Source organism: Dasypus novemcinctus, chromosome 8 (genome assembly GCF_030445035.2).
Source record: "Dasypus novemcinctus isolate mDasNov1 chromosome 8, mDasNov1.1.hap2, whole genome shotgun sequence".
NCBI classification, from domain to species: domain Eukaryota; kingdom Metazoa; phylum Chordata; class Mammalia; order Cingulata; family Dasypodidae; genus Dasypus; species Dasypus novemcinctus.
In genome coordinates, this window is record NC_080680.1 from 81,105,401 (window position 1) to 81,224,702 (window position 119,302).

General features: G+C 39.8%; 2 protein-coding genes, 1 long non-coding RNA gene and 1 pseudogene across 12 annotated transcripts; 2 read left to right on the plus strand and 2 right to left on the minus strand.

Annotated features, from left to right (window-relative positions):
* Window positions 1-4,006: 4,006 nt before the first annotated feature.
* LOC131279474 (uncharacterized) lies at window positions 4,007-8,760 on the minus strand. The gene is made up of 3 exons (XR_009186847.1): window positions 8,325-8,760; window positions 7,558-7,719; window positions 4,007-6,733 (listed from the first exon to the last, which is right to left on the minus strand). It is a non-coding gene; the product is annotated as an uncharacterized lncRNA (long non-coding RNA).
* Window positions 8,761-8,893: 133 nt separating this feature from the next.
* Window positions 8,894-34,030, plus strand: CLTA (clathrin light chain A). Of its 4 annotated transcripts, XM_004457285.4 has the most exons (7): window positions 8,894-9,255; window positions 15,653-15,690; window positions 18,320-18,437; window positions 27,136-27,247; window positions 31,342-31,395; window positions 32,640-32,675; window positions 33,609-34,030. In XM_004457285.4, the coding sequence occupies exons 1-7, from the start codon at window positions 9,039-9,041 to the stop codon at window positions 33,778-33,780; spliced, it is 747 nt and encodes a 248-aa protein (XP_004457342.1). In that variant the 5' UTR covers window positions 8,894-9,038; the 3' UTR covers window positions 33,781-34,030. The 4 variants fall into 4 exon arrangements, with proteins under 4 accessions (XP_004457342.1, XP_058158061.1, XP_004457344.1 ...); XM_058302078.2 differs by lacking the exon at window positions 32,640-32,675; XM_004457287.4 differs by lacking the exon at window positions 31,342-31,395.
* Window positions 34,031-37,165: 3,135 nt separating this feature from the next.
* On the minus strand, window positions 37,166-114,373 carry GNE (glucosamine (UDP-N-acetyl)-2-epimerase/N-acetylmannosamine kinase). Of its 7 annotated transcripts, none has more exons than XM_071216860.1 (13): window positions 114,206-114,290; window positions 95,053-95,258; window positions 86,611-86,678; window positions 85,957-86,408; window positions 82,235-82,387; window positions 79,890-80,102; window positions 73,809-73,896; window positions 64,205-64,415; window positions 61,912-62,041; window positions 61,334-61,555; window positions 41,811-41,993; window positions 40,157-40,273; window positions 37,166-39,350 (listed from the first exon to the last, which is right to left on the minus strand). In XM_071216860.1, exons 4-13 carry the CDS (start codon window positions 86,393-86,395, stop codon window positions 39,115-39,117), a joined length of 1,992 nt encoding a protein of 663 aa, XP_071072961.1. In that variant the 5' UTR covers window positions 86,396-86,408; window positions 86,611-86,678; window positions 95,053-95,258; window positions 114,206-114,290; the 3' UTR covers window positions 37,166-39,114. The 7 variants fall into 7 exon arrangements, with proteins under 7 accessions (XP_071072961.1, XP_071072960.1, XP_071072959.1 ...); XM_071216859.1 differs by lacking the exon at window positions 114,206-114,290 and adding an exon at window positions 108,393-108,527; XM_071216858.1 differs by lacking the exon at window positions 114,206-114,290 and adding an exon at window positions 108,177-108,408.
* On the plus strand, window positions 67,645-71,354 carry LOC131279475 (V-type proton ATPase subunit G 1 pseudogene; annotated as a pseudogene).
* Window positions 114,374-119,302: the final 4,929 nt, after the last annotated feature.

Here is a 119,302-nt window from a genome sequence, read left to right on the forward strand (position 1 = left end):
CATCAGAAGGCACGGACTGTCCCATTATTAATGATGCTACGTGTGATCACTTGGTTAAGAAGGTGACTGCTAGTTCTCTCCATTCTCATGGTTCAGTCTTCCTTTTGTAGTAAGTGAAATGTAGGCTAGCATGGCACCATACAAATTTCCTGTTACCCGACAACCTTTCTTCTAATGGTTTTAGCATCTATTGATGATTCTTGCCTGAGTCAATTATTGCACTGGGATTTCAAAAATGGTTATTTTCTAATTATAACATCCCTTCAACATTTATTAGCTGACTTTTGTCTATAAAGAAAAGCTTTCCTTCTCCATGCAACTCCTCTTTTAAAAATATCACTGTAGACTCATACTTTTAAAAATTTAGCACATAATAATTTAAAACCATTCTTTCTGATGACAAATTTAATCCCAAATTCATCACTGAGAGCCCCTTCAAGTTGACTCATCTCCGTTTGATAAAATTCCATTAGTCTCTGAGCTCTTCCTCTCTGGCACCACAAGATTCCCAGACTCCCTTTTCAGACTCAGATCAGATTCTAAAAACCTCTGGTTCCTTTCGGTGGGGAATGGAATTTGCAAACCAAGATCTGGGGTCACTTCTCCAATGGACAGAAGTTGAGAATATATATTTTTTTATATCCTAAATTCATGATAACATTTCTAATTCAAAAAAACATTACTTTTTTTTCTTAATTTCTAACTATCATTTTTACTCTTGAAGTTTTGGTTGTTAGTAACATCATTTTACTTAGTTGCATATTATCATTCAATATGAATGAAACAGTTTCAAAATTATAGTATCAATATTAAGACTAATCACAGACCTACTAAGGTATAAGATTCCTTTGTAGTTATTTTTCATTTTAAAATGTATCTCATGAAGGATACCCAGTTAGAATTCTATGCTTAAAATATTGTTTCTTCTGATTCTCATTTTATTTTATAGCCAGAGGTGCCTGATTGTTTTAAGTTGGACATTTTATTTGAAAAGTTATAACTTTTTTATTATATTAATTGAGGCCTAGGAGAATGTTAGGAAAATGTTATCTTTCTACTCAGAGGCTTTTCCCCCCTGCTTCTGTTAGGCTTTTGGGAATGCTAACCTTTGGGACAACCTTAATCCATGCTCAAGTCTTGGGAATTTTTTCTGAGCAAACCAGAAGCTAGGCTGCTAATCCATGTCAGAGCTGGTTTGCTTCCAGTTCATCTTATTTTTGAGATGCAGCCCTTCAGCATTCCAGTCCAAAGTGGGGGGGGGCGGGTAGGGTTTAGTTGACCAAGGTCTTCCCCTCTGGCAGGTCCTTGACTAAAATTCTTGTCCCTCTAGCCTGTGTAGCTGACAAAATCTCCACATAGCCCCTCAACAGCTTATTCCAGACTGACAAATGACAGTCTTGGCTCTCCTCTGTAGGTTCCTTTCTTCTCCAAGTCTTGACTCAGTAATTCCTCACTATTTTATTGGCCCTTTAATATTTTTAAGAAAATGTTAAAAAATCATTCATTTGGTTTTTTTAATTGTCCTCAGCAGGAGGACTACTCTGAGTTATTCATTCTGAAATAATCAGAAGCCACTCCTCAAGAAACACTGCTGTTTAACTTTTGAAAAAGATTATTTGGTACTATAAATCCATATTTGTTTTCACTTGGGGGCAAGACTTGCTAACTTCGTCTGCTTACTCTTCATTCCTTAAGTGATAGATATTAGATTTTAGTTTAACTTAAGACTATGTTGTAGGGAAGTGGTGTGGCTCAACTGATAGAGTGTCCGCCTACCATATGGAAGGTCCAGGGTTCAACACCTAGGGCCTCCTGACACATGTGGTGAGCTGCCTCATGTGCAGTGCTGTGGCATGCAAGGAGAGCTGTGCCACGCAGGGGTGCCCCCGCGTAGGGGTGCCCCACCTGCAAGGAGTGCACCCCGCAAGGAGAGCTGCCCCACATGAGAAAAGCGCAGCCTGCCAGGAGTGGTGCCGCACATGTGGATAGCTGACGCAGCAAGATGATGCAACAAAAAAAGTGATAGTTTCCCAGTGCCGCATAACGAGAATGCAAGAGGACACAAAAGAACACACAGCAAATGGACACAAAGCAGACAACAGAGGGGAAGGGGAGAGAAATGAATAAAATAAATCTTTAAAAAAAAAAGACTATGTTGTAGATTCTTTCATAGAAAATGAATATAATAATCACTAACACAATTTTGTAAGCCTTGTACTTGCTAGTGGCCCAATACCCTTTCTCTTCCTCCTCTAGCTGTTAATTTCCACAAATAGATTAAGGTGCCTTATTACACAGCAATAGATAACAAACACAATCCTATCTATCTAGAGGGGAATTTCTAACAAAATATCATTATTTACACTTAATAATTATTTATGAAAATTTCTGGTATATTTTTTGTTTTGATTAAATGTATGCTACTAATATCTTTAATGATAAATCATTTCAAAAAAAATGTTAACATTCAGAACATAGTGGTCATGGGTTATCGTTTAAAAGAGTACAGGGAGGGAAGCAGATGTGGCTCAAGCAGCTGGTGTCTGCCTACCACATGGGAGGTCCTGGGTTTGGTTCCCAGTTCCTCCTAGAGAAGACGAGCAAGACAGTGAACTGACCCGATGAGCTGGCATGACAGGCTAGCACAGCAAACTGATGCAACAAGATGATGCAACAAGGAGACACAAAGAGGAAACACAATGAGAGACACAACAAAGCAGGGAGCAGAGGCAGCTCAAGCAATTGAGCACCTCTCTCCCACATGGGAGGTCCCAGGTAAGTTCTCGGTACCTCCTAAAAAAGGATGAGCAGACACAGAGAGCACACAACAACGCAGAGAGCAGACAGTGAAAACAATGAGGGTGGGGGAGGAAAAAAATAAATCTTAAAAAAAACCCAAAAGAATACAGGGAGTAGATGTGGCTCAAGTGGGTGAGCGCCTGCTTCCTACATGGGAGGCCCTGGGTTTGGTTCCCGATGCCGCCTAAAAACAAACAAGCAAAAAACAACTCAGGGGAGCTGATGTGGTTCAGTGGTTTAGCGCTGGCTTCCCACATACGAGGTCCTGGGTTCAATCCCCAGCCCTGGTACCTAAAAAAAACAAGAGCACATTTTTTTTTTTACAGAGAAGTATGACAAGTTTGATCAATAAAAGCCTTTGAAACATAAAAAATTCCAGTAGGATAAAATTCTTTGAGGAAAGTGGAATTTCAGTCAGTGTTCATGGAGCTAAAGGAACAATCTAAACTTTCTTAATGTTAATGAAAAGCTTTTTCATGTATTTTTAAAATGGATGATAGTAGGTGGCACATCTCTGTACTTGGATTCTATTGGATACATTTAAAAGAGCAATCAACATTTTATTTTAAATATTGTAAATAAATTAAATACAGGATGCTACAAATTATATCCCTTGCAACTAATTAAGTTATTTTTATTTATTTCTCCCCGCCCCCCCCCCCCCAACTCACCCTGTTGTCTGCTCTCTGTGTCCACTTGCTGTGTGTTCTTGTATTCTCATTAGGTAGCTCTGGAAACCAATCCTAGGACCTTCCGGAGTGGGAGAGAGGCGATTACTCTGTTGCGCCACCTCAGCTCCCCTGTTCTGCTATGTCTTCTTATTTTCTTTCCTCTGTCTCATTGCATCATCTTGCTGTGCCAGCTCTCTGCATTGGCCAGCACTCCTGCACAGGGGAGTTTTTCCCGGGCAAGGCGGTATTCCCACACAGGGCAGTTCTCCTGCACAGGGCCGCCTTCCTGCATGAGCTGGCACTCTGTGTGGGCCAGCTCACTGCATAGGCCAGCTTGCCCTCACCAGGAGGCCCTGGGTATCAAACCCTGAACCTCCTATATGGTAGACAGGAGCCCAATCAGTTGAGTGACATCCATTTCCCAACTAATTAAGTTATTTAAAAAATCAGATGTCAACTTAAAAATGCGTAAGGAGCATGTAGATTCTACAAATTGTTTTAGGGAGGGTATGAAAGCAAAACAGTATGAAGAAGGCTGATTTACAAGAGCCTTTAAAAGAAAGTATCTTTTCAAATCCCAAAAACATTTTCTGAGTATCAAAAGTAAAGTCCTGAAAGAATCAAGACATAAAGTTCATGGCTAATACAACAGAGTGGCAGGAATCTAGATAAATTCTCTCCTCCTCCATGGAAGGGCCACCCCAGACTGCAAAAGGAGGGGAACTGAAGAAGAAAGCTAGAGAGAGTTAGGGTCTGCTGAAGGTCTTTACACCTTGCCCCTGTTCCCAAGCTGGGGCAATGGGCCAACCCCCAGGAGAGTTCTGGCAATCCACAACAGTGGAAGTTTGTGCCAGTTTCCCATCTGGAACCCTGGAAAACAGGCACTTAGAAGAAATGGAAGATATGATGGCTGCTCAGAGGCGCTGAGAGCGGAGGAGCCCTGATTAGCATCTCTCCAGCTACCATGGTCTTGGAATTGCGCTGAAGAGCATGTAAATTTTTATGTGCCCCCAAGGAGGGACCCAGAAATTAGCTGAGGGAATGCATGAGAACCCAGAGTGGGACACTGGATGAGGAGATTCCAGTGGCTACCAGCATGGAAGGGTGATCTTGGCCAAAGATCCAATGAACTGAGTTACATCTTCATGGATGCCATGGAGGCTTGTTAAGGATCACAGGCCAAAAGTACCTCTCCTCCTAGCTTTCAATTCCACGATGTCACGTAAGTTTCTGGATCATAGATGCCATCTTGGAAGAAGGGCAGGAAAAGATAAAATCCTGAATTGATCCAGGTTTATTTAATCTGAAAATACTACATGTTTGAGTTGACCTATAGTTGACCTAGATTTAATTTTCTGCTATCATAGGGATGGAGGCTCAAGCTAGAAATTGTTTGGCTATATAAAATAATAGATGAATTTTCTCTGCACACTCAAGTTTATGAATTGAAAATCTGTACCTGCTACATTAGGCCAGCTCCCACACCAAAACTGACAGCATTAGAATCTATGGAAGTGGAGCCCAGATATTTTACACAAATTACCCAGATGACTGATAGAATCTTCCCCTTTGACTTCTTTTGACATCATTCTTTCCTAGTTTACTATATTCCTGCTAGCCATTTTTTGCCTCCTCCATGGGTTCCTCTTAGCCTAATCTATCTGCTCTCCTGATTTTTACATCATTTAGGCAAGTCACTTCTCCAAGCATAGCACCATCCTCTGCCTAGAGAATTTTCTCTTTCCCTCCATCCCATCTGTTTAACAGTCCTCCTCCCCTGAGACTGTCTCAAATGTTAATTCCATCAACAAATGTGTTATTGAGCACCTGCTAATGTGCCTGATCTAGTGCTAGGTCCTGAGAATACAAAGGTGATCCTGCCCTCACCTAAAGGTCTAGTGAGAGACATAGACTCTGAGCAAGTAATTATCTCTCTATGAAGCTTTTTCAGGACCTCCCTAACAAATATGATCTAGCCTCCCTATGTCTTTTCAGTTTTTTGCTTGTCAATGCCAGCATAATCTTTACCTGACCCCGTCCCAGTTTCACCATCACAAATCACAGTCATTTGTACCTGTTTCTCACTGCCCTTATCCTGGATAAGATCCTTTCTTGGCTCTCATGGGCAGGCACGGTGTCTTGACTTCTCATTCAGGACCCTTCAGAAACAACTGGCTCTGGGAGAGTTCTGAGGAGGGAGGAGCCTGCAGAAGCCTGATCTTTGCCTCCTTTAGAGTCCAGGGCTCTTCCCTAATTGACCACCCAATACTTCCCACTCCTCGTCCCTCCCATCCCATCCAGGCCAGGAACTCCCCTCACCACTATTCTCTTTCTCTCTCAAGGTTTCTCTTGCCCCAGAGGCCCTGGCTAGGCTCCTTTCCAATTCCAATTCCAGACCTTCACTCTCTGTACTTTTTCTGCTCTCAGAGTCTCAGGACTGTTAGCCGGGCTCACTGTGCACCCAGAAGGTCTAAAGTGGAACGGTCCTCTTATATCTTTCTTGGTCATTACCTACTAGGCTTCCCCTTGGCAGTTCTACATCTCTTCCCTCTCTTCTGATTCTCATTTTGAGCAACTGAGTCCCTTGGTAGAGTATGACCTAACCCTTGTCTCTGCTTTTAAAATCCTCCTTCCTCAGCCCATCCTTGCTAACACCTCTTTCTTCTTCTATAACTTCAAGGTCCCCCCTCTCCTCTGTCTACAAAACTATGGAAGTTTCTCCTATCTTAATATACCCACAATGTTACAGTCTTCTCTAACTACAGCTCTCTCATCTTTCCTCACTGCCAACTTTTCTAAGTCTTCCATACTCACATTTGCCCTCACATCTCAAGCTATATCAGGCAAATTTCTTTCAGCTGCAAGTGACAGAAACACAACACGAAAGTGTCTGAAGGAAAAGAAATTGGTTCACAGAACTGAAAAGTACAGAAGTAGATCTCTCACTTCAAGCATAGCTGGATCCAGGTACTCAGTGATGCCAGCAGCAAGCTGTCTCTCTTGCCCTCTACTTTCCTCTGTGTTGGCTTCATTCTCAGCCGGTTTCTCTCTTGATGGTGAGATGGCCACAGACGTTGCAAGTATATATCTTGCCAACTTGTCATCCCCGGTTAAAGAGTGATTCTTTCCCAAATATTCTAGCAAAAGTCCTAAAACTGACTCACTTGTCCATTCCTGAGCCAATCATTTACCCAGGGGATGGAATGTTCTAATTGGTCAGGCCTGAGTCACGTGGGGTGGTCAGCTCCATCCAAAACATACAACTGAAAAAGAAGGAAAAAATCGAAGTGCTGATAGATGAATTGGATAGTAGGCAGGAAAATTCAAGCCATGCCCACTACAGTTTCACTCCTCAACCCAGTGCAATCTGATTTCCACTCCAGCACTCACTCATGCCTCCCTCACCAAGGTCACCAGTGATCTTGATGGCCAACAGCATCTGCTCAAGACTCCCACACTCTTGACCTTTCTGCCAGTCACTCCCTTTCTGAAAATCCTCTTTCTCCTTGATTCCCACGGCCCAGCTCTATACAGACCTCCTTCCATCTGACTCACCCCTCTGTCTCCTTCACACCCAGCCATCCGCAGTTCTCCCCTCTCCAGTCTTTATCTGCAGTCCCACTGTTCTCCTGAGCACACCTCTAGCTACTTTCTGGTCCAGGCAATTTCACAGACTCATGACCTCAGTATCTTTTCCCCCTGCCTCTCTCCTAGCCCCTACCTCCAGTCAGTCACCATGCCAGTTGGGTACCACTGGAGGGTGGTGGGACCCACTCCGGGATCAATGCTCCTATTCAGCTCTACATCATCGTCCTGCCCAGACCTTCATCATGTCACTCCTGGACTTATTTATCCACAGCCTTTGAACCCACCCATCCTGCCCACAGGGACCAGATTAACCTCCTAAGCAGCAGAAGACTGGGTCAGTTGCAGGCCCTAACATTTTAAGTTTCTTAAATTTTTTTTCAAAACTCTCTACATTCTATACTTAAAATGATTTAAAAAGCAAATACCTATTTTAAGTAAAATAAATATTCTTTTTAAAAAAATCATCAAAGATGCATGTATTTAAAAACAAAACATTTACCTGTCCTTTGTTGACTATCTCTGGAAGTACCTTTGACCTCCGGCTGTTTATGTTTTTAATTTTCAGGGTGGCGGTGGTGGAAGAGAATGCCACTGCTGGCCACTGCATAAGCATCGCTCCTCAACATGAGCATGAGTAACTGGAATCACCCTATCATCATTTCTATAGTGTAGAAATTAACGAGCCATGTTATTAACATGCTCCTGATTTAAAAGAAGTACTGAAGGAAATTTTTTTTTTTAAAAAGCAAGTTTCTGCTGCCCTTAGCTAGGGAATGTTTGTACATAAACAAGGTCGTAGCAAGTACCATTATGGAGGTGCTGTGATGCCCAGGAGACCTGGGTCTCTTCTTGCTCAGAGACTCCCTAAATGACTGACTCGCTCACACACTAAGGTCTTAATTTCCCCATGACAGGTGATCCCTGACAATGTTAAACTTTTACTAAGCCCTGCGATTCTAGAAAACAGAGGTTAATAAATACCCTCAACCTTTGTAGTCTGGGAAACAGCATACTGCAAAGAACCACCCTTCCCCATGTAATTAGCTTAAGACTCAGGGATCAGAGTCTTCTCCCTAGTGCAATAGTTCCTTCCTTGCCTCGCAATAATTTTTTCGAAAACAGTCCCTCTTTACAGGATTTGTTTTTCGACAACCCGAAGAATTTTCCAGTCCCGGAAACGTCTATCTAGCGCCGAAAAATCATACTGTCTTATATAAAAGCGCTTAGTAAAATGGGATACATTCACCTTTGTATAAAAATACTTACTGGGAGGAAAATCAGCGGATTTGAATCAATTGCATTTTGTTAGTCTGCTCTAAGGGGAAAAAGCTCCAGGCTGGGTGAATGGGTTAACTAATTTTTTGTTTTGTTTTGTTTTTTTGTAAGCCAGACCATATCCGCTAACGGATTTAGCTTTCCCAATAATCCTGTGAGGAAGGTAGTGCAGGAATTCTTGTTCCCATTTTACCAAATAGGAAACTTGACTTTCAAAAAGCGAGCGCGATTTGCCTCTTCTGTAATCGGCCAATCACCGCCGCCCTAACTTCACCTCACCTCCTGGTACAGAATTAAAATCGCAGGCAGCTGATGGCCCTTTGAGTCAGACCGGTTCTTGAGGGCGGGGCGGATAAAGCTGCTTTAAGTCAAGCGCCATTTCCGCCTCCCTCGAGACCCCAGGACTCACCTCCCTCATCTCCAGCGCGACCGGAGTCACGAGATTTCTCTAGGCGCCCTCCTCCTCCTGCTGATTGGGTAGCTCTTGAACGAAGAGTGGGCTCTGATTGGTTGTTCCCTCTCCTGTTCTTCATAACTGTCTAGACCAACCGGATATAGGGGCAGGATTTCCGCTTCCGCCTTCTCCCTCCTCCTGCTTGTCTTCCTATCGCAGCTGCTACTACAGCGGCCGCTGCTGGGCGCGGTGTCGGTGGGTCGGTTGGTTAGTCTTTCAGCGTCAGTGTCGGTGCCGTTAAATTACCTACCATGGCAGAGGTAGATCCGTTCGGCTCCCCCGCAGGCGCCCTAGGCGGTCCTGCGCTGGGGAACGGAGTGGCCGGCGCGGGTGAAGAAGATCCGGCTGCGGCCTTCTTGGCACAGCAGGAGAGCGAGATTGCGGGCATCGAGAATGATGAGGCCTTCGCCATCCTGGACGGCGGCGCCCCTGGGCCCCAGCCACACGGCGAGCCGCCGGGGGTTCCGGGTGAGAGTGCAGGCGCGGTTGGGGCAAGAGGACTTGTCTGAGAATTCGGGCCAAAGTGGGTCCGAGAGCTTTTTTGTAATACTCCTAATCTTTGTTGAACTGGGAGGGAAGGGCAGAGTGGAAAGAGGAAACGAGACTCTGTTCAGTCATGCAGAAATGTGGAGTAGAGAAGCCTACTCCGTTCTGTGAGTGTGTTCTTGGCCCGCGAAGCTGAGAAGGCAAAGAAAATAAAGGTGGCACTCGGGCCGAGGAAGCCGGTTCTATTCAGCAAGTTTTCATTAAGCACTTGCTGTGCTTTGAGCCTAATCTCTGAATCAGCGCAGTGTGGCCACACTTACAAGCAAGCGTGAGGCCAGCACAGAAAAGGTTACGAAGAAAGGGGGGCAGAAATAGAGTAGCAGTGTAGTTTTTGAGACATTTAAGAAACAAAAAAAATGACAGTGCTCTTCAGCATTTAAACACATAAGGTGTGCAGAATGTTGGGTTAAGGGAGGGGGCGAAGAGTGAAGAAGGAACTCAAGAAAGATGTTCCAGCTCTAGAGAAAGAAACTCGAGCTCAAGAGGGATAGGAGTTTAGCATTTGTTGAATGGTGTTCGAGTTACTACTTCTTTGTACTTCTGGAGTGTGCTCTCCTGGGAACAGCAGGTTGTGTTGCCTAAGTGGAACCTAAGACTAGCTTGGACCAATCAGGGAGGGAAGAGGAGGTGAATAGAAAATACGGTGTGACTTTTGTCGAATTCAAGAAAAAAAAAAAAAGGGTAGGGGCTGATGGGATGCTAGTTTGACCTTTGAATATCATACCTGTGTTTGACACTTCGTTGTGGCAGTGGGAGAAAATCTCCCATTAAGAACTTAAATATGAACTGAAAATGGTACCATGGAGAATAGGGATCAGGAGTATATTCTCAGAAGCGAGCTTTTAATATTCTCTAGAATTGCCTGGATCATAAATGTGCAGTTTATAGCAAGCAGGTTAGACTGAACTGGGCTGTGGCTGGGAGATTAAGTTGACTTTTAAGTGGTTAGGTGGTATTTTCATTGGGTGATCTTTAGCATTTGCCTGAGAATCATAAAATTTGCTTTTTAGATCCTTATTTTACCTCTCTCATTTAATAGAAGAGAAAACGGAGTCCTAGAAGTGGTTTGCTTAAAAAAAAAATGGCAGGTTGGTAGCTGAGTCCTAAGTCTCCCCACCCTTAGACTGTATCATGTTCTTTTGCAGTTACTTTAGCAGGGGTGTGGTGGGGTAAGAGATAGTTATTTTTGAAAGGCAATTGTGGCTACTCTGGGTAGGACAGAGTTGGGAAAAGCAGACTCCTGGCCTGACTCAAGGACAGCATTATTCCTGCTCACAGTTTTATCCCCAATGCCTAGTAGGGTGTCTGGCTCATAGTAGGTACCTACATGTTTGCCAAAAGAATGGGCAAAAAGAGTCATGTTCATGGATCCTGTATAGAACTGGCAGATCTAGGTAATGGGCAGTTTGGGGAGGTAAAGGATGAGAATGGAGTTGCACACTAAGGTCTCTTGTGCATCCAGCTTTCAGCAAAAGGAAGGAAGGGATGATTGCTGACTAAGTTCCTAGGAAGAACTCTGTTAGTGTACTAAGCATTTAGTTACTTTAAGCCAGAATCCCTCACAGTGGTTGAGGTTTCTAATAGCGTACTGGTCAGCACTTCCTCTGGGGATTAGAGAACTGGTTGGATTCTCTCTCCCCCTTCCTCTCCCTCCCTGCCTGTCCCCTCCCTTCCTCCCCCCCTCCTTTTAGGGTGTACTGAGGAAATTTGAGGGAGCTCTGTTTCTGACGGAGGATGGAGACAGATAAAAACCGGGGTGGGGTGTGAGGGGGTTGGCTTTGGAGACCCATGGAGGAGAAATAAGTTATTAGGCAGGAAACCAGGTGGGTGATGTGGTTTGATGGGTTAGTGAAGAAAAACAAATGGTCAAGAAGGAGGCAGCACAAGCCTAGAGCTGTTAAAAGGCCCTCAGTCGTGAGGCCTGAGGAAGAATAGGAGAGACAAGGGTCTATCGTGAGTACAGCAGTGAGACTGTATTTACTATGTTTCTGACAGATCCTTTCTTGAAGGAGAGAAAAAAGTGGGGTAGTTGAATTAAAGGAAAGCTTTCTGGAGGGGGAGAGTAATTTTATTGGTAGCAATGGTGGAGAGAGAAGTTCAGAGAAATCTTGTGCATGATCAGAGAACTGATGCTCATGGAGATTAAGCAGTGTTCCTAAGGTAGCAAGGTAATAAATGACTCTGCTGGAATAATTCATACTCAGGTCTGCCTGACTTAAAATGGTTAGGGACAAAGAGTCTTTCACCTTTGGAAACTGACTCTGGCCCTTGTTTTTGTCTGGAGTTCCTGAAGTGTCCTAGAAAGTTTCCTTCTGGGGCATCGGGTTTCTTAGCTTAGATATCCTAGTAAGTTGAGGCCCCAGTTGCCTTTTCTGCATGTATCTGTAGTGACAGAGTATTCTTTCTCTTGGGCCAGGAGTTGGTTCATATAAGAGTGTCAGTCCAGTAACAAATAGCTTAAAGCATGTGCCCCAGTGTCTTCAGACCTAGAGCACAGGTGACAGGTGGTTTAGAAAGAGGTATTAGATAAGGATTGCCTCTAATTTTGTGTATGGAGAAGTAATCAAAGTCTCTGCCCTATTGGAAAAGGCCCTGGGTTGGAATCTATTAACTGAATTGTTGGTATGTAAGCTGTAATATATTAATTGGAATGTAGGCCTAGCCAGACTAGCCATTGTAGGCTCTAGGCTTTAAAGTTCTCTCACTTGGGAGCGGATATGGCTCAAGTGGTTGATTGCCTGCTTCCACCTACAAGGTCCCAGGTTCGCTCCCCGGTACCTCCTAAAAACAAAAACAAAACAAGCAAAACAAATGAAAAAAAAACAACAATTCAGGATAGCTGGTATAGCTCAGTGGATGAGCACCGGCTTCCTGCACACAAGGTCTGGAGTTCCATCCCTGATCCTGGTACCTCAAAAAATACATAAATAAATAATACAACTGTCTCACTCTTTCCCACCTTACACAAAAATAAATTCCAGGTGGACTAAAGAGACATTTTTTGAAGTACAGAGAAACTACTAGAGTAATATCGTAAGCATAAAAGCAAATGCAGAAACCGTAAATGAAAAACTGATAAGCAGTTGTAGGTGATAGAAATCCAAATCAAAAGCTAAAATGAAAGGATATCTAATACAGAAAGAACACTTAGAGATAAAAAGATAAGTGATTTAAGAAGTGGGCAAAACTCAGACCATTCAGTAAAGAAGAAAATCAGATGTCAGATACGTGATTATCTCACAGGAAATAAGAGTTGCACATCAAAGCTACCATCAAGTTTTTTGCCTGCCAAATTAGGAAAAACTAAACATGATAGAACAGTTTCCAGCATCAATGAATGGTGGTGAGAAGTGGGGCACTTGTGCTGCTGATAGTAATATAAATTGGCGGACTATTAGGAAGCAAGTAGTCAGTGTTTTAGAAGTTATGGAAATAATATATCCTGTGACTTGGTAGTTCTACATCAAGGAATTTATTACAGAGGAGCAAATGCATATGCTCCCAAAATATTTATTTTGGTAAACTTTGTATCCTCAAAATTTGACAGAATGGTTAAAAAATTATATGGGTAGTTAGCATACAAAATAACTTAAAGTAATAAAATAGTAGTGACAAAATAGGAACTCTAAGAAAGTATTCCTTTTTTTTTTTTTTAATGGTACTGAGGTTGGGGAATGAGCCTGGGACCTTATATGTGGGAAGCCGGGCTCAACCACTGAACCACATTGGCTCCCCTGAATTGCCTTTTTTTTTGTTTAATTGTTGTTTATCTTTAGGAAGCACTGGGGATGGAACCCCCAGACCTCCCATGTGGGAAGCAGGCACTCAACCTTTTGAGCCACATCCTGTCCCTGAGTCATTTTTGTGCTGTTATAAAATGAAGTATATGAATAGAACAATTAGAGAAATTAAGAAAAGTATCAGAATTATATTGGAATAAAATATGTTTTGTTTAACATACTCACTAACCACCAGTGTTTAGTGTTCCTCATACTAAAAGAAAGTTGAGAATTTAATGATATGGATAAATAGATTGCTAAAAAGCATATGGTGGCAGCGGACTTGGCCCAGTGGTTAGGGCGTCCGTCTACCACATGGGAGGTCCGCGGTTCAAACCCCGGGCCTCCTTGACCTGTGTGCAGCTTGCCCATGTGCAGTGCTGATGTGCGCAAGGAGTGCCCTGCCACGCAGGGGTGTCCCCCGTGTAGGGGAGCCCCACGTGCAAGGAGTGAGCCCCATAAAGAGAGCCGCCCAGCACGAAAGAAAGTGCAGCCTGCCCAGGAATGGTGCCGCACACACAGAGAGCTGACACAAGATGACGCAATGAAAAGAAACACAGATTCCTGTGCCGCTGACGACAACAGAAGCGGACAAAGACGATGCAGCAAATAGACACAGAGAACAGACAACCGGGGTTGGGGGGGGGAGGGGAGAGAAACAAATAAATCTTTAAAAAAAAAAAAAAAGCATATGGTGTAGGAGGCCACTTTTGCTGAAGGAAATTTCGTGTATCTATATTAGACAAACTGAAAAGATAGAAACAAGTGCTTTGGTTGTATAATGGAATTACATGATATTTGCCATTTTCCTTTAAAAAAAAAAACAAAACAGTGGCTATTTTGTTATCAGGAAGAGCATGGTGGGGAAATGATCTATAAAAGTTTTTAAATTCTCCCATAGCCAATGGAAGGGGAATTGGGAGAAATAAGACCAAAAGAAAGGATTAAATATTAGGGTTGGTTTGGAAAATAGTTCAAGTTGGGTTTAATAAGTTAGGAACTAAGAAAGCCGGAGGTGTTTATTTGATGATGATGTTCCCCATCACGAGGAAAGAACAAAGTTGAGATCCTGTATGAGGCCTATAGGAAAACAGTGATGACCCACACTATTTGGGGTTCCTTTTACCTTTTTTTGGTTCATCTCTCCCATCTTCCCCCTCCCACTGTGTGTAATAAGACAGTCACAGAAGTTTGAAAAATTTTGCACAAAATATTGGAAGTTCCACTAGTAGAGAGTAAACGTGCATCACCTAACAGCTACAGAATAGGTGGAAGTTAAAATTTTATGGTGGTTCCATTGCAGCTCTCAAAGGATGGCAGAACAGCCACTCCAGAGGGAAGGTGTGCAGCCCTTCCATAGCTCCTTAGCAAGGGCCAGTGTGCTTACAGGGGCCAGTCAGGTAACTGAATTAGTGAGAGACAGAATGGGGTAAAAAATAAAAGTGCGACTAGTAACGACTGGCAAATTGGCCAGAGCATTCTTCCATCTGAAGGTGGTCCTTGCCATTGACTATGAGGTGCAGCTGTGCTCAGAGATGTATTCACCAAGTGCAATGAATGTCTCATGATGATGGAGGAGGTTGTTGTTACAGGGGGAGGAGTGAGGTGAGGGGGGTGGGGGGTATATGGGGACCTCATAAAGACAAAAAAAAGATGGTCCTTGGTTCTAGACATTTATCACCACTTCAGGAATGCAGGCCCAGTATTACCAGTCTTTTGTCTCCCTGCTCCTCCTCCCTCCTCCCTGAAAAACTGAAAATCTTGCTTTCTGTATTTTAAATCAAATGTGTTTGGGCCTGGACCACCATTTTATACCTTATGGGTAGATGGTATGTAGGTCTTACTTGGACATTTTTCGTATTTTTGAGATGGACTTTTGTCATTTAGCTCATGAATTCTGTCAGAAAGACTGGATTGTACATCACATGTTGAGTTTTTGTAACTTGCATACTTAAAGCACTGACTTAATTTGGAATACTCAGACCTTACTGTTTTGGACTAATTGTAGTTGGGCTAGAGGAATTAGTAAGAAGTCTCAACTGTAGGACCCTTGGGTGTCAGACCTACTCTAGCTAGGATGGATAGAGCTAACCCCCAAGAAAGCACTTTGTTTGAAAAAGTGAAACAACTCTGTGATTGCAGAGGTGAGCATACCTTGGATGATTGCAGACCATGCTTTTCCTTTGTCTTCTCCATAGTGTTCGTAGAAAAACGTTTTTGCTCTATGAGACTCTTTTGCCAAGATTACATTTGTCATCTCTGCAGCCAAAAAAGGAGAATATCAAAAGCTTTTGGGCTGGGAGATTAGGGGCAGATTTATCCACATTTTGGTTAAGTCACTTGGCATTTGAATATAAGCACATCTTGATTTCATTAAATAGAAAAGTTTTCACTGTTATATCAAATAGCTCAGGGGTAACATTTAGTAGCTTATGGTACCTACAGCATGTAATACTATATTATACTATATAATCTTTTGAATCCTTTGACCCAGCATTTGACCAGCCCTAACTGATAGACTGAAATCTTATGTTTTACAGATGCTGTTGATGGAGTGATGAATGGCGAATACTACCAGGTACAGAATACTCTGATTTTGTTAAATGATAGTGCTCAAGAGTCTTCCTTTCTGCTATTTGAATTGACTTATTAAGGAGACACTGCAATCCTCTGACTTTCTTGGGTGTATTAGTAGCTGGTGTGTTAACCTACCAAATTGAAAGGATTTGAAGACAAGTGGCATTGAACAAAAAGAACACTCTTTTAAAATGTTACTGACCTGTCCCAAGGTTACCAACTTTGTTCTCAGGTTCTCCATCATAATGATAATGGCTAATTTAAACACTGTGCCAGGCACTGTGTCAGTTCTCACGGTGACCCAAGGTACCTTTAGTATTGTTATTCCCATTTTACAGATGAATAAACCGAGGCACATAGAAGTTAAACCAGTTGTCTAAGGTAACAGAGGTATTATGTGTGGGGCCAAAATTTCAATCTTTTAGATTGTATTTTTAGAGGGTTGGGTATTTGTGGTGACCAACATTATTTCAGAAGGGAGCTTTTGGTTGCCAGCCCAATTTGCACAAGCTTAAACAATAAAGAGAACCTATTGCTTCGTGTAATTGAAAGAACTCCAAATTAGTCTAGTTGTGCTTGGTCCAGGACCCTGGTTCTGCCTACTGTGTTTGGCAGTTTTGTACTCAAGACTTTTCTCATGGTAGCAGAATGACCCACAGTGGTTCCAGGCTTCATGTAAAGACATCATATTTATCTAGAACAAGGTGGGTTTTTTCCCTTTTCCCCCAACCACCAAACAAGTCTTGAATATCCCTGAGGACCAATCAGTACTCAGGAGATAATGTGATTTGCTTGTACCTGGTTTCTGTCCATCCCTGTACCAATTAATTCTGGCATGAGAATAAGATTTACCTAGTTGGTTTAGGCCAGGGATGGACAAACTTTTTCTGTAAAGGGCCAGATAGTAAATAATTGAAACTTTATGGGCTATATATAGTCTTTCAAGACAAGAAACTACTCTTTTGCTGTAACATATATTAAACAAATGGGCATTGTTTTTCCCAGTAGAAAACAAAATAAAACAAAAAAAACTTTACAAAAATAGGCAACTGGCCTGGACCATAGTTTCCAATCCCAGTTTAGAGCTTGGACTCTAGGACAGAACTGTGTTCAGATTCTGGTTTTACCATTTACTAGCTGTGAATTTGGACATGTCATTTGTTTCTCTGTGCCTCAATTTAACTCCCCAACTGTGATATGGGAATAAAACTTAACTTTCGAAGCGACTGGGAGATAAAGCTTTTATGCGTCTAGCACATGGAAAATCCTAATTATTTAGTTATTAATACTTTATTCTCTTTCTTTATAGTCTATGTTAACCTGGTAGATTTCCCTAACCAGTTCAACAGTTGAAGTAATTCTCTAAAGATTGACATCTGTTTTAGTTTGCCAAAGGGCTGCCCATGCAGAATACCAGAAATGTGTTGCTTTTATAAAGGGTATTTATTTGGAGTAAAAGCTTACACTTCCAAGAGTGTGAAAAGTCCAGTTCAAGGGAACATAAGAGATGCTTTCTCACCAAAATCAGCTGCTGTGTGTTGATGCAAGATGGCCATCAATCTCTGTCTGGTCTCTCCCTTCTCTGGGGTGTACTGTCTCCTGGAGCCCAGCTGAGGGCAACCAGACATAGGCCTTGTCTCTTAGTGGGCAACTTCTCTCAGGCACAGCTGCTCTGCTTTCTTCCCAGTTTCAGCTGCAGGCTATCTGGCAAATGGCTCATCTTTCCCCAGGGCCTCAGTTCCTTGAGCGTCTCTTTTCCTGTGTGTGTCTGAGTGATTCTCTCTGCGTTTCATTTATATCAGATCCAGTACGAGGGCAGAGACTCAACCTGAGTCGTTCCTCATTGACTTAGTCCATTCAAAAATCCTAAATCGATTTTAGCAAGTAATCTAATCAAAGGTCCCTCAACTGAATTTAATGCAATCACAGGGTATCACACCTGGAGGAATAGATTAGTTTACAAACATAATCTTTCTCTTTTTGGGATTCATAAAAATAATCTCAAACTGCCACAACATCTCTTTGAATATTTATCAATTTATTTATCGGCTCCCAGATCTTACACACTACAAAGAAGAGTCATACCCCCACTACCACTTGTGATTCATATTTGCCTTTTTTACCCCTCTCTCTCTTGCTGAGTATGGTAATTATATATCTCTCTTTGGACTCTCTTTTCTAGAGTTTACAAATTATGACTAGGTGACTTTAAATGACCTTTTTTTGCCTAGTATGATAACATTTAGAAGTCTTGGGTCCAAGGGCTTACTTTGCTGTATATTTACCTTTATTACTTTGAAAGTATCATTTAATCCCTGTCAAATGAAAAAGCAAAAACTGAAAATGCTGTTTTGTAATCAGTTCACCCCACCCCTCATCCACTCCCAAAATTTTCCTATTTCCCCTTCATGTCCCATTTATTGACAGGTAGAATAATACATCTCTGCCTCCCATATGGTGCAGTAATGTTGAAAGCACCCTACTGGCATATAAGGTTGTGTTTTTAGAGTAATAAACCTTTATTTTCAATCTTTGAACATTGTATAGCAGCCATCCATGTTGTATACACCAGGGGTTCTATTCTAACTTAGATGAAGTACTGATAGAGCATAATTGTGTTTTGTGTTAAGGAGAGCAATGGTCCAACAGACAGTTATGCAGCTATTTCACAAGTGGATCGATTGCAGTCAGAGCCTGAAAGTATTCGTAAATGGAGAGAAGAGCAAATGGAACGCTTGGAAGCCCTTGGTAAGGAATCTCTTTGTGGCTTTGGGTGTCTGCTTTCTGTGGAATAATTGACCTTGACTCTACTTTCATTCCTTTTTAATTTGAATTAGACATAGTATTCTTGTTTGGTCTTTGAGAAGGTATCTTTTTTAACCTGAATGTCACAAGGCCATCCACATGTGGGGCATGCTAAATTGCAGGCCATTGTATGAGGAGTAGGGCAGTCATAAGAGTCACCAAGTACTTCCTCCCCTCTCACAGGAAGAGCAAAGTGGTGCTGTAGAAGAGCACTGAACTGTGATTGACAGACGAGGTTCAAGGCCCAGCTTTAACTCTCACTAGCTCTGGGCACTTGGTTCAGCCTTTCATAGTCTGCTTTTACATCTGAGATGTATTTGTAAGAGTGTTTTGTAAAGTTGAAAGTATTATATTCATGTGAGGAACTTTCACAGTCCATTTATCATTTGAAGGCTGAAATGATTTATCGTTAGAAAACATAGATGATTTTTCTTAATATCCGTGTAAGGTGAGAAATGGTAGTAAGAATTTCTGCCTAAGTCTGCCCTGCTTCAAAGTCCTTATCCATCCCTTTAGCCTCGTTGCTTTCTAAACACATTTAATGTACACGAACATCTAGCTAGGCAGGCAGAGCTCAAAAACATTGCCAGGGGAAGCAGACTTGGCCCAATAGATAGGACTTCTGCCTACCACATGGGAGGTCTGCGGTTCAAACCCCGGGCCTCCTTGACCCGTGTGGAGCTGGTCCATGCACAGTGCTGATGCGTGCAAGGAGTGCCATGCCACGCAGGGGTGTCCCCCGCATAGGGGAGCCCCACTTTCAAGGAGTGCGCCCCGTAAGGAGAGCCGCCCAGCGCGAAAGAAAGTGCGGCCTGCCCAAGAATGGCGCCGCACACACGGAGAGCTGACACAAGATGACACAACAAAAAGAAACACAGATTCCTGGTGCTGCTGGTAAGGATAGAAGCAGTCACAGAAGAACATACAGTAGAAAGGACACAGAGAGCAGACAGCTGGGGGGAAGGGGAGAGAAATAGATAAAAAATAAATAAATCTTAAGAAAAAAAAAACCCAAAAAACCCAGTGCCTGCTAGCCTGGACTTTGGTCACAAGACGTGTATTTATGGAGTGTTTCTGGTCCCTGTTAATTCAATATCAGTGACTTAGTGTCTGCATATGATGGGGGGTATGGCAGAATGTGAAGATGTAATACATGCTGTATTATTTTCTTAGCATTTTATTACATTTTTCAAACAGAACAGTTGAAAGACAAAATGAACATCTGTACACCACCTAGATTAGATAAGTAACATTTTGTCATATTGGATTATCTTTATATAAATAAGGCATGTATGTATGTATATGTTTTATAGATATATGTGTGAGTTGACACAGATAGTTTTTTTCTCTGATTCATTTTAGGTGTATCTTAAAATATTTAGGTACATCATCTAGGGATAACAACATGTCTACGTAACTACAGTGCCAGTAGTGAACCATTGAATTAGTAAAAACATGACTCCTTATTTTTCAGATGTGATAACTGAAACCCAGATATAGGACAGGAATTGACCCAGAAAATAGTCAACTACTGCCAATCTGTTGTCTCCCCGTCTAATTTAGGTGGCTTTCAGAGCTAAGTACATCTGTTTAAACTTTTACAGTGCTATCCAATAGATAATAACTAAATCCCATAGTTTACATTATTGTTCTCTCTTTGTATTGTGCAGTTCTTTGGATTTGGACAAATGTGTAATGTCATGTATCCACGATTATAGTATCACACAGAATAGTTTTACTGTCCTAAAAATGCCTTGTGCTCCATCTATTCATCCCTTCTTTCCTTCTCCTGAACTCCTGGCAACCACTAATCTTTTTACTGCTCTCTTGTTTTTGCTTTTTCTGTAATGTCCTATAGCTTGAATCAAACAGTATATAGCCTTTTCAGACTGACTTCTTTGACTTTGCAATATGCCTTGAAGTTTCTCCATTCCTTTTTGTGGCTTGATAGCTTCTTTTTTTTTAAGATTGATTTATTATTATTTCTCTCCCCTCCCCACCCCCAGTTGTCTGCTCTCTGTGTCCATTCGCTGTGTGTTCTTCTGTGACCGCTTCTATCCTTATCAGCGACACTGGGAATCTGTGTTTTTTTTGTTGCATCATGTTGTGTCAGCTCTCCATGTGTGCGGAGCAATTCTTGGGCAGGCTGCACTTTCTTTCACGCTGGGTAGCTCTACTTATGGAGCACACTCCTTGCAGGTGAGGCTCCCCTATGCAGGGGACACCCCTGTGTGGCACGGCACTGCTTGCACGCATCACCACTGCGCATGGGCCAGCTCCACACCGGTCAAGGAGGCCTGGGGTTTGAACCGCAGACCTCCCATGTGGTAGGCGGACACCCTATCCATTGGACCAAGTCTGCTTCCCGATAGCTTATTTCTTTTTATTGCTGAATAATACTCCATTGTATGGATGTGTCACAGTTTACCCATTTACCCATCAAAGGATATCTCGGTTGCTTCCAGTTCTGGCAGTTATAAATAAAGCTGCTATAAACATTAATGTGCAGGTTTGTAGGACTTTGTGTCAAATAAGTTTTCAACTCATTTGGGTAAACAGGGGCACATTTGCTAGATCTTATGGTAAGCCTATGTTTAGCTTTGTAAGAAAATGCCAAACTGCATTTTTTCATGTGCCTTCTGGCCAATTGTATATCTTCTTTGGAGAGATGTCTTTTCAGGTCTTTTGCCCATTTTTAAATTGTTTATATTTTTGTTGTTGTGTTGAAGGATTTCTTTTTAGATACTGGATATCTAAAAAATAAATCCTTTATTGGATATGTGGTTTCCAAATATTTTCTTTCATTGTGTGGGTTGTCTTTTTACTTCTGTGATCACAAGTCATTTGAAGATCAAAAGTTTCAAAGTTTATTTTATATTTATTTTATCTGTTGTTTTTCTTTTGTTGCTTGTGTTTTGGGTGTAAAGTATAAAAAACCATTACCTAACACAAGGTCTTGAAAATATTTTCCTACATTTTCTTCTAGGAGTTTGATAGTTTTAGCTCTTATATTTACATCTTTGATACATTTTGAGTTGATTTTTATATATGTTGTGAAGTAGGGGTCCTCCTTATTTTTTGCAAATGGAGGTCCAGTTTTCTCAGCACTGTTTGTTTAAGAGACTATTCTTTACCTATTGAGTGGTCTTTGCCACCTTTTCAAAAATCAGTTGGCCATAAATGTGAGGGTTGATTTCTGAGCTCTCAGACTCCATTGGTCTATATGTCTGTCCTTGTGTCAGTACCATGCTGTTTTGATTACTGTGACTTTGTAATAAATTTTAAGATCAGGAAGTGTCAGTCCACCAACTTCATTCTTTTTTAAGATGACTTTAGTTATTTGGGGCCCCATACCCTTCCATATAAATTTGATGATTGGCTTTTCCATTTCTGCAGAGAAGGTTGTTGGACTTTTGGCTGGGATTGCATTGCATTTATAAATTGTTTTGGGTGGTATTGACATCTTGACAATTAATTTAGTCTTCCCATCCATAAACACAATATCCTTCCAATTACTTAGGTCTTCTCTGATTTCTTTTAGCAGTGTTTTGTAGTTTTCTGTGTACAAGTCCTTTACATGCTTGGTTAGATTTATTCCTATTTGATTTTGTTAGTTGCTATTGTGAGTAGAATTATTTTCCTTGATTTTTTTTCTTCCCATCATTCCTTACTTGCATATATAAACACTACTGATTATGGGTGTTTTTTGTTTTTTTTTAAAGATTTATTTTTATTTATTTAATTCCCCTCCCCTCCCCCGGTTGTCTGTTTTCTGTGTCTTTTTGCTGCGTCTTGTTTCTTTGTCCGCTTCTGTTGTTGTCAGCGGCACGGGAAGTGTGGGCGGCGCCATTCCTCGGCAGGCTGCTCCCTCCTTCGCACTGGGCGGCTCTCCTTACGGGTGCACTCCTTGCGCGTGGGGCTCCCCTATGGGGGGACACCCCTGTGTGGCACAGCACTCCTTGGGCGCATCAGCACTGCGCATGGGCCAGCTCCACACAGGTCACGGAGGCCCGGGGCTTGAACCGCGGACCTCCCATGTGGTAGACGGACGCCCTAACCACTGGGCCAAAGTCCGTTTCCCCTGATTATCGGTGTTGATCTTGTACTCTGCCGCGTTACTGAATTCATTTATTACCTCAGGAGCTTTGTTTTGGATTTTTCAGGATTTTCTGTATGTAGGATCATATCATTTGCAAATAGGGAACGTTTTGCTTCTTCCTTTCACAATTTGATGCCTTCTTTTTCCTTTTCTTGCCTAATTGCTCTGGCAGGAACTTCCAGTACATTGTTGAATAACAGTCGCGACTGCGGGCATGCTCGTCTTGTTCCTGATGTTAGAGGGAAAGCTTTTAGTCTTTCACCATTAAGTAACGTGTTAGTGTGAACTTTTCATATATGCCCTTTATCATGTTGAGGAAGTTTCCTTCTCTTCCTAGTGTTCTAAGTGTTTTTATCAAGAAAGGTGCTGTATTTCGTCAATTGCCTTTCTATGTCGATTGTGATGATATGCTGTTTTTTTCCCTTTGTTCTATTAATATGGTGTATATTGCTTTAATTGACTTTTTAATGTTGAACCATCTTTGCATACCAGGAGTAAATTTCTCTTGATCATGGTGTAAATTTCTTTTAATATGCTGTCAGATTTTCACCAGCTATAAAATTATTGATTGGCTTTTGTTTTTCTTCAGCACTTTTAAGTATTTCAACCCACTGCCTTCTTCCCTCCATGGTTTCTGATGAGAAATTGGTGCTCAGTTTTATTGGGACTCCCCATATATATATATATATATATATATATATAGCATGTTGCTTTTTTTTTTTTGCAGCTTTCCGAACTCTTTCCTTGTCCTTTGCATTTGATAGTGTAATCGGTATATGATGGTGTATTTTTCTTCATGTTTGTCCGGTTTTGTTTTCTTTGAGATTCTTGGATGTACATATTCATGTCTTATTCTAAGCTTGAGAAGTTCTCTCATTATTTCTTTGACTATTCCTTCTACCCCTTTCTTTCTTCTTCTGGGACTCCCATAACCTGTGTGTTGGTGGGCTCAATGGTGTCCTGTAGCTCTCTTAAGCTAGATTCACTTTTAATATTTCTTTTTTTCTTTCATGCATCTCAGCCTGAGTCATTTCAGGTCTTGTCTTCAAAGTTCACTGATTCTTCTGCCAACTCCAGTTTGTTCTTGAAACCCTTCTGGGCATTTTTCATTTCAGTTATTATGGTCTTCAACTCCAGTACTTCTGTTTGGTTCCTTTTAAAAATTTCTCTTTACTTAGGCTTTCATATTGTTCATTAATTGTTTTTCTGATAATCCTATAGTTCTTTCTCTATACTTTTCTTCATCTCTTTAAGCATTTTGAAGATCATTTTTTTAAAGGTTTTATTTGGCATGTCCATATTCTTTTCTTCTTTGGTGGTTTCTGCATTTTTATTCTCTTCCTTTGGACGAGCCATCAATTCCTGTTTCTTTGTCTTGTACTCTTGTTACAAATTGTACATTTTAATATTTTTAAATGTTAACTCTGGAATTTACTCCCTGGGATGTCTCTTTCTTGGTTTTGTAAAGGTGATTTAGACGGAGATTTTCCTGAACTTTAGTCCTCCTGTGAGGAAGATCTACCCAAGGCAATACAGGGTGCAGAATTTTCTGATTCACTGGGCCTGTGTTTTGTCCTGGCCTTTTGCTTGTTACTTTATTTTGGAGTTCCCCTGTTAACAGGAGTTTGGTTGGCCCCTCTGGTTCCCACAGGGACAATCCTCCCTTTCCTGGGTAACTGAAGCAGGCAGACTTTTGTCCCAGACTGTCCACATGTATAACTTTTTGCACTCCTTTCATTGTCTCACAAATTAAGGGAAGAGGGTCACCCAGAGAGGACTTCCCCAATTTGGTCTTTCCCAGCCAAAACAGAGGCAGGGACCCATGAAGAGGATGTAGACTGGCTTCAAAGTACCCTGTGGAGGGGTCAGGAAGGGTGCCTAAAACTTCTCTGATGGCTCCAAAGTTGAGCTGTCCTTGCCTGCCCAGCAAATGCAGCCCTTCAGCGAACTTACCTCTGCAGCCCTGCAGAAGCTCTGTGTCTGTAGAATCTCCACCACCTCCACCCTGTTGGGGGAGAGTTGAAACAGTGACTGTTGCTACCTTTGTTCAGAGTGGGGTTGAAACAATGGCTGCTCTCAGATCCAGGACCCAGCGATCCAAATTCATTCATCGAAAGCCGTCATCAGTGGTTAGCTGTGCACACCCCTGTTCTTGGGGAAGAGGATTTTTATTTCCCTTTTCGTCACTGGCTGCTAGCCAGGGATTAGACCCTGTGGCAGCCTGCTGCAAGCATGAGGGCTGGCTGCCAGTAGCCACCGTGCAGAGAGAGCAGTTTATTGTTCTTTACTGTAATTTATCAGCCTCTTCCTCCCACTCTTCCCTGGATGTGGCAGTGTTCTTTTAGCCTCTGGAGTTTCAAAATCTTTTTTTCGGACAATTTTCTGCCTGTTTAACAGTTGTTTTGGTGGAAGGACTGAGTCCTGGAGCTCCCTACTCTTCCTGTCTTTCCTGGAAGTGGCATGTAACTGAGATTTTACTTTTTAAATTTGGTATTTTCCAGTCCCTGGTCAAAATGGCCCTGTCAACCCTCAGCACCCCTCATTGCATTGTAACATCAGGCACATGGAGAAGTTTATCTACTGAGTGTCATCAATAGAAATCAGCATAAAATGATTCTCCTGATGATGAACTACCTTCTGATGGATAATAGGGTAAAAGTCTTTTATAGTCTGAAGCTTTTGGGGAAATTTCTAGCTGTAGTTGTTCCAGATTCAGTCTTCTGCCAGTTGTCACTATAAGACATTTCTTGCAAAGGCCCCAGGAGTGCTCAGGAATCCTTTGTTTCTTTCCTTCAAGTATTTACTTGACACCATCATTCCTTTCTTCTCTCCTCTGAAGACGCTAATTACAAGTTGGTCTCTTTTTAAAATGTCTCCTCACCGGTTGCCAGTTTCTGGCTACTTCCTATGATTACTTTTAGGCTTGTTTCCCTTTCCATCCCTTTCTTTGGAAGCAGCATAATGATGTATGAGCTTTAGAGTCAGACCTGGGTTTGGATCTTGGCCCTGCCACTTACTATAACTTTAGGAAAGCCCCTCAGATTTTCTGAGTTTTAGTTTCTCACTGCAGGAAGTGGAACTATACTTTATCTTCTTGGGGTTGTTCAAAGATTAAATGAAACATCTATAAAACACATGTCAGAGAGGATGTCTTTAAGAACATGTTTATAGTTGTTATCAGCTTAACTTCAGTTGTCAACTACAATGATAGCTATGACCCTATGACTTATAGTTCTTTATTTCCCACTTTCTACTGCTAGTGTGTGTCTCTTCAGCTAAATGTCTCAGGGAAACCCATACTTAGTTCTTTAAAAACTTTATCTTTGCCTAAAGCCTTCATAAAAAGGAAGAAGGAAAGAAATCCGCATAGAGTTGTCATGAAAAAATCCGCAGTCTTGATAAATGTTGAGAATCAGTCCAATCTGGCAAATCTGCTAGATATATATTTTTTCTTTTGGTTAACTGTTACCCCACTGTCTGCAATTTTCTTCATTGGACTTTTTTGTTCAGTTCTGATTCTGCCACAAACTCATTCTAGCTTGGAATAGATGTCTGTGGTGTCCCGTCCCTCCTGCCTCCCCCCGCCCTTTTTTTTAACTCTTTATTTTATATTCTATCCTTCTCTGGTCCTGAATCATCTCTACTTCTAATTTTTCTTATAGCTCCCTGCTTCATCATAGAGGTACTTTTCCATATTTAAAGAGTGCCACTTTGTATTTTAAACCCTTCAGTTGTCAAACCTGGGATATGAAATAATATTTGCAAGAATTAAAAGATCATCCAGGGAAGCGGACTTGGCCCAATGGATGGCGCATCTGCCTACCACATGGGAGGTCCGTGGTTCAAACCCCGGGCCTCCTTGACCCGTGTGGAGCTCCCCCATGCGCTGTGCTGATGTGCACAAGGTGTCCCCTGCATAGAGGAGCCCCACACGCAAGGAGTGCGCCCCGTAAGGAGAGCTGCCCACTGCAAAAGAAATTGCAGCCTGCCCAGGAATGGCGCCACACGGAGAGCTGACACAGCAAGATGACGCAACAAAAAAAAAAACACAGATTCCCAGTGCCGCTGATCAGGATAGACGTGGTCACAGAAGAAAACACAGCGAATGGACACAGAGAGCAGACAACTGGGGGGCGGGAAGGGGAAAGAAATACATCTTTAAAAAAAAAAATCATCCAGTGTAAATACCCCACTTGGCAGCATTATTAAAGAACCATCCATAACTGCTTTATTGCTTTTTTTCCAGTTGGAGCTCCAAAAGTCAGTACTGTTAGATCCACACCCCACACCTTCCACCGAACAAACTAATGACCCACTAAGGTGTCAGTGGACTGGGATAAAGTGTGGTGAAACACTAGTAGTAGAATCACTGAGATCAAGAGTTGGTTGTATAAATAGGGAAAATAGAATTTTATCTGTCCCTTCTACTCTCCTCCCCAACACATGCTTATGCCCACAATAAATTTAATAAAATAAGTTGACAAAACTAACTTAAATTTGTGTTTTGCTTCATTTGTAATGTCTTTTTCCCTCCTTTCAAAGATGCCAATTCTCGGAAGCAAGAAGCAGAGTGGAAAGAAAAAGCAATAAAGGAGCTAGAAGAGTGGTATGCACGGCAGGACGAGCAGCTACAGAAAACAAAAGCAAACAACAGGTCAGTCCCTGGTGGTTCTTCTAGCATAGCTTGTTTTCCAAGATATGAATCAAATCCATTTGCCAACATCCAGTCTAGGTCTAAGCTGCTGCCTCTTCAGCGTGAAATGTCCTTGCAGATTTTCGAGTGCAAGACAAAGGTTACAAGTCTCTTTGGAGTCTTGCGAACATAATTCAGTCAGTCTGCAGTAAGTTTAGCTCTTGAATAAGACCTTGATTAATATACATCACCTGTAACAAAACTGCTAAGGACACATCATTTCATGAAGTCTACATGTAAAAAGTAACCCTGAAATGAAAGGTCACTGGGGAATATGCCAGAATTGCTTTACTTTGGAGGTGATTAGAAACTTGGTCACATTGTAGCCCCTAAATACAACTCTGCCCTCCCCTAAATACAAAGCTCTTCACCAGACGGACCCATTAGCTGGGAAATGTGCTTTGTAATTAGGCAGAAGGATGTTCTAAAACAGTAACTTCAGAATTTAAGGGTTGAATTGACTTTTTTTTTTTAATGCTCTTTTCAGAATACATTTCACTCACTGACTGAAGGTTAAGTAGTTGTGGGGAGAAAGCGTTCATTCTTGTCTGACCACCAAAGAGCAGCTGTGGTCTTCACTGCTCTACACTTAGCATCCATTTTGGAAGTAGCTTAGAGAAAGAGGCATAGGCAACGTTGCTCATCTCAGTGTAGGCAGCTGGCTCTGAACCCACTTAATAGTCACTTCACTCACTTCAGTGTAAAGACCGGCCAGGCTAGGCCTGGGAGTATTTTTGATTATTACAAAGAGCCTTAGGGTCCTTTACTCAGGAGGAAAGCAGCGGTTGGACTCAGTATCCTTGTCTCTAGCAGCTCTGTTAGGTGGGGATGTGCCCAGAAAGAGAAGTTAACTCTTGTCAGCCAGCCTCTTTGATTGTGAGGCAAGCTATGATAACAGATTTTCTCCTACGTAGCAGCCTTTTAACTACTTGTCTCTCTTTTGGTCACACTTAATTATGTAGGCTGCCCCTCAGATACCAGGCTTGAGCTCTTCTCCTGGCCACCTTCCTCTCGGGGATGGAATCTCTTGGAGATTCCTGTCACATTCCATTTGCAGCTGTGTGGCAAGCATGGGGAGGACTGATCCTGGCCTGGGTATTGAGTTGCTAATGTGGCATCAGCTGCAGGGGACTTCCGGCCAGTATGAATAGGTCCAGGCTTCTTTATCCTATGTGCATTCAAAATGATTTCCCTCAGGATGCCAGTTCAGATCCTTAAAACCAGTAAAATAAAATGAGTGGGTGCTTTGTGCAAGTACTGTGTGCTCTGGTGTTCCGTGGTGAGCTGCCTCAGCAAATCAATCTGCTCTGAAATACTTGGTATATAACCAGGCCGACTCTCCCTGCACAGAGGATCTCCCTGATGCTCAAGCAATGTACAGATTTTCAGACTTAAAAAAAATGATTTTACAGGGAAGAGGTTTCCCTTTGTAGAAATTTTTTCAAGCTAGTTTTCCTGAACTATATCTCTTCTGTAAAGAAAGTGATACCTGTCTGTATGTAGAATCAGTTGTTCTTGGAGAAGGTAAACCCTGTTTTGGAGAGCTTAGCCTTAAAGGTTGACTAGTCCCTCCAGGCATTGCTCTCTAGCTTTAGTACCTTTTTTTTTTTTTTAAAACACCTTGGAATTGTACAATGATGGATTAGTTTCATAGATGAATCTCTCAAATCCCAGAGAGGGGAAGAAGACTTACCTACCACACGTTGAGAATGAAGAACTGAGATGAGAAAATAGATCACTTGCTTTGTGGAAACCCTGTAGCACAGGGCTGACCCTGAGTGCCTAAAGTTAGTGGCACAGTAACCACTGTCACCAGTATTCTGGGGCAGAAGTGATGGTTTTTACTTCTTATTCCAGTGTTTCTACAGTGGGTGGAGATGGGAGCCATTTTAGAATCCTTTGGAGAACTTCTTCCTAAGACTTATTACCTTCCCCTGGATATTTTGATATTGCTGTCTGCTCCCCCTCCCCATCCATGTTTGACTCTAAACTTCAGAGTCTAAAGGAATCATCTTTCTCATTGTCCATCTACAGGTAAATAGTACATATTTCCTAGGGATCAGTTGTCAAAGGTGCAGTAACTGGCTTCTGCAGAGTTTATTCATCAAGAACAATCCCAGAACGTATTTCTTTCCAGACCACAGCAGAAACTTTTTTGCTCAGGCTTTGCAGCACTTTCAAGGTTATAACAATTTGGAAGAATCCATGATTTTCAACGAAGGCAAACATTCTTTCCCTTGCCCACTTTGGGCTATTTATGGGAGTAGTGTTCAGGCCTCCTGAGCCTGCCCTGTGGTTAGGACCAAAGGCTTTCCTCCTCTTTTCCCTCTCCCAAGCTTCCCTGGGCCCCCTTCTGTCTTGGCTGAGGGTTGCTGCTGTCAGGCCCATCTGGCTGCTCGGTGAAGAACAGACAGGTGGGGGGGAGAGGATGCCTGTGTTTGGTGTTCATAATTTGTTCTGGGCCCTGGGCCTGTAACCCTGACAGGGGATGTGCTTGTCACTGACAAGCTCTTTAGTCTTGGAACTAGCTGCAAAGGAGCAAAGGTCTGACTTTCAGGCTTTTGTTGTCTTAGTGATGCCTTGACAGGAGTCATTAAACCTTTATTCTCTTTCAGTAGAAGCATGCTCAAGTTGAAGTCAATTAGGTTTAGCCCTTTGTGTAAACTGAAAGGATTATGGGTTTACAAGCTGGCCTCGCCTTCCTTTCCCTCCCACTCATTCTGCCTACAAACAGCTCTCTTTTCCTGCTGAGTTTCTTTGAGTTCCAGTCAGACTGCTCTTTGTGCTTTCTATAAATTTCCACAAAACACCTCCTCCATATAAACCAAAATGGGAAAGAAGAAAGGGTATGAGTCAGTTAAAAAATAAAATGAGATTAAGAGTAAAATTACTAGAACTTTCCTTAAATAAATGTGAGCTTTGGGTAAGGAGCCAGACATAATAATTCTTAAAGAAATGTTCCTTCCACTCTCCCAACCCCATTCCCACCCCCAAACCTGTCTGGCAAAGAATGGGGCAAGATTCCTTGAAGGAATTCTGAGCCCAGCCACCATGGACAAGGGTGGGCTGTCTGGGCCCAGGCCTGGGACAGCAGGGAGTCACAGCAAGCCTGGCCCTTGCATTGCAAATTCCACCCAGTATGCCCCCACCTTTCTTTCTGGTCCTAGAGCCCTGCAGCTTTGATCCACTTACCCATCTGAATGAGAGGTAAGGAAGGATGTTCTGGCTTTGGGGCTGCACCTTGTCAGAGCCCGTCAAGCCTGGCATGGAAGTACTCAGAAGCTGCGCCAGCCTCTTGAGCAGCCCAGGACACCTCGTCTAGAGTTCTTCCCGCCATATACTTGCCTCCAATTGCTTTTTTCTCTAAGGGATTTTGAAATGATCAGATGAGTTCCCAGGATCCTGAAAATTTATCCCGCCTGGCCAGTGTGGGGAAGCAGTAGAATAATCCAACATAAAACTGATTTGGGCACTTAATGCACCTGGTATCTGGCAGCCTTCATGCCCAGTGAAATTCACTGAAGTTGGCAGAAAGGAATCATGGTCCCCTGAGCATACACCAGCTGTGAAGAAGCATTAATGTACAGTCAAAAGCCCTGCACAGGCCGCTCTGGTTGGGAGTTTCAGTGCCAATGTTGTATAGTTGAGTAAGTTGCTTCATCTCACTTACTCGGTCACCTCACCTATAAAATTGTGCGGGTGAGAACACTGTGCTAAAATTGTAGGGAACGAAGACAGAATCAACATCATGTATGTGCAAGGACTTAGCCCAATACTGGGTGCTTGATAAGTGCTCATTGTTGCTGATGTGAGCCACCCCAAGGGCTGACGGGGGGCAGCACTCCCTGTGGGGGATCCCTTGCAGGATGGCCAGCTGGAAAACTCGGTCTAATGTCAGTCTCCAGCACGGAAGCCTCACAGGGGTTAGGATGGAGTCTTGGGAGTGCTCCCACAAGCTGCTCCTCTATTGTGGATTTTAGCTGTTTCTGCTTCTTCTCAATGTTCTCTTTTTTTTCCTGCCTGCTTGCCTGCCTTTTGGACCTCTTGCTGTCTAGGGTGGCAGATGAAGCTTTCTACAAACAACCCTTCGCTGACGTGATTGGTTATGTGTATGTTGCAAAACTAATTCCTTTCCTTGTTTTGATTCTTTCTACTTTTGTTTAGAGTTAATGCTCCTTTTATGTCACAAGTAACTTTGCTTTTTAAATTTTCAAACTGGCGTGGTGGGGCTACCTAAGAGTTGATAAGCAAGCTTTGGGTATGACCCAGTGGGTCATCACAGGTCTTACAGAACTAGGACTCCCTGCCCCTCTGATGACCATTTTTCATATTCAGGGAAGCAAGCTAACTCCCTCCCAAAATGTAGGTCACTCGTGATCTTGTCTGGGAAAGGTATGGGACTTAGGTGGCCTCTGGCCTCTTCTGTTGCTGCCAGCACTGCTGGTACCAGTGCCCTCTTGCTTCTGTGCACCCAGGCAGGAAGGAAAAATCTCCCTGTCTGGAAGGAGGTGACAATTCCAAGAGGTAAGGAGCCAGAGAGCAGCACTTGCATATCCAAAGTCAGAGCTTTAAAGGCAGCTTTTTCTACTTTTGGTTCTTCAAAGGACATGGGCAAGAAAATTCCTGAGAAGAAGGGATTGCCTTCAGTGGGTTTCTGTAATAGGTTCTCTATGGTTTCCTGTGTCAGAAATTGTTATTTAGTCACCAGCTTTTGATGCCCTGTTCCCCACTAACAAAGAGAGGCCCAGCTTTGAGGTCAAGATAGTCAAAACTCTCTGATATGGGCCTTTGGCTCTTTCCCACCAAAGAAAAGTGCATCTTCGTGGCCTGAAATAAGCTTTTTAAAAAGGATTCCTGATACAAAAGTAGTAGACTCAGAAACCTTTATGACTGTTTCCTCCTTAAAAATTGGAGCCAGCTTTTATATAAGGGAGATGGATGTGGAATGGAGGAGGAGAAGAGCCTGTGGGAGTGGGGGGGGGGGGAGAGACAGAGCTCTGTAAAACCACTTAGGGCCTTTGACCTTGAGATGGTCATCCTTTAAGAAGACAGAACTGGATTTCCTGGGCCCCCGGATGCATTTGCAAAGAGACTTGTGAAATGCTGGACTTACAGGTGGTGTTTGATTTGATTTTGCACTTTCTCTCTGGAGTAGAAATGGAGACTGGAAAGGTCGAGTCTGGGTTTGCTGGGCAGCAGGGTGGCCCAGCAAAGCCAGCTGCACGTTCCCAAGCATAGATGGAGTGGCAAGGGCATGTCTAGCTTACTGACCATCTGCATTGAGCTCATTCTCATTTTCTATATCTGACCTAAAGTTTCTCTCCTTGTTTCTTTTCTTCTCTTCACCTTTAAGCACAAACATAAACCATCCTTGCTACAGCCTAGAACAGTTAAGTAAACCTTTCTCACTGCCCTAACTGTGTGTGCCGTGAAGTCGCAGTGTTGTAGTGGCTCTGGGCTTCAGCGGTGTTTACCACAGCCATCCCTGTGACAGTGCCAACCCTCCTTCCCCACAGACCAGTCATCTCCATTGCTTTTGCTTTGCCCGTGATGCTTGTTGGAGTAGATGGATTTAGTGTGTCTTCCCTGCTCTTAACCATGGTACCGCCCACCAGTTAGGTAGTTCCCAGCTCAGGGGTGGAATGACCTTGATGTGAAAGAATGTTGGAGTGGCATCCTGCCCAAAACAGCTAACATTGGCTCTCCTGCCAGAGTATGCCCCTAATGGCCCCAGGTACCTGGCTGGAGGGAAAATGGCAGACTTTTGGCTGAACTGGAAAATGTCCTAACAAACCCCTTCCAGAATGGCTTTCGTCCCTGGTGCCTGCTAGCATGGGAGCTTTGTCTTGAATTCCTTTTGATCTGCCCTGTTTCTCTCCAGCCTTAGGAATGACTCCATAGGCTATTGAGCTTTTTAGAAGTCTCTAAATTTATTTGAAACACAAGACAGCCCAGTATGAACTACTGTTCAAGTTCATAACCAGCCTGTTTTGTTCTTGTTAATGAAAGTAGTGCATAGCCAGTTAAGGACTTGCTTTTTAAAGTTCTGTATGAACAGAGACAGATTTTGAGAGAGAGAGAGAGTGAGCCCTGAACCAAACACCTGTATTCCACCATTTTACACAGCAGTCTGGGCACACTTGTGCCTAGGAGAGCTGGCCGTGCCTGCCCTGAGTCTCACCTTAGCTAGGGGCTGTTCACTGTTCTGAAAGCCAGAATGCCATTAGTTCAGGCATGAAGAAGCATTCAGTTTTCTAACAAGGCAGCCAGGTAGCCCACAAGGGTTCTACAATAAACCAACATATTCTGTTGTTGCTTCCAGGGCAGCAGAGGAAGCCTTTGTAAACGACATTGATGAATCTTCTCCAGGCACTGAGTGGGAGCGGGTGGCCCGGCTGTGTGACTTTAACCCCAAGTCCAGCAAGCAGGCCAAAGACGTCTCCCGCATGCGCTCAGTCCTCATCTCCCTCAAGCAGGCCCCCCTGGTGCACTGAAGAGCCAGCCTGTGGAAACACTACACCTGCAATATCTTAATCCTACTCAGTGAAGATGTTCACAGTAATTGGATTAATTATGTTGAGTTTTTTTGGACCAAACCTTTTGTCTTTAGAGTTGATCATTGTTTGTGATTGCATGTTTCCTTCAACTGTGTTCAGAGAGGAGGAAGGGAGGGAAGCCTCCCTCCATAACCTCACCTGAGCTTTTGTGCATATTCTGAGAATAAATTTCTGTTTCAAACCATAATGAAGCTTCTTTATTGACCTCAGGGTGTTCTGCAGTTTGGAGTGAGGTGAGATTTGAAGAGATGAGGGATTTACTTTTATCATTTCTAGGGCTGAGATTAGCATAGCCATGGGGCTCCCACCCCTGCTTTGAATGAAGACAGCTCCAGGTTTCTCTTTTTTTGTGTGGTAGGATTTTATGGAAATTTTCATTTGGAAAGAGGGGTCCTTGACTAAAAACCCTTTATTGCCCATCTAAGACATGTAGCTACAACTCCCCTAATCAACCTAGACATTTTCTCCCAGATGGGCTCTTGTTTGTCACTGTCCCTTAATCTGGGATCATGGATAGTATATTTCAACAGGGGTCTGCCTGGGGTATGTAGACTATAGTAGGATTTTCACTCCTTTGGATTCAACTAGTAAACCTGAGGCAAGATGGCATTTGTGTGAGGCTAGCCCCTTCAATCTTGATTCTCTTAGGACTCATGGGGGTCTTTGCCATCCTTACCAGTTCATATTTCTGTTATAAACTCCATCTAGACCTCTGTTTTCCATACACTAGCTGCTAGCCACATTTGGCTACTAAAATTTTAATTTAATGTAAAAAAACATTCCTGGCCCTAGTCATATTTCACATGCTCAAAACTCACATGTGGTTAGGTGGCATCCAAATTGGACAGTGCAGATTATACAGTATTTCTGTCTTCAAAGAACATTCTATTGGACCATGCTGTTCTACACAAACAGGTGCCTCCACTAGACTATGTGCTGCATTCAGGCATTAACACATTCATTATCTGCCCTCAAAACCTGGATTAGTACCTGGCGTGTAAGTCACGTATTTTTCCAAGTTAGGGGGTGATATAAACTCCTGTGATGCCACTCTTGCCATTGCCAAGAGGAAAAGTCCACAATATTTATTAAGCTAGTTGTTTGGAGAGGAGGGGAGCCTTCATTGCTTTTCCTCCTGCCTTACACCCTTTCTAAACTTTCTAGTTGGGCATTCCTTGATCTGGCCCAAATTTCCTGGCCTCTTCTCATTCCCATTTTACCCACCCATGCTTGTAGTCAGGTACCCACTCACTATTGTTTATGGATCATGTGACTGTTTGAAATTTTTTTGAATCCTAAAAGATATTCTTAAAATAATCTATTCCTGTGTTTGTGATACCCTTTGATTGCACTAGATTCACTTTAGATCACTTGATTAGATTGCTCTTGATGGACTAAGTCAGTGAAGTGTGACTCAGGTTGAGTCTACACCCTCTTGCTGGGTCTTATATAAATGGCAACCCAGAGAAAGGAAGCTGCTGCGTTTTTATCCTGCCATGTGAGAGGACTCGAGAATCACTAGCAGCCAAAGCTTAAGCATGAAGCCCCCAAGAGGCTGGGCCCATGGAGAAGCTTAAGATTGAAGAGAGGAGCCATATGCCTGAGAGCCCACAGCTGAGCTCAGGAAGAAAGCAGAGCAGCCAAGACTGAGAAAGGAGGCCCAGAAAGACACAAGCCCTATGCCTAGTCACCCACAGCAAGGCTTCCTTCCATAGATGGTGATCCCAGAGGGGAAGGCAGGGACCTCAGCAGAGTTTGGTGGCCATCTTGCTTTGCCACATACAGGATCAATAGCTGATTTTGGTGAGAAAGCATTTCTGCTGATGATTTGGACATTTCATGACCTTGGAACTGTAAACTTCTACCCTAAATAAAATTCCCATTTAAAAAGCCAGCCATTTCTGGTACATTACATTGGCAGCCCTGGGGCAAACTAAGACCATTTGTTCCTTCTGGACCTTGCTAATGCTATGCCTTCTTCCTTCCTACCAGCTACATGTCAAAATCCATTTCAAGAACTAGTTCAAAAGCCACCTCTACAACTGCCTTCCTTTATTCCCTCCCCTAAATGCCCACGGCCCTCTACATGGGGCAGCTTACATCTTGGTGTCAGCTTGGTGGTATCATCTGGGGTTGTCTTAATTTCCATACCAAATGGTCTTTAGGGTGGATGTGGCAGTTTTAAGATGCTAGCAAAGTCTTTGACAGTCCCAAGATCAAGAGGTGGCTGGGATGGGAAGTGGATTTGGCTCAACTGATAGAACATCCACCTACCATATGGGAGGCCCAGGGTTCAAACCCAGGGCCTCCTGACCTGTGTGGTGAGCTGGCCCACGCGCAGTGCTGATGCGTGCAAGGAATGCCCTGCCACGCAGGGGTGCCCCCACATAGGGGAGCCCCACGCACAAGGAGTGTGCCCCTGCAAGAGAGCTGCCCTGTGCGAAAAAAGCGCAGCCTGCCCAGGAGTGGCATCACACACGGAGAGCTGATGCAGTAAGATGATGCAACAAAAAGAGATACAGACTCTGGTGCCATTGAATGCAAGCGGACACAGAACACACAACGAATGGACACAGCAGACCAGGGTGGGGGGTGAGGGAGAAATAAATTAAAAATCTTTGGGAAAAAAAAAAAGGAGGTGGCTGGAAAATAACAATGAAAGTGATGCTATGTGATGTCCAAGACTACATCATATATATGTGGTTTGCTGGAATACATTTGTTGGTAGCCCTGAGCCACTATACAAAAAGTTATACCACCCTGAAGCCACCATGCTGAGAGGAAGCACAAACTTGCCACACACACAGCCTACATGGAGAAGCCCTGAAAATAACATGCAGAGAGAGAGGGAGAGGCCCAGCCAGTGCCACACGTACTAGTCTCATGCTGTTCCAGCTCCACCCTTTATCTAAATTCAGTGAGCCACAACTGCCAGGAACAGCCTTCCCCAAATTCCAGGCACACAGAAACCATGAGAAAATTAAAAACCACTGTTGTTTTAAGCTTCTTAAGTTTTGAGGTGAAGAATAACAGTAACTTGGGATGAGGTCTAACTCACCTATATTCCCCACATTCCTCCTTCATAAAAAGGGAGGGGGTGTTTAACATTTAATTTCAAACCTCTTCCTTAGAGCCACTTTGCTATATTTGTCAAATTTTTAAAGCATTTTTAATGCTTTCTATTAAAGAATTTTTTAGTTAAGAAAATACTTTAAGGAAAGTTATGTAATCTTCAAAAAGCTATATACAATATAAATCTCTTCTGAGAAGGTAAATGCTTTGTACCTAGTGAATTAAGAACAAAACAAACTACAAAACAGGATTTCCACAAAGAAATGCATTTATTTTTTTATTTATAATTTGCTCAGAACAGTACATTAAAATAATACACTTAAATAAATTAAAATGTGATTATTTAACCATATGTAATAATTTATATCAGAATATATTACCCTTTCCATGAATTTCATAAAAATAAAATAAGATGTGGTTTTAGATTCAGAACCATCCTTGCAAATATTTAGTATGAAACCTGGTAACAATGCAATTATAGATTTCACCAAGGAATGTGGTGCCCCTTCATGGCACAGTCTTATCCCAGACAGTGATGGCTGAACAGACCAGCCTACCGCAGATAAATTACTGTGGAATGTTTCCACAATCGTCAGGACCAGAGATTATTTAAGAGTTAGTAGAGCTCTTAAGAATCAGCCATCCTATCTGGTTTTCACATTAACCCACTCGGAAGGAAGGCAGCTCAAGTGCAATATTAACTCCTTCGGTTTATTTTTTATGTTAATACTGAAGCAATACAATGTAGAAACCTTCAGGTTTTCCTATAATAAAAAGACAATCTGAAATACAGGTATATGCTTTTTTAGATAATCTAAAAGTACCCACAAAAACCTGTCACATTTCTAGACCAAACACTGCAGTGGCAGAATTTTTACAGCAGAGATTAAATTCACAGCTGACAAGACAGGGTCAAAGGTAAATTGAGTCATTTGCAAATGAAGTATTATTAAAGCTTTTGGTAGCCTGGAATATATTAGAATATATTTGCATTTTGAAAGTGTGTTTGAAATAAGAGCTTGTGTGGCTTAGCAGGAAAAGCACAGATGCATCTGTCTCTATAACTCGCTAGCCTCATAGTGTTAAGCACAGCACTTAAACACACTAAGCCTTTGTTTCAGATTCTATAAAATGGGCATTAAAACACCTACTATACAGGTTTTGAGAATTTAGAATAAAGTATATGAAGCACCCTAGTTCAGAGCCTGGCACACAGTAGGCACTTAATAAATGGTAACTTAGTATTTTTTCCAGTTGCAATTGATAGCAAGACCCTTGGCTTTTGTATTTTAATACTAATGAAAGTATAGAATCTTATGTAGCCAGAATCCAGATTCATGGATCTGGGCTCTAGAATTATAAGACATACAAACATGATCTCAATAACCAATCTAAGGTGATTTTTCAACATAGTATGAAAAGCTGTTGGAGAGATGGCTGCGTGCCAGCAGCAAAGATCCTTTTGGGGTAATCTCCTTTCAGAGGCTATAAATTCCAATGGGTTTTCACTTATCCCTAAGAAGATAAGGACAAGGTCACCAAAGACATCATAATTCAGTTCCCTGGTCTAGAGTCGCCTACAGGTTCTGCTAGAGTAACATCTTTTAACAAATAATATATGCACGGGAGGGAGGAACTGTCAGATATTCCAATGTCTTATGATTGTTTCACAGATACATATATCAAAGCTTATCAAATTGTATACTTTAAAAATACCTCAACAAAGCATTAAAAAAAAAAAAACTACTCAAGTCTTTCATGGTAAGATGTCCCTCTGTTCCCTGACTGATCCCTATTTCTGATCCAAGTTTGGGGTTTGAGAGGGGTAAGGAGTATCAATCCAAACTCCAGTATCAAGTGCAGATTTCAAGCAAGCCTTGCAGGTCTGAGCAGAACGTCCAGTAAGGAGATCTCTAAGGCTTTCTTGTCACTACTGCAGCTCATTTTGGCACAGAGAATTGTGACTGGTACTTACAGGGTTTGAGCTGAACTTATCCCTCTTAGGAAAAAGTCAGAAAGAGCAGCATCTACAAAAATGTGATTGGGAAAGGTGACTTTGGAAAAAGACAGAAAATTAAAATGCTCATTTTTCGCCAAAGTCACCTGCAGTTAAATTCCAAATTTGCTTTTTAAAAAATGCTCATCAAAAAAAGAACTTGATTTCACTAAGTAGCTCTGGAGTTTTATCTATGTCCACTCCTAGTAGATCCTGCGAGTTGTGTAGTCAAGTACCATGCTGGCAGCTCCAAGCAGGGCAGGTTCAACCAAATCTGAAACCACCACGTCCACGTCCTGAACTGAGAACAAGGCTTGCTGGCGGATGACGTCTTTGACAATGTGGATATAGTGACTGGCCAGGACTCCAGAGAGGATCACAAGGGAAGGATTCATAGTGTGGAGGATGTTCACAACCCCAAGACCCAAAGCTGTTCCAGCTACAGGAAAATAAAAATTAGAATAAGTTTCAGGGAGAGTCAAATAAAAAACACCAAAGAGGAAAATGTAAGAGACAGCAGCCAGTAAGTGGTTAAGTACATTATCAACACTATGGAATGGGAAAGCTGTTTATGATTTTTTTCCTATGTGGTTGTTTCATTGTCTCTTTTGGTGCGTCACTTTGCTGCACAGGGGCCTGCGCACCTCGATGCGCAGTTCTGGGATTCCTGCCCCCCTCCGCCTTTTTTTTTTGGGCCAGGAGGTCATGGGGATTCAATCCAGGTCCTCCATATGGTAAATGGGAGCTCAACTGCTTGAGCCACAGCTGCTTCCTGATTTATTCTTAATACGAAAAAACTATCATGTTATACTATGAAGCAACAGCAGGGTATAAAACTGTATGTGTGTGTGTGTGTGTGTGTATATATATATATATACACACACTATATTATTAATGTAAGATTTCAACTACATAAATGAAGACTGGAAGGAAAACGTTAACAGTGGATATCTTTGAATGGTAAAATACTGAGTGATACTTTACTATGCTGCTATAATTCTCTAAATTTCCTATAAAATGAACAAGTAATATTTTCATAGTTATAAAACAAAACAAAAAACCTGTTTAAAAAGATGATACTGCCAAATACATTGAATGTAATTCCCTTTATCAGTACGTAGGAAAAATGTCTGATCAGATATACTAGTGCGTTGGTCCTAAGGAAGTAGGGGGTTTGCTGGCCTGGCAGGAACCCTGGGATTTGTGAAGCACACCCCTGTGCCAGAACTGCCCAGAGCCACATACCTGTTCGTAAGATACTCTGGGCCTTGGCATTGCCAAGTTTTGCAGCTTGGATGAGATGCAGCGCACTCACAGCTTCCTCCTTTGGCACTGACATCCCTTCCACCAAGAGCAGGTCTTCTGTTTGAGCAGAGGTGAGAAGGGGAACAGTCATAAACGAGCTGTGGGGCAGCCCTGTGGAGAAGCCAAGCCTAACTGGTACTGTAAGCAGGAAGCACCCCAGTAGGAAGACTTCTTCCCATCTAGTTCAGTGTAGTTAGGCTTCTGTTCTCACTACTTGACTGGAAATTCTTTCTTTAAGACATACATTTGCCTTCAAGGACAAAACTTATTCTTTTTATGTATAAAGCACAGAGACGGTTTTAAAAATCCATGCTGGGGGTAAGGAGCAGCAATTAAGGAAAAAGCTCTAAAACAGGATCCTTATGAGGGTGATAACGAAGGAAAAAGTTGAGAAAGTTTAAGGGATTCAGATGTCTCCATGGCCAAATCCAAAGAATATTTCTGATCTTCTCTTACTTAACATTTGACACTATTGACTACTCCCTCTGCCTTGAAATACTTTCTTTCCGTAGCTTCTGTGTTGTTGCATTTTTCTCATTTTCCTGTCATCTCTTTCCCTGCCCCTCGCATGTAGATGTTTCTCAGGATTCCATCTTTAACCTTTTATCTTCTAACTCACTCCCTCGGTTTCATTCATAGGTTTAACTACCACCCCAAAGCTGATCTGACATCCCTGTCTCGAGCCCAGTCATTTCTCCTGAGCAACAGACTTCTAGACATTTCCACCTGGCAACTCAACCATCATCCTCTGCCTAAACTTGTCCTTCTTAAAACCACAACTAAAAGGTATCCAACCAGAAAACTGGAAGTGCCTCTAGAACTGCCTGACTTAAAGCCATCTTCCCTTCAACAATCATTTCCCCCACTCCCAAAACCAAAGTTATGATTTAGTGAAGAATCTGAGATTCAGATCTGACCATGTCTTCCCCTAAAATTTTTCCATGGTTTCTCCATTACCTGCCGGTCCTACTTACTTCTTGCTACACTATACTCTGCCTTGCCCTGTATGTACAATACCAGTTTCCCATGCCTGGAGATCCATCCAAACTTGCTGGGGTTAAGTTTACTTATCCTCTGACTCTCAGTCCCCAAAATAGCAGCCTAATATGGAGGGGACAGGGAGGGAACTCTGGTGTTCATCTTATATGCATCTATATTCCTTAGCCATTTTTCCCATTGTGCTTGGCACATTATATTATAATGATTAACTGATGTTTCATAACATCCAGAAACAGCTTTGATTCAACATATCTCGTGGTTCAAAAACTGTTAACATGTTTGTTTTTTCTTCATTAAAACATGTATTAAGTACCAACCCTGTGCTTGAGGGCTGAGAAAACAAACATGAAAAAACCATCCCTGCTTTCTTGGAACCCAAGACTCCTGCCCACCTCCATTCTTGAAGAGGAAGAGTGTTAATGTGGGTCAGGACCAAGGACAGTGCAGCATTGGCGCAAGGGAGCCTAGGTTTTTCTCTAGGAAGTAAAAGGATTTTCAAAGTTCTGGCTTCAGTGCTCAGCTTTCTTTGGAATTTCTATTTTGAAGTACTTCTCTACCATTTAGCTATCTAAGTCCTTAGGAAAAAGAAACCAACCATCGTGTAGCTTTTTTGCTTCCCTCTGCAAGGCCATTCCAGAGGCATATGCTTCAATACACCCATGGCTTCCACAAGAACAATCAGGTCCATCCAATGACACCACGAGGTGACCAAGTTCTGCAGCACAGAAGGAGCTTCCATGGATCAATTCATGCTGATGGATGATTCCACCGCCAATTCCTACAGCAAGACAAAAATCACTGATACAGAAAAATATAATATGGCAATTCCTCATCTGTCAGTCATAGCTTTGAAATGCCAAGCTCTATAAAATGCCTGTTTTTCTAGATAGTTTAAGCTTACCTATTCAGTATCAAAACATTATTTGGAGCATTATGAGTGGAAATCTTATTAGCAGACCCTCCGGTGCCCTGTGTCACATCTGCTTGGCTAACTCTGATTTCTATCACAGCTATGGTGGACAGTTCAATGCAAGCTCAGAGTCACCTTGCTTTGACAGCATTCCACTGCAAGCACATGCCGCCCAGCCCATCTTTCTACTTTCTGCACCAAAGCCTTATCCAATACAGTAGAGCCCAGTCAACCATGCAAGTGCAATGCCCAGAAGCAATCCTCAACCATGGAGGCACAGAAGCCAGCAGACTCAAGTGAACAATTATGGATGGTACTCCGCAGACTTCTTGGGAGGTTCTGCCAGATTTCAGCTACCCACTGCCCTCTGGGCAACTTCAATACTGCATTACTTCATGGCTTTCCTCTTAGGGTGTTTCACTCTTCCTACTCTCTCACTCCTGTTTCTTGGCACCAATACCAAATAAAATACCTGTACCTAAACCCTTGCCTCAGATTATGCACTGGGGGAAACCCAGGCTAAGACAGTTTTTCTAAACTCTATCATACACTGCCTGTTTTTTTAGAGAATAAGAAATGGGATTTTGCTTCTTCTTAATGCTCTTATGTCTAAAAATCTATGATTCAACGATTAAGAATATCAATGACTGCCTTCTATTATAATAGTGTTTAGGAGTTGCTAAGGAGTAAAATACTCTGCTTTTTACAGTGGTCCTGCCAACTATTTTTGTGACAACTATTCCTCAACCCCTAGCCTGTAATTTACACTTCATTAACTGCTCTGAGCAAGGAAACGGTATCCAAGTTTGCTAAAACTATATCCAAAACAATGGGAGGAAACACATGAGCTAAAGTGCATGAACTGAAAGGAGAAGCAGTATAATGTAGACTTTAAAAGTACACATGGTTTGAAGTTAGAAATATCTGGGGTCAAATGCTTTCTCAAACATTTACTAGCTGAGCCTCTGTTTCTTCATTAAAAAACAAATGGGGGACTTCTGGGAAGGTAGGCAGAGTTCAACTCTCCCATAAAAATTATGGAGGAAGGGCAAAAGCTGTCTGAGGGAGCTGCTTTGGAGATCTGCAGACCAGGAGAGAGCTGTACATCCTCCAGGAGGGCGAGGGACATAAAGACAAAGAAGCCAAAACAAAAAAAACTGTGAGTTATTAAACCCTACAGCCAGGAATGGCACCCACTCCCCACCCCCAAGGTGAACAGCTAGGATAAAACCTGTGGCTCACTGCAGCAGGATGAGAGGGGAACAGACGTCTTCCTCCCTGGGAGGAGGGAGGGTGTGGTGGAGGGCAAATTCTCTCTTCAGTGAATTTGGGCAGCAGAGCCCATTTTGAATCTTGACTCTGGCCAGAACAGAATTATGGGCAAGCAAAAGTTGAAAGACACACCTCTGTGAAAAGATTCACTGGTGTACAACATGTGCTGGCCAACCAGAAAACTACAGAAAGAAAAAAAAAGCTTTTAGAAATCTCATGTCCTAGACCCCTTGGAGCAGATCTGCACTTTAATAACTTAAGCTGGGCAATTTTAAAGACCTAAAATAAGTTGAACCAAAAATCAAAGAAAAGCCATTAAACAAAACCCTTAGACAAGAGAGAAATTGATCGTCAGAGTAAAATCACCAATATTTTACAACATTCAGATGTTAGACATCAGCAAAAAATTACAAGCTATATTAAGAAACAGGAAGAGAGGAAGAGATGGCCCAGACAAAGGAAAAATCAAAAAATCCTGACAAGACACAGGATTTAAGACAACTAATTAATGATAATCACACAAATCTCCTAAATCAATTCAGGGAGCTGAAGAAATATCTTTTATCTAAAGAGATAAAGGATATTAAGACACTGGGTGAGCATAAAGAACAATATGAAAGCTTGCAAAGAAAATAACAGAAATGAAATGAAAGACACAATGCATGAAATTAAAAATACATTAGAGGTGGGCAGCAGATGTAGCTTAGTGGCTGAGCGCCTGCTTCCAACATACAAGGTTCTGGGTTAATTCCCCAGGACCTCCTAAAAAAATAAATAAATACATTAGAGGCATATAACAGCAGATTTGAAATGATGGAAGACAGAATTAGTGAATTGGAGGACTGAGCATCTAAACTTGAAAAGATAGGTGAAAAAAAAGAGAAAAGAATAGGAGAGAATGCAACCAGGTCTCAGGGAATTGAATGACAATGCAAAACACACAAATATGCATGTTATTAATGTCCTGGAAGTAGAATAGAATGGAAAAGAAGCAGAAAGAATATGTGAAGCAATAATGACTGAAAACTTTCCAATCTCTATGCAAGACACAAATATCAATATCCAAGGAGGACAACGTACCCCAAACCTACTGAGATACCTACTATTCAGAATAATAAATACCACAGATAAAGAGAGGATTCTGAAAGCAGCAAGGAAAAAACTGCATCATATACAAGGGAAGCTCAATAAGAATAAGTGCCAATCTCTCATCAGAAACCATGGAGGTGAGAAGAGAGTGGTATGATGTATTTAAGGTACTGAAAGAGAAAAACTGCCAGCCAAGAATTCTTTACCCAACAACACTGTCCTTCAAAAATTAGGGTGAGATTAAAGTCTTCAGAGACAAGAAAAACTGAGAGTGTGTTACCAAAAGACCTGAATTACAAGAAATACTAAAGGGAGTATTACAGGCTGAAAAGAAAAAATAAGGCCAAGAGACTTGGAGAAGAGTGCAGAAATGATGATTATTAGTAAGGGTAACTTAAAGGGTTACCCTCAAGACAACAGAAAACCAAGGATAAAATAGGTGAAGTAATGCCTTTATAGTAATAACACTGAACATTAACAGACTGAATTCCCCAATCAAAAGACACAGACTGACCATTGTAGAGGACTGTTTGGCAGTTCTTAAAGAAACTTAATATATACTTGCCACATGACCCTGCAATACCACTACTGGGTATATACCCAGAAGAACTGAGAGTAGTGAGACAAACAGAAGTCTGCACACCGATGTTTATAGTGGCATTATTCACAATTGCCAAAAGTCGGAAACAACCCAGGTTACCATCAACTGATGAATGGATAAACTTGTCTATTCACACAATGGAATATTATGCAGCTTTAAGAAGAAATGAAGTTGTAAAGCAGATGACAAAATGGATGAACTTGGAGGATATTATGTTGAACCAAGCAAACCAGACACAAAAGGACAAATACTATATGACTGCATTACTATGAACCAAATATATTGTTATATTGTGTAGCATATTGCATAATTTAAAAAAAATTTATATGTATCTAATACCATTTGAGAAATGTATGTTTTTATTCAACTGTGAAAAAAATTATATAGAATTCAAAATTTTAGAATTATTTTTTATTTTAGTATTATAAATTACAAATAATATTTGGTATTTTTTGTCAGATGGACTAATCTACATTTGATACTTATGTCTTTCAAAACTGTCAATTTGTCACCTGAAAAGCATTGAAAATAAAAGGTAGAATTAAAAAAAAAAAGACATAGACTGACAAAATAGATTTTAAAAATATGAGCCATCTATATCACAGTCAGGTTGAAAGTGAAGGGCTGGAAAAAGATATTCTATGCAAACAGTAACCAAAAAAGATACGGACTAGTGATGTTAATATCAGACAAAATAGATTTTAAATACTAAACTATTATAAGAGATGAAGGTGGTCATTATATATTAGTAAAAGGGACAAGTCACCAAGAAGAAGTAATTATAATAATTATTTATGTGCCTAACCTGAGCACCCCAAGATACATGAGGCACACACAGGCAAAACTGAAGGGAGAAACAGCCATCCTTACAATAATTGTTGCAGACTTCAATACATCACTTTCAGCATTGCATAGAACATCTGGACAGAGAATAAAGAGGGAAACAGAAGCTTGAAAAATATGATAAATGAACTAGATCTAACAGACATTGATAGTGCATTACACCCCAAAAGCAGGATGTACATTCTTTTCAAGTGCGTATGCATCCTTTTCCAGGACACACCATATATTAGGTCACAAGACAAGCATTCAATAAATTGAAAAACACTGAAATTATACAAAACATTTTCTCTGATCATAATGGAATGAAGCAGGAGATCAACAATAGGCAGAAAAAGGGAAAACTCACAAAATATATGGAGATTAAACAAAATACTCTTAAATAATCAGTGGGTCAAAGAGGAAACTGCAAGAGAAATAAGTAAATATCTTGAGACGAATGAAAATGAGAGCACAACATACCAAAACCAAACAGTGTAGCAAAGGCAGTGCTGACAGTGAACTTTATAGCCCTCAACACTAAGATTAAAAAAGAAAGAGTGAAAATCAAAGACCTAACTGAACACCTGGAGGAACTAGAAAAGGAACATTAAACTAATTCCAAACCAAGCTGAAGGAAAGTAATAATAAAGATCAGAACAGAAATTAAAAAAATTGAAAACAAGAAAAACCCATTAGAGATGGAAAAAGAATAGCAGCTATGTATGGCAGGGGAAGCACAATGAGATTGAGAGGTGATGGGTTTTTTGTTTGTCTGGTTTTTGTTTATTATTATACTGGAATAATGAAAATTATTCCAATAATAAAAAATGATAGAAGTGATGAATACACAACTATGTGATTATACCAAATATCACTTACTGTACACTTTGGATGGATTTTTGCTTTATTAGTAAGTATCAATATAACTGATTTGCTAAAAATAAAACAAAAAAAAAATACAATCAACAAAACCAAAAGTTGGTTGTTCAAGATCAACAAAATCAACAGACCCTTAGCCAGCCTGGCAAATTAAAAAACAGAAGATGCAAATAAATAAAATCTGAAATGAGAGGGGGAACATTACCAATAACCCTGCAGAAATAAGAGGGATCATATGATGATACTATGAACAATTATAAACTAACAACCTAGACAACACAGACAAAATGTACAATTGCTAGAAACCCATGAATGACCTACTCTGACCCTAGCAGAATTAGAAAACCTGAACAAACCAATTACAAGTAAAGAGATTGAAACAGTCACCAAAAACCTCTCAAAAATGAAAAGGCAAGGACTCAATGGCTTCATAGGTGAATTACACCAATCATTCAAAGATGATCTAATATCAATCTTGTTTAAGCTCTTCCAAAAATTCAACAGGAAGGAATGCTATCAAACTCATTCTATCAAGTCAACATCACCCTAATACCAAAACCAGATAAACATACCATGAAAAAAAAATTACAGTATGGGAGCACTGTATGATGTTATTATGCATGTTTGTTTTGTAAGGTCACAACTTTTTACTATGGATTTATTGTTTATGTATGTTCATGTATGAATGATATACTTCAATAAATTTTTTAAATGAAAAAAATTACAGAACAATTTCTCAAATATCAATGCAAAAGTCCTCAACAAAATACTTGCACACCAAATCCAAAATCACATTAAAAGAATTATACATCACAATCAAATGGATTTTATCCCAGTATGTAAGTGTGGTTCAAAACAAGAAAATCAATTAGTGTAGTAAACCACATTAATAAATTGAAGAAGGAAAATCAAGTGGTACTCTCAATTGACACAAAAAGGTATATGACAAAATCCAGCATCCTTTCTTGATAAAAAACATTCCAAAAGACAGAAATAGAAGGAAGCCTTCTCAACATGGTAAAGTGCATATATGAAAAACCCACAGCTAGCATGGTATTCAACAGTGAAAGACTTGAGCGCTTTCCTGCTGTGATTGGGAACAAGACAAGGGTGCCCACTGTCACTACTGTTACTCAGTATTATGCTAGAAACTACAGCAATTAGGCTAAAGAAATAAAAGGTACCCAAATAAGAAAGGAAGAAGTAAAACTTTGTTATTTACTGATACATCCTCTATCTAGAAAATCTTGAAAAATTCATAACAGAGCTACTAGAACAAGTTCAGCAAAGTGCTGTGATACGAGATTAATACTCAAAAATCAGTCGGATCTATACATCAATGATGAGCAATCTGAGGAGGAAGTCAGAAAAAAAATTCCATTTATAATGGTGATGAAAAGAAGCAAATATTTAGGAATAAACTTAACCAAGGACATAAAGGACCTATATTCAATAAACTACAAAATATTACTAAAAGAAACCAAAAAAGACCTAAATAAATAGAAGGTTATTCTGTGTTCATGGATTGGAAGACTAAATTGTGTTAAGATCAATTCTACCCAAACTGATTTATAGATTCAATGCAATCCCAATGAAAATCACAACAGCTTTTTTTTTTTTTTTTGCAGAAATGAAAGTCAATTATCAAATCTATTTGGAAGGGTAAGGGGCCCCAAATAGCCAAAAATGTCTTTAAAAAGAAGAACAAAGTTGGAGGACTTCCTGACTTTAAAGCATATTACTTAGCTACAGTGGTAAACATAGCATGGTACTGGCATAATAATAGATTGACTAATGGAATCATATCAAGAACTCAGCTATAGACCCTCACATCTAAGGTCAAGTGATTTTTTACAAGGCTATCAGCCTACCCAGCTGGCATGTTTGTTTTGTAAATTCACAAATTTTACTATACATTATTGTTTGTGTATGTTCACATATGAACTATACACTTCAATAAAATTCTATTAAAAAATTGGGATGTCAGTCAAAATGGCAGCAAGGAACTCCAATGTTCATCCCTCCACAAAAGCAATGGATAAACTGGCAAAAACTGTCAGAAACACCTTTTGGAATTCTAAAAACTAACCATGAAAATGGGTGTGGTTCAACCAATTGGGCTCCCATCTACCGTATAGGAGGTCCAGGGTTTGATGCCCAGGGCCTCCCGGTGAGGGGAGCTGGCCCACACGGGAGTTCTGGCTCAAGCAGGAATGCGGCGGCCCCACATAGGAGAGCTGCCCTGGATGGGAATGCTGCCTAGCACAGGAAAAAGCAGCCCCGTGCAGGAGTGCCAGCTGAGCTGGCACAGCAAGATGATGCAACAAGAGACACAGAGGAGAGAAAATAAAAGATGTAGCAGAACCGGAAAGATGAGGCGGTACAAGAGAGTAATTGCCTCTCTCCCACTCTGGAAGGTCCCAGGATTGGTTCCCAGAGCCGCCTACTGAGAAGACAAGCAGACACAGAAGAACACACAGAGAATGGACACAGAGCAGACAACAGGAGGAATAGCAGGAATAGGGGGAATAGGGGAAATGGGGGGAAGGGGGAAATGGGGGAAACATGGGGAGGAGAAATAAATAAAAAATAAATCTTTTTTAAAAAACTAACCAAAAGCTTTCAACAACCAAGGAAATGCTTATCCAAGAAAAAAGGAGCAGTTTGAATCTTGGTAAAAGAGCTATGTGGCACTATAAATTACCTTGGTCCCATCCTTCCACTCCCCAGCTTAGCAGTGTCCTTGAAATAACAGTTTGCATTCCTAGTACAGAATTGTGATTTATTTTTACTTTTTTGGGGGCTCCCTGGAGGAACAGGGTTCAAAGGGCTTGCTTTTATCTCATCTAACTTGTAATTCTCCCAGTGCTGAAGAGGCTACTAGGAGGAAGGTCAGGGGTGTTTGTTTAAAACATTCAAAGGCAAATGTATTAGCCCCTGCTGCTTAGGGCAATGGATAACAGCGAGGCAAACAATAGACTAATCAAAAAAGACAGGGAAGAAAAGCTGGGAAATGAAAAATTTGGGGGAATAAGGGCTTTGAAAAGCTCTGACATATTTTTGGGAATGTAAGAGGTCACATACTTGCCCAGGCTGGGCAAATGCCCTAGGAAAGACCCAAGAATGCCATAAGATGTGTAACCTCTGGCTGACCTTCAGGCTCTGTACAAGGCTAAGGCAAAGTTGTAAACTGCCTGGCTGCCTTTTGAGGTGACGTCCAACACACAGAGCCCATGTGCAAAGACTGAGAGGTTTTCATTTTTTGTTTCAGACATTTAAGGAAATCTCAGTCCAGTCACTAGATAACCATTAAGCTCAGAGAACAGACTTTAGTGGCAGTACATAAGAATACAGACTTTACAAAAGTTAGTCCAGTTGTTATGGGAGGAGTGGGGTGAGGAGGGTGGGGGGTATATGAGGACCTTATTTTTTTTAATGTAACATTAAAAAAATAAAGACTAAAAAAAAAAAAGTTACTCCAGAAAAGCCACTAAACAAACAAATGACAACTACAATAAATAGCAACAACAAACCCTGGGGAAGAGGGAGAATCTGATTTCTAGAGTGGCTATATTATAATTTAAAATGTCCAGATTTCAATAAAAACCATGATGCATACAAACAAATAAGGAAGTATAGTCCATACCCAGGAAAACACAATCAACATAAACTGTACAAGAGGAACCCCAGACACTGAATTTATAGATGAAGACTTTAAGTCAACCATTTACATATGCTCATGGAAACCATGGACAAAGGACTAAAGGAATCCATGAGAATGAATTCTCATCAGACAGAAAATACCAATAAAGAAATAAAAATTATAAAAGGAACCAATAGAAATTATTCAGTTGAAAAGGACAATAACTGAAATGAAAAATTCACAAAAGGGGTTCAGCAACAGATTTGAGCAGGAAAAAAATACCAAACTTGGAGAAAGGACAATTGAGATTATTAATTCTGAGAAAAAGAAATTTTTAAAAATGAAGAAAAATTAAAAATATAATGTTCATATTGATAAAAAAGAAAGATCTCAAATAAGAGATCTAACCAAACAGCTGGAAGATTTAGAGCAAAATAAATAAAAATTGAGTATAAGGAAGGAAATAACAAAGATAAAAGTGGAGATAAATAGAGAATGAAAATACAATAGGATCAATAAAACCAAAAGTTGGTTCTTTGAAAAGATCAATAAAATTGAAAACTTTTAGCTAGAAATGACAAAGACAGAGTGGACACAAATAACTAAAGTCAGTCTTGAAAGGGGAGGCATTACTACTGACCTAACAGAAATAAAAAGGATTCTAAGAATATTCTATGAACAACTGTATGCCAAAGAATTAGAATTAGATGAAATGGGAAAATTCCTGGAAATGCACAAACTCATGACTCAAGAAGAAATAGAAGAGCTTAACAGACCAGTAACAAGAAAAAAAGACTGAATCAGTAATAAAAAAAAAAATCTGCTAATGAAGAAAGGCCTACAGCTAGACAGTGTCCCTGATGAATTTAACCAAACATTCTAAGAATAATGTACACCAATCCTGCTCAAAGTCTTCCAAAAAAGTGAAGAGGAAAGAACACCCCCTAACTCATTCTATGAGGACAACATCACCCTATCACAAAGCCGGATAAAGATACCACAAGAACAAGAAATTACAGACCAATCTTATGAATATAGATGCAAAAATCATCAACAAAATACTAGTAAACTGAATCTAACTACACAATGAATGGTGAAAGACTGAAAGCTTTCCTTCTAAGATCAGGAACAAGACAAGGATGCCAAGTGTCACCACTATTACTTAATATTGTACTGGATGTTCTAACCAAAAAAATTAGGCAAGAAAAAATTCTTCTCCAAATGGAAAGGAAGAAACAAAACTTTTATTTGCAGATGATATCATCTGATACAAAGAAAATCCTGAAAAAAAATCACAACAAAGCTACTAGAGTTAAAAAATTATGCATAAGCAAAAAGGGGTATAAGATCAACATGCAAAAATCAGTAGTGTTTCTATATACTAATAAATGAACAATCTGGAGGAAATCAAGAAAACAATTCCATTTACAATAGCAACAAAAAGAATCAAGTATTTAGGAATAAATTTAACCAGGGAGGTGAAGGATTTACTACAAAATATTGCTTAAAAAAATTAAAAATAAAAAAAAATCAAGGAAGACCTAAATAAATGGAAGGACATTCTGTGTTCATGAACTGCAACATTAAATACTGATAAGATGTCAATTTTACCCAAAACAATTCATAGATGCAATGCAATGCTAATGCTAACCAAAATTCCAACCCCCTTCTTTGCAAAAAGAGAAAAGCTAATCATCATAATATATAGAAAAAGAAGGGACTCTGAATATGTAAAACCACCTTGGAAAAAAGAATGAAGATGTAGAATTCACATTTCCCAACCTTAAAACTTATCACAAAGCTACAATAATCAAAACAGCATGGCACTGGCACAAGGACAGACATATAGACCAATGGAATCAAAGAGAATTCAGAAATAAACCCTCACATTGTTATGCCTCAAGGCAGGGCCTTTATGGATAACCAGAGATGGCCACCAGAGAAGAAAACTTTAACATGAGAGTTAGGCAAACTCACATTTATTACATCTGCAGACATAAGGAACCAAGGCCAGTCTAAAGTGACTCAGACCCGACTCCCTGTGCTGCAGTTTCCTCTTGCTTAAATACCCAAGTTACTACTTAGCATTTGCTTTGATTATACATTAGTTTTTAAGCATATGGATGAACACACAAAAATGGTTATATATTTGTATGATTAGTATGTTTAGGAAATCACACTTGCACACACATTGCATGATCGAGAAAGGGGCAGATAACTCCACCCCTGGGTGGAAAATTTACTATGTTAATTAAGCAAGATGAAGTAAGGACAGCAAGGGGCTTCTTCTGTGCAGGTTCATCCAACCAGTTGAAGCTGGTTTTCATACCTCATTGCTTCAACAGGATATTCTTGACCACCAAAAGCAGAATTTGGCACAAAGGGAGGGTTGCATTTCATTACCTTCTGATTTACATACAATTCTTTTCTTTGTATCCTAGCAGCAGGGAGAGAAACAAGTTACTTTCAGGTATTTGGTCATCTTACATCCATCAACATCAATGGCCAGCTGATTTTTAACAAAGGTGCCAAGTCCAATCAATAGGGAAGGAAAAGTCTTTTTAGCAAATGGTGCTGGGAAAACTGGATGTCCATAAGCAAAAGAAAGAAGATGGATTCCCTACCTCATACCATATACAAAAATTAATTCAAAAGGGATGAAAGACCTATATATAACCTAAACTATAAAACTGTTTCTAGAGGAAAACAGGGAAGCATCGCCAGGACCTTATGTTAGGGAAAGTTTTTTTAGTATTTACCTCAAAAGCACAATCAACAAAAGAAAAAAATATATATATAAATGGGTTTTATCAAAAGTAAAATCTTTTGTGTATCAAGGACTTCAATATTGTGGTGGTTTGGAGTTTTATGTACCCCAGAAAAATTCTTAAAGTAAATTCATCCATGTTCATGTGAACCATTGTAAGTCAGTCCTTTTGATGAGGCTACTTCGGTTTTAAGGTATGACCTACCTAATTCATGATGGGTCTTAATCCTATTACTGGAATCCTTTATAAACAGAAGCAAGACAAAGAGAAAGAAAGCCATGGAAGCAAGAAGCTGAAATCGATGAAGGGGAAAGAGAAGGGAGAGACCAGGAGATGCTATGTACCTTGTCACACAGCAGAAGAGCCAAGGATCCCTGCAGCTAGTCTTCAGGAAAAAAAGCATCACCTTGCTGATGCCTTGATTTGGACATTTTCCCAGACTCTAACTATAAGCAAAAAAATTCCCATTATTTAAACTGAATCACTTTGTGGTAATTTGCTTAAATCACTACTTCAGTTAAGGTGTGACCTACCTCATTCAGGATGGGTCCTAATCCTATTACTGGAATCCTTTATAAACAGAAGCAAGACAAAGAGAAAGAAAGCCATGGAAGCAAGAAACTGAAATCAATGAAGGGGGAAGAGAAGGGAGAGACCAGGAGACATTGCTATATGCCTTGTCACACAGCAGAAAAGCCAAGATTCCTACAGCTGGTCTTCAAGAAAAAAGCATCACTTTGATGATGCCTTGATTTGGACATTTTCCCGGACTCTAACCAGAAGCAAATAAATTCCCATTATTTAAGCTGAACTACTTCATAGTAATTTGGTAAAAGCACCCTAGGAACTAAAACAATCAGGAAAGTAAAAAGACTACCTATAGAATTGTAGAAAATATTTAGAAAACACATATAATGGTTTGGAGTGGTAATGTTCTTAAGAAAAACATGTTCCTAAACTTAATCCATTCCAGAGGTGTGAACCCATTGTAAGTAGGATTTTTCCATGAGCTTACTTCACTTAAGGTGTGGCCCAAGATGGATCTTAATCCTTTTACTGGAGTCCTTATAGGCAGAATGAAACTCAGACAAAAAGAGAAAGAAAGCTACAAGGAAAAGCCAAAAGCTGAAATTCAATGGAACCTGGAAGGGAAAAGAGAGACAAAGAGAGGCCACCATGTACAATGCCATGTGACAGAGGAGCCAAGGACCAAGGATTGGTGGCAGCCATCCCCAGGTCAGTCTTCAGGAAGAAAGCATGGCCTTCATAATGCCTTAATTTGGACCTTCTTTTCTCCTCAAACCCATGAGCTAATAAGTTCCTATTGTTTAAGCTGATCCATTCCATGGTATATGCTTGAGCAACCAAAGGAAACTAAAACAGCACATATCCATTAAGGGCTTAATATCCAGGATATAAAAAGAAATCTTTCAGCTCAGCAACAGAAAGACAAAACAACCCAATTAAGATATGGGCAAAAGACTTCAAGGGACGTTTTTCCTAAGAAGATATGTAGATGACCAAAAATCACATGAAGAGATGCTCAGTATCATTAGCTAACAGGGAAATGCGAATCAAAACCACAATGAAATACCATTTCACACCCAAAAGAATAGCTACTATTAAAAAATGCAAAATAAGGGTTGGAGAGGATATAGAGATATAGAAAAACTCATTCACTGTTTATAGGAATATAAAATGGTACAGCTGCTGTGGCAAACGGTTTGGCAGTTCCTCAGAAAGTTAAGTATAGAATTACCACATACCCTGGCAATCCCCCTTCTATAACAGTGGGATTTTATAGAGTATAAATACACCCAAAAGAAGTGAAAGCACGGACACGAACAGGTATTTGCACACCAACGTTCATAGCAGCATCATTCACAATTGCCAAAAAGATGGAAGCAACCCAAGTGTGTACCAATAGATGGATGGATAATCAAAGTAGTATAAACATACAACTGAATATTATTCAGCCATAAAGAGGAATGAAGTCATGATGTATGCTGCAACATGGATAGAACTTGAAGACATCATGTTGAAAGAAGCCAGTTACAAAAAAGACAAATACTATATGATCTCACGAATATGAAACAATTACAATAAGCAAATTCATAGTCAGAAACTATGATACAGGTTGTTAGGGGCTGAAGTAAAGGTAGGGAATGGGAAGTTAATGATTATTTGTTATAGATTTTGTTTGGGGTGATGGAATAGTTTTGGTAATGAATGGTGGTGATAGTAGCACAATATTGTGAATGTAAAATACATCACTGAATTATATATTTGAATGTGGTTAAAGGGGAAATTTTCTCTATTTTTGCTGTTGTTCTCAATTTCATTTATTTCTGCTATAATCTTTATTATTTCTTTCCTTCTGCTTGCTTTGGGAATGATTTGCCATTCTTTTTCTAATTTCTCTAGTTGTTCAGGTTAGGTCTTCAATTTTAGCTCTTTCTTCTTTTTTAATAAAGGAGTTTAGGGCTATAAATTTCCCTCTCAGCACTGCCTTTGCTGTATCTCATAAGTTCTGTTCTCATTTTCATTTGTCTCAATATATTTATTAATTTCACTTACAATTTCTTCTTTGACCCACTAATTCTTTAGGAGTGTGTTGTTTAGCCTCTACATGTTTGTGAATTTTCCCATTTTTTGTCTATTATTGATAAGCAGTTTCATTCCATTATGATCTGAAAAGGTGCTTTGTATAATTTCAATCTTCTTATATTTATTGAGACCTGCCTTGTGGTCTGTCCTGGAGAAAGATCCATGAGCACTTGAGAAGAATGTATAACTTGCTGACTTGGGATGCAACGTGCTATATATATCTGTTAGGGTTAGCTCATTTATCATATTGGTCAAGTTCTGTTTCCTTGTTGATCTTCTGTCTAGTTGTTCTATCTAATGATGTAAGTGGTATGTTGAAATCTACATATATTGTTGTAGAGATGTCTATTTCTCCCTTCAATTTTGCCCAAGTTTGCTTCATGTATTTTGTTTAGGGGTACCCTGGTTAAGTGCATAGACATTTATGCTGTTATCTCTTCCTAGTGGATTGTCCCTTTTATTAATATATAATGGCTTCTGTATCTCTTAAAACTTTTTTGCATTTGAAGTCTTTTTTGTCCGATATTAGTATAGTTATCCCTGCTCTTTTTTTAGTTAGTGTTTTCATGGAGTACCTTTTTCCAACTTTTCATTTTCAGTTGGTTTGTATCCTTGGGTCTAAGGTGGGCCTCTTGTAGGCAGCATATGGATGGTTCATAATTTTTAATTCATTCTGTCAGCCTGTATCTTTTGATTGGAGAGTTTAATCATATTCAACAATATTATTGTAAACACATTATTAAATTCCACCATTTTATTCTTTGGTTTTCATGTCATATCTTATTTTTGTCTGTCTTTTTTACTCTTTTGGCTATTCTTTCTGCCATTCTTGCCTTCTACACTCTCCTCCAATCCTCTCTTTTCCTGTCTTTTTCTTTTAGGCTGTAAGACTCCCTTTAATACTTCCTGTAAAGGCAGATTCTTTTGTACTAACTCTCTTAGTTTCTCTTTATTTGTGAATATTTTAAACTCACCTTCATATTTGAAGGATAATTTTGCTGGATAAAGAATTCTCGACTGGCAATTTTTCTCTTTCAGTATCCTAATTATGTCATACCACTGTCTTCTTGCCTCCATTGTTCCTGATGAGAAATCCGCACTAAGTCTTACTGCGCATCCCTTGTATGAAATGTTTTGCTTTTTCCTTGCTGCTTTCAGAATTTTCTCTTTATCTTTCATGTTTGACATTCTGAGTAGTATGTATCTTGGAGTAGGTCTACTTGGATTTATTTTGATTGGGGTATGCAGTGCTTCTTGGACATGTAGCCTCTTTCTTTTATGAGAGTTGGGAAATTTTTAGCCATTATTTCCTCAAACACTCTTCTCCCTTCTGTTCTTGTTCTGGAACTCCCATGACACATACATGGTTGTACTTTGAGTTACCATTCAATTCCCTGAGACCCTGCTCAATTTTTTCCATTCTTTTCTCTAATTTCAGCTGTTCTATCTTCTGTATCACTTATTCTTTCTTCTATCATTTTGATTCTGCTGTTGTATGCCTCTAATGTGTTTCTGATCTCACCTACCATGTTTTTCATTCCCATGAGCTCTGTTGCTTTTCTATTCAGGTTTTCAAATTCTTCTTTGTGCTCACTCAGTGTCTTCCTGATGTCCTTTACTCCTTAGCCATATTGTCTTTCAACCCATTAATTTGACTTTGGAAATTTGGATAAATCTCATCGATAAGTTGTCTCAAATCTTGTGTCTCATCTGGGGCTTTGATATATTCCTTTGCTTGGGCCATTTCTTTCATTTTCTTAGTAAGTCTTGTAATTTTTTATTGATGTCTAGGCAACTGATTATGATGGTGAGTTTATTCTGATGCTCAATTTGTCTCTCTTTTGTAGGGATTTAGTGGAGGGCATCTGTGTTTTTGCCAAGCTTTGATTCTTGGTTCAACCTGTTCTAGGTCTTTATGATTTTTCCTATTAGTTGCTCAAAATGGGCCCTGAATCCAGTAACGGGTTACAGACCTTCTTCAAAGGGCCCTGGGGAGGAAGGCTGAAAAGGCTGGAAAAAAACTCTCTTATTTATTTATTTATTTTTAGGTACTAGGGCCTGGTATTGAATCCCAGACCTTGTACATGGGAAGTTAGTGCTTAACCACTGAGCCACTTCAGCTCCCCTGAGTTGGTTCTTTTGTTTGCTTGTTCATTTTTGTTTGTTTGTTTTCCTGGAGGGCACCAGGGACTGAACCAAAGCCCTCCCATGTGGGAAGCAGCCATTCAACTGCTTGAGGCACATCCACTCCCCTTATTTACTTTTAATTCCCTAACATGCACTTCTCAGTTGACCAGCAGATGGTACCTTTGGGCAGCCTTCTCAATTCAAAGCCTGGTCAGAATGTGTTCACTGCAACATGGATTGGATCAATGTGTGCAAGGATCCTGTCTGGAGGCTAAGAGCCTCACAAATCAAACTTTCTTAGAGACAGTTCTCCAACCTTTGTTGGCAGCCCCCTCTTTTCCTGGGCAGGAAATAATTCCACTCTTCTCTGCATCCTCAACAACCAGTCAGTAGGTAGGGGTAACACACACTTAAATAGTCAATGGGTCAAAGAAGAAATCACAAGAGAAATTAGAAAATCCTTTAACATGAATGAAAATGAAGACCCAACATACCAAAACCTATAGGATGCAGCAAAAACAGTGCTCAGTGGGAAATTTAGAGCTGTAAATGTCTTCATTATAAAAGAAAAAAGATAGGAAACCAATAACCTGATCTTCAACTTAATAAATTAGGAAAAAAAATGAGAAAAGTAAACACAAAGCAAGCAGAAGGAAAAAAACAAATTTTAGATTGGTGTTAAATGAAATAGTGAATAGAAAAACAATAGTGAGAACCAACAAAATTGAAGTTGGTTCTTTGAGAAGGTGAACAAATTTAAGAAAGCTTTAGCTAGACTGACCAAAAGAAAAAAAGATAAAATTCAAATTAACAAAAGTCAGGAATGAAAGTGGGGTCATTAAGCTTTACAGAAATAAAAAGGTTTCTATGAGAATACTGTGAACACTTATATACCAATGAACTAGATAATTAGATGAACTGGACAAATTCCTAGAAACACACTACCAAAACTGACTCAAGATGAAACAGAAAATCTGAAAATATACTTAAAACAACTAAATAGATAGAATCAGTAATAAAAATCTCCCAGTAAAGAAAAGCACAGTACCAGATATCTTCACTGGTGAATTCTACCAAATGTTTAAGGAATTAACATTAACGTTTCTCATTCTTCCAGAAAATGAAAGAGTAGGAAACAATTCCTCACTTGTTGAGGCCAGGATTACCCTGATATCAAAGTCTTATTACAAAAGTATAACAAATAAAGAAAAATATAGATCAATGTCCCTTGTGAATATGGATGTAAAAATATACAACAAAATACTAGCAAACTAAACCCAGGAGCATATTAAAAGGATTATCCCAGAAAACTCCAGGAATGCAAGGCTGGTTTAAATATTAAAACAATCAATAAAGGTGATATACCATGTTGACAAAATGAAAGTGAAAATCACATGATCATCTCAGTTGATGCAGAAAAAGCATTAACAAAACCCAATAGCTTTTCATGTTAAAAAATACTCAACAAAGTAGGAATTAAAGAGAACTTCCTCAACCTGATGAAAGGCATCTACAAAACACCCACAAATACCTTTATGGTATAAGACTAAAAGTTTTCCTTTAAGATCAGAAACAATACAAGGATGTCTGCAATATACTTCTATTCAAAACAATACTGGAAATTCTAGCCAGGTCAAATAAAAGATATCCAGTTTATAAAGGAAGAAGTAAAGCTACCTCTATTCACAGATGACATGATCTTATATATAGAAAACCCTAGGGCAGCAGACTTGGCCAAGTGGTTAGGGCGTCCATCTACCCATGGGAGGTCCCCAGTTCAAACCCGGGCCTCCTTGACCCGTGTGGAGCTGGCCCATGCACAGTGCTGATGCGTGCAAGGAGTACTGTGCCACGCAGGGGGAGCCCCATGCGCAAGGAGTGCGCCCTGTAAAGAGAGCCGCCCAGCGCAAAAGAAAGTGCAGCCTGCCCAGGAATGGCACCGCACACACGGAGAGCTGACGCAACAAGATGACGAAACAAAAAGAAACACAGATTCCTGTGCCGCTGACAACAGAAGAAGACAAAGAAGATGCAGCAAAATAGACACAGAGAACAGACAACCAGGGTGGGAGGCGGATGGGAAGAGAAATAAATAAATAAATAAATCTTTTAAGAAAAGAAAAAAAAATGGGAAACGGACTTGACCCAGTGGTTAGGGCGTCCGTCTACCACATGGGAGGTCCGCGGTTCGAACCCCGGGCCTCCTTGACCCGTGTGGAGCTGGCCCATGCGCAGTGCTGATGCGCGCAAGGAGTGCCACGCCACACAGGGGTGTCCCCCGCGTAGGGGAGCCCCACGCGCAAGGAGTGCGCCCCGTAAGGACAGCCGCCCAGCGCAAAAGAAAGTGCAGCCTGCCCAGGAATGGCGCGCCCACACTTCCTGTGCCGCTGACGACAACGGAAGCGGACAAAGAAAGAAGACGCAGCAAATAGACACATAGAGTTACCATATGATCTAGCAACTCGACTCCACTGTATATACCCAAAGGAAATGAAAACATATCTCTGTACCAAAATTTGTACACAAATGTTCAAACAGCATTATTCATAAAGCAAAAAGTAAAAGCTACCCATGTCCATCAACTAAAGAATGGACAAAGAAAATGCGCTATATCCATACAATGGAATATTATTCAGACAAAAAGGAATGAAGTACTGATAGATGCTATAACAGAAATCAACCTTGAAAACATTGTGCAAAGTAACAGAAGCCAGACAGAAAAGGCCACATGACATATTGTATTATTCCATTTATATGAAATGTCCAGAATAGGCAAACTCATTGAGACAGAAAATAATTAGAGGTCGCCAGGAGCTCTGGTGGGGGAAGGGGGAGGCGGGGAGGAATGGGAATTAACTTAATAGGGTTTTTTGGGGGACGATGAAAATGTTCTGGAATTCATAGCAGTGATGGTGGCACAACATTGTGAATAAACGAAAAACCACTGTATTGTGCATTTTTATATGGTTAAAATGGTGAATTTTTTTAATTAAAAAAAATTTAAACCTACTTTAAGAGAATGAGGATTAAATTAAATGTATGTAAAATACTGAGAAAAGAGCTCTTTACCTTAACCTTAACAACTCAATAGGTAATAGTACCTATTACCATTATTAGTGAACACTGATTTTCCTACAATATTAAGAGTATTATTGTAACCCCCATTTTACAGATGAGGGAACTGAGGATGAGTACTACTCCCAAAGTCATGGAACTAGTTAAGTAGCAGAGCTAGGATTTATACTCAAGTTCAACTTTCTTCAAAGTCTAGGCTTTTAACCACTATGCTACGTTGCCCTAAAAGATGGATAAACTTCAGTGTTTTTGTCAGCAAGAAATCAGAAGGCTGACTATTCTACCTTTCTAAATCCTAAAGCAACCTTCTTTCTTATTCTCTTACCTGTGCCTGTTATGAATGTCACAAAGTTTTCCAATCCCTTTCCTTGGCCAAATTTCCTTTCTGCTAGGGCAGCACAGTTGCCATCATTGTCTACCCACACTGGGAGATGCAAGGTGTCAGACAGGGGAGTCCTGAGGTCCACAGAATTCCATTCTTGGATCAGTTTGGTAGAATGTAGCACAATTCCTTCCCGAGGATTTACACGGCCACCTGTAGAAATGCCTGAGCTCAACCACAAACACAAAATATTTCTGATTAGCAATCTTAGGAGAGTGTGCCAGTTTTCTTGGTTCAGAACACTAATTTACCAAAGATCACCTAAGACAAACATTACCCAAGGAGGCAAGGAAATTTGAAGCAGTTCTGATCTAAGGCAGTAAGTCCCCAAAGGTTTATAGTACCACCAGTGCTTTCTCTATAACACTTCTGGGTAGTCCCCATGCTTAAGGCCCACAGAAAGGACCTGGCACCATGTATACATAAGGCTTACACTGACTTGATGTTCAGTCCTGAAACAGAACATAGTAAACTTTGTATATTAAAACGAAATTTCTTAGACCTATAATTCATAAACTCACCTACTCCCAAAATTCTGCAGTTCAATTTTACAGCTTCTGCTGCAGCTTCCACGCACATCTGTAGAATTATATTAATCCTCTCTTCATAGGTTTTAGGATTGAACTGTGTATACTTTTTAACTATTTCACCCTAAAAGAGGAAAAACAACAAAATCCTTCTCACTGATCTTAGCTAAAGAGCATACCATGAATCTCTAGACTTTTTCATGATACATCAGACAAATTGTTATGGGACAGTACTGCAGATTTAGATAACTGCATAGGGAGGAAGCCACTGTCGGCCTTTAGCTGGCCCCAGGATAAGCCTAAGTAGTTTCCTGAGAAGCCATCTTGGCATATGGCTGTTGAAGCAATGGCAACTCCAGAGCCAACCAATGGCTCCCTCTCTTATGCATAAAGGAGATGTTGGTTAATCTGAATCTAGTTCATTCAAAGGTCATATTTTATTCATTCAAGTTGACAAACTTTTCTTGCTGACGTACACAGGCAACTAAATAGATATCCTAGGTAGTTGAGCTTTAAACAGCTCTGGTAACTGAAGCCAGTAATGGTATGGATACCCTATTTATTCAGCTATTTTCCATGCTGGCTGGCAGAAGTACCACAAATTCTACTTTGTAATATGTTTTAATACCAGTGATAGTCCTTCTATCTTGTTAATAATTTTTTTCTTTGCTTTTCTCTCATGTATATTATGTAAATTTCAGAATGTTAATTTTTTTAAAAATCCCACTAGCTTAGAAGAACAGTTATTTAAATCTTAGAAAATCACATTAAAATGAAATTAAAATTAATTTGGAAAGTGCTGCCATTTTTAAAATATTCAGTTATTCCCTCGAGGGTATTTTTTAAGGCTTTATGTTTTACAGTAAAGTTTTAGAATTTTCTTATTTAGATCACACAGTTTTCTGATTTAGATCATTCTTAGGAGTTTCCGTTGTTGTTATTCTAAATAGGATCTCCTTTTCCATTACATTCTTGGTTACTAATGGATTTTTATTTATCAAATACAAGGGTTAAAAATATCACTAATGATTGTCATTTAAAATAGTGCTTTTCAACCTTCACTGGGCATCAGAATCATCTGGGCAACCTTTAACAAATATTGATGCCTGGCCCACCCAGAGATTCAGATTTAATTAATCTGGGGTAGGATCCAAGTACCTGTTTTTATATTTTTTTAAGCTTCCAGGTAATGCTAACATGTGGTCAGGTCAGGGTTTCTCCTCACCTAGAGGAAAACAAATATTTGTCTATAATTTCAGATAAATAGAATATTTACATATTTATCATTATATCCAGCCATTATACTCAATTGTTTTATTAATCTACAAGTTTTTTTATTCATTCATCTTGTCTATATAAAATATTTTTATTTTTCCCTGTCCCAAATTTCCATTTTTTCTGTTCCTTGCTTTATTCCCTTCATAACTTCCAGAATTATGTTAAATAATGTTTCAGAAAATGTCCTTTTCTTCTTGATTTTCTTAATAGAAATGCCTCTAGAATTTCATCTTACAAAGGATGCTGGCCATTGATATGGAATAGATCATCTTTATGTTAAGAAAATATTTTTCTATTAATATTTTTTTAAAGGAAGACCTTTTTATTTCTCCTGAGAAAATCCATTTTGTTTTGTTTTCCCTTATTTGACCTGATGGTATTACAGTAACAGATTTCTAAAACTTTATATTCAAAATATTTCTACAATATTTTATATAATTTTCTGATATGTTTATTCTTCCTCATTACATCATCAGAGATCATTTTAGCATGAATAATTTGTTATTTTTATGAAGGTTCTCAACCTCTGTCAACCTGTGGTGATAGTATGGTTAAAAGATAAGGTGTGCTCTCCTCAGTAAAGAGCAGAATTGCAAAAATGCAAAATGGAGAACCAATTCAACTTACTAGGTTCTAAAGGAGATGCAGTTCCCTTTACCATATACAGACACCTTCAACTCATCAGCATACTCCATGATCCAAGCTGATATATATATATAGTATAGGAGTACAGGTCTCCTGAGTGACAAAAGCCATCTCTGATGCCTAAGGGAATCTCTAGTCAACTCAGATCTTGAGGCAACATTACCTTGGATTCATTGAAAAAGTCTTAATAAAGTGGTGAGACAAACATTGCAAAGGATCTCCAAATCAATACTATGGGCAAATGATTACAAGTTCTTGTGTATGTTTCTAGGTCTACCTTCCAAGCATCCTTTTTGTTTGTTTGTTTTGTTTTTAAATCAACTACTCCATGAGATATAAAGTTAAGTGCTTAGGAGTTATTTACCTTCATGCTGACTATTGCAACTCGGAGGTTTGTCCCACCCAGATCAACGGCCAAGGCACTTAAAGTTTCAAGAATATGGTCAATATCTTGAGAGATATTCTCCTTCACAGGGGGGAAGCAGAATTTCTTTTGTAGTGGCTCTTGAAGATCAATAGATTTGAGAAACTTCAAAATCCTGGGAACAGCATTCCCATCCCCATATATCTTGGAACTGCAATATACAAAAAGTCATTTAAATTAAATATTGCTCCCACACATGCTAAATTATGCTGAGAGCATGGTATTAACAGAATCTGAGACTTAAAGTGAAAAATAGTTGTGCTTGGAGTAGAGCACTCCATGCTGCAAAAGTAGGTGTCCATACTCCACTGGCAGTGCAAGCCACCTTGGGAGCTATTCCATCGCTGGAGGTGGAAGCTCCATTTCCCAAAATCAAGGGAGGAAGAGATGGTTGGACACCAACTTTAGCTACTGATTAGTATGTTGCCCTGGCTAAAGTACAACCCTAATATCAGCTAAAGTTTGAAACTGTCCAAGTCAGAAAAGAGGCAGTAGTTGCCATTTTAACTCCTCCCCTGGTAGGAGGAGAAGCAGGGATGACTGAAAATCACAGTGAAGGTAGGGATCAGCATCTTTCCACCCAGATCAGATTGCAACTCTAGCCTAAGCCCCAGCCCAACCTCCAGCAGGGAGGAAGCTGGGGAGACCTGCACCAGTCTCTCCAGGAAACTGCAGGCCACGCCATGGAGGCTGGTGTTCATCCTATTCTGGTTGTGCAAGCCACCCCAGGAACTACTCTGTGGCTGGAGCTGGATACTCCTTTCCCCAAAAACAGGGGAGGAAGAGAGGGTTGGCCACTGACTTCCACTATTGATTAGTAGATTTGGTTGGCTAAAGTATAACCGTAAGAACAGCTAAAGTTTGAACCTGTCCAAGTCAGAAAGAGGCCAGTAGCCACCATTTTAACTCCACCCCCAGCATGAGGAGAAGAAGGGCTGATTAAAAATCACAGTGACAGTAGGGACCAACTTCATTTCTGTCCAGATCTTACTGCAGCCCTAGCCTAGGCTTGAGTCCCACTGAGCAAGTTAGTACAGGGAAATAAGAAGACTAGCCACATCATGGCCAACAGACAACAACAGCTGCAAGACCCTGCTGAGACACTGACCTTGAGATCGCAATTGGGACTCTTTCCAGGGCTAAGGAGAGGCCCCAGATAATTTCAAACAGGCTTCCCCATTGGTCCCGGAAACCCCACACAAAAGGTCTCACCATTGGCCCCCACCATTGGTGGGCTAACCAATAACCACTGGGGCCCCTCCCCTTAGCATCAGCAAGGGGACAGTAATGAATACTTTAATAAAGGTAACCATACAAGTCAAATCGCTCTCTCTGCCTAGAGGAGCACACATCAAACCTCGGTGTATTTCCTTCCTTTTCTCCCATTTTTCAGCAAACTCTGTTCTTTTCCCCCATTTATCAATGAATTCTTTTTACTAGCCTAACTAAACTGGCATGTTCCTAAATTCTTTTATGCAACATAGCCAAGAACCTAGAGGAATACCACACTTACCTAGTTTCACCACCTCTGGCAAGAAGAAAGCTGGTGGGACCTGCACCAGCCTCTCTGGGTAACTGCAGGCACATTCAACCAACATAGACTGAATAGTTGGACACCAGGGGCTCCATCCATGCACCACAATAGGATAGGAGAGGAGCTGTGTTTCCTCAGCCTCTCTGGGCAAATGCAGGCACTTTCAGCCTACACAAACTGATTTGTTGGGAGCTTTTGATTCCATCTCCACCCCTCCAACCCCAAAGAATAGGAGGAGGCTTGTGTTTCTTTAGCCTCTCTGGAAAACAGCAGGTGCTTTCAGCCCACACAGACTAGATACTTGGGCACATAGCTCCATCCCCAACTCCCAATAGGATAAGAGGGGAGCTGTGTTTCCTCAGCCTCTTTGGATCACTGCAGGTGCTTTCAGCTCCACAGACAGAATAGTCGGACACTTATAGCTCCATCCCCGCCCCCAAGTAAGACAGGAGGGGAGCTGTGTTTCCTCAGCCTTTCCAAACAACAGCAGACACTTTCAGCCTGCACAGGCTAGACTGGTAGCTACCTGTGGATCTACCTCCATCCCCCAGTAGGATAGGAGGGGCTGGTGTTTCCTCAGCCCCTCTAGGCAATGGCAGGAACTTTTGGCCTACAGGGACAGAACTGTTGGGTACCTGTGGATCTACCATCATCCCCCAATAGGATATGAGGGGTCTGGTGTTTCCTCAGCCTTTCCAGGCAACGGCAGGCACTTTCAGCCTACAAGGACTCGACTGTTGTACACCTGTGGATCTACCTCCCACCCTAATAGGATAGGAGGAGGCTGGTGTACCCGCAGCCCATCCATACAATGGCAGATACTCTTGGCCTATGAGACTGAACTATTGATCACCTGTGGATCCACCCCACCACCCAATAGGATAGGAGGGGGCTGCTGTTTCCTTAGCCTCTCTGGGCAAAGGTAGGTACTTTCAGCCTACATGGACTAAAGTGTTGGGCATCAGTGGTTCCATTCCCACCCCCTAAAAGGCAGAAGGAACAGTACTCCCTCAGCCTGTCAGGTCAACCGCAGGTGCATTCAGACCACACAAATTAGATTGTTGGGCAGTCCAGAAGGTCCAACCCCACCCCTGGCAGAGGGCAGGGGGGGGGGCCAGTGTTACATCAGTCTACATGGGCAATTGCGGTTATTTGGGATCCACACAACATAGATTGCTGCAGCTCCATGTCCACTCCAGGCAGAGGAAGAAGGGGTGTGAAGCTTCATCAGTCTCTCCAGACAATGACAGATGGTCTTGGCCTGCACTATTTGAATTACTACACACAGCTATGGCTCTGTCCCTACCCCTGGCAAAGAAGAAATGTGGGAGAAGCTTCATCAGTCTGTGGGGCAACGCAGGTAGCGTCAGTCTCCAAAGCTTAAATTAGTGACCTAACTATATAGCTGGAGAAACTAGAAAAAGAACAGAAAGCTAATCCCAAGGCAAGTAGAAGGAATGAAATAACAAAAATCAGAGCAGAAATAAATGAAATTGAAAACAAAAAAACAAGAGAGGATTAACAAAACCAAAAGTTGGCTCTTCAAGAAGATTAACAAAACTGACAAACCCTTGGCTAGACCAACAAAGAAAAAAGGGGAGAAAATGCAAATAAATGAAAATGGGGACATTACTACTGACCCCACAAAAATAAAAGACATCATAAGAGCAGACTTTGAACAACCATATGCAAGAAAACTAGACAATGCAGATGAAATGGAAAAATTCCTAGGAACATATGAACAATCTACACTGACCCTAGAAGAAAGAGAAGTCCTCAACAAACCAATCACAAGTAAAGAGGTTGAAACAGTTCATCAAACAACTCCCCAAAATGAAAAGCCCAAGACCAGATGGTTTCACAGGTGAGTTCTAACAAGCATTTAAAGAAGATTCAATACCAATCTTACCCAAGTTCTTCCAAAAAACTGAACCAAGCTCATTCTATGAAGCCAGTATCACCCCAATAATAAAACCAGATAAAGATATTACCAAAGAAAAAGAAAATTACAGGGGAGCAGATGTGACTCACTTGGTTGAGCTCCAGTCTCCCATATGGGAGGTCATGAGTTTGGTTCCCAGTACCTCCTGAAGAAACAAAAACAAATAACGAGCAAAACAAATGAAAAAAAAAAAAAAACTCAGGGAGCTGATGTGGCTCTGTGGTTGAGCACTAGCTTCCCTCATGAGGTCCTGGGGTTAATCCCTGGCCCCCAGTACCTCAAAAATTTTTGAAAAATGAAAAGACAATTACAGACCCATTTCCCTAATGAATACAGATGCAAAAAAAATCCTCAACAAAATATCTGCTAACCAAAATCCAGCAACACATTAAAAGAATTATTCATCACGATCAAGTGCAAGCGTTCTTAACCTTTTTTGTTCCACAGGCACCTTTGCCAGTCAGGAGAAAACCACGAATTCCTTACTAAGTCCACACTGTACTGTGTATTATTTAATAAATATACCACACCTGCACCAACACATCCCCACAAGAATAATGATTTTTTGAGTTTCAATTCAAGTTTAAAGACCCCTGTGGTTAAGAACTCCTGATGAAGCAGGTTTTATCCCAGGCATGCAAGGATGGTTCAACACAAGAAAATCAATCAGCATAACATACCACATTAATAAATCAAAGAAGAAAAACCAATAATCATATTGACTGACTCAGAAAAAGCATTTTACAAAAAAAACAGCATCCTTTCTTGATAAAAAACTGTAAAAGATAGGAATCAAAGGAAACTCTCAATATGATAATGGCCATATATGAAAAACCCACAGTTAACACTGTTCTTGTAGCAGTTTGATATGCTTATGAATTCCAAAATTAGATATTGGATTATGTCTGTAATCTAGTCTGTACCTGGGCATGATTAAGTTATGATTAGGGCTTGATTGGGCCACGTATTAGGACACAGATAAAAGACATGGCAAAGGACAGTAACACTGTTCTTGTAGCAGTTTGATATGCTTATGAATTCCAAAATTAGATATTGGATTATGTCTGTAATCTAGTCTGTACCTGGGCATGATTAAGTTATGATTAGGGCTTGATTGGGCCACGTATTAGGACACAGATAAAAGACATGGCAAAGGACAGAGTTGAGGGTTTTTGATGTTAGAGTTTGATGCTGAAGACTTAAGCTGGAGCCCTGGAAAGTAAGCTCACAGAGGAAAGAGAAGCAAGCCCCAGGAAGAGAGGAACCCTGTGATCAGAAAGAAGCAAGCCCTGGGAAGAGAGGAACCTTGAACCCAGAAAGAAGCAAGACCCTGGAAGAGAGGAACCCAGGAAGCCTGAAACCTCACAGATGTTGCCAGCCATCTTGTTTCAACACGTGAAAATAGACTTTGGTGAGGGAAATAATTTATGTTTTACGGCCTGGTATCTGTAAGCAACTACCCCAAATAAATACCCTTTATAAAAACCAACCAATTTCTGGTATTTTGCATCAGCACCCCTTTGGCTGACTAATACAGTACTCAATGGTGAAAGATTGAAAGCTTTCCCACTGAGATCAGGAACAAGACAAGGATGTCCACTGTCACCACTGTTGTTCATTATAGTGCTAGAGGTTATACCTAGAACAATCAGGCAAGAAAAAGAAATAAAAAGCATCCAAATCAGTAAGGAACATGTAAAACTTTTGTTATTTGCAGATGATATGATCCTATATCTAGAAAGTCCTGAAAAATCTAAAACAAAGTTGCTAGAACTAATAAATGATTTCAGTAAACTCTCGGGATATAAGATCAATATGCAAAAATCAGAGGTGTTTCTATACACTAGTAATGTGAAATCTGAGGAGGAAGTCAGGAAAAATATTCCATTTACAATAGCGATTAAAAGAATCAAGTATTTAGGAATAAACTTAAATAAGGATTTAAATCATTTATTTTCAGAAAACTGCAATGCATTGTTAAAAGAAATTTAAAAAGACCCAAATAATTGGAAGAACATTCCACGCTCATGGATTGGAAGACTAAATATCATTAAGATGTCAATTCTACCTAAACTGATATACAAATTCAATGCAATCTCAATAAAAATTCCACCAGCATTTTTTAAACAACTGGAAAACACAGTTGTCAAATTTATTTAGAAGGGTAAGGGGTCCCAAAATAGCCAGAACATCTTAAAAATTCAGGAAAAGTGAAGTTGGAATACTCTCACTTCTGGACTTGAAATCATATTACCTAGCTACAGTGGTAAAAACAGCATGGTACTGGCATAAAGACAGACACATAGACCAAAGGAACCAAACTGATGGTTCAGAAATAGACCTTCATGTCTATATGGTCAAATGATTTTGTGATAAGCCTACCAAACCTACCCAGCTCAGGCAAAATAGTCCATTCAACAAATGGTGCTGTGAGAACTAGATATCCATAGCCTAAAGAAAGAAAGAGGACTCCTGTCTCACACCTTATATAAAAATTAACTCAAAATGGATCGAAGGCCTAAATATAAAAGAAAAACCATAAAACTCCTAGAAGGAAATGTAGGAAAACATCTTCAAGACCTGGTGGTAGATAGTGGATTCTTAAACCGTACACTGAAAGCATGAGCCACAAAAGAAAACATGGATAAATGTGATCTCCTCAAACTTAAAAACTTTTGTGATTCAAAGGACTTCATCAAGAGGTGAAAAGGGCCCTGCCGCCATGGCTTCTCAGTCGCAGGGCATCCAGCAGCTCCTGCAGGCAGAGAAGCGCGCTGCCGAGAAGGTGTCTGAGGCTCGCAAGCGAAAGAACCGGAGGCTGAAGCAGGCCAAAGAAGCTCAGGCTGAAATTGAACAGTACCGCCTGCAGAGGGAGAAGGAGTTCAAGGCCAAGGAAGCTGCAGCTCTGGGATCCCACGGCAGCTATAGCACTGCAGTGGAGAAGGAGACCCAGGAGAAGATGACCATCCTCCAGAACTACTTCCAGCAGAACAGGGATGAAGTTCTGGATAACCTCTTGGCCTTTGTCTGTGACATCCGACCAGAAATCCATGAAAACTACTGCATAAATGGATAGGGGAGAAGGAGTGCCTGTTCCATGGGTGGGCATTTTAGATGCCTTCACATGGAATGTGAAGCTTTAGCAAAGCTAGAGTTACATTCTTGGGGAAAGGCATTAACTTATTTCTGTATATTATGTAGTAGGTCCTTTCACTTTTTAGAGTAGCAAACCTAGGTTCTTTGTATAGACTTAGAGCTTATCCAAAGAATTTCATCTTTTTACCTCCTGTTTCTTACAAATTTAATGGGTATATGTTGTCTGATTTCCTTTGCCATTTAGCTCAAGCTACATATGTGGCAATACTGACTTTTTCTTTCTTAGATCTAGTACCAAAAACGACATTCAAAGAAAGAAAGGGGTTAAATGTTTTATTTCCCTAAGGCTTTCTTAAAGGTCAGGGGCTTTATCTATGAAAAAGTAGTAAATAGTCATTTGTAACGTGTGTGAAGCAACAGCCAACCTTAAAGTAGTCCTTTCTGGCTAAGTTTGAACAATGAATACTAGAATAACTGAGCTGCTTTTAGTTTCTTTTAATAAAAATTACTAGATAGAATTCAAAACTTATTATATGTTATTGCTTAATGTACTGTTAATCATTTAAAAGTAAAGATTCTTTGTCATGCAAAAATAAATAAACAAACAAACAAACAAATAAATAAATAAATAAAAGAGGTGAAAAGACAGCCCACTCAATGGGAGAAAATATTTGGAAACCACATATCTTAAAGATTTGATTTCCATTCTATATAAAGAGATCATACAACGCAATAAGAAAAGAGCAAGCAATCTAACTTAAAAATGGGCAAAAGATTTAAATAGACATTTCTCCAAAGAGGAAATAAAAATGGCCAAAAAGCACATGAAAAAATGTTCTATATACTAGCTATAATGGAAATGCAAACCAAAACGACAGTGAAATATCATCTTATACCACATAGAATGGCCATTATTTAAAAAAAACAGAAAACAATAAGTATTGGAGAGGATGTAGAGAAATAGAAAAACTCCTTCACTGTTAGGATTGTAAAATGGTGCAGCCTTTGTGGAAGACAGTTTGGTGGTTCCTTAGAAAGCTAAACACAGAACTGCCACATGACCCAGCAATTTCTCTACTAGGAATATATCCAGAACTGAAAACTGTGATGTGTATATCTGCATACCAATGTTCATAGTGGCATTATTCACAAATGCCAAACGATGAAAACAGCTCAAGTATCCATCTACCAATGAATGATAAACAAAATGTGGTATATACATACAATGGAATACTATGCTGTAGTAAGAAGAAATGAAATTGGGACACATATGATAACATGGATGAATCTTGAAGACATTATGCTAAGTAAGCCAGAAACAAAAGGACAAATATTACATGGCCTCATTAATATGAATTAAATCTGAAGAATAAATGTATAGAGTTAAAACCTAGAGTATAGGTTATTAGGAGTTAAGAGGAGGGTTGAGAAGGACTACTAATATTTAATGTATGTAGAAGTTTTAATTAACTTTACTCTAAAAGTGTGGAAAAGTATAGAGTTGATGGTAACACAATACAGTGAGTAGCAGCTGATTTATAAATGGGAATGTGGCTGGAAAGGGTAGTGTAGGGATGTAAATGTCAACTGAAAGAAAGCTAGATAATAATTTAGGAACTGAGTAACAGTGAACCCAGAGGTGGATGAGAATTGTGGTTGATGGTACAGATGCAAGAGTGTCCTTTTAGCTGGAGCAGATGTGTATCACTATTGCAGGGTGGTGGGAATGTGGAGAAGCATGGGAAAAACACAATTGGTGTGACCTGTGGACTGTGATTAAGAGCAGTAATATTCATGTATCTATACCAAAGATGTACTGTGTTGATAATGGGAGAGTATGGAAAAAGTGTGCCAAATGTATGTTATGGACCATAGTTTGTGGTAACAGTCTGATACCTTATAATCTGTAACAAATGCTCCACCACAGTGTGGTGTGTTGGTGAAAGGGTGTTGTATGGGAATTCTACACAGGTCCCTAATTGTTTTGTAAGTTCACAATTTACATAATAAAAATATGTTTTAAAAAATAATAATAGGGTCGGTTGGGGGGAAAATACACCAAATGTAAGATACGGGCTATAGTTAGTAGTAAGATTTTTACAATAGTCTTTCATAATTTGTAACAAATGCTTCACAACAATGTAACATGTTCATGATGGGTTGATGTATGGGAACCCTGTATGATGTTATACAAGTTTGTTTTGTAAGTTCACAACTTTTACTACACACTTATTGTTTATGTATGTTCATATATGAATGATATACTTTAATGAAAAAAAAGTTAAAAAAAATTATGCTTCTTCCTTTTAAAATAACAAATAGATCTCTTTAGCAATGCAGAAACTAAGTATCCACATATTACCAATGCAATGCCTAATTCCATTGTTGATTGAAATACAACTATTGAAATACCATCAATAAAATGCCTATATCATCAGAAAGATATTAAGAAAGAATTGCTTTGTTAAGCCAATTTCAGAATATAACATAGTTTGGGCCAATGGAAACAATTTTTTTTAAACTATTTTAGTTTTTAACTTTATATTCTCGGGAAAACAAAATTATTTTCAATATGATATTTCAAATATGGTATTTCAAAATGATATCCAAATACAGAAAGGGCAGTATGAATTAAGTAAAATGTTGAACTAGACTATAATTAAAGAAAATAAATTAACATTACTTTTTAATACTTACAGAAGTTCAAATTAGGCTAAAGAAGTATTTTTTAGCAGAAGTGCTATATTAATTAACTGGGAAAATAAAAAATATTCTACATTGAAACCCTTGGTGGAGTCTTAGGGGATAATGGTATTAACAAACACTGTCTGACCAGTGGCTACAGTGGCTAGGGGGCCCTGGACATTTAGAATGAGAGCTCTATTAAGACAATTAAACAGTGATCATAGCTTTAAAATGGTATCTGAAGCAGTTTCCCTTTTAAATTACACAAAAAAGGTTTTTATACTCACCAAGGATACTGTTTACCAAACTGAAGGTGCAGCGCTTGCAATATTTTGTCTTGGGTATCAGCATCCCGGACATGAAGAACATTCTCCCCTAGGTAAGTTCATTAACACATTACAATGATTTAGAAATGGAAATGGAAATATACAAAGAATGACGAAATGAGCAGTTTGTTATGCTCATAATTAGCCCTGAAACCTAAGGGACTGCAAATATAAGTCATCTTCTATTAGTGAGACATCATTTTTTCTACTTTATACCTTTCAAAGCACTCTTGGCAAATTTCTCATAGATCAAACACTAAAGGGCACTGGGGTCCTTTATTATTTATTACCAAAGAGAATAAATCAAGTTTTTGTTTGCTTATTGAAATAAGGAGGATTAATTTAGCATCCCCTTACTACTCCTCTAATCATTTGTTAAGTCCACTCTCTTCCAACCTGCCCTGCCTTCCATCTGCTAAGCCAGTCATTGAATCAGCTGGTCAGTCAGTCACCAGTTGGCTGTATCATCAGTCACTTTCCCTCCACCATAACAAGACAGATATTTTCTGAACAATGTGAGAGAGTAAATACACCGAAAATGGTGTGTTTCACAATAGGCTTAATTAAGAAGAGGAAAGAAACAGAAGGGTAGTGGCTAGAGAAAAGTGAGTGGTCAAGGCAGGGTTGTTTTGAATTGTTTTGTTTTTTAAGATATAAAATGGCTGAGGCATGTTTAAATGATTATGAGGCTAGAAATACTTGGAAGAGAAAGGATGACTGGTAGAACGAGGTCTCTGAGAAGGCAGGAGGGGTAGGTATCTAGAAAACAGGGAGAAGGATAAGCAATGGACATGCAGGAGGGACTCTTCCCTCTCCCTGCTACCCTCAACTGTAAAGAAGGAAAGAAAGGATGGGCACATACATTTTAAAGATGTGGTGGCAAAGCTCCGAGACTGCTTTTGACAAAAGACCATGCTACCTAACCCAGTGTGCAAGTCTCTGTTCATACTTACCAAGTGGTATTCAACACCGTCTCCTTGAAACTCTTACTTTTCTTGGCTTTAATATAACCTTCTCCTAGCTTTTCTCTGACCACACTGGCAGTTCATTTTTAGTATTCCTTTCTGGCTCTGTCCTCTTCAACTCTAAATGTTGAAGGGCTCTAGAGCTTGGTCCTGGAGTCCAGTATTTTCCTAATTAAATGTTCTCCCTCATTTAGTCTCTTGGTTTTAAATACCATCTATAGGGAAGCAGATTTGGCTCAATGGATAGAGCAACCACCTACCACATGGGAGGTTCAGGGTTCAAACCCAGGGCCTCCTGACCCATGTGGTGAGCTGGCCCATGCGCAGTGCTGAGGTGCGCAAGGAGTGCCGTGCCATGCAGGGGTGTCCACCGTGTAGGGGAGCCCCACGCACAAGGAGTACACCCATAAGGAGAGCCACCCTGCGTGAAAAAAGTGCAGCCTGCCCAGGAGTGGCGCCACACACACGAAGAGCTGACGTAGCAAGATGACACAACAAAAAGAGACACAGATTCCCAGTGCTGCTGACAAGAATATAAGCGGACACAGAGGAATGTGCAGCAAATGGACACAGAGAGCAGACAATGGGGGGGGGGATAAATAAAAAATAAATTTTAAAAAATTTAAAAATAAATAAATACCATTATAATATAGAGTGCCACTCATCCTCTATATTCTTTCTTTATACTAGTAATGGAAACTGAGCACCTGATCACCCAGCTGAAGACTACATATTTCTTAGCTTCCCTTGCTCCTAGATATGACCATGTCATTAAACTGTGATGGTATGTGAGAATATTTATAACTTTTAGGTCATATACTTAAAGGGAAGGGCATCTTCCTCTTCTCTCCTTTCCATTTGCTAATATGTAGACTTGATGGCAAGAACTGGAGTAGCCATCAACAAACAGGTGGAGGCTAAGTCTCTGATGACTATGAGTTGACACACCAGCTCCAGACAGCCAACCAGTGAGAAAGAAAGAAAATGTAACTTACTTAAGCCAAATATTATTTATGGTCTCTTTGTTACTGCAACTGAAGTGATATCCTATCTATATGCCAATAACTCTCTAATAACTATTCTAACTCTAACTCCCTGGAACCATCTGGCTGCTCACTTACCATTTTGATTTTTATATCTAACAGGCATCTCAAACTTAACATGACCACAGAGAAATTTTAATCCCATCCTCTTCCAAACCTGTTCCTCCATCCAAAATTCTAGGAGTCATTGCTGATTCCTTTCTCCCTTTGTCCTCAACAGTCAGGCATCAACAAGTTCTATAACATTTCCCAAATCCATCTAACTTTTCTTCATCTCTAATAATACCACTTAATTTAAACCACTATCACCTCTCATCTGAATAACTGAAATAGCTCCTTAATTTGTCTCCCTGCTTCCACTCTTTTTAAAAAAACATATAATGGATTTATTATTGTTATTTTAAATTAATGCATGTTTTTCAAAATTTTTTTTTTCATAAAATAAACTTTATTTTTAGAGAAGGTTTAGATTATAGAAAGGTTACAGAGAAAGTATAGAAGCTTCCCATAAATACCACGCACTCCCCCTCCTACATTTTTTGTTATTACTAACATCGTACATGAGTATGGTACATTTGTTACAATTGATGAATACATATTGAAGCACTGTTACTAACCAAGATCCATAGTTTATATTATGGTTTACACTTTGCATTCTACAGTTTTATAGGTTTTGACAAAATGTATAATGGCCTGTATCTGCCATTGCAATATCATGCAAAACAATTCCAATGCCCTAAAAATGCCCTGTGTTCCACCTATTCTTCCCCTCCATTCTCCTCAGAACTTCTGATAACTACTATCCTTATATCAATTTTATAAGTTCGTTCATTTCTACAATAATAATAAGTCTACTGTGGTCCATGGTAGCATTCCCTCCTTGTGGCAGTTTTAAATTATTTTATGAATCCCAAAAAGCAGCTATGTATGGAAGGGGAATTGTAGAGAGATTGAGAGGTAAGAGAGATGATGAATTTTGTTTGGCTGGTTGGTTTGTTGGTTTTGATTTTTTTATTATTATTATTACAGGAATAATGAAAATGCTCTAAAAATGATTGACATGATGAATGCACAACTATGTGATTATAACAAGTACCACTGATAATACACTTTGGATGGATTTATGCTTTTTTTAATATGCATAAATAAAATTTATGTTAAAAATGTTTGTAAACTAATCTATTCCTGTGGGTATTATACCTTTTAATTGCATTAAATTCAGTTGTGGGGCCTTTGATTACTTGATAAGGCTGATACAGGGTTTTTCATTGGACTACTCAGTGAGGCATGACTCAAATAGTCTCCATCCCCTTGCTGGGTCGATATAAACAAATACAGACAGAGACTCACTCAAGAGATAGGAAAAGGAAGCCACCATGTTTGATCCTGCCAAATAAGAGAAAGTACAATAGGATCGCTTAGGTACCAAGGCCCAAGAGGTTGGGCCCATGGAACAGCTCAAGAGGAGATGGAGGGAAGTGGACTTGGCCCAATGGATAGGGCATCCGCCTACCACATGGGAGGTCCGTGGTTCAAACCCCAGGCCTCCTTGACCTGTGTGGAGATGGCCCATGCACAGTGCTGATGTGTGCAAGGAGTGCCCTGCCACGCAGGGGTGTCCCCCACGTAGGCGAGCCCCACGCGCAAGAAGTGCACCACGAAAGGAGAGCTGCCTAGCGCAAAATAAAGTGCAGCCTGCCCAGGAATGGCGCTGCACACACGGAGAACTGATGCAGCAAGATGATGCAACAAAAAAAAACACAGATTCCCAGTGCTGCTGGTGAGGATAGAAGTGGTCACAGAACATATAGCGAATGGACATGGAGAGCAGACAATGAGGGGGAAGAGAGGGGGTTGGGGAGGAAGGGGAGAGAAATAAAAATAAAAAAATAATAATAATAAATCTTAAAAAAAAAAAAAGAGGAGATGGAGAGTCCAGAGGAAAAGGTTGAAACCTCAGCAGGGATCATCAGCCAATTTGCTTCGCCATGTGGCAACATGCTGGGACCAATACTAGCTTACTTTGGTGAGAAAACATCTCTGATGGTGCCTGGATCTGGACTATAAGCTTTACCCCAAATAAATCACCATTATAAAAGCCAACAGATTTCTGGTACTTTGCAACAACAGCCCTTTGGCAAAGCAAAACACCCCTTATGTTTGTTCATTCCTCAATCTTGAGGATTTTGGGATGGTGATGCCCACTCTGCTTCAGATTGAGAGAGGACTTAGATCTTATGGGGCAGATGGAAGGAACTGTTTTGCTTACAGTTGTAGAACTCTTTGTTTTCTGAGAAAGGGATTGTCCCTCATCACCATTTTGTTACTTGTCTTGGGTAAGTCCAATGAACTGAAGAGTAGGTGTTGGCCACAAAAGATTTAAGTCTTTGGGATATATATTTAATGAGTATAGTGCTAATTATAGGTTCAAATAAAAGGCATAGAAGAATCATGTATGGGAAATTATTGAGCCTAACTCTTTTACATTGGGAAAACAGATTATCTTGTATTCCAAGGAAAGGCCAACTGACAGGGTGTTGATTTCATGGGGTTGTGTGCCTTGCCTATAGTGCCTGGATGTCTCTAGAGCACTTGGGAGAACCCGTTTGAGGCTTTGTTTACTGTGATAGTTAGAAAGATATGCCTGAGACATGCATTAAGTGTAACCTCTGAAATGAGCTCCCAACTCACTTTGAAATCTCTTAGCCGTAAAAATTCTTTTGTATTTAATGTTTCCTCCTTTTGATCAAGGTCTTTTTCCCAGGGCATCACAGGATGGTGAGTGGTATTAATCACTTAGTGCCAGGGAGGCTCATCCCCAGGAGTCATGTCCCAAGCCTGGGTGGCGGTGTGAAGGGGTAGAGATAGTGACTTTATCTGCTTAGAGGGAGGCCACATTTGCATAACAAGGAGGGTTTCAGAAGGTAGCTCTTAGGTAATAGTTACAAATTAAAATTTTTTTAAAAGTTCAACAAATTTTAAAAAAAGATATTGGATAAAGTTAGGGTGGCAATTATAAAGAGAGAGGGAGAAGAGCAGGAACTAATCTCCTTGGGTCTAGTCCTGTTCTTTTTCTAACTATATATATTTTTCCATTAACTACACTTATATACTTGCATATAGATAGGATTAGTACTTGGACTAATGTTAATAACAAGATCTAGCTCAGCAAAGTCTTTAATAATAATCCTACTTATATATATTTTTTATTTATTATTTATTTCTCTCCCCTTTCGCCCCCACCCCCCACCCCTTTGTCTGCTCCCTGTGTCCATTCACTGTGTGTTCTGTGTCTGCTTGCATTCTTGTCAGCGGCACTGGGAATCTGTGTCTCTTTTTGTTGTATCCTCTTGCTATGTCAGCTCTCCATGAGTGCAGTACCACTCCTGGGCAGGCTGTGTTTTTTTTCATGTGCGGCAGCTCTCCTTGCAGGGTGCACTCCTTGCACGTGGAACTCCCCTACGTGGTGGACACCCCTGCGTGGCACAGACTCCTTGCACGCATCAGCACTGCACGCAGGCCAACTCAATCCACAGGGTAGGAGGCCCTGGGTTTGAACCCTGGACCTCCCATATGGTAGACGGATGCTCTTATCAGTTGAGCCAAATCCACTTCCCCCTACTTATACTTTAGATATTAAAGGGGCACCTTATTTAGAACTGCCATACTCTAAAATACTGACTGAGGGGAATCTCTCCTAGGGACAGAAAATGAAAGATTAGCATTCATATATTACTGACACATTTAACCACATTCTCTTTTAAACACAGTCATCAAAAACCACAGTTAAGAAGTTCTTAGCTCTAGTTGATATTACAAAGACAATAAAAATGTAAGCAAAGCGCTAAAAAATTTGGTAATCACTGTGTGCTATTTATAAACTATTTACAGACTTTAGGCTACAATTAGTCATTAACCTCATTCACTTACTTGCTCATAAATATGTATACCCAGTACTGATCTATACATACCTTAAAATAATTCATAGGTATGTATAAGGCCTTGTGAATTGAAATATAAACAAAGGTAAATACCTGTTTCTCTTCCAATCTGGCGTGTTCCTAGATTGATTACAGGTGTACCAAAGGCTCCAACCTCTCGTACCCCACAGCTGCTATTCCCAATCATACAACCAGCATGAGCAACCAATTGTATAAACTGGTCAAATGGGACATGTTTAACTGCCCGAAAATTGGGATGATGCTCGATGCCCTTCTTCCGCATCACTCGAACCATCTCTTTGCTTCCTATAAAAATGAAAAGAACTAATTGCTAAGTAATTTATGAGATGAAAAAACCATTTTTTTCTTTTTTTTTAAATTTTACTAAACCCCACTTAAAGATATCTTCTTATTAAAATCTCTTGCTGCCTATTAGGTAAACAGTAATTCTGATTATTGATCTTTTCATGAATGTTGAGTATCTAATATGTCTAGCCAGGTCTCTGTTTCAAATCATCAAGGAATTCAAACAGCAAGAGTTGGACATTTTCAAAGAGGGCTCAGAAAGCAAAATATCTTTCATTAATGCTCTAGTAAAAACCTTTACTTTTTAAAATAATGAAGAGGTTTAAGACAGGCCAATGGTTTTGATCTCTTTAAGCTGGGAGTTCCTAAATGGGAAGTTCTCAGGCTTCATGAGAGAAGCTGATCAGAGAGCCTCTACCTCAGTTATGCTCATATTTATACTAACGACAGTTCAATTGGATAGCACTTCCACTTATGTGGGCTAAACCCTAAGAAAATACAGATAAGGTTATGATTGTGTCTGATATTTTATTTAAAATACATGATTTAAAACACTTTTTAAAGATGTATGAGAAGGAAATATTTAATGCCTCTCTACTTACCCTTTTCCTAGCTATCCCCTACCAAGGGAGGAAATGTTGTTAATAATATTGGTTATAAGGCATGACAGCAACTATACCATGTTCACCAGTGGGCAGGAGCTGCAGCAGTTAACCAGTTAGCTAAACACACGTGTTCTCTCTCTTTTTAACTTTCTCTATGTGGTGGTAAATGGACTCAGGGTCTGCCCCCTTAGGGCAGGCCTTGCCACTTTTCTCTATATCCAGAGCATACCGACATCACCTGCTATATCCAGAGCATATCCAGAGCATTCTCTATATGCCAGAGCATACCGACATCACCTGCAATTATTGTAACACGTGGCAAGCCAGAAAGTACTACAAACCCAAGATTCAGATTTAGATTCAGGTGAAGGCTCCTCATTGGCCTTAATTCTAAACCAAACACCATCAATTCTACATTAGGGAATTGGGCACTAAGCCAGATAATGATAAAGTGATGCTTTGACTCTTATTTCACTATTGTTTCTCATGTATATCTCATCAAAAACTCCATAGGGAAGAAAAATGAATGGCAGGCATGATTTAGATATTCCTGGAACCCTTTAAGAATTTTCATATGGGAAAAATATCTCTAATTCTAAAGTATATACAATCAGGAAAGTGTATTACAAACAGTATCATTGATAATGAATACTGAACAAAAGTGATAGGCAATTATTTATATAAAAATTTAAAGAATTAGAAAATAATAAATGTCAAAGTTTTTGAACCACTGTTGTATTCCCTGGACAAAATCTAGGTTAGGAGTTCTTAAATTTTTTTCAACTAACACTCTACTTTGTTTCCCCTATCAGAAAAGATTATACAAGGGATTATTTAAGAGTGGGATTCTTTCAGAGTAACATGGTGACATGGCATTGCAGGGATGAGGTCCTGCCTCCTTTAAAGAAAAAAAATCTAAGAGCTCAGTAATAAGTGGTGTTAGCAAACAATTATTAGAAAATTCCCATTTGTCAGGTCCTGTTCTGACATTTCTCACTTATGTCATATCTACATTAACATGCCCAAGGTCTCACTAGCACCACAGAACTGTCAAACCAGGTCAGGTTTGAGGATGAACTGGTGGGAGACTTCAGATCTACATTTCTTAAAGTTTAGCTAACAAAAATAATAAAGAGAGTAAAATATAACAATAATAGCTATTTTACTGTAGCCAGTGGGATCACTGCTTTCCTAGAGATACTCCTTACTTCAGCATCTAAGATTTATGCCTTTTGGTTATTGCTTTTTTTTAGTGAAAACTGGACAGATGAGACTAAAGGGGAGATTGGAAAGATCTTTTTTTTTTTAACATTTATTTCCTTGCTATTAAGTTTCTGTTAGACTTGATTTTAAAAATCACAAACTTCAACCTACAGCACAATTGGTGATACTGTGAAAATTGGAATGCATTTCTAAATAGAGTGGCCTTCACTCTTGAGCAAAATAGGAAGGAAAATCAAAAGAGGGTGATAGAAACATAAAATTTGAAAATACAGGTGGCATAATTTCATTTTCAAGTTCAATTACCTGCATCAATATTTGGAAACAGAACTAGGGTCCGCTTGTTAAATGAGATAAGTGCATCCAATGTTAATTCAAACATTTTTATGGAATGCTTAATGTCAGTGGTCACAGGGTGCTGTAGTGCAACAATGTAATCTTTAGACTTTACATCATCACCTGTTTAAAGAAAATCACACCATATTGCTTCATTAGTTAAGAATCTTGAAAGAGAAAGAAACAAATTCTAAAAGCAAGACCCAAAGTCTATGCTTCAAAAATCCTGAGGTGAAAGTCTGTCATATTCTAAGCATCCAAATTAGAATAAGATGTTAAGAACTTAAAACAACAAACCCAGGGATTCAGAAACTTAAGATTTTACAAAGGTGCCGAAATCACAAACATAAAACATAACTTCAAATAGCAGGTTTTAGAGATTTGTGTTTTAAAACACAATGTATTTCAAAGCATTTGCAAAAAAAGTGAATCTTCCCAATTTCTCCCTAATGCTTCTAATAAATATTAATAGAAGCAATTGTAATTAATAATATGTTGCAAATCAGGGCATTTAGAATGTGAATGTTTATTAAATACATTTTATATAATGTATATCCACTTCCTGATACCATCACCCAAGAGTTTCAACAAATGGCAAGTGTTTCTAACTGTTCAAAGGACTAGAAAGACTTAACTCATCTCCAGAACGAATCCCAAGGACAGGTCCTCAGCAAAATTTTAAAGTGCAAAAGGTTTGGATGGTTAGTGCTATGCCAAACAACACAAGACAATTACCAACAGGGCCTAAATTATACCATAAAACTTAAAATGAATCTACTTTCTTACTTTTAATAAAAGAATATCTTTTCCTGTGATAGTAATCTTCATGATCAATTTTATTATTACCTACATAGTTTATCATTAATTCCCAAATTCAATCAACAAAAATTTTTATAGTTTATTGGTAACAAGAATTTTCACTAAGTTATAATCTTCGGTACTATTAATATTTGATTTAAAATAATACATTGGTTCCAAAATTTTATTTTAAAAATTATTGCTCCTATATTAGCTTCCAAACTGGGGGGAATATAATTATTGAATTTTTTTACAAAGTAAAGGAAGTCTATCAGAAATTTGATAAAAGAGCATCAAAGATCTAAAGGAAAACAGCTTCTCTGATCACAGTTAACAAAATTCTAGAAAGAGATCAACATAAAATCAGGTAATCTACCAAAACATAGGTCAGGGCCGTTAGAAAGAAACTGTTTAAAAGAGAATTAAAAACTGAGGGGGAGGAGAGGAGTAGCAATAAAAGAGGTATCTTCATTGTGAACTACTATGTGTATATGCTGTATTCTGACCACAGGTTCTGCTGTAATGCATGTTTCTATAGTGTGAATTAACTCATCTGTGACTGGTAAACAGAGGAATGATGTCAGCCTTTAACACAGTAGTTGAGCTATTAGTCATACATTATTTCTCATGGCTGAATGCTGAGAAATCTAATGTAAACATACACAAGCTATGAAGAAATACAGTACACCCGTCACAGAGCCCCGTCACTCCCATTCTTTCTCTTTTTCAGTTTGTCCATGTGCTCTGTCTTGAAAGCACTTACAGGGTAAGCCTCTCTGACCTTTGTGCATTGTGGGGGTGGGGGTGGGGAGGGGAAAAGGACCAATTTTTCTTTGAGAGTGAGGATGGTAACGGAGCTTCTGTAGTCCCATGCAGAGGATCAGTTTACATAAGAGTTGTAAGGATTTATTGCTAAAAAGTAAATGGAAGGTATAAAAGAAAAATCCCAGCAGTCTACCCTATGAGAACTTTCGACTTCTCATTTATCTTCTACTTCAGGTGTGATTAAGAAGGATTTGTAGTGAATAGAAGACACCCATTATAATGCAGAATGCAGCAGAATTGCACTTTGTAACTTATGATTCCATATGAAGCCATTTAAGCAGTTTCTTTATGAAAGAAAAATGGCAAAACAGCAAAACCCCAATGTTTTCCAACCTATGAAAAAGAAAAAGACAAATGATCCAGAACCATTCATCCTAGTCAACATTACGTTTTGTGCAAAGTCTGCACCTGCTTCTCAATCTGCAACTTCCAAAATTATTTCTGCTCTTATTTCCATAACTTAACAGCCTCAGTTCCTCTGCACAATTCTTTTGTGGTACCATCATTGTGTTATGTTTTGTATAATCTATTATTTACTGTGGTTTTTCTTTCATTACGAGAAATTTAGCATGCCCTTTAAACTTTAAGTTTTTATTAGAATTGAAAGTTCTGGTTGCAAAGTTTCTTGTTTTGAGTAGCCTAGCCAACCCAATTTTTCCTATAAGCAGAGTGATAATATTAGAAGTTACAGGTGGAAAAGCAGGCGCAGGCTTTATACATATGTATTATTGCCAGGGGCAAATGGCTCTGGCTCATTGTCTTGTGTTTTCCTTTTCCCCAATTTAAATATCCAGTTTTTGTTTTGTTATCCTCTTTTCATAAACTTCTTAAATGTTTTCGAATAGAACCTATAGTCCAAAGTACAAGCTTTCTGCAATCTGCTTCATAAAATTATTTTCTACTCACTACAACTTTTTCAGAAATATAAAGCTAACAGTATAATCAGAAGAGAATGCAAGAGTGTTCACACAGAAGCATACAAAAAGGACAGACTGAAAAGATGGAAGTCAGTTCCACCAGCACAGGTTCCCTGATAATTGTAAATCTGTCCAAAGATAAGAAATAAATAAAATAGAGTAACATATAGTAGGAAAGCCCCATTCCTTTCTTGCTCCAAGGGAATATGGATTAAAAATACAATCACTTTGATTACACAATCACCAAATCAATTTTCTATTCACTGATTTCATTATTCAATAAACTTACCTCTTAGAAAAAGGTAGGAGGGACTAAATAGATGGTTAGTCCAGATTTTCCCCCTAGCTAGTACTTTCACTATAAATTAATGAATTGACATTCTGGTTTATAAATGTTTAAATCTTTGCCTCTGATTCACAAAAGGTAATTTCCAGGAAGCTAGACTGGTTGACCATTGAAGATTTCAGACCTTAATGCTTATTTAGATAGAGATAACCAACGCTAAATGTACAGCTGTGACTTTTGCTTTTTAGTCATCATCACCTCTTATATTAATAAGTACTTATGACTTACAAATTGCTTTTACATTCATTATCTCATCCAAGTATTCCAACAATCCCATAAGACAGACGTTAAAATTAAATATAAAAGTGTTTTCATTGTAGTAAAAAACAAAATACAGAAGAAAATAAAAGCACCCATTACCCCACCAACCAGAAATAAATATTATAAATGACTTGGTGTACATACTTTCTAATCTTTCCATTCTGTTACAGTTTTTACAAAAATGACATATTAAACATATAATTTTGTAGCTTGCTTTTTTCCTTTCTGATATATCAAGATTTGTCCTTGTCACTAAATATTCACCCACATCAATTATATTTAATGGATTAAAAGCATTCCACTGTATAAATACAGCACAATTTTTTAAAAAATCAAACCACTACGCCTATATACAGAAAAGCCTATCCCAGTAACACACCCAGAAATGAGGTCAAGTTATATCTTAGAGCAAGAGCTATGAACTAAAAACCTGTCTTTTGAGGGTTAATGGAAATATTCTATCCACAATAGTTTCCAAAACAACTGAAATATACCGGACATTTTCTGACAAAAACTACCATTAGACTGAATAGTCTAATACATACCTAACCACATCCGAATGATGCTCATATAGTCCTTGTTCTTGGCTGAGAGAAGTTTGTCATAGGAAGGACAGCCTGCCAGAAGAATGCGATCATGGTCCTCACACATGGATATCAGGTGTTGCTCTGCATTTCGGGTGCAGCACACATGATAATGTGCCAGTTTAGTTATGGCATGTCTGATAGAGTCATCAATGGTCCCACTGACTTCCCCACCTTCAATGTGAAGGATTCGAATGTTCATCAAGGCAGCAGATGTAGCCAGAGCCAGGGCATCAAATCTGTCTCCATGAACAATCATGATATCAGGCTTCAGGCGATTAAGGACATCTGGTAGCTTCACCAGGGCCAGGCCTACTGACTCCACCATGGCTGCCTCATCTTCTCCTCTAACGATTGTGTGCAGCCTGGTGTTAATGTCAAAGTCATCTTGTTCAATCATGCGATATGTGTTTCTAAAGCAAGAGAAAAACAAAAGATGTGAGAGCATGTTCTTATATGCAGGGCCATAACAACATATGGGAAAAGCAATCTAACACCAATCCTTAAGGGAGCAACATTTTTTTAGTTGTTAAAATAAACTCAACTATTACATACAAAAATAAAGAGCACATATCATAAATGTACAGTTTGATTAAGTTCTCTACATGAATATACCTGTACCCTCCACCCAGATGAAGATACAGAACACTTCCTTGGAAGGTACGCTCCCTCCCAGTCAGTATCTGGAGAGAGAAATATTAGAGGAGGGAGTTTTTATTAGGAAGAAAGAGATCAAACCTTAACATTGGTCGTAACGTTTTTCTTTTTTTTTTAATTTACCAAATTTTAAAACAAAATATCCTACTTTAATAATAGAAAATAATTTTACTTATAAAAGCAAAGCCTTTTTTTAAAAAAAAAACAAAACAGAAAACACCAGGGAACTAGGATGCCTAGCATACATGTCACTACAACACTGTAATCTTCTGAATGATAGAAATTATCTCCTGAATTATTTGTATGTTACCATTAATGCAGCAAAATTCTATTTAGAATGAAAATATAGATTTCACAGCATTAAAGTGGCCATGAAATGTATTTTGTTTTTTGTTTTTAGGAGGTCCCGGGGATCGAACCTAGGACCTGACACATGGGAAACAGGCATTCAACCACTGAGCTACATCCACTCCCCAATGAGAGTTGGTTTTATCGTTTGTTTTTTAGGAGGTACCAGGGATCGAACCCAGAACCTCAGACATGGGAAGCAGGCACTCAACCACCTGAGTTATATCCGCTCCCCAAAATGCAGTTTTAAGTCTGCTTTATGCTTCAATAACAATAGCAACTCTTAATGCTTGTTTCACATGTAATAAGTAAATTTTTAAAGATATGGCTTTTTTTCTAAATATCTAATGCATGTTTATTATTTAACATTGTAAAATACAGAAAATTATAAAAAAGAAATTAACTATCATCCATAAGCTTAGCACTCAGCAATAACAAGTGTTTTTTTATTTATTTTCTTTTAGTCATTTATCTATCATATTTTACCAGGATTGAGAACACATCATGCATTCAATTTAGTAATCTGCTTCATTCAACTCTATGTTATCAGATCATTAAAACATCTTTTTGTTTTCTTTTTTAAAGATTTTATTTCTCTCCCCTCCCCCCATTGTCTGCTCTCTGTGTCTAGTCATTGTGTCTTCTTGTGTGTCCACTTGCATCCTCGGCATCACCGGGAAACTGCATCTTTTTTTGTTGTGTCATCTTGCTGCATCAGCTCTCCATATGTGCAGTGCCACTCCTAGGTGGGCTGTGCTTTTTTCATGGAGGGCGGCTCTCCTTGCACGTGGGGAATTCCCACGCAGGGGCGACCCTGTGTGGCACAGCACTCCTCGCACACGGCAGCTCTGTACGTGAGCCAGCTGACCAGAAGGGTCAGAAGGCCCTGGGAATCGAACTCTGGACCCTCCCAAATGGTAGGCGGACGCTCTATCAGTTGAGCCACATCTGCTTCCCTAAAACGTCTTTACATACATCATTTTATATCACATGGACATGCCAGTAGTCAATTTGTAGATTCCTTTGGATTTTTCGACATGTTGCCTGTACATAAGACAATCTTTATGCCTTTCTTCCTATGTTTTGTTTTGTTGTACTGGCTGTTACCACCAATATAAGTTCATGATAAGTGGTCAAAGTGGAAATATTTACCTTCTTCCCAATCTTAGAGGAAATACATAAATCTTATGTCAACTGTAGGTTTTTCACAGATGGGCTTATCAGACTGAGGAATGTATTTTGATATATTATGATTTTTATATATTTCTGGATGTGATTTGTTAATATTTTCTTAGAAATTCTTATGCTTATATTCATGAAGAATATTGGTCTCAATTTTATTTTCTCTTAATGTCAGTCAGATTTTTATATTGGGGTTATGGTGGTCTTATAAATGAGCTGGGCAAGTTCTCTGTTTACCTTTTTTTTTTTTAAAGATTTATTTTTTATTTATTTCTCTTCCCTTCCCCCACCCCCCCCCAGGTGTCTGCTCTCTGTGTCCATTTGCTGTGTGGTTTTCTGTGACCGCTTCTATCCTTATCAGCGGCACCTGGAATCGTTTCTTTTTTTGTTCCATCATCTTGTGTCAGCTCTCCATGTGTGTGGCACCATTCTTGGGCAGGCTGCATTTTCTCTCGCGAGGGGTGACTCTCCTTATGGGGCGCACTCCTTGCGCATGGGGCTCCCCTACGCCAGGGACACCCTTGTGTGGCATGGCACTTGTGCACATCAGCAATGCACGTGGGCCAGTTCCACATGGGTCAAGGAGGCCCGGGGTTTGAACCACGGACCTCCCATGTGGTAGGTAGGCAGACGCCCTGTCCATTGGGTCAAGTCTGCTTCCCTATCATGTGATTTTTATGAGAATTGTCTCACATAACTGTGGGGATGGGCAAGTACAAATTCCATAGGGCAGGCCAGAAGCTGCGAACTCCAATGAAGGTTTTCAATGAATCCCACAGGAGGAACTGGCTGGCTAAAGATGGAAATTCTCTCTTTTACTGCTTGAAATCATCACCTCTTTTAAAACCTTCAACTGCTGGATGAGATATCTCTCATTGTTGAAGGCAATCTCCTCAGCTGATGGTAGATATAATCAGCCATAGATACAATCAACTTACTGCTGATTTAAGTCCATGGAATTCCTCACCATAACAGTCAGGCAAGTGCTTCCTTGACCAAACAACTGGGTACCATAAACTGGCCAAGTTGACACATAAACCTAACTATCACAGATATAATTACTGGGAAAAATCCTGGGTTGACTATTTTTTTTTCCTTTGAGCACTTTAAAGATGTTCCATTATCTCTGGCCTCCATTACTTCAGATGAGAAGTCAGCTATGTTCTGTATCATGCACTCCCAATGGAAAATTTTTCTATTGCTGCTTTCAAGATTTTTCTTGATTTTCAGCAGATTGACTATGCTGTGGTTCTCTTTGTATTTATCCTTTTGTGGGGTTTGCTGACCTTCCGGGAGAGTACATTGATGTTTTCACCAAATTTGGAAAATTCTATCCATTATTTCTTCTAATATTTTTCTGCCCATTTTTCTGTCCTATCTTTTTGAGACATCAATTGAATGTATATTAGATTGCTTTTTTTTTTTTTTTGGTTAGGCCAGTAATTTATTAAGGTAGGGAGGGAAGTTAAATGGACAGAAAGTAACAGATCATGGGTCCCAGGTAGAAAGGATGGGGCTGAAGAGTGATAAAGCAGGCTGATTTACAGACTACAACTTGCCATTATAGAATATAAATGCCCAGGTTTTACTTGCACGGCCATCATGGCAGGAGGAAAACAGCAAGATTGCTATTGATATTATCTCAGAGGTCACTGAGACTCTGGTCTTTTCATTTCACTTTATTTTTTTTCTATTCTCCATCTAGATAATTCCTATTGATCTGTTTTCAAGGTCACTGACTCTCTTCTCTTCATCATCTAAATCAAGTAAATTTTTCATTTCATGCATTATACTTCTTGGTTCTAGACTTTTCATTTGGTTCTTTTTTATAGCTTTCATTTCTCTGCTGAGGTAGCTGCTTTAAATGAAATCTTTGCTATTATCAGAGTCATCTCAGGATATATTTCTATTGACTACTTTTTCACTTGATATTTGTCACATTTTCCTGTTTTTTCACATATACAGTAATTTATGATTATATACTGAACATTATGGTTGTCACACTATAGAGATTTTGGGGTCTGTTATCTTTCTCTTACAAGTGCTGATTTTTGTTTGAGTAAGCAATTAAGGGTGAGCACCTTGTGAAAGTTGGGTTTAGCCCTTTATTAGGATGAAAAGGTTTCATTTTCAGTCTTAGTCCTAGAATGAATACTACTGTCCTGGAATACAGTATTTACTCCTATGGTGTAGCCCTTCTGGGGTTTCAGTGAAAAGCCTGACGAGTTTATTAAGCCCCTCTAACATGGAAAAACTCAAATCCAAACTGTCTCCTGTGAGGTGAACAGCATATGACATTGCTGCTCAGCTTTTCAGCGACCAGTTGCTGCTTTCTACTTGGATTCTTAAAGTCCCCCATGCATAAGCAATTCAGTGATCAGCCAAAAACTGGAAAAGAGCTTATGTACAGATTTTTTGGCTTGCCCCTCTGTGGCTCCCTGATTTCCAGAATTTTCCCCTTTCTTTTTTTTTTTTTTTAAAGATTTGTTTTTTGGGACGCGGACTTGGCCCAGTGGATAGGGCATCCATCTACCACATGGGAGGTCCGTGGTTCAAACCCTGGGCCTCCTTGACCCATGTGGAGCTGGCCCACGTGCAGTGCTGATGCGCACAAGGAGTGTCGTGCCACGCAGGGGTGCCCCCCGCATAGGGGAGCCCCACGCACAAGAAGTGTGCCCCGTAAGGAGAGCCACCCAGCGTGAAAGAAAGTGCAGCCTGCCCAAGAATGGCGCCGCCGCACACACAGAGAGCTGACACAACAAGATGATGCAAAAAAAAGAAACACAGATTCCTGTGCCGCTGACAACAACAGAAGCGGACAAAAAGAACACGCAGCAAATGGACACAGAAAACAGACAACTGGGGTGGGGAAGGGAAGAGGAGAGAAATAAATAAAATAAATCTTTTAAAAAAATGAAAATAAAAATAAAGATTTACTTTTTATTTCTCTCCCCTTACCTGCCCATACCTCCCTCCCCACCACCTGTCTGTTCTCTGTGTCCATTCGCTGTGTGTTCTTCTGTGTCCACTTGTATTCTTGTCAGCGGCACCAGGAATCTGTGTCTCTTTTTGTTGCGTTATCTTGCTGCGTCAGCTCTCTGTGTGTGCAGTGCCACTCCTGGGGGGGCTGCACTTTTCTTGTACTGGGTGGCTCTCCTTACAAGACGCACTCCTTGCATGTGGGGCTCCCTATGCAGAGACACCCCTGCGTGGCACGGCACTCCTTGCGCGCATCAGCAGTGCACATAGGCCGGCTCATCACACGGGTCAGGAGGCCGTGGGTTTGAACACTGGACCTCCCATGTGGTAGGTGGACGCTCTATTCATTAAGCCAAATCTGCTTCCCATCCCCTCAACACAGCAACCTAACTAATGTGGTTTTCTGCTTGAGTCCTAGCCAATCTACACTACCTGGAATGGGGAAGGTACTCTCAGAAGAAAGGCCATATAAATATGGATCGCATCTACTACAATTTTCTTCTTCTAAGGATCAAATTTCCTCCAGTTTCTGCCTACTGATGGTTGTTCTCTGGTACCTTCAAATATTTTTTTTTACATATTTTGTCCAGAATTTATATGGGTTAAGCTGTGCTACAGTAAGTCAGATAAAGCTGTTCTGTCAATATTAGAGCCTGAACTCCTTTTTAAAAAATATTTGTTTTGTAATTTCTTGAGATGAATACTTATTTCAGTTATTTCTTATTTTTCCACTTAATAATAAAAGTACTAGAGACAATTTACTTCTAACTATAGGTTTCTATTTTTCATTTCATTTCCTTTATTTTATTTTTATTTTTATTATTTATCTGTATATTGTCTATCTCTCCTACCAGAATGTAAGTTCTATGAGAGTAGGGACTTAGTTTCTGTCTGGTCACCTGGAGCATTCTAGATGCTTAATAAATACCTGTTGGATGAATAAACAAATAAATGAAGTTCTCAGTAGTCTGTTTTATACATTTAATTTCATTTCTTCTTTTACTGAATTCTTAGAAGTACGACAATGCTAGTTTTTAAAAAATTTCCAAGGGAAGTGGATTTGGCTCAACAGATAGAGCGTCTACCTACCACATGAGAGGTCCAGGGTTCAAACCCAAGGCCTCCTAACCCATGTGATGAGCTGGCCCACGCACAGTGCTGACGCATGCAAGGAGTGCCCTGCCATGCAGGGGTGTCCCCCACGTAGGAGAGCCCCACGAGCAAGGAGTGCACCCTGTAAGGAGAGCTGCCCGGTGCGAGAAAAGTGCAGCCTGCCACGAGTGGCACCGCACACAGGGAGAGCTGACGCAGGAAGATGATGCAACAAAAAGAGACACAGATTCCCAGTGCCGCTGACAAGAATACAAGTGGACACAAAAGAACACACAGTACATGGACACAGAGAGCAGGCAACTGGGGGGGAGGGGCAGGGAAGGGGAGAGAAATAAATAAGAAATAAATCTTTAAAAAAAAAATGTCCAAATAGTTGAAGTAGAAGGCAAAGCTTTTGCTTCTAAGGTCTTTTTTTTTTTTTTAAGATTTATTTTATTTATTTCTTACCCCACCCCCCGGCATTGTCTGCTCTCTTGTGTCCATTCGCTGTGTGTTCCTCTGTGTCCGCTTGCATGCTCAGTGGCACCAGGAATCTATGTCTCCTTTTGTTGTGTCATCTTGCTGCATCAGCTCTCCGTGTGTGCAGCTCTACTCCTGGGTGGGCAGTACTTTTTTCGCACGGGGTGGCTCTCTTTACAGGGCGCACTCCTTGTGTGTGGGGCTCCCCTACACCGGGGACACCCCTGTGTGGCAGGGCACTCCTTGCACGTATCAGCACTGTGCGTGGGCCAGCTCCACACGGGTCAAGGAGGCCCGGGGGTTGAACCGCAGACCTCCCATGTGGTAGGCGGGACGCCCTATCCATTGGGCCAAGGCCACTTTCCTCTAAGGTCTTTTTAAAATAAGTAATATATTTACTGGCTTAAAATTCAAAAGGTACAAAGGTTATACAATGAAAAGTCTACCTCTCACTTTTGTCTCCTGAATATTCAGTTGCCTCCCTACAGGCAACCAATTTCATATGTTAGAATGTACTTTAAACATATATTTCCATTGAACTATTATTTACATTTATAAATGTTTGTTGCTATACTATTTTTTATAATTGATTATATTAAATCTAACCTGGCCTTGGACTCTGTTTTAAAATTTGTAATTTCTTTCCATCTTTTTCTATTTATTTTACAATTTTACAATAAAGGACGTTCTAACAGCTAAAAAGAAGCCATTTATTACACCCTTTGGATAGATCATATGGTATGTGAATATATCTCAATAAAACTACTTAACAAATTAATAATTGTGCAAGAATAGCCAGAAACAGCAGCTTATACAGCAGGGGAAACAGAGAAATTGAGAGGTGAGGAATTTTCTTTTTTGAGTGTCTGTTTTTTGTTTATTATTATTGAAATAATGAAAATGCTTCAACAATGATTGAAGTGATGAATGCACAACTATGTGATTATACCAAATACCACTGATTGTACACTTTGGATAAACTGTACGCTTTAGTAATATGCAACAATAAAATTAATTTGTTTAAAAAAAAAGAAACACATATTTCCAGTAAGTCAAGTTTCCAATTTAACAATCTCATCAGACAAACACTATCTTTCCATCTTTAATTACTGTGGTAAGCAGATAAGAATCTTATTATGATCTCCTACTAGTCTTTCTGTCAAACCTTTCTCATAAAAGTAAAAGAAGGGGAGCAGACATAGCTCAAGTGGTTAAGCACCTGCTTCTCATGTATGAGGTCCTGGGTTCAATTCCCAATACCTCCTGAATAAAAAAAAAAAAAAAAAACTGTCATTGGGAAGTGGATATAGATCAGTAGTTCAGTGGTTGAACATCTGCTTCCCATGTATGAGGTCCTGGGTTCAATCCCCATTACCTCCTTAAAAAAAAAAAAAAAGTAAAAGAGCCCACAAGACTTTCAACTCAGGCCAAAGCTAAAATTTCTCTTCTAGCTTGTCTTTTCATGCAAGCGGACTCTTTTTGTTGGCCAGAATTCATTTCACATTAAAAAAAAAAAAAACCTATGGATCCTTGAGTCATCCTTAGATTTCTTCTCTACTATTTAAGTATTTTTTTAGTGCAAATTGCCAAGCTGTTTCTGAAGGCAGGTTTTTTTTTTCCTGTTGTTTTATTTTTAAGAAAGAGTCTATAAAAGATAATTTTTCTTTAACATAAGCTTCCTTCATACACAACATGTATTTTTGACCATCTTTGGATGCTGCATTAACTTTTTTATGCCACAAGGGCGCACTAAAGACCACTTTATAACTTCCCTAGTTCAAGTACATAGTGGAAAAATAAATGTCCATTTATGATTTATACATTTTGCTCCCTCAAAATGATTTCCCACCCTTCATTTCTCAAATTTAGATTGTGATCAGCAACAAATCTAATGATGCCATAATAAATATCAATGATAATGGTAATGAAACATTCTACTTTAACTTGTAAATCAATTAGATTTTTAAAATCTTGTTCCATATCTACTATTTTATACACTGTTGATCTGTAAACCAGTTTTAAAGTAGAAATTATTTTAGCTATAATTTATTAAGCATCTACTAAACACTATCACCATAATGGCTGCTTCATATCACTATCACTACTCGCACAATAACCTACAATACAGGCTTTCACCAATTTTAAAATAAAGGAAATGGGAAATAAATGAGAAATATTAAGTGACTTCTCCAAGGCCACATAAAAATTAAATGGTTTAACTGGGATTTGAAGCTAGGCCCATACGACTCAACTACACCAACTCTGTCCAGTATACAATGATGCAATATAAAATATCATAAGAAAACACTTTCATCTTACCCATAGTCATCTATCAGGTGAGAGCCAAGTACCACCACATCAAGTTCAAAGAACTCAGGTTCCGTTTTAATGCCAAACATGATTGGAGCAAGTTTGGAGTAATCAGCACGGTTGCAAGTAGCAACACAAACCCGAAGTTTTCGGTTATTTCCATTCTTCTCCATGACCTGCTTTTTTTGTTTTGAGTGGCTCTTAAAATAGAGTTCCTAAATTTAGAAAAATAGAAATTGTTTATAATCAGAATGATAGGTCCTAGATAAACACAGAACTCAGTTATAAATCCTTAACCACCATTTAATACAGTAATTTTTTAAACCCACCCAATGAAGGACAACACTCCTGTGTGTGACACTCCAATTGGCCTACCCAGAGTATGAAATTGCAGCAGACTAATTATAATTCCATCCCTTTCTCTCACACTCAAGAAAGCATAATGAAATGCAATTAAGAAAGAGAGACATAAACTCTGACTTATAAAAGCAAAAACATCAGCTCTTTAACTACTACTAGTTAAAAGTTACTTGCCATACCTCACAATTGATCACAATATAACAGATTGTTGTAAAACTTTGAGAACCATTGATCTAAGTCAGTTCCCTCACGTTTCAGAAAGGGAAACAGGTCTTGAGAGGGGAAATGACTTCCCCTAAGATTCAAGGTCACATAAGAAATGAGATCTATTCATCCTCACACTATCCAGCATCTAGATCCAAAGCACTATAAATTGTGCTGGGGAAGAGGAAGAAAAGTAAGATAAAACATGCTCTCAAGGCTTCATTTTCTCCTACAAACCAGTGTCTACCAAACTGACAACTCTAAATCCTACCAGATATCTCCTGCTGTAGGTCCCATATACATTATACATTTTAAAGTCAGGATCTAGGAAAACGAATGTGATTCGAGTGACTAAGCTCCCACCTTCCACATGGGAGGTCCGGGTTTCAGTCCCCAGTGCCTCCTAAAGAAGACGAGTAAGACAACAAGCTGATGTGACAGGCTAGCACAGTTAGCTGACACAACAAGATGATGCAACAAGAGACACATGGAGGAAAACATAATGAGATACACAACAAAGCAGGGAATAGAGGTGGCTTGTGCGATTAGGCGCTTCCCTCCAACATGGGAGGTCCCAAGTTTGGTTCCTGGTGCCTCCTAAAAAAAGACCAGCATACAACAAATAGACAAAGCAAATGCAAACAATGAGAGAGTAGGGACAAATAAGTAAATAAATATTTAAAAAATAAAGTCAGTGTCCTACACTCACTCTCTTTCCCAAACCAGCTCCTGCTTCCTTCTTCTTAGTTACACACTCCATTCATCCAAATGCTTTGACATCCTTGTATTCTCTGTTCTTCATCTCATACTCCTAAACCCTACCAATTCTACTCCCTGAATATCTTTCAAATCTATCCCTTCTTCTTCATCCCCACCAGGACATCTCAAGTTCAAACTCTCACCTTAAGTCTGAACTGTTGCTCAGCTGTTGGAACGGTTTGCTTATCTCTAGTATTGCGTCCTGCCTTCTACAAACTTTCATAATGATCTTTCCAAAGTTCACAAATCCGATTATATCACACTAAGCAGGATATACCGCCTATAGGATAAAGTCCAAACTGCAGATCTGGACCTAGCACATCTTTCTCATCCCTGTCCCATATCTACAATTACCTTTATTTGTGCCAAAGTATCAGCCACACTAAATTACCTGCAGTTCAACTAGTGGGTCTCCATACCTCTTAGCCTTTACAAATGTGAGTGTCACTGCCTAAAATTTCTTTTCCCTCTTGCCTGGACTTCTCATCCATCAAAACTGAGCCCAGAGAATTGTCAGATGATTGCACTGGACTAGGCAAGCAGGGCTCAACTCTCTCACAAAAACAACAAAGAAAGAGTTGAAACATGTCCAAAGGCCTGCTTTGTGAGTCACCAGATTAGGATAGTGCTAAACAATATTCAGGAGGGTAAGGGACAGAGAGGCAAAGACCCGAAACAACAAACATGAGTTACCAAACCCCCATGGCTCCAGGAAGGGCTCCACTCCTACACCTCCAAGAAACTAAGCTGGGGTAAAACCCCTGGCTGACTGCAGCTGACTGAGAGGGGAACAGACATCTTCCTCCCTGTCAGCTATCACAAGGGAAAAGGGAGGGGAGTTGGAGGGCTTTTCTTCAGTGAATTTGGCCATCAGAGCCCGCTGTGAATCTTGGCCCTAGCCAGACCGAGACAGGAAAACAGAGATTTCCTCTCTGTGGAAAGGTGTGCCAACAAGTGCCATCTGCTGGCCAGTCTGGAAATTAGATGTACAAAAACTGCTTTTGGTTCTCTCTACATCATAACCCCTGGGTGAAAATCTGCACTCCATTCATGACTCCCTGGCCCAATTTTGATAACTTAGGCTGGAAAATTTTAAAGACTCAGAATGCTTGAACCAAATATCAAAGAAGAGCTATGAAAAAAAAGTAGGCAAAGGGCAGAAATTGGTTATCAGAATAAATTCACCAACATATTTAGATGCCTAGACAGCAGCAAAAAATTACAAGCCACACTAGGAAATAGGAAGAGATGGCCCAGCCAAAAGAACAAATGAAGTATCCTGAAGAGATAGAGGATTTAAGACAACTAATCAATGATAATCACAAAACTCTCCTAAATCATTTCTAAACATTGCAAGAAAATATGACTAAAGAGATAAAGGGTATTAAGAAGATGCTGGTTTAGCATGAAGAACTATGAAAGCCTGCAAAGAAAATAACAGACTTTACGGGAATGAAAGACACAATGGAAAAGTTAAAATACATTAGAGGCACATAAGAGTAGATTGGAACTGCTCAAAGACAGACTTAGTGATTTCAAAGATAGAACATCTGAACTGGAAAAGACAGGAGAACAGAAAGAGAATGGAGAAAATGGAACAGGGTCTCAGGGAACTGAATGAAAATGCAAAACACAAATGTGTGCATTATCAGTGTCTTAGATGGGGAAGAGAACGGAAAAGGACAGAACGAATATTTGAGAAAATAATGACTGAAAACATCCCAATCCTTATGAAAGACATAAATATCACTATCCAAGGACAGTGCACCCCAAACAGAATAAATCTGAATAGACCTTCCTGAGACACTTACTATTCAGAATAACAAATATCAGTGATAAAAAGAGGATTCTGAAAGTACAGAGAAAAAAGCAAAGCATCACATATAAGGGAACCTCAGTAAGATTAAGTGCCAATCTCTCATCAGAAACCCTAGAGAAGAGAAAAAAAATGGTATGATGTATTTAAGGTAATGAAAGAGAAAAAATGCCAGCCAAGAATTTTGCATCTGGCAAAACTGTCCTTCAAAAATTAGGGTGAGTTCAAAGTCTTCACATACAAACAAAAAATGACAAAATGTGTTACCAAAAGACGAGAATTACTAGACACTAAAGGGAGTGCTGCAGTCTGAAAAGGAAAAATAAGGGGGAAAGACTTGGACAAGAGTGTAGGAATGAAGACTATTAGCGAAGGTAATTTAAAGGGCAAAAAGATAGACAATAGTAAGATATGACAACAGAAAACCAAAGGATAAAATGGATGAAGTAATGCCTTTACAGTAATAACACTGGACATTAAAGGGTTGAATTCCCTAAAAAGACATAGACTGACAAAATGGATAAAAAAAAATATGAGCCACCTGATGCTGTCTACAAGACACAGGGACACAACCAGGTATAAAGGAAAAGGTTGGAAAAAGATATTCCATGAAAAATAGTAACCAAAAAATAGCTGGAGTATTGATATTAATATCAGACAAAATAGATTTAAAATGCAAAACTGTTATAAGGGATGAAGAAGGTCATTACATATTAATAAAAGAGGCAATTCACCAAGAAGAAATAACTATACTAAATATCTATGCACCTAAGCTGAGTGCCCCAAGATACTTGAGGCACACATTGACAAAGCTGAAGGGAGACACAGATGTCCCTACAATAATAGTTGGGAGACTTCAATACACCACTCTCAGTACTGGATAGAACATCTGGACAGAGGATAAATAAACAGAGAGCTTGAATAATATGATAAATGAACTACAATTAAAAGACATCTATAGCATTGTACCCCAAAAGAGGAGAATATACGTTCTTTTCAAGTACACATGGATCCCTCTCCAAGATAGACTATATGTTGGGTCACAAAACAAAGTTTCAATAAATTTTAAAAGATTGAAATTACATAAAACACTTTCTCTGATGATAACAGAATGAAGGTGGAAATCAATAATGGACAGAAAAGGGGGAAATTCATAAATATGTGGATTTATTTATTAAACAACATACTCCTAAATAATCAGGGAGACAAGAAATTGCAAGAGAATTCAGCAAATGTTTTAAGACAAATGAAAATAAGAACACAACATATCAAAACCTATGGGACACTGCAAAAGCACTGGTGAAAGGGAAATTTATAGCCCTCAATGCTTAAATTAAAAAAAGAAGAAAGAGCTAAAATTGAAGATCTAACTGCACACTTGAAGGAATTAGAAAAGGAACAGCAAACTAATCCCAAACCAAGTCAAAGGAAAGAAATAGTAAGGATTAGAGCAGAAATAAATGAAAACAAGGGGGAAAAAAACAATAGAGAAAATCAACAAAACCAAAAGTTGGTTCTTTGAGAAAATCAACAGAATTGAAAAACCCTTAGCTAGATTGACAAAGGAAAAATGAGAGAGACACAAATAAATAAAAAATCAGAAATGAGAAGGGGGACATTACCACTGACCCCACAGAAATAAGGGAGATCATAAGAGGATATGAACAACTGTATGCCAAAAAACTAAACAATAGAGATGAGATGGATACATTCCTAGAAACACAAGAACTACCTACACTAACCCTAGAAGAAATAGAAGACCGCAACAAATCAATCACTAGTGAAGAGACTGAAACAATCAGAAACCTCCCAAAGATGAAAAAAGCCCAGGACCAGATGGTTGACCTAATATCAATTTTGCTCAAACTCTTCCAAAAATTGACCTCATTCTATGAAGCCAACGTCACCCTAATACCAAAACCAGATAAAGATACTATGAAAAAAAGAAAATTACAGACCAATACCTCTAATGAAAAAGATGTAAAAATTCTCAACAAAATACTTGCAAACAGAATCCAAAAGCACATTAAAGAATTACACACCACAATCAAGCAGGTTTTATCCTAGGTATGCGAGGATGGTTCAACACAAGAAACAGACCTTCACATCTATGGTCAAGTGATCTTTGAAAAGGCTGTCAAACCCACCCAGCTAGGTCAGAACAGCCTATTCAACAAATGGCGATGGGAGAACTAGATAGCCATAGCCAAAAGAAAGAAAGAGGACCCCTATTTCATACCTTATATAAAAATTAACTCAAAATGAATCATGGACCTAAATATAAAAGCAACAACCAAAAATCTCCCAGAAGAAATGGTAGGAAAACATATTCAAGATCTTGTGGTAGGTGGTGGATTCTTAAACCTTACACCCAAAACACAAGCAACAAAAGAGAAAAATGGATAAATGGGACCTTCTCAAACTTAAACACTTTTGGGCATCAAAGGACTTTGTCAAGAAGGTGAAAAGACAGCCTACTCAATGGGAGAAAATATTTGGAAACCACATATCTGATAAAGTTTGATTTCCATGCTTTATAAAGAGATCATACAACTCAACAATAAGAGGACAAGCAATCCAATTTTAAAAATAGGCAAAACACTTAAACAGACATTTTTCCAAGAAGAAATACAGATGACCAAAAAGCACATGGAAAAAAAGCTCAATATCACTAGCTATTAGGGAAATGCAGATCAAAACGAGATATCACCTCACACCTCATAGAATGGCCATTACTGAAGAAAAAAAAAACCAAATCCAGAAAACTACAAGTGCTGGAGAGGATGTGGAAAAATAGGAATACTCTTTCACTGTTGGGGGGAATGTAGAAAAGTGCAGCCTCTGTGGAATACAGTTTGGTGGCGTCTCAGGAAGCTACATATAGAACTGCGGTATGACCCAGCAATCCCTCTACTAGGAACATATCCAGAATTGAAAATAGGCACATGAACAGATATTTACACACCAATGTTCACAGCATTATTCACAATTGCCAAAAGATGGAAACAACTTAAGGGTCCATCAACTACAAATATATAAACAAAATGTGGTATATACATACAATGAAAACTATGCTACTGTAAGAAGAAATGAAATTGGGACACATATAACATGGATGAGCTTTTAGGACATTATGCTGAGTGAAATAAGTCAGATACAAAAGGACAGATATTGTATGGTCTCACTAATATGAACTAAATATGAAGAATAAAGAAATGGAGTTAAAATGTAGAATACAGGTTACTAGAAGATAGAATAAGGGCTGAGAAGGGATACTGATACTTAATGTATGCAGAATTTTTAATCAGCTTGATTGAAAAAGTGTGGAAATGGATAGAGTTGATGGTAACACATTATAGTGAGTATAACTAACACAGTTGGCTTATAAATGGGATTGTGGCTGAAGGGGGTACTTCAGGGATATAAGTGTCAATTAAAAGAAAGCTAGAGAATAATCTAGGGACTGAATAATATAGTGAACCTGGTGGTGGATGAGGATTGTGTTTAATAGTACAAATACAAGAATGCTCTTCTATGAACTAGAACAAATGTATGTCACTATTACAAGGTGGTAGGAATATGGTGATGCATGAGAAAAATACAATTAATGTAACTTATGACTATAGTTAACAGCAATATTGTAATATTTTCACATCAATGTCAAAGAAGGTACTATATCAATGTAAGGGTCAATGATAGGGGGGTATGGGATTTTTTCTTTTGGACTAAGGAAAACATTTCAAAACTTTACTGAGACAATGACTGTAGAATTCTGTGATGAAAGTGAGAGCCACTGAGTGCACATTTTGGATGGATTGTACAAGGCATGGGACTGTATAACACAGTGAACCATGCAATAGTTGATGGACTGTGGTTAACAGCACAAATATGAGTGTTCTCTCATGAAATATAACAAATGTGCAATATTAATACACAGCATTAATAATAGGAAGGTGTATGGAAAAATATACCAAATGAAAGCTATAAACCACAGCTAGCAGTAATATTCTGATGATGTTCTTTCATACTCTGTAACAAATGTTCTACAACAACGCAAGGTGTTGGTGATGTATGGGACATTATGCACAATTGTTCTGTAAGCTCACAACTTCTCTATCTGGGAAGTAAGTAGATAGGGATATACATGAAAAAAGATTGACCATAAACAGCTAATTGTTGATGGTTATATGGGAAATTTAACAACTATTCTATTTCTGTTAACTTTAAAATTTTCCACAATAAAGTTTTTTTTAAAAAGGCAAAGGAAAATGAGTAGAGGATATTAAAGCAGTTCACAGAAAAGGAAATCCTTAAACATGAAAAAAATGCTACCTTATAAAAGAATACTATTGGTTTGGTGGTGGTGGTGGTTTTGGGTTATTTTGGGTTTTTTTGTTTATTTAAGATTTTTTTAAAATTTATTTCTCTCCCCTTCTCCCACCAATCCCCCTGGTGTCTGCTCTCTGTGTCCATTCGCTGTATGTTCTTCTGGTGACCACTTCCATCCTTATCAGCAGCACCGGGAATCTGTGTCTCGTTTTGTTGTGTCATCTTGCTGTGTCAGCTCTCCATATGTGCGGCGGCAGTCCTGGGCAGGCTGCCCTTTTTTCAGGCTGGGCAGCTCTCCTTACAGGACGCACTCCTTGGGCATGGGGCTCCCCCTACACAGGGGACACCCCTGTGTGGCAGGGCACTCCTTGCGCGCATCAGCACTGTGCATGGGCCAGCTCCACACGGGTCAAGGAGGCCCGGGATTTGAACCACGAACCTCCCATGTGGTAGGTAGACTCCCTATCCATTGGGCCAAGTCCTCTTTCCATGTTTTTTTTTTAATCTATCAGACTGGCAAAGAATAGACAGATAATACAGTATTAGTAAGGCTATGGGGAAATGAGTACTCATATGGCTGGTGTAAACTATGGAGGGCTATATAAAAATTTTAGATGTAAATTTAATTTTAGATATAAACTGCCAAGTATACCTACTTTCACAGCTTCAGGGAATTTATCCTACAGAGAAATTTATATATGTACAAAATGATATGTAAGTTCATACAAGATAATTCAGTTCAGTATTATAATAACAAAAGATTGAAAGAATTTACATGTTCATCATTAAGAGACAGGTTAAATTACATACATCCATACTGTATCATCATAAAAAAAGGAATGAGGAAAGATTTTATACACTTATATTGAATGATCTTTAGGATACAGTAAGTGAAAAAACAAAGTACAGAACAGTATGTATAGTATGCTATAATTTATATTTTAAAAGAAATGAAAATTTATATATTAATATTTACATATATAAACACTATGTATCTCTGGAAGTTTGCATTAGAAACTGATGAATGTTGCCTGAGAAGTGGAATAGAGTGGCTAAAGTATAGGAAGGATGGGAGGAGACTGTTCACTGTATACTGTTTTGTATCTATTGAATTTTATTTCCTTCAAAATATAAAATAATTTTTAAATTAATAACTTAGTTCGAGTCATCTCTTCTAGAAAGCCTTTCCATAAACCTCAATTCCCCCTCATCGTGCCCCACTTAGTTACTCACCTCCTCTTACCACTATATATACTATTCAACTCCTCTGCCCAACCCTTCCTTCTGTTCTATACCCTTCATTGAAAATGGAGACATTAGGGGAAAGGGATAAGAGATAAGTTTCACGGAGAATTTTAAAGTTCTCTAAACATCATGTAAAATTTTTTCTCATGAACTTTGATCTCAACACATATATCAGGAAGAATACCAATATTTAGAATTTGTAATCAGGAGTCCAGAAAAGTTTGAGTAATGATGTGAATAAAACGTGTGCTGCTCTTTAAATCAGGGTAAATGTTGAAGTTCGCTGGAAGTACCTCATCTCTCTTAGACTAAAACTCTGTGGGACCATGCCAACTGTGACATCACTAGACACATATGAACTTGCAAGCCCCTGTAAAAGTTAATTCCACCCAATGGAAGTACTTGTAAGATAATGAAATGAGCATTCTGCCACAAGAGTTGGATTTTTAAGGCCTAAGCACTTACCTAATCATTAAAGAGTCAAAAATATTCTTCCAAAATGACTGTCTTAAGTGTTCTTACACATAATTCTATTTGCCATTAAATTTGCGTTGAATACATTGCTCATGATATTTAATTTGCCGGGTGAGGCAAAGCAAATGATTTATGGTTGGTTAATTTGTATTTAGTTTAGAAAGAACAATAAACAGTCCATCTGGCAGTGCTAAAATGCTTAGTATTTACCAATATACTCAAAGGTCATTCTACCAAAACCAAGAATAAGCTAACCATATAAATAAAATATGAAAAATACAACAATATTACTTAAAGCTAATGCTTTTTTCGAGGGAAGAAATTAAAGCTTAAAAAGAAAATAACTATAAAATGCCTAATTTTTAAGAGGAGGACTATTTTTAAAAAATAATTTTAGTTTAGCTTTTATGTAGTACATTCACATCAAGAGGTTATAAACTGTGTTCACTAGCTATATAGTTCTTCTCCCTGGAAACTATGAGTTATGAGTTTCTTATCTATCCTTCCATAGATATAGTATGCATATATGAATACATACAATATATATTGTGGGGCGGCGGACTTGGCCCAATGGTTAGGACCACATGGGAGGTCCGCGGTTCAAACCCCGGGCCTCCTTGACCCGTGTGGAGTTGGCCCATGCCCAGTGTTCATGTGCGCAAGGAGTGCTGTGCCACGAAGGGGTGTCTCCCACGTAGGGGAGCCCCATGCACAAGGAGTGCGCCCTGTAAGGAGAGGCGCCCAGCGCAAAAGAAAATGCAGCCTGCCCAGGAATGGTGCCGTACACATGGAGCGTTGACGTAACAAGATGATGCAACAAAAAGAAACACAGATTCCCTTGCCGCTGACAACAACAGAAGGGGATGAAGAAGAAGACGCAGCAAATAGACACAGAGAACAGACAACCGGGGCGGGGGGGGGGGGGGGGGAGGGAAAGGGAGAGAAATAAATAAAAATTTTTAAAATCTAAAAAATATATATATATATAGTGCACTTGGGCATATATTCTACACAAACTATTGTTGTATAACTTGCTTTCTAAAATTTATTTATTTTTAATATTTTTGTGGCAAAATTATACATAACATAAAATTTACCATTTTAACAATTTTGAAGGTACAGTTTAATGACATTAAGCACATCCATGATGTTGAGTAATTACTACTCTCTATTTACTGAACATTTTCATCATCCCCAACAGAAAATGTACCCATTAAGCAATATATACCGTGTTGTTTAAAATGCTTTTATGTTTCTGAATAAAATGGGAAAGTTTAAAAGCACTGGAAATATCAAACCTAAAAGTGTAAAGTCGTAAAGATATTGCTGGCCATCAATTTTTTGAATACATGAAGGGTTATGGGAGCCCTGAAAAACATTCATTGTCACAAACATTTATGGACCATATACTTTGCGCAAACCACCATAAAGAAAACTGAGAGACATGAAGCTGAGAAAGAACTAGTCCCTGATTTTTAGGAACTTACAATCTAGTACATGACACCAGGCCAAATAATAGATTTTAACCACTTCATTTTCCGGAACATAACTACTAGAAACAAAATTAATTAAAAATTTTTTGTTGCTGTATTCATTACTATTTGTTCTGCATAAAATGTCATGCCCAGGGAGCAGAGGTGGCTCAAGTCATTGGATGCCTCCCTCCCACATAGGAGGTCCCAGGTTCAGTTCCCCATACTTCCTAAAAAAAAAATGAGCACACAACAAACAGACACAGAGAGCAGACAGCGAGTGCAAACAGCAAAGGGGGGGCGCATGGGGGGGGGGGCTGAGAAATAAATTAATTAAATTAATTTTTTTAAAAATGTCATGCCCAAATATACACTTTTATACTGAAAACTGTGACCAGTGTCCATCCCCAGTATGGAATGAATAAATATGATAAAAAGGAATTTAAACTGCAATAGGAAAATTTAAGTTGCACAGAGCATAATGTAAAACAAACAACATAAAATTTGTTTGTTTTACACAGTGACATCCTGGATAACAATTCAAATGAATGGATTATATCTATATTTGTCAATACTGATAAATCTCAAAAACAGAGCATTAGTGGAAAGCAGCAAATTCTAAAAATTAGATACAAAAGGTACCATTTTTGTAAAAATTTTTTAACATGTGAAACATTATTATATGCTGTTTATTAATATATGGTAAAATTATAAGTACTTACATAGGAACAATACATACCAACTCAGGACAGAAGTCACCTCTGGAGAGGGAGGGAAGGGAAAGGAAAATGGGGGTAAAAGGGCTTAAGCTGACTATATAAACTTTTATAAAAAAATCATATAATAAGGACAGATCTGAAGCAAATATGAAAACATGTTACTGTTAAATCACGGTGGATGGCAGAGGATGCCATATGTTCTTATGCCCTTTTCAGCATATTTGAAATATTTCATAATTAAAAACAAACTTTTAAATGAACACCGTGAAGTAAGTGTTGTTTATAGCCTCCTCAAGCTCTAAAGCTCAGAAAGTCAGAAGGGATTTAATATTTCCATCAATTTCACATAATTCCATAACTGTGACCCAGAGCTGCCAAAAAAAATGCATATATATATTTAAAAATGTATGATATATAAATGTATATATCATATATATATGATTTCCAAAACTTATATGCTGTTATCTTGAACTCACTGGCAGTCTCCATTTGAGAAACCCAATTCCTCAAAACTACTTCCAGTATTGTCTCAAGACTGTCAATTGTGAACACTGATGGAAGATGATCAACCCTTTCCCGAAAAATAAAGAACACCCTGCACAACTCTAGGAAAAGGCAGTTCTTCACGAAGAGAAACTTAAAATTATGAACCCTTGGCCCAGTTACTGAGCAGAGGAAAGAGTAAAAGTAAGCATTTGCTAAGCACTTTCTAGGTGCCAAGCACTGTGCTACTTGCTTTTCAAGCATTATCTCATTTCATTCTCACAGCCCTCTCAGCCCCGTTCTACAGATGGGGGGGCACGGACAGAGAAAATAATTTACTGGCACAAAATCTATTAATTATTGGCAGAACCAAATATCTAACCCAGATCTAACGACTCTAGCACTTAAGATACTGCCCCATATCCAGTGTTTGCCATGTACCTGCTCATGCCATAAATGTCCATATACCTTCATCCATAAACCTTCCTTGTGCCTGGCCCTGCTGGACACCATGGGGCTGAAGAAAAGAGGATATACCACTTTTCCTCAGTGCAGAGGGGACGAGACTCACAGGAATAAGAAGGAAAGGCTATATAGGTCCAGAACTCAGAACCCTATTCCTGATCTATAATTCGGCCTGGTTTCTCATCCTTCCAGAGTCCCTGTATTTGGATTAACCAGTTATCTATACTGCTCAGCAGTAGCTCACCCCTCCTCTCCAGCAGAGGATCAAATACTTTCCGTGTTTTAACAACCTTACAAGTGTGCTCGGGGTTGGGAGGTGAGGAGGGGTGTGTGAACCCTTATCAAACTTCAGGGAAGCCCAGAATATAGACGAAAGATTGGGTGGGGACCTTCAGGATCAGTCCAACCCTTTATACGCCAGGGCAACTTGTCTGTCAAGTAACTGTCCAGCCTCTCTTGCACACCTCCGTACCGCACACTCACTATCTTTCAGAACAGCCTGTTTCCTGGCAGGACTGCATTGCCCGTGGGGACGGAGTCCAGCTAGGTTTCCTTTTAACAGTCCTCTGCACACTAAACCCGTCTGCTCCGTGGGCCGAAAGCAGGGAGCCCTCAACGGGGCTAATCAGGAGGCGTAGAGGCCGCGGGAGACAGAGCGAGGCCCGGGCCGGGATGTGGGTCCACGGCCGCAGCCGCGCGCGGAACTGAGGGCTCCGGGAAGGGGTGTCGGAGGAGGAGGCCCTGGGGGCCGAGAGGATGCTCTACCCGAGCCCGCCCCCGAGTCCCCGGCTGAAGCGCGGCTCTCACCACACGCTGGGACGAAACGCCCTCCCTCGCCGCCGCCGCGCTTCGCTGGCCGGAGCCGAGCCCAGCGCTCTAACGCAGGCCGGGCACAAGCCCGCCCCCTCGGCTGCGGCTGCTCGGCCGCGCGAGTCGATGACTCGTCGCTCGCCCCTGACCCCCGGCTTCTCGCACGCCCCTCCACAGCCACCGCGAGCGCCGAATCAGAGGACGCGCCCTTACGTCACCGGAGAGGAATACTGTGACTGGCTGCTGCGCGCTGGCCGCCCCACCCGCTTCCCGACGGTTTTTAGGCCGGATGCGACGCGGCCCCAGAGGCTTCCGCTGTCGTGGCAGCGCTGGCTTTGGTGTGGCTCTAGCCTGCTGTCGACTGTCCCCGCCCTGAAACGCTCTCCTCCGCTGACGACACAAACTCCTCGGAAACCCGAGTCTTCTCTCAGGGTAGTTGTTCTTCTGTCCTTGTGGGCACGCTGGAATTTCCCACGCCTTCCGTTCCCTCAGCCATTTCACAGGCCATGAGCAAAAAAAATACAGTCCTTGTAGGCAGGCCATCCCAGAGCCGTCTCTTGAGTTAAGCCTTGCCACTCCAGGACTGCGCCTGCTACCAGGCTCTGATGAAGTGCTGAATGTTGACCGAGGCAAGTCAGATGCCAGCTGATGGTTACAGTTCGCTCAGCCTCGGCCTGCACTGCAGGGAATCCCCAGCGAGCCCCGCGGCAGGGCCCAGCAACGTCCAGAGAGAAACGTGGCAGTGGTGCCGGAAGTGCGGCGGGAAAGGGCTCACGCTGCGTCTGATGAAGACTTTTTAATGGTCTTTACAAATTCCTGAGTCACCGTAGACAAGGAACTTTAAGTGAATTTGGTGATGCAAAATACTAAAACATTTTATACAACCATTCAATACTTGACCATAAATAAGATCACTTAAACAATACAGCAGCTCATGAAAATATCTCTTGCCGTAAAGGAAACTAATTTAAAGTGCAATCAAACTTTCTCAGTTAATGATGTATTTCAATTACTAAGGAAGCTGTAATTTGCAGAACACTTAAGGACTGTTAGTGCAGTCCCCTGCACCTAGATTAGAGCCACCAAAGGGTCACATCAGCCACAAAAGCACAGACATCAGAAGGTTTTGTTCAAGAAAGTGCCATAATATTTCTTTTTAAAATATAATTTTGGCTGCTCTATGGAAAAATGGATTGAATGGAGTTAAGAATGTTTTCAGTGAAACTCAGTTGAAGTAGATGGATATGAGATTTATTTTGGAAGTAGGAATGATGGTGCATGCTTATGGATTAGATAAGAGGGGATGGCAGACAAAAGGAATGAAGAATGATTTCCAGGTTTCTGGCTTTAATATTTGGGTGGATGGTGGTGCCATTTACTGAGATGTGCAAGGCTGTGGGAGCGACCAGATTTGGGGAAGAAAAAAGCAAAGTTTTAATTGGGTAATATGGCATGTTTCAGATGCCTATGATATAGCCACAAAAAGATACTAAACAGGCAATAAGAGATAGGAATCTGGGCACAGACTCACCAGACTACAAATAGCATATTAGTTTCCTATTGCTGTTGTAATGAATTACCACAATAAATGGCTTAAAACAACACAAATTTAACATCTTACATTTCTGGAAGTCAGGAGTGAAATGCATCTGAGGTTTCAGTGGGGCTGCCTTCTTTCTAAATGCTGTAGGGGAAAATGTTTCCTTGCCTTTTGCCCACATTCCTTGGTTCATGATCTCTGACCTCTGCTTCTATTTTCACATCTCCTCTGACACTCCTGCCCCCCTTTCACTTAAAAAAGACTTATGATTACAGTGAGCCCACCTAGAGAAACCAAGATAATCTTCCCATCTCAAAATCCTTAATCACACCTGCAAAATCCCTTTTGCCATTGAAGGTAGGATATTAGCACTGGTTCTGGGAATTAGGATGTGGATATCTCTGGACAGGCATTATTCTGCCTACCACAGGTGGTATTAAAAACCCCAGGAGATAGTCAAGATGGGCATATTACTATTACAGTTACATGCCATATCACCAAATATCTTAAACAGTATTAATTTATTCTCTTGATAGTTAAGAAAAACTAATTTCAAAAACAATGTTCAGGGAAGTGAATGGGGCTTAACAGAGCGTCTGCCTACCATATAGGAGGTCCAAGAGTTCAATACCCAGGGCCTCCTGGCTCGTGTGGTGAGCTGGCCCAAGCACAGCAGCGCTGCACACAAGAAGTGCCAGCCCATTCAGGGATGCCCCTGCGTAAGGGTGCCCCCCACACAAGGAGAGCAGCCCCGTGCAAAACCACAGCCCACCCAGGAGTGGTGCCACACACACACACACACACAGAGCTGATAAAGCAAGACAATGCAACAAAAAGACACATCCCCAGTATCGCCTGATGAGAATGCAAGGGGACACAGAAGAATACACAACGAATGGACACTGAGAGCAGACAACAATGGGGGGAGGAGAATAAATAAATCTTTAAAAAAACCAAAACAATGTTCAGTTCCTTGATCTAGGTCCTGATTATATAGATGTGTTTAATTTGTAAAACTTTGAGTTATATACTTGAGATATGTATACTTTTTGCAAGTATATTCTATTTCAATATGTTTTTTAAATACCTAATGCTCAAGATTATAGCTAGATGGGAAGCGGACTTGGCCCAGTGGTTAGGGTGTCTGTCTACCACATGGGAGGTCCGCGGTTCAAACCCTGGGCCTCCTTGACCCGTGTGGAGCTGGCCCATGCGCAGTGCTGATGCGCTCAAGGAGTGCCCTGCCACGAAGGGGTGTTCCTGCATAGGGGAGACCCACGCGCAAGGAGTGCGCCAAGTAAAGAGAACCGCCCAGCATGAAAGAAAGTGCAGCCTGCCCAAGAATGGCGCCGCACACAAAGAGAGCTGACACAACAAAATGATGCAACAAAAAGAAACACAGATTCCTGTGCCGCTGACTAACAGAAGCGGACAAAGAAGAACACGCAGCAAATAGACACAGAGAACAGACAACTGGGGGGGGGGAAGGGAGAGAAATAAATAAATCTTTAAAAAAAAAAAAAGATTGTAGCTAGAAAAAATATACCTAGAAATATAAACACTTTTCATAAAAGTTAATGTATTTTGAGAATCTGTGCACACTTATTAAGCCATGTGTAGATTTTGTGTTTGATTGATATTGAGAATTTTATAATTTTCTTACAGTTGGGTAGGTCTCTGTTCATGGGATCACTTAACCTTAAATGATCCTCTTTTAGAATTTTCTGGGCTATTTTTTCTCCTGTGTTCTCTTGAGTTGAAGTTGCACCAAAGAACCTGTCGGAGGCATTTTTCTCTTGGCTTTTTGGGATCACTTTTCTGAGTAAATAACATATTTCTGTATCTATTACTTTGCTATTTAACAATGTAAATTGCATATCAAGAATCTTCCCCAGAGATTAAGTTTTTTGTTGTTGTTGTTTAATTTGGTTCTGTTTTTGTTTTTGTTTTAGGAGGTACCAGGGATTGCACCTGGGACCTTGTACATGTGAAGCAGGCACTCAACCACTGAGCTACACCAGGTCCCTAATTTGGTTTTAATTTGAGGGCTCTGCAAGCTGCAAAAAAAAACACATGTGGCCTGTAGATTTTTCTTTAGATTACTCCATAAGCAGAAACATAACTTGAAGTGTTCAGGGCATAATTAGACTATTAAAGAATTCTACACCTTAGGAGATCATCTAGTTCAACCTTCTCATCAAAGGAGGAGTGCTTTCTATAGCATCCTTGACAGATGCCCATCTGGCCACTTTGGAAACATTTCTTCCAACATGGACTTTTCTTGCTCTTTTACTTGAGATTTCATTATTATTAAGTATCTGCCTCTCTGTAAATCCTACCCATGTATTAGTAACCTATTATTCTAAACACTTTAGCTATATTCATTCAGTCCTTACAATAACCTTAAAATGTAGATTCTGTCATCCCCATTTTATAGTTTTGAAATATACCATTTACTCTTAGCTTAAGGCACCCAGCTACATTTCTTGCCATACCTGTTTTACCAGATTTTTCTAATGCCCCTGTCTCCCAGTTATACTTTTACTTTTAGCTAATTCAGAGGTCTTTTATAATATTTACATAAAGCAGTTGTCTGAGTCCTAGAGAATTAGACTCTTAACACATTAAATTTAATTTTATAGGGTGTTAGATTCTGTGGTCACTCAGGGACTTCAGGCTGTTGTGCTTTATGTTAAACATTCCATGGTGCTTTCCTGGTCATATTCGTACTTTTCTAACTCACTTTTTTCAACTTCCCATGCACCTACTCTTTTCTACTCTCCAGCTTCTCCTCTCTCAACCCCTTCTTTACACTGTTGGTCATTGCCTCTTTCTAGAAACTTTTTTTTTCCTGGTCTACAGCATCTCCCGATTTCTGGCCTACATCCAACCTCTCTGGCTGCTATACTCCTACTTAAAAGTTACTGTTTCCTAGGATTCTATATTTAGCCTTCCTTTCATCTCATTTTCATATAAACGTGGTAAGACCTCATCTACCTGCATGGCTTAACAACAAAGCATTTAAAATTATTTCTAAATCTGAATTGGAAGCCCATTCCTCTCAATTCAAACCCAAAAATCCAACTGCATATAGGACATGTCTGATTGGATATGTTCTATAGACATCTGAAATCCACTGGTCTTTCTCCTCTATTCTGATTATCTGTGAATGGAATTATCCACCCAGAAAACTGGGAAGCAGCCTTAACTTTTATCCCCCTCCTTTACCTCTCGCATTCAGTCTGACATAAAATCCTATCAATTTTACACTTTATATGAATATTTTTCTATTAGAGAATATAGTATGACTGAAGAAAAGATGAGAATGAGAATCACATATGGGGAAGACAAGCTGACAGGAGAAAAGTTTTGTTCAGGAATATTGGAAAATATGATTGAATTATTAAGGGGGAGACTACCTTGAAAGGTAACTCAAAGGTCACATAGAGTTGACCTGGTCATAGAAATCACCAGGCATTAGGCAGATATATGAAATGGTCATTTCAAACCACAATCAGAAAAGATTAGTCATGTGAAAAATTGGGTTAGAGAGACACCGGTTAGAGTAACTATTAGCTTTATAACTAGAGGCAACAATTTCTTAGCAGATTTCATTGAAGACTTGGGGGTGGGGGGCTGCACTTAGAAGCTCCAGGCCTTGAATTTAAATTGAAGAGCAAATGCTCTTAAAAAATACAAAGTAAATTCTCGAGCAAGACAAGTTGAAATTTGGTCTGTTACTGCCTTAGTGATACAGCTAAAAGTAGACTCTGTTGAAAATAATTGCAAGAATGATATATCTGATTGAAAACTTCTTATAAACCATTCCTTAAACATAGATGTCATTTGTACATATAATCACCAAATTGAAATGTGATGATTATTTCTTTAAACATCTTGATTTCCATATCCCTTAACAAAAATTTAAAATTAAGTAAACTACACCATAGCATAGTACACTATTTGACACATTTATATGTTGATAAATATGGTAATTTCCTTATTATTTGGCTCAGAAACTCATTAACTCTTAATGAGTGCACACTTGCTCCAAATGTAGTCAGTCAGTCAAATAACTGGAGGAAAAAGAAGTAAAAACCAGGCAGATCTGTAGGCCATGTTTCAAAGACAAAAAAAAAATTTTTAATTCACATGAACATTGTACCTTTTAGAAATAAACTATAAAGGAGAGTGGTCAAAAAATAGATGCAAACTCAGGTTTATCTGATGAAAGTGTCAGGAATCGGAAGGAAAGAGTTCATTTTCAGCTTTCAGTTTGGAAATACAAAGAGAATACAAGTTTCACACAGTAACAGAAATAGTAGCCATTGAATGACTAACCTGAGTTAGCAGTAAAAATTACACTTAAAAAAAAAAGGTGGATGTGATACATATTAACCCAAAGTTTTCCTCTTCTTATAATTTCCCCTTCTTTTCTGATTGCAATTTCAGTAATAAATGTCTATTAAATTGCTGAATTACTTACATGAGGTCCCTGAAAGCACTGCACCCTGTGAGGATACACATTAGTTTCCATCCTGTAGAACAAGCTTTGTACCTCAGTGTGGTCTGAATTAATGAGCAGAGCAGCTGTTTGTTCTCCTGGTTTAGCTGCCACAGAACGGTCATTAGTAGGCATCTGAATTCCAGTCTAAATCTTAAGCCCCACCTCCCTGAAAAGGAAGAAAAGAAAAAAAAACAACGTGGCTCTGAATTCTTCCTGTACTACAGGACACTGGCTTGAAAGAAGGACAATCAGTGTCTGAGTGTTCCATCTCTGCTTTTGACCTAACATTCTACCTAGTGATTTTGGTTTCCACTAGAAAAAGCAAACATCAAAACTACATGGATATTATGACCCTGTATCTGTGGAATAAAAATCTATATTCTATATAATTTATAGATTGTACAGATATATAAATAATCATATTATAATCATGAACCATATTTCAGTCCTAAAGCAATTTTAATTTTTTTAAAGATTTTTTTATTTATTTCTCTCCCCTTCACCTCCCCCCCCCCCCCCATTGCCTGCTCTCGTGTCCATTCGCTGTGTGTTCTTCTGTGTCCACTTGTATTCTTGTCAGCAGCACCCGGAATCTGTGTCTCCTTTTGTTGTGTCATCTTGCTGCGTCAGCTCTCCATGTGTGCAGCACCATTCCTGGGCAGGCTGTGCTTTTTTCACACTGGACAGCTCTCCTTATGGGGCACACTCCTTGCACATGGGGTTCCCCTACACGGGGACACTCCTGTGTGGCAGGGCACTCCTTGTGTGGATTAGCACTGCGCTTGGGCCAGCTCATCTCACAGGTCAGGAGGCCCTGGGTATGAACCTTGTACCTCCCATGTGGTAGGCAGACGCCCCAACCTTTGGGCCAAATCCACTTATGGCTCTTTTAAATTTAAAATTCAAATACAGAGTCTATGCACCATGTACTAGTCTTTCTTCCCCTGTTCTTTGTTTTTCCATATAAATTTTAGGATGAAATGCCAAGTTCAATGGAAAACACGAGATTTTTATTGGTTTAATTCATTTTTAACTGCTCTAGACTGAAAGTACCTTGATGACAAGGGACTATATCTGTCTTTTTTTTTTATCAGGGTGACCCATCAACTCACCCAGTGCCTGGCATATGGGAGGTGCTCAGTAAACATTTGTAGAATGGTTGGGTAGATGAATGTATGAATAAATGAATGACCAAATGACCTATATACCAAGATAATGGCGAAATGTAAAACATTTTGCAGGCATTTAAAATCATGTTTTCAAAGTATAGTTAATTGTGGGAAAATGTTCACTACATATTAAGTGAAAAAAGAAGTAGGCTTCAAACTATTTGACATGATCCTAATACTACAAAATATATATACTGTTCATGAATGCACACACACAAAAAAACTAAGCAGCAAATAAAAAATAACTGCTTGTCTCTGCGAGGTAAGGTTTATACTTTTCTGTATTTCTATAATTAGCACATAGTATTTTTATAACAAAAATGGTAGAAAATTAAAAATTGCTGGGGGGAAACAGCTGTGGCTCAATCAGTTGGGCTCCCGTCTACCATATGGGAGGTCCTGGGTTCACATCCCAGGGCCTCCTTGTGAAGGCAGGCTCGCCCATACTCTGTGGAGAACCTCCCAGCCCGCAAGCGTGGCAGAGTGCCACTCGGCCCGCAAGCACCACGGAGAGCAGACTCAGCAAGGTGACGCAACAAAAAAGGGAGACAAGCAACAACACAGAAGAACATGCAGTGAATGGACACAGAGAGCAGACAGCAAGCAAGCTGCAGGGGGAGGGGAAATAAAAATAAATAGATACAGATACAGAAGAATGCACAGTGAATGGACGCAGAGCAGAGAGCATGCAAAAAGCCACAAGGGGGGAGATACAAAAAAAAATTACAGGGGAGTGGATGTGCCTCAAGCAGTTAAGCACCCACCTGCCACATGGGCGATCCCAGGTTTGGTTCCCCTTGCCTCCTAAAGAAGACAAACAAACAGCGAGCAGATATTGAGTAAAAACAACCAGTAGGCAAAGAGCAAAAAACACCAAGTAGACAGCAAGCAAAAACAATTAGCAACAAAAAGACAACAAGCAACAAACATAGAATGAGCAAAAAGAAGCAGGGAGTGGATGTGGTTCAAGCAGTAGAGCACCTGCATCTCACACAGGAGGTCCTGGGTTAGGTTTCCAGTGCATCCTAAAGAAAAACAAACAGGGAACGAGCAGGCAACGAGTGCAAACAACAAGCAAAAAAAAACAATGAGCAAACCGATGAGGGAGCCATCGGGGACAGGGGGGAATTATTAAGTAAAGAAAATATCACAATATTTAAAGTATATGGGGGAGTATGAAAGGGCATTACTGTTTAATTCCAGAAATTCAGATGATTAGGTTAATATCTTCTAGTTAAGGTTGGAGCTTTATCAACTGACTAAAGGAATTTTTTTTTTTTTTTGGAGGTACAGGGGATTGAACCCAGGACTTGTACATGGGAAACAGGCGCGCAATCACTTGAGTTACATCCACTCCCCTGACTAGAGGAATTTTAAACTTTATTTTTTACTTTAAATATACCACACATACAAAGAAAACACAAATTATAAGTGTACGGCTCAATGGCTCAATGACGTACAACAAAATGAACACATTGTATAACCATTACCCAGGTCAAACAATGGAACGTTGCCAGCACCCCAGAAACTTCCTCCCGATCATTGCTTCCTCCTCCGTCTGCAGAGAAGCTTTTCAGCAGATTCTGCAGGGCCCCCAGCTCAGGCCACCCAGCTGAGTGAGCCTCCTGGGAACACCTGCTGGTGGGGTGGGCTGGGGTGGGAGAACTTCCCTGTAATCCCAACCTTCCTACAAACTGGGAGTGTCTGGCCAGTGTCAAGGTGCAATAACAAGGCTTTCTAAAGAGTGAATACAACAATGAGGAAAATCAAGAAATTTAAAGTATTTCCAGACTCAATTTCTCTTACCTCTCTCTCTTCTGCATTCACCATTGTGATCTAAGGGAAGGGGACAGTTCAGATGCCACCTCAGGAAAGAGAAGGATCGGTAGGGAAAATCCTTGCAAAAGAGATTTCCTTGCGATGAGAAGGGTGGGAGGAAGAGGCGTATGGGGAGAAGGTGATGAGAAAATGATCAGATATGTGTGACTTGTCTTTCTCTCCCTCCTATTGAAAAAACAGATTTTGCAGCACTTGCCATTTGGAGTAAAATAAATGGCATGACAGTCAGGCAGAGGGAGGCCTGAGCTGAATTTCCCACAGTCTCCATTTACTGCCTAGTAGCGTGGTGATGGCTCTCAAGAGGGGACTCATGTTTTAAAATGAAGGAGGATGGACTGTTTAGTTGTCATAAAGAGGAGCAGGTGCTTTTGGCTTTCATTAGATGAGAAGAACCACTCTCGGAGACCATTTGGATCTCTTTCAAATGGATCAATTCTGCTTCCAAGTGCCTTGTTAAGAAAAAATAGAACATGCCAGTGCATTTTTTCTTTTAATATTTTTTTAAATTTCTCTCCCCTTACCCCCATCCACCATTGTTTGCTCTCTGTGTCCATTTGCTGTGTGTTCTTCTGTGTCCGCTTGTATTCTTGTCCGCAGCACCAGGAATCGGTGTCTCTTTTTGTTGCGTCATCTTTTTGCATCAGCTCTCCATTTGTGCGGTGCCCCTCCTGGGCAGGCTGCACTTTATTTGCGCTGGGCGGCTCTCCTTAAGGGGTGCAGTCCTTGCAACTAGGGCTCCCCTATGTGGGGGACACCCCTGCGTGGCAGGGCACTCCTTGCGTGAGTCAGCACTGTATGTGGGCCAGCTCATCACATGGGCCACGAGACCCTGGGTTTGAACCCTGGACCTCCCATGTGGTAGATGGATGCTCTATCCATTGAGCCCAATCTGCTTCCCACCAGTCCATTTTTTGTGGTTGCTGCCCCTGTGGTTCTGTCCCCACCCATGACAGTTGTTGAAAAATGGTCTTGTGTTCTCGATCAGTGTTATAACAGTGTGCCTATTGTTCCAGATCCCAGAGGTTCTTTAAGGCAGCATTAAAAAAAAAAAAAAAGCCCCCGAGGTGTACACTGTGCCAAGAAGCCATGCTAGTGCATTTGTTTTCATTCAAAAGCTCAGCCATTCTTCCCAAAGTACCAGTCCAGGGTGGTCAGGGTAGAGAGGGGAGCCAACCCAACCTCGTGCCAGAACCTACGCTGCTTGCATACCTCTCACTCATCATTTAAACCCTAGTAGTAGTGATCCCAGGTCTCCAGCCCAGCAGGCGGCCTGGTGCTACATGATAAATTCCCAGTTAGATGACATTTTGTTTCTTTTCTTGGGAACAGACTTGCATCTGGACCATCTCAGTTCATTGAAGAGATTCAGATAACATTGCCTGAAAGAGAGAAAGCTTATTGGCTTTTCATTAACATGACCCAAGTGCAACTCATTCCAGTCATCCCAGAACAAAGAAAATTTATACTAAGATGTCTTGCTACCTGGATTTTGAAAAGAGATTCCAAAATATGAAATAAATGCGGCTTTCAAGTCCTAACTTTAACTACTAGTACTGTGTAATGAAACCATCTGTAACATTGAAGGACAAGACAATCCAGCATCTTTTGCATCTCAAAGGGAAATTATAATAGTGTTAGTAAATTGACCCACATTGTAGCAGGTTAGTTTTCCCAGGTAGCAGACTGCCACAGAGATTAATTGACAGGTTTATTAGGGAGTACTCTCAGGATCAACATCTATGCAAGGGAAGGAAGCGAAGCAGGACTGGGAAAAGGGAGAAACTGAGCTGCAGTGCAGAATTAGTGGAGGCCTCAGCGAACTCTACAGGGAGTTGTGAGTCTGGGACAATCCCACAGAGTTGTTTCCAGCTGGAGTGAGGGGGTAGGTCTTTATATTCCCTTATTGGTCAGGCATTGGAGGACAGCTGCCCCAGGAAGGTGGTATGACCTTGGGTTAGGAAGTGCTCTTTAGACCAGGGGTACCAGGGTGGCACTTCACAACACTCACCACAAACACCTTAAATTCTGAAACTAAAATGTTTCCATGTAAATCAAACCACCACAAACA

What these genes read in the sequence shown, in the direction of transcription:
- CLTA (XM_004457285.4), top strand. Translation starts at nt 9,039, where the DNA reads ATGGCAGAGGTAGATCCGTTCGGCTCCCCCGCAGGCGCCCTAGGCGGT. An exon ending in TGAATGGCGAATACTACCAG is followed by an intron (nt 15,691 to 18,319) that starts GTACAGAATACT and finishes TTTTGTGTTAAG; the next exon opens with GAGAGCAATGGTCCAACAGA. An exon ending in GGAACGCTTGGAAGCCCTTG is followed by an intron (nt 18,438 to 27,135) that starts GTAAGGAATCTC and finishes CTCCTTTCAAAG; the next exon opens with ATGCCAATTCTCGGAAGCAA.
- GNE (XM_071216856.1), bottom strand. Translation starts at nt 108,722, where the DNA reads ATGGCCTGCCTACAAGGACTGTATTTTTTTTGCTCATGGCCTGTGAAA. An exon ending in GTTTCCAAATATTGATGCAG is followed by an intron (nt 80,103 to 82,234) that starts GTAATTGAACTT and finishes TCATTTTTATAG; the next exon opens with GAAGCAAAGAGATGGTTCGA. An exon ending in GACATTCATAACAGGCACAG is followed by an intron (nt 41,994 to 61,333) that starts GTAAGAGAATAA and finishes GTCTTGCTGTAG; the next exon opens with GAATTGGCGGTGGAATCATC.